This window comes from Scyliorhinus torazame, chromosome 14 (genome assembly GCF_047496885.1).
Source record: "Scyliorhinus torazame isolate Kashiwa2021f chromosome 14, sScyTor2.1, whole genome shotgun sequence".
Lineage (NCBI taxonomy): Eukaryota > Metazoa > Chordata > Chondrichthyes > Carcharhiniformes > Scyliorhinidae > Scyliorhinus > Scyliorhinus torazame.
Window position 1 is genome coordinate 163,108,453 of NC_092720.1, and position 139,879 is coordinate 163,248,331.

The window sequence follows — 139,879 nt, forward strand, 5'->3', positions numbered from 1 at the left end:
GAATACGTCGATGTTGCATGAGCGCCGATGAACGTGTGAAGGCTCGGTCACACAACTCGCACATGAAGGGATTCTCCCCAGTGTGAATACTCTGGTGTATCAGGAAATCCGTAGATGTTGGGAAAGCTTTATCACAAAACGCACACTTGAAGGGTTTCTTCCCTGTGTGCATTGTCTGATGGACCTGGAGGTTTGATAACTGTGTGAAAGTTTTCTCACACACATCACAGCGGAATGGCTTCTCCCCTGTATGAATGCGTTTGTGTACGTGGAGATGTGATGACTGCGAGAATGATCTGTTGCAAACCTCACACGTAAATGATTTCACACCAGTGTGAGTGAGTTGGTGGTTACGAAAGTGGGATGACGACGTGAATGATTTGTCACAAAACTCACATTTCAACAGTTTCTCCTCCATGTGGCTGTCCCTGTGGTTACAGCTGGTACAACGGAGTCTGTGGAGTCTACCTCACACCTCACTCTTGAACAGCCTCTTACCTGTAGGAATGAGTCAGTGGTTCATGAGGCTCGATCAATGATTGAAGCTCTCACCACAATTGGAGCCCACTCACACTTCTTCCCAGCCTCACCCTGACTGATCACTCACAGCCGAATCTTCAGAAAGGTTGATTCTGATGGAAGGTTCCACACCACTGACCAGTTTCAGATCTGATGATATGTCAAAGTTCCCCAGACCCAACCAATTTCCAGATGTTTTCGGAATCCAACTTCCCCTGTTGTGCAATGTTGTGAAGGGACTGGGTGTCTTCCTACAGTTGTGTAGTTGTTCTTTGGGTGATGGTCAGGATCTATCTGTGGTGTCTAACCTCTCTGTATTCTTTGATGTAGTACGGTGTAATCTGTAAAACAAGAAAAGGAAACATGATTTCCTCCAACTCCCTCTCCTCATTTGCAGAAGGCACTGACTCCTCAGTTACACTGTTCCATAGTGAGTGCCAGTCTGCTATTCCCGTGTGGGGGATCAGGTACAAATCCTTTTTTTTCCCCTAGTTTGACTGTGACACACCCTCTGTTTACAGCAGGGACACTGGATAGTGACCAGGAACAGACAACATGGATACTTTCTTTCCTCCACCCAGTCTCCAGGCACTGTGAGGGCAAAGGAAAAGACAAGTCAGGCGGAGTGTAAATCAGGTGATTTATTTACTTTGGGCTCGTGTTGTGCTGGCAAAGACCAGTTTAACCCTTTGAGTATCTGGTTAATATAAAAACACTCAGGAAAAATGTTAATTTAATGGAAATTTTCCCTCGTTTTTCCAAATTTTTTGAAGAAAACACACTGGACAGGAAATGCTGGAAGCTAAGGAAAATATTACTTCAAGGTAGCTGATTGCAGGGTTCTGGTTTATCCTGAGAAATTAGATACACTGCACTCACTCAGACTGCACATCCCAAATTCAGCTCTCCGACACAGCACTGGGCAAAACTATCAAATCCAAGCCCAGGCTTATGGAAAAGCCAAGGCCTTCAGGTAAAATATTTAAAGAAGACACTAAAAGATATTTGAATAAATATGTCTCTGCCCTTCCCAGATAATTACACCTCACCTTCTTATATTCAGCAATGAGCCATCAACAAAACTCAGCCTGTAAATCAGCAGGGAAATGCTCCCAATAAACTCAATGCATAAAATAGCCAATCAACAGCTGAGCTGCTTGATTGACGGCTCTCACAGCCAATCAGAGAAGGGAATCTACACCCGCTCACAAAGCACCGAGTAAACAGGTCTCTGAGCTGGATCTTGTCACACAGCATAAGGAGCATTTCCACACCTGACTGCCCACAGGATAGTCAGACTGCCTGAACATTAGTGTGGCTATTGTGCAATGTAATTCTTCTAAATTCTGCTCCTTCACTCACCATCTCCTGACTTGGTTTGGAGTCCCTACAGGAAGTGAAGCAGCTGTGGTAGAGGAAGAGGAGAGAATGGGCAGAGTGTGTGGGCTCTCTGATTGACGTCTCTCACAGACAATCCAAATATTTGTGGAGGGGTGAAAGTGTAGATAGGAGGAGCCTTCGGCCACACTGGCAGGTAATGCTGGTGAATGGAAGTGAGGTGGGGAGGTGGCCATGGGGGATGGCCAAGTGGGGGTGGGGATGGGGTGGAGGGGGAGGTGTGGTGCGGCAGTGTTGGAGAATGAGCAGGGTCATGGGCGGAGAAGTGGATCCTCTTGGATGGGCCAGGTTAACAGCAAAATCAAAAGAGGTAGAATTGGAAGGGAGGATAGCGGACAGTAGAGGGGCCTCCGGTAAAGGTTTGGAACATTGAATGTACGGGGATTGAACTGGCCGGTGAAGAGATCTCAGGTCTTCGTGCACTTGAGCTCGAGGACAGGTGGGGGGGGGGGGGGGGGGGGGGGGATGGGGTCTATCTGCAGGAGACGCACCTCCAGTTGAAGGATCAGGTTAAGTTGAGAAAGGGATGGGTGGGTCAGGTATTTCACTCGGGGTTTGATTCAAAGTTGCGCGGGGTGGCCATCCTGCTGAGCAAAAGGGCGGGGTTTGTAGGGGCAAAGGAAGTACAGGACCTTGATAAGAGGTGAGTGATAGTGAGCGGGCTGTTGGAAGGGGTGCTGTGGTACTAGTGAATGTTTATGCGCCGAATTCGGATGACGTGGGGTTTGTGAAGGGTTTGCTGGGATCGATTCCGGACTTGGACACGCATCAGTTGATTATGGGGGTGATGTTAATTGCGTACTAGAATTGAGGGTGGAGAGGTCGAACCTTAAGTCAATGGCAAGGTTGAGGATGGCGGAAGAGCTGAGAAGGTTTATGGAAAGGATGGGAATGGTGGATCCGTGGAGGTTGACGAACCTGAGGAGAGGGAGCACTGCTTTTCTCGTTTTAAAAAATAAATTTAAAGTAACCAATTCATTTTTTCCAATTCAGGGGCAATTTAGCGTGGCCAATCCACTACATCTTTGGGTTGTGGGGGCGAAACCCACGCAAACACGGGGAGAATGTGCAAACTCCACACGGACAGTGACCCAGAGCCAGTATCGAACCTGGGACCTCGGCGCCCTGAGGCTGCAGTGCTAACCACTGCGCCACTGTGCTGCCCCGGTACTTCTTCTCGCATACGTGTAAGGTATACTGCAGAAGTGAGCCGAATGGTGGTGGTGGGGGCGGAGTATGTATGGATGATTCGTGATTTCAGGCCATGCGCCACATGGCTGGAGGTCAGACCTAGCTCGAGGCAGGAGCAGAGGCCGGGATGGAGGTTAGATTTAGGGCTTTTGGTGAACAAGGGGTTCTGTGAGAACGTGCAGTTGGTGATCAGAGACCATGTGGAGTTGAATCAGAATGGGGAAGCATTGGTGGCCATATTTTGGGAGGCATTGAAGGAGGTAGGTTGGAGGGAGGTAATCTTGTTTCAGGTGATCAGAGATAGGAAGAGGGAGGAGTATGGACGGTTCGACGAGACAGTCGAGGGGGACAGGAAATGTTAGAGTGCCCCCGCCAGGGAGGGGATGGTGGAGAAAAAGAGGTTACAGGGGCAATTTGACAGGCTGACGATGGGGAAGGCAGTGGGTCAGCTCTGGAGGGCAAGTGGGGTGCAGTGTAAATATGGAGAGAAGGCGAGCCGGATGGTAGCTTATCAGCTACAAAGGCAGGCCATGTCCAGGGAAACTCTGAGGGTAGCGTACGGATAGGGAAGGGGGAGGTAGTGTCAGAGCGGGAAAATTAACGAGGTATTCAGGGAGTATTATGAGAAGTTAGAAAGGGCCAATCCGAGTGGTGAGGAAGGGGATATGGAACAGATTTTGGATGAGTTGGAATTCCCAAGGCTGGATGAAGAGAGGAGGCAGGCGCTAGAGGATCCGCGAGAGCTGACAGAAGTGATGGACAGCATAGAGGGCATGAAGTTGGGGAGGACCCCGGGGCTGAACAGCTACCCGGCGTTCTATAAGGAGGGTGGGACTGGTGGCTGGGATGTGCGTGCTGATCCGGCGGGCGCCAGGTCTCGTAGGGAGACCGTATCTTGCCGGCCGTTGGGGTACACCATGTAGGCATACTGGGGGTTAGCGTGGAGAAGATGAACCATCTCGACCAACGGGTCCGACTTGTGCGCCCGCACGTGTTTTCGGACCAGGATGGGTCTGGGAGCTGCCAGCCAGGTCGGGAGCGAGGTCCCAGAGGAGGACTTCCTGGGGAAGACGAGGAGATGTTCGTGAGGTGTTTGGTTGGTCGTGGTACAAAGCAGTGACCGGATGGAGTGGAGGGCATTCGGGAGGACGTCCTGCCAGCGGGAGACTGGGAGATTCTTGGACCGTAGGGCCAGTAAGACGGTCTTCCAGACCGTTCCGTTCTCCCTCTCTGCCTGTCCGTTACCCCGGGGGTTGTAACTGGTCGTCCTGCTCGAGGCAATGCCCTTGCTGAGCAGGAATTGACGCAGTTCGTCACTCATAAAGGAGGACACCCTATCACTATGTATGTAAGCGGGGAACCCGAACAGCGTAAAGATGCTATGGAGGGCCTTGATGACCGCAACGACCGTCATGTCGGGGCAGGGGATGGCGAATGGGAACCGGGAGTACTCGTCAATCACGTTCAGGAAGTACGTGTTGCGGTCAGTGGAGGGGAGGGGGCCTTTGAAGTCCATGCTGAGGCGTTCAAAGGGACGGGAAGCCTTTATCGGGTGTGCTTTCTCTGGCCTGTAGAAGTGCGGTTTGCATTCCGCGCAGATTTGGCAATTCCTGGTGGCTGTCCTGACTTCATCAATGGAGTAGGGCCGTTGCGGGTCTTGATAAAGTGGAAGAAGCGAGTGACCCCCGGGTGGCAGAGGTCCTCGTGGAGGGGTCCTCGTGGAGGGCTCGGAGGCGGTCTATTTGTGCGTTGGCACATGTGCCGCGGGACAGGGCATCAGGAGGCTCGTTTAGCTTCCTGGGACGATACAAGATCTCGTAGTTATAGGTGGAGAGTTCGATCCTCTACCGCAGGATCTTATCGTTTTTTATCTTGCCCTCCTGTGCATTATCGAACATGAAAGCAACCGACCATTGATCAGCGAGGAGAGTTAATATCCTGCCGGCCAGGTAATGCTTCCAATGTCGCACAGCTTCTAATATGGCCTGGGCCTCCTTTTCGACTGAGGAGTGGCGGATTTCGGAAGCATGGAGGGTACGTGAGAAGAAGGCTACGGGTCTGCCCGCTTGGTTGAGGGTGGCCGCCAGAGTTACGTCAGACGCGTCGCTCTCGACCTGGAAGGGGAGGAACTCGTCGATGGCGTGCATTGTGGCCTTTGCTTTGATGCGGCTGAAGGCCTGGCGGGTCTCTATCGACAGGGGAAAAACTGTGGATTGGATCAGGGGACGGGCCTTGTCCGCATAGTTGGGGACCCACTGGACATAGTAAGAGAAAAACCCCAGGCAGCGCTTCAGCGAGGGGGACCGGGTCAGGTCCTATAACTCCATTTTGCACTACGTAGCCGAGGATGGCTAGGCGGTCGGTGCTAAACATGCATTTATCCTTGTTATACGTTAGGTTAAGGATCTTTGCGGTCTGGAGGAATTTTCGGAGGTTGGTGTCGTGGTCCTGCTGGTCGTGGCCGTAGATGATGATATTATCGAGATACGGGAATGTTGCCCGTAAACGGTACCGGTCAACCATTCGGTCCATCTCGCGCTGGAAGATCGAGACCCCGTTATTGACACCGAAGGGAACCCTTAAGAAGTGGTAGAGCTGCCCATCTGCCTCGAAGGCAGTGTACTTGCGGTCACTAGTGCGGATGGGGAGCTGGTGGTAGGCGGACTTATGATCCACCGTGGAGAAGACCTTGTAATGCGCGATCCTGTTTACCAGGTCGGATATGCGGGGGAGAGAGTACGCGTCCAGCTGCGTAAACCTGTTGATGGTCTGACTGTAGTCGATGACCATCCTATGCTTCTCCCGGTCTTTACCACCATTACTTGAGCTCTTCAGGGACTGTTGCTGGCTTCAATGACTCCTTCCCTCAGTAGCCTTTGGACCTCTGATCTAATAAAGATCAGATCCTGGGCACTGTACCGTCTGCTCCTGGTGGCGACGGGTTTGCAATCCAGGGTGAGGTTCGCAAACAGGGAAGGCGGATCGACCTTGAGGGTCACGAGGCTGCAGACAGTGAGAGGCCGCCGAATTTGAAAGTTAGACTTTGGCGATTACACTGGAGGTCTAAACCGAGGAGTGTGGCTGCGCAGAGGTGCGGAAGGACGTAGAGCCGGTAATTTTAAACCCTATTCCCTGGACTGTGAGGTTTGCTACACAAAACCACTTTATCTCTACTGAGTGGTAACCGGAGGCCAGGAAGATTTTTTGATTAACGGGGTGGACGGGGAGAGAACAGCGCCTTACCGTGTCGGGGTATATGAAGCTCTCCGTGCTCCCAGAGTCGATTAAGCAGGACGTCTCGTGCCCGTTGATTAGTACTGTTGTTATAGCAGTTGAGAGTGTTCGAGGCCGGGACTGGTCCAGGGTCACCGAGGCTAATCGCAGCAGCAGTTGACTGTTCTCTTCGGGCGGTGTGTGGTCAGCCGAACTGGGGTCCTGGGAGTCCTTCCAAGATGGCGGCGCCCTTTGGTCGCACATGGCTGGGGGTGCACAAAATGGCAGCGCCCATCCATCGCACGTGGGGTCCGTGGGACAAGATGGCGGCGCCCGGGGGCCGCACATGGCCCTGGAGGAGGAAGATGGCAGCATCCGCTGGCCGCATGGGGACCGTGGAGAGGGTTGTGGTGGCGGTCCGCATTCGCTACCGGAGAACGCAGCGACCGCCCAGGCCTGGCATACCACCATGAAGTTTCCCTTTTTACCTCATCCCTTGTAGGTGGATGCGCGGGCCTGACAGCGCTGCCGGGGGTGCTTGGCCTGCCCGCAAAAGTAGCAGCGGGGCCCCCCGGGGTTGCCAGGCCGCCTTGCAGCCCTAACTTGTGGGGGGATGGGCGATGTCTCTGGGTCAGCCACGGAGGGGTTCCACGCTGCCCAGGTGGCTGCCGCGCGGTCAGGGACGTAAGCGCTGGCGTTTAGGGAGGCCACATTCAGGGAGCCTGCAAGGGCCGTGCCTCCTTGAGGCCTAGGGTGTCTTTCTCCAGCAATCGCTGGTGGATTTGGGAGGACAGCATACCTGCAACAAAAGCGTCTTAGATCAAAAGTTCTATGTGGTCGCTCTACGAAAGTTGAGGGCACTGCAGTTTCTCTCCAGCACCAGGAGCGCACGGTAGAATTCTTCCAGCGATTCCCCAGGGATTTGTTGCCTCGTGGCTAGCACATGTCGGGCGTAGACCTGGTTTACCGGGCGAATATAATGTCCTTTTAGCAGCTCCATTGCTGCATCGAAGTCGTCCACGTCCTTGATGAGGGTGTAAATTTCCGGGCTCACCCTCGATTTCTGTTCTTCCGTGGGTGTGTTTTCGGCCGTTCCGAGATATCCGTTAAAACACGCCAGCCAGTGCTTGAAGGTTGCTGCTGAGTTTGCCGCTTGGGGGCTGAGTTTCAGACACTCCGGCTTAATTCGGAGCTCCATCCTTTTAAATCTAGCTTATTAAATTGATGCACGATAAATGACCACTAAAGCGAGGTTGTAGTCCAACTGAAGGCTTTAATAAGCTAGGTGTTTCCCCCAGCAGCTCAGGTACAGAAAGAAGGCTGCTGGGGCGGCACGGGCTCTTATACCCTGCCTTGCAGGGCGGAGCTACCATACAGCTTGACCAATAGGAAACATACAATATCTACCAATGGTGTTCCAGCATTACCAGGTACCGTAATCCCTCTACACAGACTACCACAGGCAGGGGATTGTGAAGGGGAGTAGGGAACACCAGATGTCGCTGTACGCAGATGACCTCCTGCTGTTCATGTCAGACCCTCTGGAGAGAATGATGGATACTAGAGAGGTTCAGAGTCTTCTCAGGCTACAAGTTGAATGGTGGGAAAAATTAGGTGTTTCCAGTGAATGCGGCAGGTTGGGGAGCCAATCTTCGGGTGTTGCCATTTGGGTTGTCAGGTTTAGGTATTTGGGGGTTCTGGTGATGGGGAAGTGGGTGACGATGTACAAAAAGAACCTGACAAAGTTGGTGGAGGACGTTTGAGAGGACTTTAGGAAATGGGATATGTTACACCTATAATTGGCGGGAAAGGTTCAGGTGGTAAAAATGAATGTTCTGTCAAGGTTCCTGTTTGTATTCCAAACCCCAGCGAACTTCATTCCGAAGGCCTTTTTCCAGAAACTGGATGCAGGGATTTCGGAGTTGATCTGGGCGGGAAGGTACCTAGGCTGAAGAGGACCCTGCTACAGAGGCAGAAAGGGGGGTTGGCGTCACCAAATCTGTTGCACTGCCACTGGGCAGCGAATGCGGAGAAGGTGAGGTGATGGCGTGGAGGAGGAGTCCTGTAGGGGAGGTCCAGCCTGAGTGCCATGGCGACAGCGGAGATACGCAGTGAGCCCAAGACATAGTCCACAATTAGGGTGTGGAACAAATTGAGGATGCATTTTAGGATGGCGGGGATATCGTAGCTAACACCGCTGTGTGGGAACAATGGGTTTAGGCCGGGGGAGACAGGTGCCATGTATAGGAGGTGGAGAGAGAGATGGGGCTGATGAGGGCGAGGGATTTATATTTGGAGGAGTGGTTTGCAAGTCTGGAAGGTATGTTGGGAGAGGGTGGAGTTGCCGAAGGGAAGCGAGTTCAGGTATATGCAAGTGAGGGGCTTTGCGCGGAAAGAATGAAGAGGGTTTTCCAAGCTGCCAGAGCATACCCTGAAGGTGGTGAGGATTAAGGAGAAATGGGAGTAGAAGCGGAGGAGGCAGACAGGATGAGGGAGCGTGGAGTTAGGCAATGCGCAGGGTAAATACGACCTGCTCGTGTGCGAGGATGGGTTTGATTGTTTAAGGAGGTGCATAGGGTGCATATGTCTTGGGTGAGGATGAGTGGGTTGTTCTACGGGGTGGCAGATGAGCGTGAGAAGTGTGGGTGAGAACCAGCTAATCATGCGCAAAAGTTCTGGGGCTGTGAGAAGTTGGAAAGATACTGGGAGGGGATGTTTGGGAGGTTATCAAAGATTGTGGGGGTAGAGGACGGGCCAGAAATGCCAGAGCTGATGGAGGGAATGAGGACTTGAATGAAATGAAATTCACTTATTGTCACAAGTAGGCTTCAAATGAAGTTACTGTGAAAAGCCCCTAGTCGCCACATTCCGGCGCCTGTTCGGGGAGGCTGGTATGGGAATTGAACCGTGCTGCTGGCCTGCTTTAAAAGCCAGCGGAGAAGGTGAGGTGATGGCGTGAAGGGGAGGGGTTAGAGTGTTGGGATGGAGGAGGAGTCCTGTAGGGGATTTAGCCCAGTGTGCTAAACATTGTGGCCTTTGCCTCGCTTGTTTCCCGGTGAAGGATTCTGTTGGGATGGCGGTTGACAATGCCACCAGGGATGGCGTTTGACAACGCCACCAGGGGTGGCAGCCTGGCTGGGGGAACTGTATGACTTTCTCCGGTTGGAAAAGATCATGTTCGAATTGGGGGTGGGATCAACGGAGGGCTTTGAAATATGATGGGTACTGTTCATGACCATCTTTGAGCAATTGTTTGTCACCTGCGGGGGTTGGGGGAGGAAAACTTGCACAAACTGTGAGGTGTGGAAAATGTCTTATAATTTATTTATTTTTTGTACTTTTGAATATGTTTGGATTAAAATACATTGAAAGAAAAAGCAGCACTGATTGAAGCCTATCCCTTGTTGTATCTGCTAAATCTCAGATACTTTGAATAATATATCAATCAAAATTTTACCCAGGTGCCCTTAGTAGCAAAATCGACAAAGACAAACACAAGTAAAGGTTCAATAGGTTTATTAATAATAATACTATTAACCCTTAAATTACCCACATAAAACAAAAGGATACCCCAGGTTCAAGTATAAGACCGGCAAAGATGGCTTGGTAGGCTGTGGATTTGATCTCTGGAATTCCTCTGGCCCATCTTCACAAAGCTGGTTCTCGCTGGCAGTCTCTTTTTTGCTTCCTTCCTTCCTTCTGTTCTGGTCAAGGTCACCTCGCACATCGAGGCTTTTCTACTGGTGTGTCTGAGATGTATATCTTTATCCGCCTCCCTCCCCGTCTTTCCAGATCTCTGGCTTCCGGCCAATGATGACTCAGGAGGGGGTCTCAGCAGCCATGGTCTGTTGATGACCGTTTGACAGGCCACCTGAGCCTGCCCCAGATGTCCCATCTCTGGTGGTGTGGGCTGCACATAACACGGTCCCACATAAGGTAACAGTAGAAACTCTGAGTGACAGAAAGTCTGGCTCGATCTGGGCTACAGACAATAGATCTGTGGACTTCAATGCGGTGCGATGATCTGCTGGGTCTCAGTAGAGTGCAATGATCTTTGATGGGTGATTGATGGGACAGGCCCAGACATGTTCTGTCAGCTTGTCTGTTGATTGTATATTTGACTTTGGTCAAGTCTGAATTCCGACAGCCTGCCTGAGGTTTGACTGCAGTATGATTTTAAAATGGCCAATTCTTTAATTTAGGCTATCCAATTTAATTAATCTTAAAACTAGGCCTTGATTATATGAAATGAAAATCACTTATTGTCACAAGTAGGCTTCAATGAAGTTACTGTGAAAAGGCCCTAGTTGCCACATTCCGGCGCCTGTTCGGGGAGGCTGTTACGGGAATTGAACCGTGCTGCTGGCCTGCCTTGGTCTGCTTTCAAAGCCAGCGATTTAGCCCTCTGCTAAACAACCCTATTACTGAAACCCTTAAGACAGTGTTTTTCAAACTTTTTTTCAGGGACTCACTTTTATCACTTCAGGACCCACGACATCCAACCTTCGTGACCCACGCCGTCTGACCCTCACAACACATCATTCTTTCTTACCTTGAATGTGACAGATGAGCCTACTTGGTCCTCACGGTCTCACTTGCTTTTTCATTCAATGTTACATTTCTGCTCAGGACTTCAGCTGACGATTTCAGTTCTTGCTGCATCCTTTGAAAAAAATCAAGAGATTTGTCCTCAAACTCGCTATGTTTAGTCTTCAAAATACCTTTGAAGTTTTGAGGGTTTTAAACATTCACTTGCCAGTACTTCCCTGCATATAATACACATCGGCTTTGCATCCTGATTTGAATAGGCACAATTAAAGCTATGCCATAAGAAATTATCTTTATACTGCTTTGTTCCCAATTTCAATTTCTTCTTAATGGGTTGTTCACCAGAGAACCTGTACAGAGCCTACACCAGCACTGCTTTGTCCTGCCGTGGATTCTCCTGCGAAGCTCTCGCCAGCAGATTCAGTTGTGAAATCCTGGCCTGTTTGTGTCTCTGGCCCTCTCTTCCTTATAATAAAATCCATCTTCAGTTCTTCACAGTCCTGTTGCTTGCTTACTGGTAGCTACAAAATTGAGGAATCTCTCTTCTGTGATTTCTGCCCAAAACACAGACATACAGCACGTGATGTCAGTGTGCTTGTGGGCACATGATCTGCTCTCTGCCGTTCTTCATCATTTGTATTTAAAGGCATGTCACAGCTGGCATTCATTTTGACTTTGAAACTTTATTTCCAATACCTGATTTTTTTCCCCAAGTTTCTGACTTTTTACTTCTGAAAATTAAAGGAATTTCAGTTGAACATGCGCATCCTTAAATTTACACACAAGTTTTGTTTTAAATATTGAAGGATTCAGAATTTGGGTTTCCTCCATTTTGGATTGATCATTCATTTTGTGTTGGTCAGAACAAACAGACTGTCTGTTAATTCAGCTGAACTTTATTTGGGACAAAACGTGCAAACCAGACATAACCTAAGGAGGCTGGCCTCCTTATCTGCGATGCACACTCCCAGGGATAGCTCATGGCCTTCTGACATTGGTTCCTATCATTAACAGTTCTTGTTCCAAGGGGCGGCACAGTGGTTAGCACTGCTGCCTCCCAGCTCTGAGGCTAAATTGCCCCTTAATGGGAAAAAGATAATTGGGTGCTCTAAATTTATTTTAAAAAATTAATGCCATATATTTATGTAATGAATTCACTCTGTATAACTTTTATAAATGGTAATTATGGCTACCTTATGTATTATTCGTATTGTAATCTTTTATACCAAGCATTATAAAATATTCTGTGAATTAGGAGCGGTGACCATATTATCCTTTGTATGAAAAGTAAAATGATCCAGTGCAGCTTTTTTAGGCTCACATCATGGCCAGATAGCCGATACGAGAGAGACTGAGTCTTTGTTTTCGTAAGAATCCAAGCTGCTGGCATTAGCTGTTATCAGAGGGGAGAAATTAGAAGCCATAAATTCCTCCCTTACAGGAGGGAGTCTCCAGCTAGAAAATGTATAGAAGCATGACCTATTACCAATTCTAAAGGTCACGGGAAACTCCTCGAACATTTAGGATAATAGCTTCACCATGGAGATCTTGAGTGTCTGCCTCTTCTGATCTGCTGTCAAACACATCCGAGGATGCACATCCCACACTGATGTTGTCAGTTTGAAAGCCTCCGAGGATGAAGAATGCTGTTCCCACACTGGAAATCTCTGTCACAAATTTACCAGGGGAACTGAGACAGCAGCTGCAATAAGTGAGGTTTTATTCAGATGGGCCAATGACAAGTTTAAATCCCCACCTGAGCTGCTGCTCAAAGTCTCCTCCGTTTCCCGGTCAGTTTCCCAGAAACTCCTGTTCCTGCAGAAATATTTGGATTGTCTGTGAGAGACGTCAATCAGAGAGCCCACCCACTCTGCCCATTCTCTCCTCTTCCTCTACCACAGCTGCTTCACTTCCTGTAGGGACTCCAAACCAAGTCAGGAGATGGTGAGTGAAGGAGCAGAATTTAGAAGAATTACATTGCACAATATCCACACTAATGTTCAGGCAGTCTGACTATCCTGTGGGCAATCAGGTGTGGAAATGCCCCTTATGCTGTGTGAGAAGATCCAGCTCAGAGACCTGTTTACTTTGTGCTGAGCTGTTTGATTGGCCGTTTGTTGGATATTGAATGAAAATCGCTTATTGTTACAAGTAGGCTTTAATGAAGTTACTGTGAAAAGTCCCTAGTCGCCACATTCCGGCCTGTCCAGGGAGGCTGGTACGGGAATTGAACCGTGCTGCTGGCCTGCCTTGGTCTGCTTTCAAAGCCAGCAATTTAGCCCTGTGCTAAAACAGCCCCTTACTTCCTGTGAGCGTTTATTGGGAACATTTCCCTTCTGATTTACAGGCTGAGTTTTGTTGATGGGTCATTACTGAATATGAGAAGGTGAGGTGTAATTATCTTGGGGGGGGGGGGGGGGGGCAGAGATACATTTATTGAAATGTCTTTTAATGTCTTCTTTAAAGATTTTATTTGAAGGCCTCGGCCTTTCCCAAAAGCCTGAGCTTGGATTTAATAGTTTTGCCCGATGCTGTGCCTGAGAGCTCAATTTGGGATGTGCAGTCTGAGTGAGTGCAGTGTGTCTAATTTCCCAGGATAAACCAGAACCCCCCAATCAGCTACACTGAAGCAATATTTTCCTAGCACTTGCTGCCCAGTGTGTTTGCTTCAAATAATTTGGGAAAACAAGTGGAGAAATTTCAAAATCTACATTGAGTTAACATTTTATACAAAACACATTTTTTTTTGTTTATAAATATTTTATCGAAGTATTTATGGTTTTACAACAACAACAAAATAAACAACGTATATGAAAATATAAGCACAGTGCAAAAACTGTCTTCCTCCTCCTTACAGGTCCCACCTTTACTAACCCCCTACTCTAAATTAAGCTAACCTTCCCCTTCTGCTGACGGTTAATTTTCCCCAAAGAAGTCGACGAACGGCTGCCACCTCCGGCTGAACCCTAACATTGACCCTCTCAAGGCGAACTTGATTTTCTCCAAACAGAGAAAGCTAGCCATGTCGTTGGGGGCTTTGGGTCCCTCCAAGCTAATAGTATCTGTCTCTGGGCTATCAGGGAAGCAAAGGCCAGAAGGTCTGCCTCTTTCTCCTCCTGTATTCCTGGGTCTTCTGACACTCTGAAAATCCCCCACCTCTGGACTCAGTGCCACCCTTGTTTTTAATACCTTGGACATGATCTCAGCAAACCCCTGCCAGGATCCCCTAAGCTTCGGACATGCCCAGAACATATGGACATGGTTCGCTGATCCTCCCGCACACCTATCTTCTACCCCAAAGAACCTGCTCATCTGGGCCACTGTCATGTGAGGCCCGGTGGACGATCTTAAATTGTATCAGGCTGAGCCTGGCACATGTTGTGGCCACGTTAACTCTACTCAACGCGTCCGCCCAGAGTCCATCCTCTATCTCTCCTCCTAACTCCTCTTCTTACTTGCGTTTCAACTCCTCGGTCTGCGTCTCCTCTGACCCCATGAGTTCCTTGTAAATGTCAGAAACCCTCCCTTCTCCCACCCACACTCTGGAAACTACTCTGTCCTGTATCCCCCTTGGTGGGAGGAGCGGGAAGGTTGAGACTTGCCTGCGCAGGAAGTCCTGCACCTGCAGGTACCTAAACTTGCCGATCCAAATTTCACCTCCAGCTCCCTCAGGCTAGAAAAGCTCCCCTCCATAAACATATCTCCCATCCTCTCAATCCCTGCTCTCTGCCATTTCCGGAACCCTCCATCCAGCCTTCCCTCCCCCCCCCCCCCCTCCTCCTCCCCCCCATAAACATATCTCCCATCCTCTCAATCCCTGCTCTCTGCCATTTCCGGAACCCTCCATCCAGCCTTCCCCCCCCCCTCCCCCCCCCCCCCCTCCCTCCCTCCCCCTCTCCCCCCCCCCCTCCCTCCCCCTCCCCCCCCCCCCCTCCCCTCCCCCTCCCCCCTCCCTCCCTCCCTCCCCCCCTCCCTCCCCCCCTCCTCCCCCCCTCTCCTCTCCCCCCCCTCCCCCCTCCCTCCTCCCCCCCTCCCTCCCCCCCTCCTCCCCCCCTCTCCTCTCCCCCCCCCTCCCCCCTCCCTCCTCCCCCCCCTCTCCTCTCCCCCCCCCTCCCCCCTCCCTCCTCCCCCCTCCCCCCCCTTCCCCCCTCTCCCCTTGCACAAACAAGCTCATAGTGAATTGATAGCCCATTTTACAATCTTTCCGACTGCCTTTTCCATTATCCACGCGGTGCTTGGGGAGATGGGGTTTGGGTAGAAAAAAGAAAGTAGCCATATTGTCTGCTCCTGATCACTGCAGTATCCCTGCTGGAAACAGAAGGTGTGTGACAGTCAAGTGGTGAAAAAGAAAGGATCTGCTTCTTATCCCCCCACAGGGGAATAGCAGACTGACATTCACTGTGGAACAGTCTCCCACGGAGGTGTCAGCCCCTTCAGCAAAGGAGGAGAGGGAGTTGGAGGAAATCATGTTTCCTTTTCCTGTTTTACAGAAGGATTGCACCGTACTACACCAGAGAATACAGAGAGGATAGACACCACAGATAGATCCTGACCACCACCCAAGGGACAACTGCACAACTGTGGGAAGACATCCAGTCCTTTCACAACATTGGTCAACACAGAGAAGGTTGGGCAGTGAAACCATCACCTGGAAATCGGTCGGGTCAGGGCAGCTTTGACATATCATCAGATCTGAAACTGGTCAGTGGTGTGGAACCTTCCATCAGAAAAACCTTTCAAAGGTTCAGCTGTGGGTGATTGGTCAGGATGAGGCTGGAAATATGTAGGAGTAGGTTCCAAGTGTGGTGAGAGCTTCAATCATTTATCAAGCCTCATAAGCCATTGACTCATTCCTACAAGTGGTCGGCTATTCAAGTGGGAGGTGTGTGTCGGGTCTCCATAGGTTCACAAGATCTTCCAAGGTTCATTTGTGACAACTGCTATTACCACAAGAGCAGCCACATGGAAGAGAAACGATTCAGGTGTAATGTTTGTCATAAAGGTTTTGTGTATTCCACGACGCTCCTGAGGCACCAGATGATTCACACGGGAGAGAAACCATTCAGATGTGATGTTTGTGAGAAATCTTTCTCACAATCATCAACCCTCCATCAACACCAACGTGTTCACACAGGGGAGAAACCCTTTAAGTGTGATGTTTGTGACAAGACCTTCTCACGATCATCGGCCCTTCATCAGCACCGACGCATTCACACAGGTGAGAAACTCTTCATGTGCAAAATGTGTGACAAATCATTCTCGGAGTCATGGGACCTCCGTAAACACCAGCGTATTCACACAGGGGAGAAACCATTCACGTGCGAGGTGTGTGATAAATCATTCAGACTGTCATCGCACCTCAGTAAACACAAGCGTCTTCACACAGGAGAGAAACCATTCAGATGTGATGTTTGTCAGCTGACTTTCAATGAAAATAACAATCTTGTATCACACAAGAGGATTCACACAGGGGAGAAACCTTACACGTGCAAAATGTGTGACAAATCATTCTCACAGTTATCAAATCTCCACAGACACCAACTCGTTCACACAGGAGAGAAACCCTTTACATGCGAAGTGTGTGACAAAAAATTCTCGCAGTCATCGACCCTCCATAAACATCAACGTGTTCACACAGAGGAGAAACCTTTCATGTGTGATGTTTGTAAGATGACTTTCAAACGAAAAGACAACCTCCTATCTCACCAGAGGATTCACACAGGGGGGAAACCCTTCCCATGCAAGGTATGTGACAAATTATTCTCGGACTCATTGACTTCATGCGTACATATTAATATATATGCTATGTGACAAATCATTCCCTGAGTAATGAGTTAATGGCGCAAATAGAAACAAAAGGTTATGATTTGGTGGTGATTTTCTGGATGGCAAGATGTAACTAGTGGGGTGCCACAGGGTTCAGTCCACAGCCCCAGCTATTTACAACCTATATTAATGATTTGGATACAGGGATAGAAGGTTCTACAGCCAAATTTGCAGACGCCACAAAAGTAGGTGGGACAGTAAGTTGCAATGAGGAAATAAGAACCTTACAAATAACTATAGACAGTTAGGAGAGTGGGCCAAAATTTAGCAGATCGAATTTAACGTGGATAAGTGTGAGGTCATCCATTTTGGTCGGGAAAATGGGAAGGCAACTTATTATCTAAATGGGGAGAGACTTCGGGGTGCTCCTTTGCAGAGAGATCTGGACGTTCTTGATCATGAGTCACGGAAAACTAGCATGCAGATACAGCAGATAATGAAGAAAACAAATGGAATTTTGGCATTTACAACTAAAGGAAGTGTAAAGGTAAGGAAGTGTTGTTGCACAAATAAAAGGCATTGCTGAGACCACACCTGGATTATCGTACACAGTTTTGATCCCCTTATTTGTGGAAAGTTGTAGTGGCAGCGGAGACAGTCAGAGAAGGTTCACTGGATTGATTCCAGAGATGAGGGGCTTGTATGAAGAGAGATTGAGCAATTTAGGCTTCCACTCTCTCAGAATGAGGGGAGATCAATTTGAGGTATACAAGATGATAAATGGTATAAAGTAGACGTAGAGTAGATGCTTCCTCTTGTGGGGCATTCTAGAACAAGAGGTCATAGTCTTAGGATAAGAGGTAACAACTTTAAAACAGAGTTGAGGCAAAGCTACTCCTCCCAAAGGGATGTTAATCTGGAATTCGCTACCCCAGAGTGTGGTGGATGCTGGGACAGTGAGTAAATTGAAGGAGGAGTTAGACAGATTTTTAATTGGTAATGGGTTGAAGGATGATGGAGGACAGGCAGGAAGGTGGAGTTAAGGCCAGGATTAGATCAGCCACGATCGAATGGTGACACAGACACGATGGGCCAAATGGCCTAATTCTGCTCCGATATCTTTTGAACTTATGAGTCACCTTCCCCTGCACACAGCAACACATTCACACAGGAGACAAACCATTCACATGTATGGTATGTAACAAATCATTCTCGGAATAATCAGCCCTGTTGCACACACTGCTAAGAAACCATTCATTTTAAGGTGTGCAACAAATCATTCTCACACTCATCAGATCTTCACAGACACCAGCGCATTCATACTGCGGCTCACCTGCTTCCTTTACACAGAGTTATTGGTGTTGTTTCCCTGCCAGTGCTCACACAGGGGAGCTGTCCTTCCAAAGCACTGTCTGTCTCAGCAGTGTCTGTCTCCAACCTCTCCCACCATCAGTCCAATTGTTTTAAGAAGGTCAATTTAACCTTTGATCAGATCCCCAAAAATCACCAAAAGAAGACATCAATCTGTATAGAAGCTACTGCTTATGCACAAGTTTCCCTATGATGGCCAAGAGGGAGATTCTGAATATTAAATGTATATTTTTGCAAATATGTGAAACTTTTAATTGTAGTTTTTGAGTTGAAAATGTACATTGTCGGCGGAATTCTTCGTTCCTGAGACGAAGTGTTGACGCCGGGGTAGGATTCGTGGACTTCTACGACAGCAAAACTTCCGCCGTACCTTGACCGATTCAACGATCATTAAGAATCTAACACTGATGCCACGTGGAACACAATCGATTCCAATGAGAAACGGTGTGGGATTCGCCAGGTTTGCGATTAACACTCAAGAGCTGACAAGCTGCAGCCGTATATACACACTTCACTCCACACGCACACACCATCCCAGCAAACAAGTGGCAGCAAGGAGAGCGGCACCCCGTTTCACAAACGCCGAGCGCAAGACCCTACTGGACGCTGTGGAGGAGAGGTGGGCGACCCTGTAGCCCGTGGTGAGAAGGAGGCTGTCAGCCGCCGCCATTCACCAGGCCTGGAGGCTGGTGGCAGAGGTTGTCAGAGCTGTGGGCAACACTACGGACTGGCCAGCAGTGCAGGAAAAAAACTGGATGACTTCCTTAGGGCAATCAGGAATGTAGTGATATCATGATTGTGTAATTTATTGACTGACCACTGGGAGTCTCATGAGTATATAAGTGAATGTTAAAGTCAGGTGACCTCAGACTGACGAGGGAGCAGGGAGGCGGATTGCTTGTGCATGTTCATACAAGTTGTTTATATATATTTGACCCACAGTTGAATTTAAAAAAAAAATTTAGAGTACCCAATTCTTTTTTTCCAATTAAGGGTTAATTTAGCATGGCCAATCTACCTACCATGCACATCTTTGGGCTTGTGGGGGTGGGACCCACGCAGACATGGGGAGAATGTGCAAACTCCACACATACAGTGATCTGGGGCCAGGATTGAACCCAGGTCCTCGGCGCCGTGAGCCCACAGTTAATGGGTTAATCATGCATCTTGTCTTGTGTCTTGCAAGAGATGCTGGTGATGGGGCGCACCTTTCTGGTGTCCCCAACCCCAGCCAGAACTACAGGACGATATCGACGCGACAGGAGCCACTGGCCCGAATCCCAGGACACCCCAGAGCCTGTGTCCGGGGATGACACAGATTTCCCATCACAGCTGTCTCCAGCACCCTCCACCATTCCAGAGACACTCACCTCGGTTGGGTATGTTAGTGAAGAGGCTCCTGGGGCACTATCTGGTGTGCACCACACACAGACACATGCTCCGGTGTCTGTGCCCCGGCCAGTTTCTCTCTATCTATCTCTTATCTCTCTTTATCTCTCCCCCTTCCCCCAGTCAGTGAACCTAGAGGAGATCAGAGTGTTCCATGCACACTGACCCTGGCGCACACTTTGTGCTGCCTCCATACTTGCCCAGGTCCCATTTCCTGCCCATCCTCGCCCTCCCTCACCTCCTCCTCGTCGAACAAGGACTGATGTTCATCCTCCTCCTCCAGCACGTCACCCCTCTGCTTTCCGATATTTGGAAGATACAGCAGGCCACCACAATAGAGTCATAGAATTAACAGTGCAGAAGGAGGCCATTCGGCCCATTGGGTCTGCACCGGCTCTTGAAAAGAGCACACGGCTCCACCCTATCCCCATAACACAGTAACCCCGCCCAACCTAAGGGCAATTTAGCATGGCCAATCCACCTAACCCTGCAAATCTTTGGACTGTGGGAGGAAACCGGAGCACCCAGACGCTGGGAGAACGTGCAGACTTGACAGTGACCCAAGCTGGGAATCGAACCTGGGACCCTGGAGCTGTGAAGCAACTGTGCTAACCACTATGCTACCGCCGCCCTACCGCTACCGTTGCCAATATGGGCAACCCACCCAGCGCTCTTGAGGGCCCCTCCGGAGCAGTCCAGGCACCTGAATCGCACCTTCAGGATGCCGAAGCACCGCTCAATCACACCCCTGGTCGCGGTATGAGCGTCGTCGTAGCAGATCTCCGCATCGGTCTGTGGCCTCCGGATAGGTGTCGTCAGCCACGACTGCAGCGGATAACCCCTGTAACCCAGGAGTCAATTCCCCATGAAGGGGGCCTCGAAGAGACCAGGAACCATCAGATGCGTCAGGATGAAGATGTTGTGCACACTGCCCGGGTATAAGGCACCGACCTGTATGATGCACATCTATGGTCAGAGAAATCCCATTTGGTTTGTGAAGAACGGCCTGCCATCTGCATATGCTAATAGGGCAACATGCATCCCATCGATCATGCTCTGGACCCGGTGCATCTCTGTGATGGTGGCGAACTGCACTGCCCGGGCACCTGATGGGCTCAGTCCACATTTAAATGGATGTATTGAGCCGACTGGGCATATTGGGCCTCCGTGACAGCTCGGATATACCAGTGCACGGAGCTCTTTGACATCCCAGACATGTCCCAACTTGGCACCTGGAAGGATCCTGTGCCGTAAAGGTTCAGGGCGAACGTCACCTTGACGGCCACTGGGAGTGGGTGTCCCCCATTCCCCCGTGGTTCCAGGTGTGTCATGATCCGGCAGATATGTTGCACTATCCCCCTGCTCAGCTGATCTTTGACGGCATACCTGGTTCGACAGGTCCTTAAAAGACAGGCACTGCCTCATGAGGCCTCATGCTCCTCCTCCTCGGCCAGTTGTACGGCCGGCTCACCATCCTCAGCGGCTGCCTCCTGTCCCTCTGGGTGAGTCTCCACTGCTGCAGCTTCTTCCTTCTTGAACAGCTCCAACTCGTATAGCCACAGTGGATCCCCCAGGGCTGCGGTACTAGCAGGAAGACCACCATTGCTGCTGGGGTGAAAGGCTGACATGTTAGCATGGTGCGCACCCCTGTGCCCAACCAGGATCAACACAGTGGCCATGATTGGCACTGCAGACACTGCCCCCTCATCAGTCCTGCCCACCCCTCCATCTGCACACCTATGGCCCGGACGGTGTCTGGCGCTCTGGGAGCCACTGGCCCTAGCATCTGTCCCTGCTGCCAGGGGTGCTGTCGCTGCCCATGCCAACAGTACGCTCCACATCGCACGTCCACCCCACCCTGTAGGGGTTACTGTGTGCGTTGCCCTTGGGTGGGCTGCGTGATGTCCCGCCGGAAGGTGGCGGGCAGTTGTTGGGGGGGGGGGGGGGGGGGGGGGGTTGGTATGGCGGAGGGTGTGGTGCGGGAGTGGTGCGGTGGGGGCTGGGCTGGTGGGGTGGGTGGTCAGCCCGGCCCCATGACCCCCCACCCAGCCCGGCAAGTGTTAGGGTCGGCATCTCACGGTTGCGCCTCTCTGTCTCCTACCTCCTCTCTCTCATCAACCATGGTGCCTGTTTGTCGATTTTTGAAAGCACAGTGAACCTTGCCACTGGGAATTCCCCCTCAGCGGAGGCGGCAAATCGTGGTGGCCCCGGAGAATACTGGGTCAGGCCCACTAACGATGTGCAAACGGCATTTACTGTACATGCGGAATGGAGCGCATTGACGCTACTGTCAAGACACGGGAGAATTGCGATTTGGTGTGAACCCGGCGCCCGCCACGATTTCGGCATCAAAACTGATTATCCGCCCAATCGCCTTTCCTGATTTCTGAGTCGACCAACAGAGAATTCTGCCCACATGTTTATTTACTAATTTTATGAGGTTTTGTAAAATGCAGTTGCCTTGGAGATGGCTCTGACTTTGTCATAAGATTGATCTCCAACAGAAGTCCCCCTGGGGTACAAGCTGAATACAGGGAAAAGCGAGGTATTCCCAGTGAATGAGCTGGCACAGTGGGCTAATTTAGGGGGGATGCCATTTACGGTAGCGAGGGATAGGTTTAGGTATTTGGGGATTCAGGTAGCGAGGGAATGGACGGGGCTCCATAAGTGGAACTTAACGAAGCTGGTGGAGGAGGCCAGGGAGGATCTTAAGAGGTGGGATTACTGCACTTAACGTTGGCGGAGAGGGTCCAAGTGGTGAAAATGAATATTCTGCTGAGGTTCTTGTTTATCTTTCAGGCTCTCCCAATCTTTCTACCAAAGGCCTTTTTTTCGGAAAGTGGACACATTCATCTCTGACTTTGTATGGACGGGGAAGGTGCCAAGGGTGGGGAGGACCCTGCTACAGAGGCAGAGGCAGCAGGGGGGGGGTTGGCGTTACCAAATTTCCTTCATTATTATTGGGTGGCGAATGTGGACAAGGTGCGGCGGTGGTGGGAAGGAGAAGGGGTAGAGTGGGTTAGGATGGAGGAGGAATCTTGTAAGGGGTCTAGTTTGAGGGCTATGCTGACGGCAGCATTGCCAATAGCTCCGAGTAGGTATTCGGGGAGCCCAGTGGTGCAGTCCACGGTGAAGATATGGAATCAGCTGAGGAGGCATTTTAGGCTGGAAGAGATGTCGTGCTAACGCCGCTGTGCGAGAATCATGGGTTTGAGCTGGGGGGGGGTGGATAGTGTACACAGGAGGTGGGGCTGGTCAAGGTGAGGGATTTGTATTTGGAGGAAGGGTTTGCCAGTCTGAAGGAGTTCAGGGAGAGGATAGAGCTGCCGAGGGATAGTGAGTTCAGGTATCTACAGGTTAGGAACTTTGCACAAAAGGTCTGGAAGGGGTTCCCTAGATTGCCGGGATACACCCTGCTGGAACGACTGCTGCTTCCGGATGTGGAATGGAGGGAAGAATTGGGGATATATATAAGTGGCTGAGGGAGCAGCGTGGCAATCTGGTGGTGAAGATCAAGGAGAAATGGGAAGCGGAGTTGGGAATGGAGATCAATTGGGGAGTATGGAGTGAGGCACTGCGAAGGGTAAACGGGACCTCGTCTTGAGCAAAGATGAACCTGATACAGTTTAAGGTGGTGCACAGGATGCATACGACTCGGGTGAGAATGAGTGGGTTCTTTCAGGGGGTAGCAAATGAGGGAGAGAGGTGTGGGCGGGGGCCAGCGAATCACGCGCGCATGTTTTGGGGTTGCGAAAAATTGGGAAGATTCTGTGCGGGAGTGTTTGCAGTCTTAGCTAGGATAGTGGAGGAGGAGGTGGACCCAGACCCTTTGGTGGCGATATTTGGGGTTTCAGAGAAGCCGGAGCTCATGGAGAGGAGGAAGGCTGATGTCATAGCCTTCGCCTCTCTGATTGCATGGCGACGAATTTTGCTGGAGTGGCGGCCGGCATCGCCACTGGGGGTAGCGGCTTGTTTGAGTGATAAAGTATGAGTTAAGGGGCTCAGCAGGGGTGTTTGAGAAAAGGTGGGGGATGTTTGTGACCGTGTTTGAGGAGCTGTTCGTCACAGGGGGGGTGGGGGTGGGGGGGAAGGAGAAAAATCTGTACAAACTGTATAGCTGATTGTTGGGAAGTATGTTTCCCGAGTTTGATACAAGTTTGTAATAAAATGCGTTAAAAAAAAAAGTCCCCTGGGTACATGTAGAAGTCAACTATTTTCGCATACGACTTCCGGTGGCTATGAGGGAGTAGGTCGCATACTTGGTGGCTCCCACTCTGGCCGAGCTTTTGGACCTTTTTCCCCCGACTTTTTTGTGGTTTTGAGTCTTGATTTGGAATGTGCGGACATTTAAGTACTGGATCCACACACTGGTGCATGGACCAGAGAACTCCAAAGGACCGTAAGGGAAGAAACAGAAAAATAAGCAAGGGCTGGATAGAAGTGGCTGCTGAAATTACCATGGCCGAGGTTCGTACCCCTGCTGCGACGGCCCAGCCATCGATGGAGGAGAGCTTCGCCAGACAGAAACGAGATTGTCTCGACCCAATAAAGGAGTCGATTGATTGGCTGGAACGGAGGCTGGATGCCCAGGATCGGACGATCCAGAAGTTGGAGAAAGCGCTGGCGGACCAGGAGGATCACCAAATGGTGGTCGAGCTGGAGGTGGGGGTGCTGAAGGATCAGCAGAAGAGGCTGTTAGAAAAAGTGGAAGAGCTGAGAACAGTTGTTGCTAACTTTTGGTTGGTTCAATTGGCTCTGTTTTATAACCTTTGCTCTAGAGTCGCCAGGTATCTTTATGATACCGCCATGAGGTTCAAGTTCAAGTAATGATCAATAACTCAACACACCAATTAATAAGATTCAAATCAAAACACATTTATTATACACAGGAAATCACTACTCATGCATAAACTCTACTTTCTAGGCTATTTCTATCACTAACAGGCCTAGACCTAGCTTTGGATTGGCCCACCAGGTCAGGGGAACAAATGGCCTTTCGTTCAGGTCCTGAGTCTGCGGGATTCAAAAGCTGGTATAGACTGGTAGCTAGGAGCGCCTATCTCGTAGCGAGCGTTGACTTGAGACTTACGTGCTTGGAGGCAACAAGACAGGTCACTGTCAAGGGTTGGTTCAAGTTGCTGAGTGACCCTGCTAAAGAAGGACGATTTGAACTTGGGGGCTTTACTTTAGTCCCCAGGGGCTTCCCGCCCTTCGGGGCGGACCCCGTACCTGGTTCCAAGTGATTGGACTACTTTCCGATCACTTGGATCGATTTCTCCAATGCTGGAACGGTTCCTTGATCGTTGGGCGGTCCTAAGTGTCCGTTGGCCTTCCTTTGTCTTGGCTCCTGCTGGCGCCGAGTAGTCTGGCTTGGCTTTGTTTACCTTAACTGTTGCCATTGTGCCTGGGAATCACACATTACTATGCAGATGGCTGCTTGTTTCGGTGCTGTCTGGTTATTTTGCAGGTTCCAATATCCAATGATCTCTGTATTTGCTAGTCTTTGCCTGTGTTGGCTGAATTTCCCTTCAGCCTTTGCGGTTCTCCATTTTAAGTCGGGAAGTGGCCAACTCAGGTGGCTACACAGTGCGCGCTGACAGAATTTGAGAATTGTCGGTCTCCCTGAGGGGACTGTTGCAGGCGCGTTTGTGGTAAATATGTTCCAGAAGCTTCTGGGAGAGGGGGCTTTTTCCCGGCCGCTGGAGGTGGATAAGGCATACAGGGCGATGGCGAGGAAGCCACGGCCGGGGAACCCCCGCAAGTACAATGGTGGTGCAGTTCCACAGATTTCTGGATAAAGAATGTGTCCTCCAGTGGGCCAAACGTATCAGGAACTGCAAGTGGGACAATAGTATATTGCAATAGTATCAGGATCTGAGTGTGGAGGTGGCCAGAAGGAGGGCAGGCTTCAGGCAGGTGAAGGAGATCATGTTTAAGAGGAAAGTGAAATTTGGGCTCCTCTATCCGGCACGCCTCTGGGTCACACATGAGGACCAGCACCACTACTTTGAATCGCCCGAAGACGCGATGGACTTTGCCAAGAAGAAGGGTCTGGCGCAGAACTGAGGACTTTTGCGGACTTAAGTGGCAGCGTCTTTCACTTCTTTTTTGAACGATGTATATATGATGTCCTTTCTTTTTTGTTTGTCTTTGAAGCTTGGGTAAAGATGTGGGAGGAAAAGATATTCGGTCGTTGTGGTTTTTTTTTGGTGTTTTGATGGGGGTGGTTGGTGGGGGCTTTCTATGTTTTATTTCATATTATTTTAATTTGCTCTATTGAGGGGTGTGCTGTCGGGGTTTCTGTCTGTCTTGGGCTGTCTCCTATGGTAATTAGGAGGTTGTTCGGTCTTGGTTTGATGAGGGAAGTGGTTTCGATGGACGCGGGGGAGGGGAGTAGGGAACAATAGGTGGGAGACTTTGTGGCACCGGAGGCGAGGGCCACTGGCTAGCTGGGCGAGCTAGTCCACGGAAGCACAAAGAGGGGTGTATACTGGTTCAATACAGGGCAGGGGTTGGGCTATAGAGTGATGTTGCTCGGGGGAGATGGGGGGGGGGGAGCTATTCTGCTGACGAGAGAGGGACCTGGGTCTGGGGATGGAGAGGAGGTCGGGGGTGGGGGCTGCCTGGAGGCGGGCAGTGGCAGCGAGACGCATGGGTGGGGGGTGGGCCCAGAAAGGGGGATGGCTGATCGGGTGGGGGGGGGGCGCAGTGCCCCCCAACCAGGCTGATCACCTGGAATGTTAGAGAGCTGAATGGGCCTGTCAAGAGGGCCCATGTGTTCGCGCACCTAAGGGCTCTGAAGGCGGACGTGGTGATGCTGCAAGAGACGCACCCGAAAGTGTCAGATCAAGTTAGGCTGTGGAAGGGCTGGGTCAGTCGGGTCTTCCATTCGGGACTGAATACTAAGACGAGAGGGGTGGCGATTTTAATTAATAAGCGGGTGCAATTCCAGGCGGGCAGTGTTGTTTCGGACGGGGGGGCCATTATGTCATGGTGAGCGGTAAGCTGGAGGGGAGGAAGGTGGTATTGGTTAACGTCTATGCGCCAAACTTGGACAATGTTGATTTCATTAGGAGGGTACTGGGGAAGATACCGGATCTGGACTCGCACAAGCTGGTGATGGGAGGGGATTTTAATACGGTTATCGACCCCGGCCTGGACCGGTCATGCTCAAAAACAGGGAAGGTGCCAGCGATGGCAAAGGAGTTGATAGGGTTCATGGAGCAGATGGGGAGGGGGAAGATCGACCCATGGCGGTTTAGACAGCCGACGGCTAGGGAGTTTTCTTTCTACTCGCATGTACACAGAATGTATTCCCGGATCAACTTTTTCATTTTGAGAAGGGATCTGCTGGCGGCTGTGGTGGACACGGGGTCCTCTGTCATCACTGTCCCGGACCATGCCCCACATTGGGTGGAACTGCAGGTCAGCGAGGAGAGCTTCCAGCGCCCGCAGTGGCGATTGGACGTGGGCCTGTTGGCGGATGAGGCGGTGTGCGAGAGAGTAAAGAAGTGTGTGCTGGACTATTTGCAGGTCAACGACACGGGGGAAGTCTCGGCAGCGGTGGTCTAGGAGGCGCTGAAGGCAGTGGTGAGAGGGGAGTTGATTTCAATCCGAGCTCATAGAGACAGGACGGATAGGGCAGAGACGGACTGACAGATCAAGAAGATCCTACGGATAGATAGGAGGTATGCAGTGACCCCAGGGGTGGAACTGTTAAGGGAGCGTTAGAGGCTGCAGGCGGAGTTTGGGGTACTGTCCACGGGCAAGGCAGTGGAGCAGCTTAGAAAGGCGAGGGGGACACTGTATGAATATGGGGAGAAGGCCAGCAGAATGCTGGCACAGCAGTTGAGGAAGAGGGAGGTGGCCAGGGGAATCGATGGGAACCTGGTAGGGGATTCGGCTGGGCTAAATAGGGTGTTCAGGGATTTTGATAGCGGACTTTACCGCTTGGAGCACCCCTTGGGGCCTGAGGGGATGAAACGTTGTTGGACGGGCTGACTTTCCCAAGGCTTGGCAGGGAGCAGGTGGGTGAGTCGAGAGCTCCGATTAGGGCCGAAGAAATTTCTGAGGGCTTGAAGGCAATGCAGTCGGGTAAAGCTTCGGGGCCGGATGGGTTCCTGGTAGAATTTTACAAGAAATTTTTGGGGATATTAGGGCCGTTACTGGTCAAGGTTTTTAACGAGGCGAGGGATACTGCCCCAACGATGTCACACGCCACCAGTTCGTTAATATTGAAGCAGGACAAAAACCCGGATCTGTGTCGGTCCTACAGGCCGATCTCGTTGCTCAATGTGGACGCTAAGTTGCTGGCCAAAGTGTTGGCCTCCAGGATTGAAGACTGTGTGCCGGAGGTGATTATGGAGGACCAAACCGGATTTGTCAAAGGTAGGCAGTTGGTGGCCAATATTAGAAGGTTGCTTAACGTGATTATGATGCCCCCGGAGGGTAGGGAAGTAGAGGTAGTTGTGGCCATGGATGCAGAGAAGGCGTTTCACCGGGTAGAGTGGGACTATTTATGGGAGGTGTTGGGATGCTTTGGGTTTGGTAGGGGCTTTATCGACTGGGTCAGGCTGCTGTACCAGGCTCCAGAAACTAGTGTAAGGACAAACAAGACGACCTCGGACTATATTAGGCTGTACCGGGGGACAAGACAGGGATGTCCCTTCACCCCGCTGCTGTTTGCGCTAGCCATTGGCAATTGCTCTGAGAGCTTCTAGGGGCTGGAAAGGGCTGGTTGCATCGGGAACATCGGGTATCGCTGTATGCGGATGATTTACTCCTATATGTGGCGGATCCAGGAGCAGGGATGAGGGAAATTATGACGATTCTGGGAGAATTTGGCCGGTTTTCGGGATTCAAACTGAATATGACGAAGAGTGAGATGTATGTAGTCCAGGCAAGAGACCAGGAGGGTCGGCTGGGAGAGCTACCGTTCAGGTTAGTGAGGGACAGCTTTAGGTATCTGGGGATACAAGTGGCGCGCGACTCGGCCGGTTACACAAGTTGAACTTGTCCCGGCTTGTTGAGCAGATGAGGGGCGAGTTTCGGAGATGGGATGCACTCCCGCTATCACTGGCGGGGAGGGTGCAGACGGTTAAGATGACGATATTGCCGAGATTTTTATTTGCGTTCCAATGCCTCCCGATTTTCATACTGCAGTCTTTTTTTAAGAGGATCAACAAAATCATTTTGGATTTGTTTGGGCGGGTAAGTTCCCACGGGTGTAAAAGGTGATGCTTAAGAGGAATCGGGGGATGGGGGGGCTTGCCCTGCCAAATTTTAGTAATTATTACTGGGCGGCCAATATTGCAATGATAAGGAAGTGGGTGGTGGGCACAGGGCCGGCTTGGGAGCGGATGGAAGTGGCCTCATGCAGGGGCACCAGCTTAGGGGCGCTGATAAGGGCGCCATTGCCATTCCCGCCGGTGAGATATTCCACCAGTCCCGTGGTGGAGGTGGCCCTGAGGATCTGGGGTCAGTGGAGGAGATTTGTTGGTGCAGTGAGGGCGGTCGGTTTGGTCCCCAATATGCAACAATCATCGGTTCACTCCGGGGAGCTTAGATGGGGGATTTCGGGTATGGCAAAGGGCGGGGATTGAGAAGATGGGGGACCTGTTTCTGGAAGGGAGCTTTCCTTGCTTAAAGGCGCTGGAGGAGAAGTTAGGGCTGACAGCAGGGAATGATTTCAGATATCTACAGGTGTGGGACTTTCTGCGCAGGCAAGTACCATCCTTCCCACTCCTGCCACGAGGAGGGATTCAAGATAGGGTAGTGTCGAGGGGATGGGTGGGGGAGGGGAGCATCTCGGACATCCACAAAGAATTAATGGGGGCGGAGGAGACGCAGACAGAGGAGCTGAAGGGTAAGTGGGAGGAGGAACTGGGGGGTGATATGGAGGACGGCCTTTGGGCGGAGGCGTGAGCAGGGTCAATGCGACCGCTACATGCGCAAGGCTCAGCTTGATCCAGTTTAAGGTGGTGCACCGGCGCACATGACAGCGACCCGGATGAGTAGATTTTTTGGGGTGGAAGACAAGTGTGTCAGATGTGCGGGTGGACCACCGAACCATGTCCATATGTTCTGGGCATGCCCAAAACTTCGGGAATACTGGCAGGGGTTTGCGGACGTCATGTCCAGGGTATTGAAACAAGGGTGGAAATGAGTCCGGGGTAGCGATCTTTGGGGTGTTGGAGGACCTGGGTGTTCAGGAGGAGGGAGAGGCAGATGTTCTGGCCTTTTCCTCCTCGGTAGCCCAGCGACGGATACTACTGGCTTGGGGGGAGTCTAGGCCTCCAAAGTCAGAGGCCTGGTTAACCGACATGCCGAGCTTTCTCGGTCTGGAAAAGATTAAGTTCGCCTTGAGGGGGTCGGTTTTCAGGGTTCGCCCGGAGGTGGCAACCATTCATTGACTTCTTCGCGGGGAATTAATCGTCAGCATGGGAGGGGCTAAGGTAGTATAGAGTAGGGGGTTAAATAGGCGGGCCTTGGAGGGACGGATGTCGGCGGCTGTTTTTTGATTACTGTTCTTTTTACTCTATTGTTTTTTGTACTGTGGTTGTTATGCCAAAAATACCTCATTAAAAATTGTTTGTTTAAAAAAAAATATTTCCTAATTCATCTGATATGTAAAAGATAGCTATTTAGGATAAATATTAAGCCCAAGTTTTACTCATTTTAAATTAAGGATTTCGACACTCCCATAACCTCAGGTCATCTCAAAACATACAGCTTTCAAAACAGCATAACACAGCATAATTCACTTTACTAAGTTCCATTATTCTAGCAAGACAGTACAACATAAAAACAACAGAAACACAAAAGAACCTGATATATGCAAAAGCAGTAGAGATTAAAACAAACACTTTAACTGAACTAATGAATACATTTTTCAAGACAGTATCCAAGGACAGGGCAGGCTCCATAGCAACAGCATAGCAACAGGCACAGTAATATGAAGGCTCTATTGTTATAACAGCTAAGTCAGCAAAAGACCAGTTCAAGCTGGTCGCGATAACAGCACAATATCGCATTCTTTAACATACACAAGTATGTAGACACGAAACAATGAAAACTAATGTTGCAAATTAAAGATGGACGGCTTGCCGTCAAATCAGATGTGTTTGAGTCTAACCCAAACAAATTGGGATTATATTGGGGTGTAATTAGATGGCTAAAGACAGATTTGGTCGGCCATTTTTAGCTGGATTTCTCTCTCATGAATCATCTATACTTTGATCTGAACTATTCACTGTCTCCCTGTCTTCATATTTCATTTTCAGACTTTGACTTCTAAAGTTATTGCGAGCTGTTTGCCGAAGCAAGAAAATCATTTTGGTGATTCTTTGAAAGTTTTCAATTGTCTACGAATTGCCTTTTAAATGATTTTCAATTGTCATCAATAGAAGACAAATAAAACTATTCTTATTTGCACCTGAGAAGTTTTAACTTAAATTTCTACTGAGTTCTAGTAATCGCAAAGTGCTACTAAAACCGCATGGTAGATCTATCAGTACAGGCTGAAAACTGTCTCCAGCACTCGGAAAATGTGTCACAAGACAGCACAGCAAAGTTTGGATAATGGTTCATTTTAATTTATTCCTTTAGGTAAAGCTGGCCCATACTGCCCAGGAGCGATCGTTGACTGGAGGACGGTTTCCATACATCAAGGACCTGACGGAGCAGGAGGAGTTCACGAGGAAACTGTTTGGCCTCTCCAACCCCACGATAACCAATGGCGGATCAGATATGGGGATGAGTGAAGGTGATGTCAGCAGCTGAGTGTTTCAACCATCAGGAGCAGAATTAATTTATGTGACAAACGATAATAATTATGATTTTCTTCCTGGCAGATACACAGGTGTCAATGAACACATCAGATGGTGATAGAGGAGAGTTGGCAGCAGCGTCCAAGGTTCCTGAAAGGGCTGATGAGGAAGGGACGGAGGTGAATACCTCACAGCAATGTGGCATGGCAGCTGCAGAGGAGGAAGGAGAGGAGTGTCAGGAGCGTAAGATGTCTGATTTGGAGGGTAGTGTTGGTGATTTCAAGTTAAATATTGTGGCTTGTGTGAAGGAGGAGGCCTGTGATGATCTGGCTGTTGTGGTGAAGGAAGGGCGCTCAGAACCTACAGGGGGTGAGGAACTTGCAGCTTTTGGAGCAGAATTTTTGCCATCTTCACGAGCACACAGACAACATCAGACTCATGCTGCTGATGAAGAAAATGAACATGATCTGAAACCTCTTGCATGCTTACATCAGGAACAGGTTGAAGGAACGGAAAGTTATCAGGCCACTTCTAACTTGCCTCAGCAAATTTTGACGGAATTTAAGGCGGATGTTAGCCAAATTCTGCAAAGAAACAATGAGATTCTTCAGCAGCATCTACAAAGAGACAGTGAGATTCTTCAGCAGCAGAATGAGATTCGAAGACAGCAGAATGAGATTCGAAACCAGCATCTACAAAGAAACAGTGAGATTCTGCAGCAGCAGAATGAAGTTCTTTGTCAGCTTCTGCAAAGAAGCAATGAAACTTTGAATGGAATGAGGCAGATTTTATCTAAGATTGTAGAGCCTGCACCTTCTCGACAGTCGCAGCCTAGTGCAGAGACTACTGCTGCTGGACATACTTGTGACACAGGAGAGTCCATGTCACAAGGAGGGGGGAGACAAAGCAGGCATTAGGAGCCCATCCCTCCAAGATTGCCTCCTTGACCCCATTTTCTTCCCCTTCTGAGTGATATTTTTCTGTCTAGATATCTGCCATTATAGTCTTTCCATCATAAGGACAATGGTGGAAGAAGCCCAAACCCGTGAGTTCTGTCCCCCTGATCACAGCACCTTTGTGGGATTTGGAATTGGCCAGGCCGGAATTTGCACATTTCACAAAGTCCATAGAAATCAGCAACTGCCTCCAATCGTGCGGTTTTCGGTGAGAGGTGTCTGAAGCCCAATGTGTGCAGATTAGACCCAGGAGGAGCAGGTCAGAACTCAAGTGGATTGTTTGCACAGATATGATATCCTTTTGTAGAGGATATGGGCCTCAGCTATCTTTGTAGGAGGTAAACTTTGACATTACTGAAAGTAGAAATGAATGTGCTGTTAAGTGCATAAACCCATGGAACTGAGAACTCGATGAACTGTCAAAAGTAGATGTCAAGCTATCTAGGCATTTAAACCTCCTGCCTTGAACTCTGCAGAAACTGGAGTGCTACAAATGTTTTGCCTTTCACTCTCTTGACATAGGCCTCAGGGATTGACTGGATTAATGTTACTTGACATATTTCACAACCATCCATTAGCACAGTAGGATCCCTGCCTTATCATACTTCGAGTGACAGCTCCAAGTGGTTACGGACACTTGAAGTGGAACTATGACTTTCAATGCTTTTTTTTTAAAGACAGAATTATGCAATTGAAATATATGTTTGTTGTAAAGAATGTAAATGTACCAATTGGGTTATTTTTATAAATGACTGGTTTAAAACAAAATAAAATCTGCTCCAGACACTTGGAAATTCATTTTATTCAACCTCAGCATGGGTTCTGAGGTGTGCCCATTTCCGATACTGGGTGAGTTGGTATTGTTGGTGTAAAGGCAATGGGTGGTAGGTAGGGGGCATGGGCTGATTTGAATTAGTACAAAGTTGGCATGGAGACTATAAATGGCCATGTGGACTAGGTAGGGACAAAGGTTGGCATGGAGGGTATGGGGAGCCATGGGAGTTGTTGGATGCCGAAGTTGGCATAGAGGGGTCATAGTCAGGGGACAGAGGAGGGTACGAGGGACTATGCGATGAAGGGGGGTTGGAATCTGAGGCACCATTTGCAATGGATGGGATGTGGGGAGTGTGTGAGGGGTGACAACAATTTTATGTTTCTCTTTTTTTAAACTTTGATACAGTGTCGGTTCTCCGATACAAGCCCTTAACCCAACCCATCTGCTCCCCAGCAACCTCCTCACTCGACAAGGGTCACCCGGCCTGACCCCGAGGGTACTCCACCACCCTTGAACGAATATCTAAACTTCCAGCTATTTCTCATGGCTTGAGTTTACTCCAGTCAAACAGTTTAGCACAAAGCAACGAGTAAACAGGTGTCTCAGCTGGATCTCCTCACACAGCATAAGGGGCATTTCCACACCTGATTCCCCCACAGGATAGTCAGACTGCCTGAACATTAGTGTGGATATTATGGGATAATAAAATTCATAGGCATCTTCATCCATCACTCATTGAATATTCATTCTTGATGAGTGTGATATGACAGGATGTCACCTCTAAAACACTGCTCCTTCCCTGACAAATGTTTGACAGAGATTTCTAGTGTGGGAATCGCATTCTTCATCCTCTGAGGCTTTCAAACTAACATCAGTGTGGGATGTGTAGTCCCAGATGTATTTGTCAACAGATCAGAAGAAGACCCAGAGCATCCAAGGCCGCGATGCTGTGCAGTGGTGGGATCAGTACATGTCCAGGAAAGAGGGGAGCATAGGAGAGAGGGTGATGGGAGGGAGGAGCAGACTAGAGATTGGGAGAGAGAATGAGCCAGTGCTTGGGAAATTACTCTGTTACTCAGGGAGTGACTCTGGGACATGTGGAGTTACGCTGTGACTCTGAGAGTAACACTGACTCTGAGAGTAACACTGACTTGGGGAGTGATTCTGTTACTCTGGGAATGGCTCTGGGAACGCTGACTCGGGAGAGTAACGTCGTAACTCAGAAATAATGCCATGACTCTGGGGAACATAGTGACTTGGGGAGTAACATAGTGACTTGGGCAGTAATACCATGACTCGGGCAGTAATACCGTGACTCAGGCAGTAATACCGTGACTCAGGCAGTAGTACCGTGACTCAGGCAGTAGTGCCGTGACTCAGGCAGTAGTACCGTGACTCAGGCAGTAGTACCGTGACTCAGGGAGTAACATACTGACTCGGGGAGTAACACCGTGACTCAGGGAGTGATTCTGTGCCCAGGGAAGAAACTGCTAGGGAGTTCTTTTCGGAAGTGACAATGACTCAGGGATTGGATTCCGAAGACACCAACTCTGAGGAAATAAAATAAGGGACATTTGATCATGGGATCTCAGCAGGATTCATGTGGAGGGAGGGGCCGATGGGGGGATGGCTGTAGGAGGCCATCAACTGGTGAGGGAGGAGGTTGATTATACCCTAACCTGCTGAACATTTCCGGTACTCTCTGCACATATGTCAATGACATTACCGCGCACATACACCATCTTCCTGATTCTGTGTTGTAAATACTCTGGAATGTTTATTTAGTCCCATTCATTCCTTGCAGTGTTTCTAATGCTTCTGTTGTCACGAAGCCCTGGGCTAGTGTGCAGTCAATTCCAGCCCCACTTGATCCGGAGTTAAAATTTGATTTTATATTATGGGGTTTGTGTGGGCGAATAAGACCCCGAGAGTAAGGAGAGGGTTCCTGGAATGCAGTAGGGACCGAGGAGGGTTGGTGCTGCCAAACCTGGGGAGCTACTACTGGGCAGCAAATGTGGCGATGATCCGCAAGTGGGTTATGGAGGGAGAGGGAGCGGCATGGAAGAGGATGGAGATGGCGTCCTGTAAAGGAACAAGCCTGGGGGCGTTGGTGACGGCACCGCTGCCGCTCTCGCCGACAAAGTATACCACGAGCCCGGTGGTGGCCGCAACGCTAAGGATCTGGGGCCAGTGGAGACGGCACCGGGGTGCAATGGGAGCATCGGTGTGGTCCCCGATCAGAGATAACCACTGGTTTGTCCCGGGGAAGATGGACGGGGGGTTCCAGAGCTGGCATCGGGCGGGGATCGGAAGAATGGCGGACCTGTTCATCGACGGGACGTTTGCGAGCCTAGGGGCACTGGAGAGGTTCGAGTTACCCCCGGGAAATGCCTTTAGATATATGCAGGTGAGGCCTTTTGTGAGGCGACAGGTGAGGGAATTCCCGTTGCTCCCGGCACAAGAAGTTCAAGATAGGGTGATCTCGGGTGTATGGGTCGAGGAGGGCAAGGTGTCGGAAATACACCAGGAGTTGAAAGAAGAGGGGGAAGCGCTGGTAGAAGAGTAAATGGGAGGAGGAGCTGGGGGAGGAGATCGAGGAAGGTCTGTGGGCTGATGCCCTAGGTAGGGTTAATTCCTCCTCGTGTGCCAGGCTCAGCCTGATACAATTTAAGGTGGTCCACAGAGCGCACTTGATGGGGGGGAGAGGTTGAGTAGGTTCTTTGGGGTAGAAGACAGATGTGGAAGGTGCTCAGGGAGCCCGGCGAACCATGCCCATATGTTTTGGTCATGCCCGGCACTGGAGGGGTTCTGGAGAGGAGTGGCGGGAGCAATATCTCAGGTGGTGAAAGTCCGGGTCAAGCCAAGCTGGGGGCTAGCAATATTCGGAGTAGTGGACGAACCGCGAGTGCAGGAGGTGAAAGAGGCCGGCATTCTGGCCTTTGCGTCCCTAGTAGCCCGGCGAAGGATCTTGCTAATGTGGAAGGAGGCGAAGCCCCCCAGCCTGGAGGCCTGGATAAATGATATGGCTGGGTTCATAAGGTTGGAGAGGATTAAGTTCGCCTTGAGAGGGTCTGCGCAGGGGTTTTACAGGCGGTGGCAACCGTTCCAAGACTATCTCGCGGAGCGTTAGAGGAAGGTCGGTCAGCAGCAGCAGCAACCTTGGGGGGGGGGGGGGGGGGGGGACGGGACTGCCTGGGAGGGTGAATGAGCAAGAGATAACATGAAGGGTTGGGGAAACTGGCACGTACGGGTGAGGGCCAGTGTACAAAGCTGTGTAAATATATCATTTTGCCATGTATATATCTTGCTCTGCACAATTTCTCGTTTTTTTTTGTTACGGGGGGGGGGGGGGTGTTATTGTTTGTAAGGGAGAAAAATTGTGTTAAAAAACTTTAATAAATATATATATATATATATTTTTTTTTTGATTTTATTTAAAATGCCTGAGGTCCTTGCTGAGCCCAATGAACTGCAGTCACCAGGTTTGTAACTTTCACACAAGTAACCTTTTATGATGTACAGTATTATAATTAAACAGACAAAAAATGTAACTATCTGATAACCCTTTCCCAAACCTGACGAATGTGATATAAAATAGTTAGTTTCAATATGTTAGATGTAGGCCGGTCTAATTCTCGTGAGTGCACAGACAGGATTTCAGCAAGCATGACAAGGAAGGGTGAGGGGTGTCTGGTAGAGGAGGAGAAAAGGATGCTGGGTAACAAGAGGCCAGAGTTAAGGAATGAGAAGTGAGCCAATTAGGATGTATGGTCAGGTCAGGGGGGGTATAGGATGACCTATGGGAATCGTGTATGTGAAACGTGATGCCATTTGAATGTATTTGTAGAGATTCCTTTGTCTCCAGGAGCACTCGATTCGGAAGTCCCAGGAGACAGCTTGTGTTCTGGGTTTTTGTGAAGCGAGTCAGACTTGCAAGTTGGTTAAAAATAAATAATACTTTGCCAACAAATCCATCTCGACTTTTATTGAGGCCAGACTGACGGGTAAAGAATTCAATGTTTTGTCAAACCCCCCCTTCTTAACTACCCCCACTCCCCACACATACACTCAAACACACACACATGTGGGAAAGGGGTGGTGTAAACGTAACGAAAATATTAATAAAGTAAAGGGATAAAGATCTTTGATGCATTGGGATGACTTCTAGTCAGTGTCTTCCTGAAGTCCAGCTTTCCTTTGGGAATTCCCTTGAGGCTTGAGATGGTTTCCTCCGGCAAAGTTATCTATCTTCTCGACAGACTCCGCATCATTTCAAGTTCATAGTAAGGATATGCCAGGAATTTACAGGTTTTACATCAGTAGAGCTGTTCTTTCATTTCAGCAGCAGGAGAGCAAAAGATACAGCGTTCCTTTCAATTCCAAGGTCTGAATGTTTATTCCCAGTTCTCTCAGAAAGCATCACGCAGGAACCAATCACTGATCATTGTCAGGTACGGCAGCATGGTAGCACAAGTAGGGCAGCACGGTAGTACAAGTGGATAGTACTGTGGCTTCACAGCGCCAGGGTCCCAGGTTCGATTCCTTGCTGGGTCACTGTTCGGAGTCTGCACGTTCTCCCCATGTCTGCGGGGGTTTCCTCCGGGTGCACTGGTTTCCTCCCACAGTCCAAAGACGTGCAGGTTAGGTGGATTGGCCATGATAAATTGCCCTTAGTGACCAACAAGGTTAGGAGGGGTTATTGGGTTATGGGGATTGGGTGGAAGTGAGGGCTTAAATGGGTCGGTGCAGACTCGATGGGCCGAATGGCCTCCTTCTGTTCTATGTTCTATAACACTGTTCCTGGCCCAACGACCTGTTGCCTGTTAACCAATTGTACCAACTTCTTCCCAAAACCGGTTCCCAAGATTTGCTCGGTGCCGAGGAGTCTGGCCTCTGTTCTCTAAAAACAAAACCTGGGAGCATAGTGTCCTGGTAAGCAGGCTGTTTCAATTGATTCTGCTGCTTCAAGCAACATTCTGATTATGGGTCCACAGATCAAAAATTATATGAAAGGAATGGAACAAAGGAAATAAACAGTAAGGACTCTTACACTGTCTAAAACCTTACATACTAATAAATATATTAATTTTAGTTTGTTTGTCATGGTTGGATGGTGTGACATTTACTACTTGTAAAATGAGATGGGAAAGCGAGAGGTAGTTCACGCACATGGGGCGGGATTCTCAATCTCAGGTGCGGCGCCCCCCCCCCCCCCTCCGCGATTCTCTCGAGCCGGCCAATGTGGTTTCCCGTTGTGGGCAGCCCCACGCCGTCGGGAAATCCCTGGGCTGCCAGTGCAACGGAGAATCCCGACGGCGGAGAATCCAGCCGATGGTTCTGTGGCTTTGTAAAGTCATTAATGACAGGTGCAGCCTACGAAGCACTGACTAAGGTGTCTTGTGGTGCAGTGAGTAGCATCCCTGCCTCTCAGACAGAAGCTCTGGGTTAAAATCTCACACCAAGATTTGATGGCCAAGGAAGGTGTATTCATGACGTGGCCAATCTGGAAAATCCTTCCAACACACCAATGGCTGGCAGTAAAAGTGGAAGCGACTCCTGGTCAGATATGCTTATTGTGGAGTGGCGCCCCTCAAGCCTCTGGTGACAGGGTAGTGACCTATTCCAGGAAAAACCTTGCTTTAGGGAGAGATGAAAGTCTACCTTTGGCACCACTAGGTGTAGTAGGAGAAACTAAACAGCTATAGAGCTGGCAAGTTCCATCTCACAGGAGCATCCTCTGCTTCTAGAAACTGTCCTTTTACTGCTCGCAGTCAAAACAAAATATCAAAAAGAAAGTCTGAATTACAGCATCTGGGGTTGATTTGATTGTAAATAATCTGAAGGAAGAAGCGGACATTTGACATGAATACTATTCTCATAGAATTTACAGTACAGAAGGAGGCCATTCGGCCCATCGAGTTCGCACCAGCTCTTGGAAAGAGCACCCAAGGTCAACACCGCCACCATATCCCCATAACCAAGTAACCTTACCCTACCCTGAGGGCAATTTTGGACACTAAGGGCAATTTATCATGGCCAATCCACCTAACCTGCACATCTTTGGACTGTGGGAGGAAACCGGAACACCCGGAGGAAACCCACGCACACACGGGGAGGATGTGCAGACTCCGCACAGACAGTGACCCAAGCCGGAATCGAACCTGGTACCCTGGAGCTGTGAAGCATTTGTGCTATCCACAATGCTACCGTGCTGCCCCAAATTCTGGAGATAGACAAGCTGAGAGGAATAAGAGCTGCTGTACAAAACATCAGACTGGATAAATGTGAGCTGATGCATTTTGGTAGATCAAATCAGGGGGGGACCAACTCAGTTAATGGGAGAGAGTTGGGGAGGGCCGAAGGGACTGTTCCATGTGACTAATAAGCAGCAATGAAAGGTCAATATGTGAATGATTCTGCCACAATTCTTGTGAAGGTTGTATCTAGCGCAGTTTATAAACTTGGGGTTTTGGACTTCTGGTGGCGACCATAGAGTGAGTGGTCACACACAGGGAAGTTCCGGCTCGAATGCATTGGGTTGAGATCCTTTTTACCCGAAAGTGGGGTTGTTTTGACAGGAAAGTGTAGCTGAACGTGTGGAGGAGAAATTCCCCCATGAGTGGCATGTCTGCTGGTTACCAGACCCGGCAAAAAAGGTTGAGGACCTGGCCAAGGAACTGGAGGAGACCTGTGGCACAGTAGCAATTGTGAAGATGGCAGAGGGGGAAGGGTCGTTGCGTGTTGAAAAGCCCCAGACAGAGGAAATCAGGAGCCGCAGTCTTTTTTTTGGAGGGGGTGACCTGTGGTTTTGGATGTGTCTGCTTGTCGGGGGGGAAGTTGGGGTCATCAGGGAGCCATTTGCATAGACCAAGGAAGGAAAAGCAGGGGGAGTGGTGGAGAAGTAGGAGGGGCCTTCGGGCAGGAGCTGGTGAATGGAAGTGAGGTGGGGAAGGTGGCTGTGGGGGATGGCCAAGTGGCCAGCAACGAAAGGAGATGCACGAGGACCGGTCGAAGGCCATCGAGGCAGCGGTATCACACCCGAAAGGATCAATGGAGGGAGCTGTTGAATTGAAGGATCTGTTGAAGTGTGTCATACAAGCCCATTTCACTGCTAAACACAGATGTGAAAGTGTCGGCCAAGTTAGTGGCGGGGAGGATGTGGCAGTGTGTTCCGGGGGTGGTCGCTGAGGACCAAATGGGCTTTGTAAAGGCAGGCCGCTCTCCAGTAACATCAGGACGCTATGAAACGTGATTATCACCCCTCAGAGGGGCAGGTACCGGTGGTGGTGGCTTCTGTAGCCACCTGAGTTGGCCACTTCCCGACTTAAAATGGAGAACCACAAAGGCTGAAGGGAAATTCAGCCAACACAGGCAAAGACTAGCAAATACAGAAATCATGTGTATTGAAACCTGTAAGGAACCAGACAGCACTGAAACCAGCAGCCATCTGCATAGTAATGAGCAATCCCAAGGCACAATTGCAACAGTTAAGGTGAATAAAGCCAAGCCAGACTCCTCGACACCAGCAGGAGCCAAGACAAAGGAAGGCCAACGGACATTTAGGCACACCCCCCAGCGATCAGGGAACCGCTCCAGCATTGGAGAAATCGATCCAAGTGATCGGAAAGTAGTCCAATCACTTGGAACCAGGTACGGGGTCCGCCCCGAAGGGCGGGAAGCCCCCAAGTTCAAATTGTCCTTCTTGGTAGGGTCACTCAGCAACGTGAAGCAACCCTTGACAGTGAGCTGTCCAGCTGCCATACCAAGTAAGTAAATCTCCAGTCAACGCTCGCTACGAGATAGGCGCTCCTAGCTGCCAGTCCATACCAGCTTTTGAATCCTGCAGACTCAGGACCTGAACGAAAGGCCATTTGTTCCCCTGACCTGGTGGGCCAGTCCGAAGCTAACTATAGGCTTTTTAGTGATAGGAATAGTCTAGAAAGTAGAGTTTATGCATGAGTAGCGATTTACAGTGTATAATAAATGTGTTTTGATATAAATCTTACTAATTGGTGTGTTGAGTTATTGATCAGTCCTTGAACTTGAACCTCGTGGTGGTATCATAAAGATACCTGGCAACTCCAGAGCAAAGGTTAAACAAACAGAGCAAATTACGAATTAAGACCAACCAAAAGTTAGCAACATATTACTGGTGACTCTGGTGGGATTCGCACCCACAACCTTTGAATTAGAAGTCCGATTGGAAACAGGAAACCACAAGTGTTCAAGCAGTTCTGATCAATCCTCGTAATTCGGAAGTGTGTTAATGCATGCGTAACTAACAGGGCTATAAGGTAAACTGATAAACTTTTGTTGCGAAAAACTGTCGGGAGTTTGTTCCGGAAAATAGCGAAAGCCGTACCCGTAATTACAGCACCGCCTTAATACCCCTCATTTAAAATTTTAAGAGAAGTATTCAGAGAGGATAGATGGCAATGCAGGCAATGCAACGCCTCATGAACCCCGATGAATTTGTGGTTGCAGCGACCAGCAGCAGAGTAAGACAGTGTCCCGTTTGGGAAGAGGAAATCAGAAAGTACCTCAAAGGGAAAGGATGGCCCCTTTGGAGCGAATTCTGTAACAATGAGGAGACAGGACCCGGAAGTATAGGACATACTTGGTGGGAGAACCCGTCAGAAATTCATAAGAAAAGCATGGGAAAAGCTCGCAAGCCGATGGCAATCGTGTCCTGTTTGGCACAATTGCGAGGCACAGAGGTGATCGTTCGGACGCTCCGCAGAGAGATAGAGGACGCACATCGAATGAGTAAGGTCGATGTGAGCGAGATAGAGAAAGAAAACCTAGAGTTAAGAAGGAAGTTAGCAGCAAAGGACGGAGTGGTGGATGGTGCCAAGTGGGCACACCAGTCTTGTCTGGCGCACCTAAGCAGCTTCCAGACACAGTACGAAAAGGCCTATCAGGACACGCAACGTGCAGTCCTGGTAAGAGAGGAAACAGAGAAACATTGCAAAGGCAGTGTAGCAACGTGAAAGCAGCATTACGAGCACTCCATGCTACCACAACGGAGCACAGACAGAGCTCACTCGATCACGCAAAGTGCCGGAAGCAGATTGCAGAACTGCAGTCTTTACTTTCAGTTCAGAATGGATTCCAGAGCACCTTTGGATCCCAGTTAGATGCAGAAGACGGCCCGGATTGGGAAGAATTAAATGAGACCGCGCATAGATATGTTCAGGGAACATGTGCGCAAGAAAAGCCCCAGAAGAGAAAAGCGCCCCAACCCCCCACAGAGCAGATAGTTCAGGCACCAATTAATTCAGTAACCACCCACCGCACAGTCACATCAGACGGAGATACAGAATTTCTTCATACCACCCCCTTAACCGTGACCCAATTACAGGACGCGTGCAAGAAAATCACGCCTTTCCTCCCCACCTTAGACCCCTACCACTTCTTTGCCAGAGTAAAGCAGCAGGCAACCATGTACGGCCTGGACGAGCGTGAGCACGTGAAGCTCACAGTTTTGAGTTTAGACCCTTCGGTCGTAGCAGCCCTTCCCGACCCAAAGAATGTAGGAGGAGGCACCCTTTGCAGAGATACATGCAGCGATCCTAGATGCGATCGGCTACAACAGAGGTGAATAAGTGCAGGCAGAAAAAGACGGAACACCCCACAGCGTTTGCTGGACGCCTGTGGATCCATTTCACAGCATTTTTTGGTAACTTAGACCGCGCCCATTTGTCCCATGACAGTACGGCCAAATGGACCCGCACCCTTATCTCCCATGCCACAGAGGTAGGACAAAAAGCCTACACAAATTATGACCCCCTCAGAGGAAGCCCACAATGAGAAATGGGTTTTAAAAAGATTGTCCCGCGCCTGGGAGCAGTCTGTAATAAAACAAACCCGCAGTTAGGAAACCCGAGGAACAGCAGGCAGAAGCAGACATCGAAGCGGTGAAAACGCAACAGAATCCCGCATGGGTAAATGGGTAAACGAAGGCAGGAACAGCCCCCCACAAAAGCCACAGGAGTGTTACAACTGTGGACAGTTAGGACTCTTTTCAAGAGAATGCAATGCCCCACGAAAGCCACAGAGAGCCCAGCAGGCAGGCACTCTGAATAAGAATAGGACAGAGCCCATACATAGTCTGAGCACCCGTTCATACCAAGCAGACCTGAACGGAACGGACGGACGGTGTTCGGGCTCCCCCAGTTGGGTCTGCGACACCCTTTGGGATAGGTCCGGCTGACGAGTAGTTGCAGCAAAGATACGGGGACAGGCCCTCGAGTTTCTCTGGGACACAGGAGGGTCCCGCACCACAATCAATTCCTCCACCATATTCCAGAAAAACACGTGGCCCACTACAGCCACCATCACCCTCAGCGGCTTTACAGGCCACTCACAGCAGGGACACATCACAGCCGCTGTACCCATTCAGATTGGCAATATAACGACAAAGCACCCCATAGTTTTAGTCGATCTACCCCACACAGCAGAACACATTTTGGGAATTGATTTTATGAATTCCCACAACCTGTCCTTTGATCCAGTCAACCAGTGTGTCTGGAGAATGGCAAAATCCGCAAGAACCCCCGCAACGCTCACAATAGGGGAATACGCAAACAAGATTAACGCGGTCGGCGAATTTTGGTTTGACCCGACCACAATTAGCACAGACAAGCAGATTAGGGCAGTCCTGCAGAAGCACAGGACAGCATTCGCGACCCACAAACACGCCTGTGGCCGGATGACTGGTTCCGTTCAAATCACAGGACCTGACCCCAGACCCCAAAAGCAATACGGATTTCCCCAAGCGGCAGAGGGAGAAATCGCAAAAGTTATCGACAGCTTATTAGAGCAGGGCATACTCAGATCAGTAGCCTCTACTAATAATGCCCCGATTTGGCAAGTGAGAAAGCCCGATGGATCATGGCGACTGACCATCGATTACCGGGAACTCAACAAAGTCACCCCCGCAGCAGCCCCCACGGTAGCCACAAGTCCCGAGACCATGCTCAAACAGGGACTCAACTCACAATACTTTACGGTTTTGGACATCAGTAATGGATTCTGGTCTATTCCATTGGCAAAAGCGTGCCAATACAAATTTGCCTTCACTTTTAAAAATCAGCAGTACACGTGGACATTCCTCCCACAAGGATTCCACAACTCCCCCTCCATTTTCCACCGACAGCTGGCAAATGGATTATCAAAATGTTCTCGCCCCGAATGTCTGATCCAGTATGTGGACGACCTATTACTGCAGACAGACACCAAGGCAGAGCACATCGAGCTTCTGGCCGAACTCCTGGGACTCCAACAGAAAATTGGTTGTAAAGTAAACCCAAAAAAGGCCCAGATTTTGGAAAATAAAGTGATATATTTGGGTACGATTTTCACGCATGGTAAACGCGAGATCGAGCACAAAAGAATTGCCTCGATTGCCAAATTGCCCCTTCCCCAGAATGTTTCAGCCCTCCGGTCGTTTTTAGGACTGGTTGGCTACTGCCGAAACCACATTGACTGTTTCGCCAACAAAGCAGCACCCCTCTCGGAACTCCGAAAGAAAGGAGCCCCTTGGGAATGGCTTCCGCAGCATACGGATGCTGTGGATGCTTTGAAAAGAGCCCTAATTGCAGCCCCCGCACTACAGGTTCCAGACCCGCTTTCCCCCTACGCTATAGAGATAGCTAGCACCGACCGCACCCTTTCGGCCGTGCTCCTCCAGGAACAGCACGAACAATTAAGACTGGTGGCTTACGCCTCCAGACTTTTAGATCCTGTGGAGCAGGGATTTTCGGCCTGTGAAAGGCACCTGCTCGCAGTTTTCTGCGCAGTTCAGTATTTTTCCTACATAACGGGACTAAACCCCATTACAATAGTCACGGAACACACCTCCACCCAACTTTTACTTGACGGACGACTTAAGGACGGTACAGTCAGCCAAATTAGAGCAGCAAGATGGACCCTTCTTTTGCAGGGACAGGACATCACTGTTAAAAGGACCAAGACCCACACTTTCTTAGCTGATAACCTTCAGTACCCAAGCACCCCCCACAAATGTGAAATCATCTCACCGCACCATAACACAGGCCCCTTTATTGCGGAAACATCCCCCAGAAAAATAGGTAGTTCACCCCAGAGCCGCCAGCCCACAGACACGTGCGCACCTTTGCGAATATATGTGGATGGATCTTCCACTATATTAGAAGGGAAGTGCATTACAGGATGCGGCATTTATGTCGAGGATGCGCAGGGACGGGCCCTAGAAGAGATCTCCTTAAAGCTACCAGGCCACTTATGCACACAGGCGGCAGAACTAGCAGCCGTTGCGTACATTGTGGATCACCCAGATTCCTTCCCCAGCCCGGCAGACATATACTCGGACAGCCTCTATGCCTTCAATAGCCTTACAGAATTCCTACCCCTGTGGAAAGCAAGAGGATTTGTTTCCGCAGACGGAAAACCCCTCCCCTCAGCCCCATTGCTCTGCCACATTTTAGAAAAAGCACAGAACAGGACATTCGGAATTGTCAAAGTTTGCAGCCACCACCGTTCCCCCCCCCCTGGAAAAAGCCGACGCACTGGCCAAAGCAGGTTCCAGGCATGGATATTTTTGGACACCCCCCGAAAGCGCACCAGTGAATGCAGTTCAGGTCTCGCAGACTAATATTGAGGATTTAGTGCAGGCCCAGAAGCAGGATAGCAATCTCAGGAAGGACAATTTCCAGCACCCTATGATAGACTTAAAAATGCACTGACCACACATAACGGTGTGGTGTTAAAAGACACCCTTTATGTGGTTCCTGAACAGGACAGGAATCAACTCATTTGTTTATTCCATGACAGTCATGGACATCAGGGAATTGATCCCACTACAGCCCACCTCAGGCAGCTCTGTTGGGGCCAAGTTTAAAAGAGAACATAACGCACTACGTTGAGAATTGCCTTATCTGTGCCCAGAACATTCCGGACAGATACGCAAAGAAAGCTCAACTTAGCCACACCCGCCCCGTTAATGGCCCCTGGACTAACCTCCAGATTGATTTTATAGGACCATTGCCCCCTTGCAGGAATGGTTACAAATACGTATTCAGTCCTCCCTTTTGCGCTGATGTTTCTGAGAAATACTATTTCAACATCCACAGGATACACCCCACCTCATGACCGGATGCCCCATGAAAGGCACAGAATTTTTATTAGGATTGGACTTGATCAGCCCCGAAGTGACGGCCCTCACACACGAGACCGCAGTAAAGCAGCTAGTGGAAAATGTAAAAACGGCTCAGCTGGCAGCCGCAGTAAGAATAGGCACAAGGAAAAAACAGAGCAAGGCCTGTTTCGACAAGACAGTGCATGCGACTGAGTTTGAGGTAGGACAGCAGGTCATGCTCTCAATTTACAACCCCAGCACATTTCTGTCACCTAAATATTCGGGTCCGTACTCCACTGCGGACAAAGTAAGCCCCTCCGTCTACAAAATCAAGTACCCCAACGAAAAGACTGCGTGGTTCCATATTAACCAGCTTAAGGCATATGGCCCACAATCCAACCACGCACACCACGTCATGCTCGACGCAGCAGACCACACCCCACCCACACCCAACGTATCCCTACCCTCCCCCAACATGCCCACCACATCCACGGACTCGCCCTCAACTCCACCCCCGACCTCTAGACACCGCCCCGGAACGGCCACATACAGCAGCGGCAGCGACTGTGACACGGACAATAGCCACTGCACGCCTCCCTACTATCTCCATGCAACAGGACCCAAACCCAGCGAATCTGACCACGATTTGAGTGATCCCTTCCTCATCACATTCCTCAACAAACCCCACCAAAGACCACCGCCCTACGATGACGATTCCTTCCGCACAGAACTAGACACCACCTTTTGGCACCGTGATTACTCATACAGGCTCGTCCAGAATGATGAGATGGACCCCAAATCGCACCATGCAGCCCTATCAGCCCTTATACATTCGAGAGTATGGCATCCGGGAGAAGCTGACGACTTTGAGTCTGACTCCCAAAGCGAAAACCCCTTTGCGACCCTGTTCGCAACCGATAACTGAGGTGTCCAGATGATGTTTTAAAAAAAGGAACCGCTTGGGAGAAACGGTGTCCTTTCTGATGGAACCTGCAGCATGTTTAATGTTGTTTGTAGTGTTATTGTTAAATGTTGTTTGTAAGATCGGAATTTTTTTTTCCACGGCCCCACGCTTTATTAGCTGAGAGCTTTCCGGACCCCCGTTCGTAACTGCTCTTCTGGTTCGAAGGTAGAACCAATACAGCAACCCCCACGATGACTACATTTCTTGCCCGTTCTTACCGGTTGCTCAGGCAGTGGAGAAACGGCATCTTGCCCTGCCTGAGGATCCCCCTCTGGTCAACTACGCTCGGGTAGAGCATACACGGCATTGGTCGCCGTCCTACCCGGGGATTCCATCCAATTCTTACCCGTCGCGGCCCATACGCACCTCATTTCGGCACTTTTGGTTCAAAAAGTTTTGTTTTGTTTTCAGGCGACCCTTAGGTTGCCATCCCTATGCTATTTACATCCTCAAACATTTGGATGGTAAATTGCACAGTCTGCGAGACGGCTCACACTGTTTCAGTATTTTTAAGTGTGTCTTGTCCTGAATATTCTGGGTTTTTTTTTTAAATGAGGGAGTCAGACATGGTGACAAATTGTAAAGGGAGAATTGGCACTGAAGGACAGACATACTAACAGACGAGATATTAACCAAGATAGTAACAGACACTATGCTTGATCCCACAGAACTCCAGAAGCTCCAGGAAAAGAGACGAAATGGTAAGGGAGAGAAGAGAAAGAAGAAGACAACAATGAAGACGGCATACATGTTTTTCGTTATTGCAATTTGTACCCGGTTGCGCGCGAACACGAACCCCCTGACCCCAACCCCCCCCCCCCCCAGCATTTAATGATTCACTTCCCCATAGCACACAGAACCCCGAGATAGTCTCCGATACACCATCATGGTGTGATAAGCTCATAATGTGGAACTTCCTTTCCTATGTAGTCAAATCCAGTGTTGGCGATACTCTGCAGCATCGTGCAGACTATCCGCATGAGGAAGTGGAGAAGGAGAGCCTACTGCGCTCGCACCCCAGTATACAGAATAAGATCCCCTATGTTCAGTTATCCCCAGGACCCCGAACCCCTCGATCTATAATAAAGGACATTTGTTTGCGTTCTTCTGTAATTAAAGAAATGGAAATATTGTACACCCGTGCTTGACTGCCAAGCCAGGAAAAATGTAAATGCTGCTTTCATTTTGTATTGTTTAGGAAGTTAATATGACTGAATGTTTTAGTGAGTGTAGTGTATGGAGGATAGTTAGAGGTACCGTTTTTTAAATTTTGTAATGCATGTCCATGTTTTGACATAGCGCCAGTTAGAATGTTAGTTAAAATTTTTCTTGCATAGTTATGGTCAGTGCAGAGGCCATAGAAATGGGCTCGCGGGTCAGGGAATGAAGACAACGCAGTTATGTGATCCTTCACGCTTCGCGTTAGGATCACAAGGAGGGAGTGTAGCCACCTGAGTTGGCCACTTCCCGACTTAAAGTGGAGAACCGCAAAGGCTGAAGGGAAATTCAGCCAACACAGGCAAAGACTAGCAAATACAGAAATCATGTGTATTGAAACCTGTAAGGAACCAGACAGCACTGAAACCAGTAGCCATCTGCATAGTAATGAGCAATCCCAAGGCACAATTGCAACAGTTAAGGTGAATAAAGCCAAGCCAGACGCCTCGGCGCCAGCAGGAGCCGTGGAAGGCCAACAGACACTTAGGGACTGCCCAGCGATCAGGGAACCACTCCAGCATTAGAGAAATCGATCCAAGTGATCGGAAAGTAGTCCAATCACTTGGAACCAGGTACGGGGTCCGACCCAAAGGGCGGGAAGCCCGTGGGGACTATAAAGTAAAGCCCCCAAGTTCAATTCGTCCTTCTTGGCAGGGTCACTCAGCAACACGAAGCAACCCTTGACAGTGACCTGTCCAGCTGCCATACCAAGTAAGTAAGTCTCCAGTCAACGTTCGCTACGAGTTAGGCGCTCCTAGCTGCCAGTCCACACCAGCTATTGAATCCTGCAGACTCAGGACGTGAACGAAAGGCCATTTGTTCCCCTGACTGGTGGGCTAGTCCGAAGTTAAGTATAGGCCTTTTAGTGATAGGAATAGTCTAGAAAGTAGAGTTCATGCATGAGTAGCGATTTACTGTGTATAATAAATGTGTTTTGATTTGAATCTTACTAATTGGTGTGTTGAGTTATTGATCAGTCCTTGAACTTGAACCTCGTGGCGGTATCATAAAGATACCTGGCGACTCTAGAGCAAAGGTTGTAATAAGAGCAAATTACGAATTAAGAGCCAACCAAAAGTTAGCAACACTTCTATGGATGCAGAGAAGACTTTTGTCCAGATGGAGTGGAGGAACTTGTTTGAAATCCTGGCAAGGTTCGGGTTTGGCTCGAAGTTTGTGGCGCGAGTGCGTCTGTTGTATGTGGCCGCAGTGGCGAGTGTACGGACAAATGAGCTGAGTTCATAGAGTTTTGGGTTGCACAGGGGAACGAGGCAGGGGTGTCTGCTGTCACTGCTGTTGTTCGCACTGGCAATAGAGCCCTTGGTGATAGCCCTTAGGGGGTCAATGGAGTGGCAGGGGATTGAGTGGGAGTAGGAAACACTGGATGTCGCTGTGCGCAGACAACCTTTTGCTGGAGAATTTGGGGAAAATTATGGGCATACTGGAGAGGTTCAGAGGCTTCTTGGGATATAAATTGAATGTCGGAGAGTGAGGTGTTTCCGGTGGCAGGTCAGGGAGCCAATCTGGGGCCGTTGTCATTTACGGTAGCATTTTGTCATCATTGCCTTCGAACCATAGAATTCCTACAATGCAGAAGGAGGTTTCTCAGCCCATCGAGTCTGCATCGACCCTCTGAAAGAGCACCCTACTTTCACCTTCTACCCTGCTCTATCTCCGTAACCCACCTAACCTGAGCATCTTTGGAAACTAACGGGCAATCTCGCATGACCAATCCACCTAACCTGCTCATCTTTGGACTGTGGAAGAAACTGGAGCACCCGGAGGAAACCCACACCGGAAACCCAGGGAAAATGTGCATACTCCCCACAATCAGCAACCCAAAGCCGGTATCAACCCTGGATTCCCAGTGCTAACCGCCTTGGATGCTGTGAGTCTTCCTCTTCTGATCAATCACATCCGAGGCTACACATCCCTCACTGATGTTGTCAGTTTCAAAGCTTCCAAGGATGAAGAATCCCATTCCCACACAAAAGATCTGTGTCAAATGTTTACCTGGGGCTGGTTCAGCACAGCTGGCTTGTAATGCAGAAGACCAGCAGCGCGGGTTCAATTCCCGTACCGGCCTCCCCGAGCAGGCGCCGGAATGTGGCGACTGGGGGCTTTTCACAGTAACTTCATTGAAGCCTACTTGTGACAATAAGCTATTATTATTACCAGGGAGAACTGAGACAGCAGCTGCAATAAGTGAGGTTTTATTCAGATGGGACAATGACGAGTTTAAATCCCCACCTGATCTGCTGCTCAAAGTCGCCTCCGTTTCTCCGGTCAGTTTCCCAAACTTCTGGAAACTCCTGTTACTGCAGAAATATTTGGATTGTCTGTGAGAGACGTCAATCAGAGAGCCCACCCACTCTGCCCATTCTCTCGTCGTCCTCTACCACAGCTGCTTTACTTCCTGTAGGGACTCCAAACCAAGTCAGGAGATGGTGAGTGAAGGAGCAGAATTTAGAAGAATTCAATATCCATACTAATGTTCAGGCAGTCTGACTATCCTGTGGGCAACCAGGTGTGCAAATGCCCCTTATGCTGTGTGAGAAGATCCAGCTGAGAGACCTGTTTACTCGGTGCTTTGTGCTGAGCTGTTTGATTGGCTGTGTGTTGAATATTGAGTGTTTATTGGAAGCATTTACCTTCTGATTTCCAGGCTGAGTTTTGTTGATGGGTCATTACTGAATATGAAATGGTGAGTCATATCTGGGAGCTGCAGAGTGTCTGAGGATTCTCACTGAATTCCTATTGTTGAGTTGTGTGTGTGTGTGCCGGGAGCAGAATATTTACTGTATTTTGGGTGGCACAGTGGTTAGCACTGCTGCCTCACAGTGCCAGGGACCCGGGTTTATCCTGGCCTCTGTCTGTGTGGAGTTTGTACGTTCTCCCTGTGTCTGCGTGGGTCCCTTCCGGATGCTCTGGATTTCTCCCACAGTCCAAAAATTTGCAGATTAGGTGGATTAACCATGCTAAATTGCTCCTTAATGTCCTGGATTACGGGGAGGGCGGGGTGTGTAAATGGGTAGACTGCTCATTCAAAGGGTTGGTGCAGACTTGATCGGCCAAATGGCCTCCTTCTGCAGTGTAGGGATTCTTTGATTCAAATTCCTCCACGATTCCTTCCTCAGGAAAAGACTCATATTTCCATGGAATATTTATGACTAACAGATGTGCCAAAACTCTTTACAGCCAATTAAGTACTTTTGAAGCGTGGTCCTTGTTGTAATATAGGAAACCCAGCTGCCAATGTGTGCACAGCAAGATCCCACAAACAGCAACGTGACTGACCAGATAATCTGCTTTTTAGTGATGTCGTTTGAGGCATTGTTACAATCTCTGGACAGACTGATAGGTTTGAAAAGAGATTGAATTCCTCATGACAACTTAAAGGAATCACACAAGGTCTGAAATTTTAAATCTTTTGTTCCAACAAACCAATATAGACTAAATAATGCCTAGTAAACAACTAATACACTTAGCTACAGAAAATATATCCACCCTTAACTTTTAATAAGGCTGAATACCCACTGGACAGTTCCACTTTATGTCTCGCTATCTGCAGAATCATTGATGTTGATTGTTCTGATCTGTTGGTTGTGGTGCTGTTCAGCTCAGTTTATTACCTGTGATTCCTAGTGTTTAGTCTGCATGTAGCCCTCTGCATTACCTTCCCCGTGTTTAAACCTGGACTCTAAAGTTTACCCAATGCTGCTCCTGACATATCTGTCTACTGGTTTGGTGATAGTCATGGAATGAGGGCTGTGCTGTGCTGTGAGATTGTGATGGATACAATCCTGCTGCTGTTGACGGCTCACTGCACCTCATGGATACCCAGTTTTTGGATCTGTCCTTAGTCTACTTCCCCTGTGATGATTGACATGGTGAAGTGCTCGTTCATCAGTTGAGAGGGGGGTGGTAGCTTTCCTTGAAATTATTTGACCTGTAGCCATGAGATTCAATGCCGTCATTAATATTAATTCTGTTCCATAAATTCCAAAATTATTAAATTCGGTTTCACAACATGGTGTGTTTGAGGTGAATAACATGGGTTTCTTCAACAGAAAGTAGATAAGCTCACGAGGGAGAAAGGGACAGAAGGATTTTCTGATGGGGTGAAATGAAGAGGGGTGAAAGGAGGCTCGTGAGAAACATAAAGAACAGCATGGACAAATCGAGCCGAATGGTCTTGTTTCTGCTCTGTAATTCCAATGCATATAACCTCTGTGGTTGGATTTGAACTCTCAATCTCGGGATTGATAATCCAACACCAGAAGTGTTCAGTTGTCATGCATGGAGACACATTTACTGAAATGTCTTTTAATGCCTTTGTTAAAGTCTTAACTTTCCCAAAACCCTGGGCTTGAATTTGATAGTTTTGCCCAGTGCTGTGTCTGAGAGTTGAATTTGGGATGTGCAGTCTGAGTGAGTGCAGTGTGTCATAATATACACCAGTATGTCATGGTGCATACACACACTGATGGACACACAGTGGGACCAATCAACATACACAACACCACAGCCTATCACCAGTGAGAGCACACGCACTATAAAGTCAGGGGACATCAGAGTTCCTGCTCATTCGAGTAGCAGCTAGCTAGGAGCACAGAGCTCACAGCCTGCAACACAGATATTCACCATGTGCTGAGTGCATCAACTGGTTAGGACAAGGCAAAGGTCTTTAGTTAAAGCTGGTATCGTATTTACCCACAGTTCAAGTATGTTTAAATAGTTAACCTGTTAATAAAATAGTGTTGCACTTCTTCAAGTGTTGGTGACCTGTATGTGATCCAGAACACCCAACACATCACAGTGTATCTAATTTCTCAGGATAAACCAGAACCCTTCAATCTGCTACACTAAAGCAATGTTTTCCTTCGCTTTATTACAACTCCCTGGGCAAGTGAGTGGCTAATTCCAGCCTCATTCCTCCCAGAGTCAAAACACAAGTGACTTAACCAAACACAAAGCAAAAACTCCACACAATATCATGGAGTTAGTAATGTCCTGCAGTTTGCTGAAATAATTTCTGGCCACAGCATGTAGACTGGGGTCATGAATATGACTGACTGTTGGTGCCTGAACGCCCAAAAACCCTGAGTGTAATTTGAAGAACTGCCTCAAAACAGGCACAATCAGCAGAAACTCACCACTCACATTATTCCCATCTGGGGCTGTGGTCATTTCTGTGGTTTCTGGATGATGTTTAATAAACCAATGTTTAAGATTTCAAAAATTCCATCTGAAATTCTTGATCCTTTCAAATATTACCCTGATAAAATCAACAAGGAGTATTACTGAGGCAAGTATTTTTTAAATTCTGCTGACCAATTGGAGCCATTTCTTATAAGGATTGTAACGTGATTGATTTCATGATCAGTGCAATGTGCAAATTCATTTTGCAACACGTTTCTCTTTCAATAAACAGTAATGGGGGAGCTGGGTGGAAATGTGTCCGTGGCAACAACTTTATTCCATGTTGATTGAATAATCCTCCTGGAGTCGGTCATAAAAGATCCCATAACATTGTAGAAGAGAAAGGAAGTTATTCCTGATGTCCTTGCAAGTATGGATTCCACAATCAACATCTCAAAAACAGATTATTCGGCCATTATCACATTGCTGTTTGTGGGAACTTGCTGCTGTTCTGAAAATCTAGTTTATAATTTCTATGTTTTATATATAACTTTTTAGTTTTCAGAATTAAAATTTTCATTGTATAAAAAGGAGGTCACCCTTTTCAGAGACTCTGATGTAAATGCAATTCAAACAGGCTTGGAGGTTATTACAGTAAAAAGCGAACCTGCGTTTATCTTACAGGGTCAGGGGTAGAGGTTGAAAGCAAGAAACAATAGAGGAACTTCGGAATTAGGAGCAGAAGTAGGCAATTCAGCCCTTTAAGCTTGTTCCGCCATGCAATCAGATCATGGCTGATCTCTTCCTGACTCAAACCTCCACACTTGTTCCCATATTCCTTTAGCCAGTTTTTATCAGAAATATATCTACCTCCTTCTTGAAACCATTTAATGACAGATTCCACTGCACTATGGGGCAGCAAGTTCCACAAATTCACCACCCTCTGTGAGAAGTAGTTCCTCATCTCAGTTCTAAATCTACAGCCTCTCAACCTATATCTGTGACCTCTTGTTCTAGATTGCCCTACAAGGGGAACATTTGGTCTACCTTTACTTTATCAATCCCTTTTAATATCATATATCTCGATCAGATCCCCTCTCATCCTTCTAAACTCTAGCGAGTATAAGCCCAAATGGTTTAATCTCTCCTCACATGTCAACCCTTTCATCCCTAGATTCAATCTGGTGAATCTCCTCTGAACTGCCTCCAATGCCACCACATCCTCCCTCAAATAAGGAGATTTTACAGATGGATATAGATAGGCTAGGAAATTGGGGCACAATTTGGCAAATGGTGTTTAATTTGCCCAAAAATAAAAAGGTGAATTATTATTTAAATGGAAAGCAGAGGGATCTGAGTGTCTTTGTTCATGAATTTGCAGGATGTTGGTATGCAGCATGTAATTAAAAAGGCAAATGGAATGTTAGCGTTTATTGCAAAAGGACTAGAGTATAAAAGTAGAGAAGTATTCAGAGACTCTGATGTAAATGCAATTCAAACAAGCTTGGAGGTTATTACAGTAAAAAGCTAACCTGTGTTTATCTTACAGTGTCAGGGGTAGAGGTTGAAAGCAAGAAACAATAGAGGAACTTCGGAATTAGGAGCAGAAGTAGGCAATTCAGCCCTTCAAGCTTTTAATACTCCTAGTTGATTTTATCAGGATAATATTTGAAAAGTTCAGGAATTTCAGATGGAATTTTTGAAATATTAAACATTGGTTTATTAAACATCACCCAGAAACCACAGAAATGACCACAGCCCCAGATGGGAATAATGTGAGTGGTGAGTTTCTGCTGATTGTGCCTGTTTTGAGGCAGTTCTTCAAATTACACTCAGGGTTTTTGGGCGTTCAGGCACCAACAGTCAGTCATATTCATGACCCCAGTCTACATGCTGTGGCCAGAAATTATTTCAGCAAACTGCAGGACATTACTAACTCAATGATATTGTGTGGAGTTTTTGCTATGTGTTTGGTTAAGTCACTTGTGTTCTGACTCCGGGAGGAGTGAGGCTGGAATTAGCCACTCACTTGCCCAGGGAGTTGTAATAAAGCGAAGGAAAACATTGCTTTAGTGTAGCAGATTGAAGGGTTCTGGTTTATCCTGGGAAATTAGATACACTGTGATGTGTTGGGTGTTCTGGATCACATACAGGTCACCAACACTTGAAGTAGTGCAACTGCTCCAAAACTGGACACAATACTCCAGATATGGTCTCACCAACATCCCATATAATTTCAACAATACTTCTCTACTTTTATACTCTAGTCCTTTTGCAATAAACGCTAACATTCCATTTGCCTTTTTAATTACATGCTGCATACCAACATCCTGCAAATTCATGAACAAAGACACTCAGATCCCTCTGCTTTCAATTTAAATAATAATTCACCTTTTTATTTTTGGGCAAATTAAACACCATTTGCCAAATTGTGCCCCAATTTCCTAGCCTATCTATATCCATCTGTAAAATCTTTGGGCGCAATTTTATGGCCACAATGCACCCGAAAAGCGGCCGCTTTTTATGGCCGAAAGAAGCCAGGAGACCCCGCTCCGGGATCTACCGGACTCGCAATGCCTCGCGAGATCTAACAAAATCTTGTGAGACGTTGCAATGTAAATCCTGCAGGGCCAATTTTTGGCAAATCTGCATATTAAAGCGAGACAGCAAGTCTCATTTTAATGTGTAGATTCCTGAGTTACCCAAGGCACAGGATCTATCTCCTTCGCCTTGAGACCACGGGCAAGCACCATTCAGAACTGGTCTCCAGAAATGGGGACCAGATGGAACGGCACTTGGGGGGGGGTCTCCCGGGGGGGGGTCTCCCGGGGGGGGGGGGGGGTGGTCTCCCGGGGGGGGGGGGGGTCTCCCGGGGGGGGGGGGGGGTCGGGGGTCTCCCAGAGGATTGGAGGCCCCCCAAGTGCACTGCTGGTGCCATCCAGACATCTTGGCACTGCTAGCCTTGCACCCTGGCAGTGCCATCTGGGTGCTACTCTGGCACTGCCAAGGCGCCCAGGTGACACTGCCAAGGTGCCAGTTTGGCACAGCCAAACTGGCATTTTTTATGCACTGGCAAACGAGTTGGGGGGTGTCCTGCATGAGTGTTGGGGGAGTGCGGGGGTTGCTGGGGACCCTCCATAGTATGTTGCGGCTTGAGGTGGGTGTCGGGGGCCTCGGAGCTCCTCCATGTAGAAAACGGGGCCACAGGGTTATCTGCAGCCTCAGCCGTGCATTTCCCACAGGCTTCTTATATAACATGAGTGACGTTTTATGCCCATGTATTTCTTGGTGTGTGAGTACTGGGAAACACATGATTAAACGTGCTCACAATGAGAATTTGTTCGCTTTTAGTAATATCGCACCCTTTATCTCCTCTCCACTGCCTAATTTTCCACCTATTTTAGTATCATCTGCAAATTTTGCTGTTACACTCTGTCCTTCCTGGCAGATCATTTATATAGATTGTGAATAATTGAAGTCCGAGCACTGACCCCTGTGGCATCCCACTACTTACAGTTTGCCAGCCAGAGGAGGACCCATTCATCCCGACACTCTGCTTTCTGTCAGTCAGCTAATCCCCTATCCAATCTAGTACTCTACCCCCAATCCCCTGTAATCTCACCTTCTGGATCAGTCTTTCATTTGGCACCTTGTCAAACGCCTTCTGGAAGTCCAGAAAACCACATCCACAGATTCCCCACTATCAACCTTGTTGGTTACGTCCTCAAAGAAATCAAGCAATTTGTCAATCAGGACTTACATCATGAAACCATGTTGACAATGGTGGATTGAGCTTTGTCTTTTCAAATATGTGGATAAAACGTCATTGTGGATAGCACAATTGCTTTACAGCTCCAGGGTCCCAGGTTCGATTCCGGCATGGGTCACTGTATGTGCGGAGTCTGCACATCCTCCCTGTGAGTGCGTGGGTTTCCTCCGGGTGCTCCGGTTTCTTCCCACAGTCCAAAGATGTGCTTAGGTGGATTGGCCATGCTAAATTGCCCTTAGTGTCCAAAATTGCCCTTAGTGTTGGGTGGGGTTACTGGGTTATGGGGATAGGGTGGCGGTGTTGACTTTCCAAGAGCCAGTGCAGACTCAATGGGCCGAATGGCCTCCTTCTGCACTGTAAATTCTATGATAATCTATGATATTCAGTCATCTCCTTGATGATTGATTCCAGCAATTTCCCCACCAGAGGTCAAGCTAACCAGTCTATAGTTCCCTACCTTTTACCTCTCTCCCTTTTTGAAAATATCTTTATTGATGTTTCAAATGACTTACGGAGTAAACAAGAAAAGAAGTAAAAAAAGTATTGTTCAATGACATGGGTTTGAACAGCCAGCCTCGGGTCCCTCCTTGTCACCATATCTGTGGCGGGCTCTAACACTGGATAGTATTTACATTTGTACAATGTTGATTTTTAGAACAGTCCGTCGGGTTTCACTAGGGTCCCTGTCGCTTAGCGGTAGGAGTCGTTTATCGTTTCCCCCTTCTGTATCCTGGTATATTTGTGTTCTCCCCCTCGTTTGTCTGTAGCCTTCATTCCGTTGGTGGTTTGGGGGGGTTCCCCTACCCCTCCACCTTGGTCTTTAGGCCTTCGAGAGGGGGTGGGTCTGTTTCTTACCCCATACAGAGTCAGCCTGTGCTCCCTCCAATAGATGGCCTTCCTCCTCCTTCCTTCCTTATTTTTCTCTAGCTCTCCTCTCTCTGGGTGGCTATCCCTATCCAGCCACTCCTCTCCCCGACTGGTTGCTGGTTGCAAACGGGTGCGTGGATAAGTTTGTGATTTTGCTCAACGTGGTGTGGAACCTCTATTTGAACCCTCTTATTTCAAATGTAATTTTTTTTTTTTTTTTCCAGCCTCAAGAATTCGGCCAGGTCTGCGAGCCATTCCAAGGCACGGGCAGTATTGCTGACTTCCATCCTAGCAGAATTCTCCACCTGGCAATCAGTGAGGGGAAGGCCAGGGCATCTGCCTCTTGTCCTGTCCAGAGCTCTGGGTGCTCTGATACCCGAAGACCACCACAGACATACACAGCTCCATCTTAACCCCACCACCTTGGACATAGCGTTGAAGAAGGGTCCAGAATTCCCTGAGTCTGGGGCATGATCTGAACATGTGGGTGTGGTTGGCCAGAACCCCCTGGCATCTTTTGTACTTGTCCTCCACCTCCGGGAAGAACCCAATCTTGCGTGTCTTGATGAGGTGTGCTCTGTGCACCACCTTAAGCTGCATCAGGCTTAGGACGAGGTGAAGTTGACTCTGTGCAGTGCCTCCTCCCTATCTTCATGCCCAATTCCTCTCCCCACTTTCGTCTGGCCTCATCCAGTGGAGTCCTAACCTTTTCTTTGAGCCCCTTGCCTATGTCACCGCACTTGTCGTACCCTAACCAGTCCAGCCCCACCATCGTGATCAGGAGTGTTTGCATGGGGGAAATCTTTTGTCTCTATGAGGAAAGATTTGCTGAACTGTAGATATCTGAGCTTGTTCTCTTTTGTGAGTTGGAGCTTCTCTGTGATTCCCCCAGGGTTGCCAGTCTGTCATCCACGTACATGTCATAATTTCCACTCATGTACATAATGAGATGCGGACAGGCAGGATTGACACACAGGATAACCAATGAACACACACGACACATAACAACCAATCACCAGACAGGACACCACCACTATAAAGCACACAGGGCGTTAAGACTCTCCCTCTCTCTACAGGACACAGCTACTGAGATAGTAAGAGTGCACAAGCCAGTGAGCACAATCACCATAAGGTAGAGAGTTAGTCTGGTCAAGCCAGTAGGAGGTTATCAATTAGATTGATATAGTGTCAACTCACAGCAGACTATGTACAGCAATCAGGAAGTTCAATAAAACAGTGTTGGACCATCTCCTGTGTCAGAAGCCTGTTTCTAGTTTCACTGCATCCAATTGCAGTCAAAGTTGAACCAAATTACTTAACACATCAGTGTTAATACATCCAGCAGAGGGCAGTAGAGCGGAGCTGCTGATTGGCTGTTGTGGGGACATTTGCATACGTGCAATTCCCTCAGGTGTTATCGTGCGGGGGCGCAGAGGTTGCTGAGTGAGTGCTTGCTGAGAAGGGGAGTACATTTTAAAAAAAACTTACTGTAGGGAGTTTCCAGCTGAATCCGGTCAGAGTGAGGACAGAGGGACAGAGTGACTGCTGGGTAAATAGTAAAGATTTAAATTGTTTGCGCAGGCCCATAACAGCCGATTGCTGTTTTTGTGTGGGGCGCAGTGGTTGCTGGTTAAGTGTTTTATTTTTACCTGTATTTAAGTTGGGCAGTTTCTAAACCCTAGACACTACACTTGTAGTGTCCCCCACCCTTCCACCTACTTTAACCCAAGGGGTAAAGAGAATAACAGGTAAGCTCTTTTTTTTTTTAAATCTAGAAGGGATGGCAGGGAAGGTAGTACAATGTTCTCCCTGCAGAGTGTTTGAGGTGAGGGACGCCGTCAGTGTCCCTGCTGATTTCATCTGTGGGAAGTGCACCCATCTCCAGCTCCTCAGAGAACTCCTTAGGGAACTGGAGCTGGAGCTGGATGAACTTCGGATCATTCAGGACATAGAACATAGAACATAGAAAATACAGCACAGAACAGGCCCTTCGGCCCACGATGTTGTGCCGAACCTTTGTCCTAGATTAATCATAGATTATCATTGAATTTACAGTGCAGAAGGAGGCCATTCGGCCCTTTGAGTCTGCACCGGCTCTTGGAAAGAGCACCCTACCCAAACTCAACACCTCCACCCAACACCAAGGGCAATTTGGACATTAAGGGCAATTTATCATTGGCCAATTCACCTAACCCGCACATCTTTGGACAGGAGGCAGAGGTGGTCATAGATAGAAGCTTCAGGGATATAGTTACTCCGAAGAATAAAGATAGATGGGTGACGGTGAGAGGGGCTGGGAGGAAGCAGTCAGTACAGGGATCCCATGTGGTCGTTCGCCTTAGTAACAAGTATACCGCTTTGGATGCTGTTGGGGGGAGGACGGGGACTTACCAGGGGTAAGCCATGGTACCGGTCTCTGGCACAGAGTCTGCCCCTGTTGCTCAGAAGGGAAGGGGGGAGATGAATAGAGCATTAGTCATTGGAGACTCCATAGTTAGGGGGATAGATAGGAGATTCTGTGGGAACGAGAGAGACTCGCGGTTGGTGTGTTGCCTCCCAGGTGCCAGGGTCCATGATGTCTCGGATCGTGTTTTCGGGATCCTTAAGCGGGAGGGGGAGCAGCCCCAAGTCGTGGTCCACATAGGTACCAACGACATAGGTAGGGATAGGGATGTAAGGCAGGAATTCAGAGAGCTAGGGTGGAAACTTAGATCTAGGACAAACAGAGTTATTATCTCTGTGTTGTTACCCGTGCCACGTGCTAGCGAGACGAGGAATAGGGAGAGAGAGGAGTTGAACACGTGGCTACAGGGATGGTGCAGGAGGGAGGGTTTCAGATTCCTGGATAATTGGAGCTCATTCTGGGGTAGGTGTGACCTCTACAAACGGGATGGTCTACACCTGGATCCAAATCCTGGGGGGGAAATTTGCTAATGCTCTTCGGGAGGGTTTAAACTAGTTCAGCAGGGGATTGGGAACCTGAATTGTAGCTCCAGTATACAGGAGGTTGAGAGTAGTGAGGTCATGAGTAAGGTTTCAAAGGTGCAGGAGTGCACCGGCAGGCAGGAAGGTGGTTTAAAGTGTGTCTTCTTCAATGCCAGGAGCATCTGGAATAAGGTGGGTGAACTTGCGGCATGGGTTGGTACCTGGAACTTCGATGTTGTGGCCATTTCGGAGATATGGATAGAGCAGGGACAGGGATGGTTGTTGCAGGTGCCGGGGTTTAGATATTTCAGTAAGCTCAGGGAAGGTGGTAAAAGAGGGGGAGGGGTGGCATTATTCGTCAAGGACAGTATTACGGTGGCAGAAAGGACGTTTGATGAGGACTCGTCTACTGAGGTAGTATGGGCTGAGGTTAGAAACAGGAAAGGAGAGGTCACCCTGTTGGGGGTGTTCTATAGGCCTCCGAAAAGATCCAGAGATGTAGAGGAAAGGATTGCAAAGATGATTCTGGATGGAAGCAAAAGCAACAGGGCAGTTGTTATGGGGGACTTTAACTTTCCAAATATTGACTGGAAACGCTATAGTTCGAGTACTTTAGATGGGTCCGTTTTTGTCCAATGTGTGCAGGAGGGTTTCCTGACACAGTATGTAGATAGGCCAACGAGAGGCGAGGCCATATTGAATTTGGTACTGGCTAATGAACCAGGACAGGTGTTAGATTTGGAGGTAGGTGAGCACTTTGGTGATAGTGATCACAATTCGATTACGTTTACTTTAGTGATGGAAAGGGATAGCTATATACCGCAGGGCTAGAGTTATATCTGGGGGGGAAGGCAATTATGATGTGATGAGGCAAGGCTTCGGATGCATCAAATGGAGAGGAAAACTGCAGGGGATGGGCACAATGGAAATGTGGAACTTGTTCAAGGAACAGCTACTGCATGTCCTTGATAAGTATGTACCTGTCAGGCAGGGAGGAAGTGGTTGAGCGAGGGAACCGTAGTTTACTAAAGCAGTCAAAACACTTGTCAAGAGGAAGAAGGAGGCGTATGTAAAGATGAGACATGAAGGTTCAGTTAGGGCGCTCGAGAGTTACAAGTTAGCTAGGAAGGACCTATAGAGAGAGCTAAGAAGAGCCAGGAGGGGACATGAGAAGTCTTTGGCAGGTAGGATCAAGTATAACCCTGAAGCTTTCTATAGATATGTCAGGAATAAAAGAATGACTAGGGTAAGAGTAGGGCCAGTCAACGACAGTAGTGGGAAGTTGTGCATGGAGTCCGAGGAAATAGGAGAGGTGCTAAATGAATATTTTTCGTCAGTATTCACACAGGAAAAAGACAATGTTGTCGAGGAGAATACTGAGATTCAGGCTACTAGACTACAGGGGCTTGAGGTTCATAAGGAGGTGTTAGCATTTCTGGAAAATGTGAAAATTGATAAGTCTCCTAGACCGGATGGAATTTATCCTAGGATTCTCTGGGAAGCTAGGGAGGAGATTGCTGGACCTTTAATCTTTAAGTCTTTGATCTTTAAGTCAGCTTTGTCTACAGGAATAGTGTCAGAACACTGGAGGATAGCAAATGTTGTCCCCTTGTTCAAGAAGGGGAGTAGAGACAATCCCGGTAACTATAGACAAGTGAACCTTGCTTCTGTTGTGGGCAAGGTCTTGGAAAGGTTTCCCCTTGTTCAAGAAGGGGAGTAGAGACAACCCCGGTAACTATAGACCAGTGAGCCTTGCTTCTGTTGTGGGCAAGGTCTTGGAAAGGTTTCTAAGAGATAGGATGTATAATCATCTGGAAAGGAATAATTTGATTAGAGATAGTCAACACGGTTTTGTGAAGGGTAGGTCGTGCCTCACAAACCTTATTGAGTTCTTTGAGAAGGTGACCAAACAGGTGGATGAGGGTAAAGCAGTTGACGTGGTGTATACAGATTTCAGTAAAGCGTTTGATAAGGTTCCCCACGGTAGGCTATTGCAGAAAATACAGAGGCATGGGATTCAGGGTGATTTAGCAGTTTGGATCAGAAATTGGCTAGCTGGAAGAAGACAAAGGGTGGTGGTTGATGGGAAATGTTCAGACTGGAGTCCAGTTACTACTGGTGTACCACAAGGATCTGTTTTGGGGCCACTGCTGTTTGTCATTTTTATAAATGACCTGGACGAGGGCGTAGAAGGATGGGTGAGTAAATTTGCAGATGACACGAAAGTCGGTGGAGTTGTGGACAGTGCGGAAGGATGTTACAAGTTACAGAGGGACATAGATAAGCTGCAGCGCTGGGCTGGGAGGTGGCAAATGGAGTTTAATGCAGAAAAGTGTGAGGTGATTCATTTTGGAAGGAATAACAGGAAGACAGAGTACTGGGCTAATGGTAAGATTCTTGGTAGTCTGGCTGAGCAGAGATCTTGGTGTCCATGTACATAGATCCCTGAAAGTTGCCACCCAGGTTGAGAGGGTTGTTAAGAAGGCGTACGGTGTGTTAGCTTTTATTGGAGAGGGATTGAGTTTCGGAGTCCTGATGCAGCTGTACATAACTCTGGTACGGCCGCATTTGGAGTATAGCGTGCAATTCTGGTCGCCGGATTATAGGAAGGATGTGGAAGCATTGGAAAGGGTGCAGAGGACATTTACCAGAATATTGTCTGGTATGGAGGGAAGATCTTATGAGAGAAGGCTGAGGGACTTGAGGCTGTTTTCCTTGGAGAGAAGAAGGTTAAGCTTAATTGAGGCATACAAGATGATCAGAGGATTAGATAGGGTGGACAGTGAGAGCCTTTTTCCTCAGATGGTGATGTCTAGCACAAGGGGACATAGCTTTAAATTGAGGGAGATAGATATAGGACAGATGTCAGAGGTAGGTTCTTTACTCAGAGAGTAGTAAGGGCGTGGAAGGCCCTGCCTGCAACAGTAGTGGACTCGCCAACACTAAGGGCATTCAAATGGTAATTGGATAGACATACGGACGATAAGAGAATAGTGTAGATGGGCTTTAGAGTGGTTTCACAGGTCGGCGCAACATCGAGGTCCGAAGGGCCTGTACTGCACTGTAATGTCCTATGTTCTTTGTCCTCCACTGTCAGCGGTCCTCTGTCACCTCCCCACGTCCCAAAGGTAGCATTCATCCCCGCCAGTGCAAACTTGTGGTGATTGCAGATGGGGACATCTCGGTCAGTTAAAAATTACATCTAAACTGATTCCACGTCCTAGGGATGGCCACTACCACCAGGCTCCTGGAGTGTGGGGGTGGGGGGAAGGGGGGAGGTGCCGGGAGTGGCGCGGTGGCCAGTGCTTGGAGAGAGGTCCCCATATAGGAGGCCTCCTCCATTCGGACCTAATCCACATCTGTCTCCCTGAGCCCAGTGATAGGACCAGCCAACCACCCCCACTCTCTCCCCAGCCGTGCTACCCTTGTTGTAAAACTGACTTGCGTATTTTAGGTTCTAGGTAGCCTTTCCCCCCCAGACAAAGACCATTATTAGCTTGTCAACCTTGGTGAAAAAGGATTTGGGGATAAATATAGGGAGTGAAGAGGGACCTTGGCAGCACGTTCATTTTGCTCGCTTGTACCCTGTCAGCTAGCAAAAGAGGGAGAGAGTCCCACCTTCGCAGGTCCATCTTCACCCCTCCACCAGGCTGGTGGAGCCTCCTCCAGGTGTGGGCCAGTGGATCCCCAGCTCCCTGAATTTGGTCTGGGTTACTTTCAACGAGTTTCTCCAGCTCCACTCCTCTTGGGAATTTACTGGAAGGTTTGCTCGCTTACTCAGGTTGCATTTGTAACCTGAGAAGGTTCCGAACTCCCTGAGGAGTCCGGTTATCTTTCCCAAGCTGGGTAGGGGATTCGACACGTAGAGCAGCCAGTCATCCACAGAGTGAAACTCTGCTTTCTGCCCCCTCATGATGCCGTCCACCAATCTGCCAATCTAAGGGGGGTAGCTAGTATCTCTATTGCTAGTGCGAACAGGAGCGGGGATAGTGGGCACCCTTGCCTCATTCCCATGCCCAGCCAAAAGTATTCGAAGCTGGTGGTGTTTGTCCTTACATCCGCCATAGGAGCGCTGTACAGGAGCTTCACCCACTTGGCAACTCCCTCACCGAACCCAAACTGTTCAAGCACCTCCATGAGGCACCTCCATTCGACTCGACCAAAGGCTTTCTCAGTGTCCAGGGAGACAGTTACCTCTGGTGTCCTTTCCCTGGGTGGGATCATTACTACGTAACGTAGGTGACTGATGTTTACAGTTAGTTGTCTTTCTTTGACAAACCTGGTGCAAGATTCCGCGATCACATCTGGCAGGAAGTTCTCCAGTCACCTCGCCAGAGCTTTCGCCAGGATTTTTGCGTCATTATTTAGGACAGAGATGGGCCTGTATGATCCGCACTGTCAGGTCTTTGTCTTTTTTTGGGTTGAATAAAATGGAGGCATGGGCAATGGTGGCAGGGCCCCTTGGATGGTGAGTCATTAAACATCTCCCCCAGGTGCGGGGCCAGCCTGCTGAGAATTGTCTGTAAATTCTGTCAGGGTACCATCTAGTCCCAGCGCTTTCCCCGACTGCATGGAGTTGATGCACTCCATGATTTCGCCCAGCCCTGGGGGTGCTTCCAGCGCCTGTTTCTTGACCTCCCCCACTGCCAGCATGTCCAGCCTATTGAGGAACTGTTCCATCCCCAAGTCCCCCTCCAGGGGCTCAGAGGTGTATAGTGCTCGGTAAAAATTTGTAACGGCCTTATTGACCTCGTTTGGGTCCACTACCACCCTACTGTTACTGTCCCTGATCTGAGCTATCTCGCGGCAGCACGTTTACTTACCTGGTGTGCCAGCATGTTGCTGGCTTTGTCTCCATGTTCCCCAATGCCTGGTGGAGCTGGTGAACTGCTTTCCATGTGGAGGGCAGGTTAAATTCCATCAGCGGCTTTTTCCTTTCCCCAGCAGTTCCACGGTTGGGGCTGTGGAGTACCGCCGATCCACCTCCAGTATGGAGTCAATCAGCCGCTGCTTGGTTTCCCGTTCCTTCCTGTCCATAAGGGCCCTGTAAGCCATCATTTTGTCCCTGATCACCACCTTCAGTGCCTCCAGAAGGTGGAGGGTGAGATCTCCCCATTCTGGTTGCAGGATACATAATTGTTAATATTTTAGTGTTGAATTCCTGATCGATGAGGAGAGCTGCATTCAGCCTCTCTCTCCATGCTCTTTACTGAAGTCTCGCCTCCCTCTCCTCTCTTTAATGAAGTCCTGCCTCGCCGTGCTCTTGAATGAAGTCGCGCCTCTATCTCCGCACTTTTTTCAAAATAAATTTAGAACCCAATTATTTTTTTTCCCATTTAAAGGGCAATTTAGCGTGGCGAATCCACCTACCCTGCACATCTTTGAGTTGTGGGGGTGAGACCCACACAGACATGGGGAGAATGTGGAAACTCCACACAATGACCCATGCAAACCACTGCGCCACCGTGCCGCTCCTCTTAGTCTCGCCTGTCTGCACTCATTAATGAAGTCCCTCCTCTCTCTCCACGGTTTAATGACGACCCGCCTCTCTCTCTGCTCTTTAATGATGACCCACTTCTCTCTCTGCTCTTTAATGAAGTCCCGCCTCTCTGTTCCCATTCTTTGATCTCTCTGACCCTCCAAAGAGGGTCATCTTTAAGATGGTAATGGAGCCAAAACGTCAACCTTTACTTCAATAAAGAAATTGTGGATGCAGTCCCCAGATGGAAAGAAGCTGAAAACAACTGGTAAAACGGCCAGCAGCCTAAATTTTAGGCTCGATACAGAATTGGACGATTTAAATTAAACCACAGTCAGTCCTGTTGGAAATTCTGATAGAAAAGTTCAAATACACTGGACAGGGACAGACTGCCAAGCAAGTCTGGGCTTCCCTGTAAACAAAAGATCGGAAGACAATTGGTCCCATTCAAATGAATCAATTGTTGTCAGGTGAAGTCAGACTTTCTGGCACCTAGATTTCCCGCGACTACCATGTATGGGATAAGGTTACGTGCAGATCATGCACCGTAAGATGGACCCCTGGGGGTGGGTTCCTCATGTCCTGCAGAATTGCAATTGGCTACTCCATTGGGTGTTGTGACCCCGCCCCGAGACACCATTGGCTGAGGGCCAGAGAAGCTTCTGGAAGGGCATGATGAGGGGTATAAGGAAGAGGCATCCAGAGACCATCCCCAGCGAAGACTCGACGCAGAAGCATCGGAGAAGACTTAACGGCGGACCATGGGGAAAAAGGAAACAGTGTGTGATAACCACCTTCGCAGGCGAAGGCCCTGAGACTCAGAGGATTGGACCCGCAGCTCAATGCAGTTCATCAGCATGGGTAGTATTAAGAATCCTAGGCATATTACAGTTGGGATAATTTGGGGATGAACTGTTTTGTTGTGTTTGAAACTAAACTTGGGTTGTATTGTAAACTTGTGTTTTTCCTTTGTTCGTCTCACAAATAAGAGCACCTGGGTAAAACGTTTAGTAATAAACTGGTCGAAGTGTCTTTGTTTTACAGACAACACAATAGAGTGAACAAGGGGATTTCTTCATCAACACAGTGAGTAGAAGGAGGACAATCACATCCAGTGATGTTAAGTAAGCATGTAGTTTATGTAATGAAAGGGTGGGTAGAAGTGGTTTTTGCTCAATTTAGCTGGCCGTTTGCTCAATGAAGGCAATTGCAGTTTTGCTTTGATATCAACTGCATCTCGCTTGATTGAGAGGTGTCTGACTGGACCACATCAAGCACCAGTGGTCCTGCTTTCCTCTGTCAAAACTGCTCATTACTCCAGGACCACCCTGAAGAGAAAGGATAACCCACAACCTCTTCTCCACAAAACAACTGAGTCCTTCTGGAAGTTCTGTTACAGCTATGTACAGAGGTCTGTTTAGACCCCATCTGGAGAACTCTGTTCAGTTCTGGACACCTCACCTCAGGAAGGATACATTGTCCTTGGAGGCCGTGTAGTGTAGATTCACCAGAATGTTCCTGGGTTAAAAAGGTTATATTATGGGGTCAGGGGGCAGCATGGGGACGCAATGGATAGCACTGCTGCCTCACAGCACTCAGGTCCCAGGTTTGATCCCGGCTCTGGGTCACTATCCATGTGGAGTTTGCACATTCACCCAGTGTTTACGTGGGTTTCGCACCCACAACCCAAAAGATGTGCAGGCTAGGTGGATTGATCTTTTACACATATGTGAGAAATATGAGAATGACTAGAGCGAGGGTAGGTCCGATCAAGGACAGTAGCGGGAGATTGTGTATTGAGTCTGAAGAGATAGGAGAGGTATTGAACGAGTATTTTTCTTCAGTATTTACGAACGAGAGGGGCCATATTGTTGGAGAGGACAGTGTGAAACAGACTGGTAAGCTCGAGGAGATACTTGTTAGGAAGGAAGATGTGTTGGGCATTTTGAAAAACTTGAGAACAGACAAGTCCCCCGGGCCTGACGGGATATATCCAAGGATTCTATGGGAAGCAAGAGATGAAATTGCAGAGCCGTTGGCAATGATCTTTTCATCCTCACTGTCAACAGGGGTGGTACCAGGGGATTGGAGAGTGGCGAATGTCATGCCCCTGTTCAAAAAAGGGAATAGGGATAACCCTGGGAATTACAGGCCAGTTAGTCTTACTTCGGTGGTAGGCAAAGTAAAGTGTACTGAGGGATAGGATTTCTGAGCATCTGGAAAGACACTGCTTGATTAGGGATAGTCAGCACGGATTTGTGAGGGGTAGGTCTTGCCTCACAAGTCTTCTTGAACTCTTTGAGGTGACCAAGCACATGGATGAAGGTAAAGCAGTGGATTTTAGTAAGGCATTTGATAAGGTTCCCGAAGGTAAGCTTATGCAGAAAGTAAGGAGGCATGGGATAGTGGGAAATTTGGCCAGTTGGATAACGAACTGGCTAACCGATAGAAGTCAGAGAGTGGTGGTGGATGGCAAATATTCAGCCTGGAGCCCAGTTACCAGTGGAGTACCGCAGGGATCAGTTCTGGGTCCTCTGCTGTTTGTGATTTTCATTAATGACTTGGATGAGGGAGTTGAAGGGTGGGTCAGTACGATACGAAGATTGGTGGAGTTGTGGATAGTGAGAAGGGCTGTTGTCGGCTGCAAAAAGACATAGATAGGATGCAGAGCTGGGCTGAGAAGTGGCAGATGGAGTTTAACCCTGAAAAGTGTGAGGTTGTCCATTTTGGAAGGACAAATATGAATGCGGAATACAGGGTTAATGGTCGGGTTCTTGGCAATGTGGAGGAGCAGAGAGATCTTGGGGTCTTATGTTCATAGCTCTTTGAAAGTTGCCACTCAAGTGGATAGAGCTGTGAAGAAGGCCTATGGTGTGCTCGCGTTCATTAGCAGAGGGATTGAATTTAAGAGCCGTGAGGTGATGATGCAGCTGTACAAAACCTTGGTAAGGCCACGTTTGGAGAACTGTGTGCAGTTCTGGTCGCCTCATTTTAGGAAGGATGTGGAAGCTTTGGAAAAGGTGCAAAGGGGATTTACCAGAATGGTGCCTGGAATGGAGAGTAGGTCTTACGAGGAAAGGTTGAGGGTGCTAGGCCTTTTCTCATTGGAACGGGGAAGTATGAGGGGCGACTTGATAGGAGGTATATAAGATGATATGGGGAATAGATAGAGTAGACAGTCAGAGACTTTTTCCCCAGGTGGAACAAACCATTACAAGGGAACATAGTTAAGGTGAATGGTGGAAGATATAGGGGGGGGATGTCAGAGGTAGGTTCTTTACCCAGAGAGTAGTGGATTGGATTTGTCTATTGTCACGTGTACCGAGGTACAGTGAAAAGTATTTTTCTGCGAGCAGCTCAACAGATCATTAAGTACATGAGAAGAAAAGGGAATAAAAGTACATAATAGGGCAACACAACATATACAATGTAACAACATAAGCACTGGCATCGGATGAAGCATACAGGGTGTAGTGTTAATGAAGTCAGTCCATAAGAGGGTCATTTAGGAGTCTGGTGACAGTGGGGAAGAAGCCGTTTTTGAATCTGTCCGTGCGTGTTCTCAGACTTCTGTATCTCCTGCCCGATGGAAGAAGTTGGAAGAGTAAGCCGGGTGGGAGGGATCTTTGATTATACTGCCCACTTTCCCCAGGCAGCGGGAGGTGTAGTTGGAGTCAATGGATGGGAGGCAGGTTTGTGTGATGGACTGGGCGGTGTTCACGACTCTCTGAAGTTTCTTACGGTCCTGGGCCGAGCAGTTACCATACCAGGCTGTGATGCAGCAAGATAGGATGCTTTCTACGGTGCATCTGTAAAAGTTCGTAAGAGTCAATGTGGACATGCCAAATTTCCTTAGTTTCCTGAGGAAGTATAGGCGCTGTTGTGCTTTCTTGGTGGTAGCGTCGACGTGGGTGGACCAGGACAGATTTTTGGAGATGTGCACCCCTAGGAATTTGAAACTGCTAACCATCTCCACCTCGGCCCTGTTGATGCTGACAGGGGTGTGTACAGTACTTTGCTTCCTGAAGTCAATTACCAGCTCTTTAGTTTTGCTGGCATTGAGGGAGAGATTGTTGTCGCTACACCACTCCACTAGGTTCTCTATCTCCCTCCTGTATTCGGACTCATCGTTATTCGAGATCCGGTCCACTATGGTCATATCGTCAGCAAACTTGTAGATGGAGTTGGAACCAAGTTTTGCCACTTGGAGGCATGGAATGCACTGACTGTGGAAGTAGTTGAGTCGGTAACATTCGGGACCTTCAAGCGGATATTGGATAGGTCCATGGATTACGGTAGAATGAGGGGTGTAGATTAATTTGTTCTTAATCTAGGACAAAAGTTCGGCACAACATCATGGGCCGAAGGGCCTCTTCTGTGCTGTATTTTTCAATGTTCTATGATGGTTTCACGGCCCAACCTTCGATATGTTAAACAATGCTGCAGTTATTCTTTGGGGCGGCACGATAGCATAGTGGTTAGCACTGTCACTTCACAGCGCCAGGGACCTGGGTTCAATTCCTGGTTTGGGTCAATGTCTGTGTGGAGTCTGAATGTTCTCCCTGTGTCTGCTTGGGTTTATTCTGTGTGCTCCGGTTTCCTTCCACAAGTCCCGAAAGACTTGCTTGTTAGGTGAATAGGACATCCCTGAATTCTCGCACAGTGTACCCAAACAGGTGCTGGGGTGTGGCGACTAGGGCATTTTCACAGTAACTTCATTGCAGTGTTAATATAAGCCTACTTGTGACACAAACAAAAATTATTATTATGGTAGTAGTCAGGATCTATCTGCGGTGTCTGTCCTCTCTGTATTCTCTGGTGAATATTGGTGCAATCCTTCTGTAAAACAGTAAAAGGAAACATAATTTCCTCCTACTCCTTCTCCCCCTTTGCTGAAGGGGCTGACTCCTCAGTTAGAGACTGTTCTACAGTGAGTGCCAGTCTGCTATTCCCCCGTTTTTTGTTTTTCTCATTTGACTGTCACACATCCTGTTTCCAGCAGGGACACTGGATAGTGACCAGGAACACACAACGTGGCTACTTTCTTTATTCCACCAAGACCCCCGTCTTCTCAGGCACCGTGAGGACAACGGAAAAGACTGTCGTGCTGAGTGTAAAATGGACTATTAATTCACTGAGAGCTTAATTCATGCTGGCAAAGAACAGTTTTACCCTCAGAAAATTTGTTTAATACAAAATCACTTAAGAGAAATGTTAAATCAAAATTGAAATGCATCCAATAAACATTCAATATCCAACATACAGCCAATCAAATAGTTCAGTTCTGTTATTGACGGCTATCACAGCCAACCAGGGAGAGAGAAAAGGGTAGGCCCAATGGATATGACAATCAATCAACACAGCCAGTCACATAGGAGGTGGATTTCACTGATCAGTGCTCTGCCCAGTTGGTAAACTTTGGTTTAGACCACACTTGGAGAGTGTGCACCGTTCAGATCAACATACTGAAAAAGGACAGAAAGGAACTGAAGAAGGTGCAAAAAAACACTGATAACAACGATATTGAGCCCAGTAAGAAGTCTTACAATACCAGGCTCACGTCCAACAAGTTTGTTTTGAATCACTAGCTTTCGGAGTGCAGGTTCCTTCCTCAGGTGAACGAAGAGGTGGGTTCCAGGAACACATACAATTCAAAGTGAATAGTGCAAGACGATACTTTGAAGGCAAGTCTTTGCAGGTAATTAAGTCTTTACAGGTCCAGACAGTGGGACTGGAGAGAGGGATAATCACAGGTTAAAGAGGTGTGAATTGTCTCAAGCCAGGACAGTTTGTAGGATTTCGTAAGCCCAGGCCAAGCAGAAACTGATAGCCAAGTTCCACACACATGAGTATGGCCTCAGCTGGGGCCTTGGATTCATGTTGCATTACATTCACCCCCCCAGCATCTGGCCTGGGATATGCGCTTTTATGTTTTGGCAATCGGCAGGGGTACATGGGGCTGGTGTCCGGTGTTTACAGGTCCCTTCTACCCCCTTTGTTATGCCACACCAGGCCAGGCTGCAGGCTCAGGTGGATGGGATTCATCTTTCCTAGTTTTGGGAGTTTAGATATGGTTATTTGTTTCACCTCCTGTTCCTAGCTGCAAGTCATTTTTCAGAAAGCCCAGACTTTGTTATCGGTATTATCATCGGGATCATAACTCTTGCATGCATTCCGCTCTCCGTCGGTGGCACCTGGTAATGCTGTAACACCATTGGTAGATACTGTATGTTTCCTATTGGTCAAGCTGTATGGTAGCTCCGCCCTGCAAGGCGGGGTATAAGAGCCCGTGCCGCCCCAGCAGCCTTCATTCTGTACCTGAGCTGCTGGGGGGAAACATCTAGCTTATTAAAGCCTTCAGTTGGACTACAACCTCGCTTTAGTGGTCATTGATCATGCATCAATTTAATAAGCTAGATTTAAAAGGATGGAGCACCGAATCAAGCTCCGCGGAGTGCCTGCAACTTAGCGGCAATCTTCAAGCACTGGCTGGCGTGTTTTAAAGGGTATCTCGGAACGGCCGAAAACACACCCACGGGAGAACAGAAAATGCAAGTCCTGCACTCGAGGGTGAGCCCGGAAATTTACACACTGATCGAGGACGCGGAAGACTTCGATGCAGCAATCAAGCTGCTAAAAGGGCATTATATTCGCCCGGTAAACCAGGTCTACGCCCGACATCTGCTATCAATGAGGCGACAAATCCCTGCGGAATCGCTGGAAGAATTTTACCATGCGCTCCTGGTGTTAGGGAAAAACAGCAGCTGCCCGCAAGCTTCGGCGAGCGACCACACAGAACTCTTGATCCGGGACGCTTTCGTGGCAGGTATGCTGTCCTCCCAAATCCGCCAGCGACTGCAGGAAAAAGACACCCTAGGCCTCAAGGAGGCACGGGCCCTTGCAGGCTCCGTGGATGAGGCCTCCAAAAACGCCCGTGCTTACGTTCCCGACCGCGCGGCAGCCCCCTGGGCAGCGTGGAACCCCTCCGCAGCCGACCCCGAGACATTCCCCCATCCCCCCACAAGCTTGTGCTGCAAGGCAGCCTGGCAACCCCGCTGCTACATTTGCGGGCAGGCCAAGCACCCCCGGCAGCGCTGCCCAGCCCGCGCATCCACCTGCATGGGATGCGGTAAAAAGGGCCACTTCGGTCGCCGCGGTCTCCGGCGGCGAATGCGGACCGCCACCACAAACCTCTCCACGGTCCCTGTGCGGCCAGCGGGCGCCGCCACCTTCCTACTCCAGGGCCACGTGCAGCCCTCGGGATCCCGCCATCTTGTCCCGTGGGCGCCGCCATTTTGTACACCCCCAGCCATGTGCGACCAATGGTAGCCGCCATCTTGGATGGATTCCCAGGACCCCAGCTCCGCAAAGATCCTTAACCTTACATATAACAAGGATAAATGAGTGTTTAGCACCGACCGCCTAGCCATCCTCGGCTACGTAGTGCGAAATGGAGTTATAGGCCCCGATCCTGAACGCATACGCCCCCTTATGGAGTTCCCCTCCCTCACTGCTCCAAGGCCCTGAAGCGCTGCCCAAGGTTTTTCTCTTACTCTGCCCAGTGGGTCCCCAACTATGAGGACAAGGCCCGTCCCCTGATCCAAGCCACAGCTTTTCCCTTGTCGATAGAGGCCCGTCAGGCCTTCAGCCTCATCAAAGCAGATATTGCAAAGGCCACGATGCACGCCATTGACAAGTCCCTCCCCTTCCAGGTCGAGAGCGACGTGTCTAACGTATCTCTGGCGGTCATCAAGCGGGCAGACCTGTGGCCTTCTTCTCACATACCCTCCATACTTCCGAAATCCGCCACTCCTCAGTCGAAAAGGAGGCCCAGGCCATAGTAGAAGCTGTGCGACATTGGAGGCATTACCTGGCCGGCAGGAGATTAACTCTCCTCACTGACCAACGGTCGGTTGCTTTCATGTTCGATAATGCACAGCGGGGCAAGATAAAAAATGATAAGATCTTGCGGTGGAAGATCGAACTCTCCACCTACAACTCAAGATCTTGAATCGTCCCAGGAAGCTAAACGAGCCTCCTGATGCCCTGTCCCGCGGCATATGTGCCAACGCACAAGTGGACCGCCTCCGAGCCCTCCACAAGGACCTCTGCCACCCAGGGGTCACTCGCTTTTTCCACTTTATCAAGACCCGCAACCTGCCCTACTCCATCAAGAAGGTCAGGACAGCCACCAGGGACTGCCAAATCTGCGCGGAGTGCAAACCGCACTTCTACCGGCCAGAGAAAGCACACCCGATAAAGGCTTCCCGTCCCTTTGAACGCCTCAGCATGGGCTTCAAAGGCCCCTTCCCCTCCACCGACCGCAACACGTACTTCCTGAACGTGATTGACGAGTACTCCCGGTTCCCATTCGCCATCCCCTGCCCCGACATGACGGTGGTTGCGGTCATCAAGGCCCTCCATAGCATCTTTATGCTGTTCGGGTTCTCCGCTTACATACATAGTGATAGGGGGTCCTCCTTTATGAGCAACGAACGGAGTCAATTCCTGCTCAGCAAGGGCATCGCCTCCAGCAAGATGACCAGTTACAACCCCCGGGGTAACGGACAGGTAGAGAGGGAGAACAGAACGATCTGGAAGACCATCCTACTGGCCCTACGGTCCAGGAATCTCCCAGTCTCCCGCTGGCAGGAAGTCCTCCCGGATGCCCTCCACTCCATCCGGTCATTGCTTTGTACCACAACCAACCAAACACCTCACGAACGTCTCCTTGTCTTCCCCAGGAAGTCCTCCTCTGGGACCTCACTCCCGACCTGGCTGGCAGCTCCAGGACCCATCCTGCTCCGAAAACACGTGCGGGCGCACAAGTCGGACCCGTTGGTCGAGGGTCCACCTTCTCCACGCTGACCCCCAGTACGCCGTGGCGTACCCCGACGGCCGACAAGATAGTCTCCATACGAGACTCTGGCCCGCCGGAGCTGCACGTACACCCCAGCCACCAGTTCCACCCTCCCTCCCACCAGTGCACCTTACAGGAGGATCGGTCCTTCCGCCGGCCCCATCTAGGCCCCCCCATCCACCGATGTACCCCTTCCCAGGTCAACCGTTTTCCCGACAGCGCCATCTAGGGGTGTCGAAGCTGCCACAGAGATCGAGGCCACGCCCCGGAGTCACAGACGCCCGAGACTCCACCGGAGTCACCACCGAAGCTTCGACGATCACAGAGGACTACCACGGCCCCCGATCGACTAATTGCTTCATTTTAAAGTGTCAGTTAATTCTGAACCATAAATTGTAAATAGTAAATAGAATTGTAAATAGTTACAAAACGCTGTACGGAGGTATTATGGTAAATCCATAATATAATTTCTACCACATTGCCATGTTGTAATATCAGGCCACCACCCCCGCCGGACTCTTTTTTCACAGGGGGTGAATGGGGTACCTGGTAATGCTGGAACTCCATTGGTAGATATTGCCCCAGATGTCCATCTCTAAGTGTCTGGCACAATATGGGCTACAGACAATGGACCGGTGCATATCAATAGGGTGTGATGATCTCTTGATGGGCTATTGATAAAGCAGATCCAGACATGCCCAGGCAGCCTGTCTGAGTTTGTGTATTCGAACTTGGCCAAGTCCGAATTCCCATCAGGCCATTCACTGGAGCTGACTGTAGTTTAATTTAAAGTGTGCAATTGTTTAATTTAGGATTCTCAATTTTAATCGGGCTCAAAACTCAGCCCTGTCAGGTTTCCACAGCTGTTTTATCAATCTTCTGTATAGATTTGCAACTCGGAACAAATCAACTTAACCCAAACTACTTGATTTGCCAGCATTTTGTGTTCCTCCGCACCAAAACAATCGGGAGCCTACAGTAAGAGTCCTGTACACAATATATATTTCGCCATCAACGTCACTGTTACTGGTATACTTTCGCCATCAATGTCACTGTGGCTGGTATACTTTCGCCATCAATGGGTTTAGAATTTCCAGTTCACAGGAAGCAGAACATTTCCCCAAGAAAGAAATACTTGCATTTTTAAATTATCTCTCATAAATTGAGGACATCCAAAAGCACTTTGGAGCCAAAGAAATATGTTTTGAAGTGTAGTCACTGTTCAAACATTTTTTTTTTCTTTTTTCTTATAATTTTAGAGTACCCAATTATTTTTTTCCCCTCAATTTTAGGGGCAATTTAGCGTGGCCAATCCACCTAACCTGCACATTTTTGGGTTGCGCGGGTGAAACCCACCCAGACATGGGTAGAATGTACAAACTCCATACGGACAGTGACCCAGGGCCGGGATTCGAACCCGGGTTCTCAGCGTCGCAGTGCCAGTGCTAACCACTGCACCACATGCTGCCCCCAAAATGGAACAAACATGACAAGTAAATCAGTGCTCAGCAAGATCCAACACACAGCAATGTGATAATGACCAGATAATCGTTTTTTGTGATTTTGATGGCAGAATCCATATTGACCAGCACATCAGGAATAAGTCACCTGCAGGGTGGCATGGTGGCACAGTGGTTAGCACTCTGCCTCACGTCGCTGAGGACCCGGGTCCAATCCTGGCCCCGGATCATTGTGGAGTTTGCACATTCTCCCCGTGTCTGCGTGGGTCTCACCCCCACAACCCAAAGATGTGCCTGGTAGGTGGCTTGGCCACGATAAATTGCCCCTTAATTGGAAAAAAAAGAATTGGGTACTCTAAAAAAAAATTCTGATACAACTTTGTCTTTAAAAAAAATAAATTTAGAGTATCCAATGCTTTTTTCCAATTAAGGGGCAATTTAGCGTGGCCAATCCACCTACCTTGCACATCTTTGGCTTGTTGGGGGGAGACCCACGCAGACATAGGGAGAATGTTGAGGCCAAACGGCCATCTAGGATGGTGTCCTACAAACGATGCTGGGAGAATTGGCCAAGTATAAGGACAAGCAGGCTGCAGTTTAAATAAACATTGGTGAGCAAGCTGCAGCCTAGACATCGCAATACACAGAAGACCATCTCCAGGTCATCCCAGGGACAATAGAAACACACTATCAATCACGACTGTCTACCAGACACAATGGCACCTATATTCCATATTTGGAAGGGCCTACATGCCCCTAACACTTGCAGGTACGGCCGGTGAGTGCACACCCTGAAATCGATTTGGCAGCCCCTGATTGGACTTAATGCAGCCAACAACAGCAATAGAACAACTGTGGTCTTCACCAGCGACCACACGGAGGACCATCATGCCACCAACAGAAGACCAGAGCATCAGACCAGGGCAAGGACCAAGCATCGAGGACTACAGAAGTCAGCACACAGATAAAGGACAATATCTGTCTGGGTTCTTGCTAGTCACTCAAAAGTTAAGTTAAAGTCTAGTATGAACTTTTAAAAAGACTGTAGAATAACTTGCGTTGATGGAGTGGTTGATTAACTGTAACATTGTGTGAGTGTGAATAAACACTATTTGATTAAACAAAGTTGACTCTCAGTCATTTGACCACCACATCCGGGTTAAAGACAAACTGTGATAGCAACAATGTGGAAACTCCACACGGACAGTGACACGAGGCCGGGATCGAACTCGGGTCCTCGGCGCCGTGAGGCAAAAGTGCTAACCCACTGCGCCACCGTACTGATCCAACGTGGTGTCATGGGATCTTTCATATTCGACCTGAGATGACAGATAGGTTTAACTGATCTGAGAAATGGTACCTCCGACAGTGCAGCACTCTCTCAAATCCACTGGAATCAGCTTCAGTGCTCAAGTCTCTGGAGTGAGACATCAACCCACAACAATTTGACTACGAGAAGAGAGTGCTAACCAAGCCATGGCCAACAATAACTTATATTTCTGTTGTATTAGATTTATTTCAAAGGGATAAGTCTCAAGGCTGTGTACATAATCCCCTGTAAACTGGCAGCCTGAAAGTTTGATTTGATTTAAAGTGGTAACTAATTGGAGCTGCACGTGCCAGTGTTGTCTGTGTCTGGGTTCCTGATGCTGTGAAAGGTGGTAAAGTTCCTGGTGTCAGAAATGAAATTGATGGGAGAAAAGTGGGTAGACTTTTCTCCAAGTCACTCTCCTACGAATCGAGACAATTCTGATCACTGGGTCAATCTCCCCTTTGGACATCTCTCCCCTATGCTCCCCCCCCCCCCCCCCCGTACATGTGCTGATCCCACCACTACATGTAATTATTACGTTGGAAGCTGTGGATCTTCCTCTTCTGTAAACACATCCCTCACTGACGGTGTCAGTTTAAAAGCCTCCGAGGATGAAGAATGCTATTTCCATACGAGAAATCTCTTGCCAAATATTCACCAGGGGAACGGAGACAGCAGCTGTAATAAGTTAAGTTTTATTCACATAGGGCAACACAAGTTTAAATCCTCACCTGACCTGCTGCTCACAGTCACCTCCGTTTCACTGGTCAGTTTCCCGGCATCAGGAAATTCCTGTTACTGCAGAAATATTTGGATTGTCTGTGAGAGACGTCAATCAGAGAGCCCACCCACTCTGCCCATTCTCTCCTCTTCCTCTACCACAGCTGCTTCACTTCCTGTAGGGACTCCAAACCAAGTCAGGAGATGGTGAGTGAAGGAGCAGAATTTAGAAGAATTCAATATCCACACTAATGTTCAGGCAGTCTGACTATCCTGTGGGCAATCAGGTGTTGAAATGCCCCTTATGCTGTGTGAGAAGCTCCAGCTCGGAGACCTGTTTACTCGGTGCTTTGTGCTGAGCTGTTTGATTGGCTGTGTGTTGGATATTGAGTGTGTTTATTGGAAGCATTCCCCTTCTGATTTCCAGGCTGAGTTTTGTTGATGGGTCATTGCTGAATATGAGGTGAGGTGTAATTATCTGGGAGAGGCAAATAACATTTATTCAAATGTCTGCTTTAAAGATTTTACCTGAAGGCCTCGGTCTTTCCCAAAAGCCTGGGCTTGAATTCGAGTTGAGCCCAGTGCTGTGTCTGAGAGCTGTATTTGGGATGTGCAGTCTGAGTGAGTGCAGTGTATCTAATTTCCCAGGATAAACCAGAACACTTCAATCAGCTACACGGAGGCAATATTTTTCTTACCTTACAGCACTTCCTGCCCAGTGTCTTCTTTAAATAATTTGGGAAGGCAAGTGGGGAAATGTCAATCTCAATTTAATTAACATTTCTCTTGAATGGTTTTACATTGAACACACACTCAAAGGGTAAAACTAGTCTTTTTCAGCACAACACTGACACAGCACAGTGACTGGGAAGATGGGGTTTGGGTGGAGGAAAGAAACTAGCCATATTGTCTGCTCCTAGTCACTGTTCAGTGTCCCTGCTGGAAACAGAGGGTGTGTGACAGTCAAGTGAGGAAAAAGAAAAAACTTGTATCTGATCCCCGACACAGTGGAATAGCAGACTGATACTCACTGTGGAACGATCTCTAACTGCGGAGTCAGCTCCTTCAGCAAAGGAGGAGAGGGAATTGAAGGAAATCATGTTTCTTTTTCCTGTTTTACAGAAGGATTACACCGAACTACATCAGAGAATACAGAGAGGATAGACACCACAGATAGATCCTGACCATCACCCAAGGAGCATCTGCACAATATGGAAAGACATCCAGTCCCTTCACAACATTGGTCAATGCAGAAGATTGGGCAGTGAAACCATCGTCTGGAAATCACTCAGGTCGGTGGAGCCGAGATATCACCAGATTTGAAACTGGCCAGTGGTGTAGAACCTTCCTTCAGAACCAACCTTTCCAAAGGTTCGGCTGTGGTGATCGGTCAGGATGAGGCTGGGAAGAAGTGTGAGTGGACTCCCAAGTGTGGTGAGAGCTTTAATCATTCATCGACCCTCATGAACCACTGGCTCATTCCTCCAAATGTGAGGCTGTTCAAGTGTGGGTCAGGGACTCCACAGGTTCACAAGGTCTTCCTATGTGCATTTGCCACAAGTACTGTTACTCCAAGCACCGCCAGATGGAAGGGAAACAATTCACTTGTGATGTCTGTGATAAAGGTTTTGTGAATTCTACGAATCTCCTGAGGCACCAGATGATTCACAGAAGGGAGAAACCATTCAGGTGTGATGTTTGTAATAAAGGTTTTGTGAATTCTACAAATCTCCTGAGGCACCAGATTATTCACACAGGGGAGAAACCATTTGGGTGTGATGTGTGTGACAAGTCCTTCTCACAATCATCGACCCTTCATCAGCACCAACGCATTCATACAGGGGAGAAACCATTCACTTGTGAGGTGTGTGACAAATCATTCACACGGTCATCAAGCCTCATGGAACACAAAAATATTCACACAGGGGAGAAACCCTTCAAGTGCAAAATGTGTGATAAATCATTCTCGGAATCATCGACCCTACGTAATCACCAGCGTACTCACACAGGGGAGAAACCCTTCACGTGTGAGGTGTGTGACAAATCATTCACACGGTCATCATACCTGCGTAAACACAAACATCTTCACACAGGGAAGAAACCTTTCAGGTGTGATATTTGTCAGATGACTTTCAATGAAAATAACAACCTTGTATCACACCAGCGTATTCACACAGGGGAGAAACCCTTCCTGTGTGAGATGTGTGACAAATCATTCACACGGTCATCAAGCCTCCGTAAACATAAACGTCTTCACACAGGAGAGAAGCCCTTCACGTGCAAAATGTGTGACAAATCATTCTCGGAATCATCGACCCTCCGTAATCACCAGCGTACTCACACAGGGGAGAAACCCTTTACGTGTGAGTTGTGTGACAAATCATTCACACGGTCAACCTACCTCCATAAACACAAACGTCTTCACACAGGGGAGAAACCCTTCAGATGTGATGTTTGTCAGATGACTTTCAACGAAAATAACAACCTTGTATCACACCAGAGAATTCACACAGGGGAGAAACCCTACACGTGCGAGGTGTGTGACAAATCATTCACACTGTCAAAAAGCCTCCGTAAACATAAACTTCTTCATGCAGGGGAGAAGCCCTTCACGTGCAAAATGTGTGACAAATCATTCTCACAGTTAGCGAACCTCCACAGACACCAACGCATTCACACAGGGGAGAAACCATTCACGTGTGAGGTGTGTGACAAATCATTCACACGGTCATCAAGCCTCATAGAACACAAAAATATTCACACAGGGGAGAAACCCTTCAAGTGCAAACTGTGTGACAAATCATTCTCAGACTCATCGACTCTCCGTAATCACCAGCGTACTCACACAGGGGAGAAACCCTTCACGTGTGAGGTGTGTGACAAATCATTCACACGGTCGTCATACCTGCGTAAACACAAACGTCTTCACACAGGGGAGAAACCCTTCAGGTGTGATGTTTGTCAGATGACTTTCAATGAAAATAATAACCTTGTATCACACCAGAGGATTCACACAGGGGAGAAGCCCTTCACATGCGAGGTGTGTGACAAATCATTCACACTATCAAAAATCCTCCGTAAACACCATCGCGTTCACACAGGAGAGAAACCCTTCACATGTAAAATCTGTGACAAATCATTCTCGCAGTTAGCGAATCTCCACAGACACCATCGCATTCACACAGGAGAGAAACCCTTCACATGTGAGGTGTGTGACAAATCATTCTCACAGTCATCGACCCTCCGTAAACACCAACGTGTTCACACAGGGGAGAAACCACTCACATGCGAGATTTGTGACAAATCATTCTCACAGTTATCGACCCTCCGTCAGCATCGATGTCTTCACACAGGGGAGAAACCTTTCACGTGCAAAATGTGTGACAAATCATTTTCATGGTCATCGACCCTTCGTAAACATCGACGTATTCACACAGGGGAGAAACATTTCACGTGCAAGGTAGGTGACAAAAGTATTCTTGAACTCATTGGCTTCTTGCGTACACCGTCATATTCACATGTACGGTATGTGACAAATCATTCCGAGTCATCTTCCCTCTGCGCACAGCAATACATTCACACAGGAGATATCGCATTCACATGTATTGGATGTGACAAATCACTGTCAGACTAATCGGCCTGTTGCTCACACTGGTGATAATCCATTTGTGTGTGACAAATCATTCTCATGGTCATCAGATCTCCAGACACCAGCATATTCACACTGCGGCTCACCTGCTTCTGTTACACTGAGAGTTGTCTGTGTTGTTTACCCTCCAGTGCACACACAGGGGAGCTGTCCTTCCAAAGCAGTGTCTGTCTCCAACCTCTCCCACCATCAGTCCAATCATTTCATGATGGTCAAATTAACCTTTGACCAGTTCGCCAAACATCAGCAAAAGATATCAATCTGTATAGAAGCTGCTGTTTATGCACAAGTTTCTGTACAATGCACAAGAGGGTAATATCTGAATATTAAATATATATATATGTTAATCTTTGAAGCTTTGAATCGTAGTTTTTGAGTTGAAAATACAGAAAGATCACTATGTTTCTTTACTAATTTTTTGAGCTTTTGTAAAAATGCAGTTGTTTTGGAGATGGCTCTGATTTTGTCATAAGATTGATTTCTAATCAGAAGTTCCCCTGGGTGCAGGCTGAAAACTGTCTCCAACACTCGGAAAATGTGTCACAAGACAGCACAGCAAAGTCTGGTCCATGATTCATTTTTAATTTTCATTTCTTCCTTCAGGTAAAGCTGACCCATAACACCCAGGAGCGCTCATTGACTGGAGGGTGGGTTCCGTACATCAAGGAGCAGACTGGACAGGAAGAGTTCACGAGGAAAGTGTTCGTCCTCTCCAACCCGATAACCATTGGTGGATCAGATATGGGGATGAGTGAAGGTGATGTCAGCAGCCAAGTGATTAAACCTTCAGATGGAGAGTTAATTTATGTGACAAAAGATAATAATTAAGATTTTCTTCCTCTGACAGATACACGGGTGTCCATGGGCACATCAGATGGTGATGGAGGAGAGTTGACAGCAGCGACCGAGATTCCTGAAAGGGCTGGTGAGGAAGGGACAGAGGTGAATACCTCACAGCAATGTGGCATGGCAGCTGCAGTGGAGGAGGGAGAGGAGTGTCAGGAGGATAAGATGTCTAATTGGGAGGGTAGTGTTGGTGAGTTCAAGTTAAGTATTGTGGCTTGTGTGAAGGAGGAAGTCTGTGATGATCCGGCTGCTGTGATGGAGGGAGAGCACTTGGAACCTTCCGGAGGTGAGAAACCTACGTCTTCGGGATCAGAAGCTCTACCGTCTCCACAGGCACACGGACGACGCCAGGCCCACGCTGCTGGTGAAGAAAATAGAGATGATCTGAAACCTCTTGAGCACTTACATCAGGAACAGGTTCAAAGTACAGACAGTTCTCAGGCCACTTCTAACATGCCTCAGCAAACGTTGACTGAATTTAAGACAGATGTTAGCCAGAATTTGCAAAGAACTAATGAGATTCTTCAGTATCATCTACAAAGAAACAATGAGTTTCTTCAGCAGCAGAATGAGGTTCTAAGACAGCAGAATGAGATTCAAAACCAGCATCTACGAAGAAACAATGAGATTCTTCAGCAGCAGAATGAGGTTCTCTATCAGTTTCTGCAAAGAAGCAATGAAACTTTGAATGAAATGAGGCAGATTCTATCTCAGATTGTAGCACCTGCATCTCCTGGCCAGCAGCAGCCCAGTGCAGAGTCAACTGCTGCTGGACATGCCTCTGGTACAGGAGAGGTCATGTCACAGCGATGGGGGAGACACAGAAGGCATTAAGGTGCCTCCATCCAACACTGCCTCCTCAACCCCATTATCTCACGTTTCTGAGGGATATTTTTCTGTCTGGATTCTTGGGCAGCATGGTATCACAGTTACTTCACGGCTCCAGGGTCCCAGGTTTGATTCCCGGCTTGGGTCACTATCTGTGTAGAGTCTGCACGTTCTCCGTGTCTGCGTGGGCTTCCTCCAGGTGCTCCGGTTTTCTCCCACGGTCCAAAGAGGTGCAGGTTAGGTGGATTGGCCATGCTAAATTCTCCTTAGTGTTCAAAAAGGTTAGGTGGGGTTGCTGGGATAGGGTGGAGGGTGCTTTTTCCAAGGGCCGGTGCAGACTCAATGGGCCGAATGGCCTCCTTCTGCACTGTAAATTCTATGACAGAAAGCCTTTACATTGTGAGGACAATGGCAGAAGAATCACAAACCCGTGTGTCCCGTTCCATCCCTCCCATGTCCTGACCGCACCACTCCCCCGATTACTGCACCTTCTATTTTCCTGGGATCAGGACTGGACCATGTTTCACAGATACAATTGTCCATAGAAATCAACAGCTGTGTCCACTGTGTGGGTTTGGGTGAGATGTATCTGAAACCCGACATGTGCAGATGAGACCCAATAGGAGCAGATCTGAAATTTTTGAAATTGCATAAACTCATTGGAACTGAGAGCTAAAGGAACTGTCAAAAATAATTTTCAGAATTGTCAAGATGAATTGTCAAAGGAAGCTGTCAAGCACCCCGGTCATTTAAACCGCCTGTCTTGAACTCTGAAGAAACTGGAGTGTTAAAAATGATTGCCTTTCATGCCATCTGTTGATATAAGCCTCCGGGATTGACTGGATTAATGTTGCATGACACGTTTCACAATCGTCCATTGTCACATCATTTTAATTGACAGTTGCAAGTGGTTATGGACACTTCAAGTGAGACTACAAACTTTAATGCTTGTTTTTGTTTTCGGCAGGAACATGCAATTGAATGATATGTTTGTCATAAGGAATGTAAATATACTAATTGTGTTTTTTAAACAAATGAATGGTTTAAAAGAAATAAAGTCTAACAGACTCTTGGAAAGGCATTTTATTTAACCTCAGCATGGATCCTGAGGTCTGTCCATTGTGAATAATAGGTGAGATCGTCTGGGTTATGTAAGGGCAATTTGGGAGGCATGGCCTGGTTTGAATTAGTTCAGAACTGGCATAGAGGATATAAAGGGCCATGTGGACTGGGTGGGGATAGAGGTTAACATGCAGGGGCATGGTCAGGATGCATAGGATGACATAGAGGGCATGAGGGGCCGTGCGTGGGCAGAGCTGGGGCGTTGGATGGCATAGATGGGATGTGGGGAGTGTGTGAGGTATGATGGCTGTTTCATGTTTCTCTTCTTTAAACTTCGATAAGCGCCGGTGCTCCAAGACCGGCCTTCCACCCAGCCCACTTCCTCACCCAGCGTTCTCCTCACTCATTCCAGGGAACTCCACCACCTTGGAACAAAAATCCCAACTTCCAGCTTCTAACAGTACAGCACAAAGCATTGAGTAAACAGGTCTCTCAGCTGGATCTTCTCACACAGCATAAGGGGCATTTCCACACCTGATTGCCCACAGGATAGTCAGACTGCCTGAACATTAGTGTGAATATTATGCAATGTAATTCGTAGGAATGCTGATCCATCATTCACTGAATATTCATTCCTGAATGAGTGGATATTACAGAATGCCATCTCGAAAAACTGCTCCTTTCCTGGTAAATGTTCAAGAGATTTCTAGTGTGGGAATAGGAGTCTTCACCCTTGGAGGCTTTCAAACTGATAACATCAGTGTGTGATGTGTAGCCTTGGATGTGTTTGACAGCCGATCAGAAGAGGAAGACCCACAGCATCCAAGGCAGCGATGGCATGGGATCTTCACATGCACAGGAGAGAGGGGATCACAGGAGAAAGGACGATAGGAGTGCGGAGCAGATATTGGGAAGAGGAGAATGAACTCAAGGACTCTAAAAGTGCAGTTACACTGTGACTCAAGGAGTAACTGTGATTCGGGGAGTGACCCTGTACCCAGGGTAGAAACTGTGTTTGGTGAGTTTCTCTTGCTTGGGAAGTGACAATGACTCGGAGGTTGACTCCAAAGTGCCGAACTCTGAGAAAATAAAGGGATATTTGATCATGGGATCTCGGCAGGCACGGTGAAGGGTGGGGGGGGGGGTGTTTGTGGCAGCGGTCCGTAAACTGGTGAAAGAGGAGGCGGGCAATTAACCTGATTCTAGATTTTAAAGCACGTAAACAAACCATTCGGCCCATCTGCTTTCTACTTTTCTATGCTGCGTGTGAGCTTTTTCTCTGCCTATTTTCTCTCACACTATGTCTCTTGCCAAAACAAGATGGTCGCCAATATGTATCTGCAGACGCACGGGTCTACAATTGTGCCAAAATTCAATGATGTCTGACTTCCGATGGCGGCCATGAGCTGAGCGGTGGCACAAAAGGTGGCTCTTGTCTAAGAACTATGGCTATGGCCTTTTAACCCTGACAAATGGGCACCAAAAGTACATTTAACCCCCGTCAACCACACTGCCAAACATGATGGGAATGAGCCAACCACCTAGCTGAAAAACCAGCAGAGACGAGGGGAAGGAAACCTCAGCTTCAGAGCAGAGAACCACACGTGGAGGCATGAAGACGGTGAGAGTCGTACCAGCAGAGCTCCCAGCGCAGACCCAGGCACTGATGGACAATTTGACAAACTTCATCCTTTGAGTTCCTGAGACATAGGCAAAAGAGACATCCTGGCAGCCGTCGAGACGACAGTGGAAGCCGTGATGGCCTCCATAAAAGGAGGTAATGGACAATATGGAGCGGAGACTAGAGGCCCAGGAGACGACAACTAGGGACCTTGAAAACGCCGCCAGGGACCAAGGGGACCAGATTGAAGCAATCGGAGGCCAAGGTAGCGAACCAGTCAGGACCCAGAAGGTGCTAAAGGACAAAATTGAAGACCAGGAGAACCGATTGCGTCGGCTGAACCTGAGAATCGTAGGACTGCCAGAGGGAATGGAGGGGAGGCCAACAAGTTTGTCCAGAAAATTGGAGTTGGCAAACAGCGATAATGGGTGGGGGCCAGAACGCAGGCTGCAGGAGGTCGAAAAGAGCAGGGGCGAACACAAGCTGAGGCGTGGAGAGAAGGTGGGGGGGGGGGGGGGGGGGGAAAGAGGGAAGAGAGATAGTCGGGGGTTAAAAGGGGAAACTGACTGTTAGCAGAGCCACTACCATAGCGAGCAGTCTGGTGTACGGGAGTGCAGCAAAGGAGGAGGATATAGCGCGCCTCCCAGGAGGGAGGGAGCACCTGGCAGAGAGGAATGGAAAAACAGAGCTTCGGTGGAAACAGAGGGCGAAGATGGGGGGTGGGGGGTTCTAAGTTCATCAGTCCATGAGAGGGTCGTTTAGGAGTTTGGTAACAGCGGGGAAGTTATTTTTGAATCTGTTAGTAGATGGAGTTGGAGCCAAATTTTGCCACGCAGTCGTGTGTGTACAGGGAATATATAGGGTGCTAAGTATGCAGTCTTGCAGGGTCTTGCGGTATTGAGGACCATCATGGAGGAGGTGTTGTTTATTCTTACTGATTGTGGTCTATGGGTCAGGAAGTCGAGGATCCAGTTGCAGAGTGAGGAGCCAAGTCCTAAATTTTTGAGCTTTGATATGAGCTTGGCTGGGATTATGGTGTTGAAGGTGGAGCTGTTGTCAATAAGTAGGAGTCTGATGTAGGAGTCCTTGTTGTCGAGATGCTCCAGGGATGAGTGCAAGGCCTGGGAGATGACATCTGCTGTGGACCGGTTGCGGCGATATGAGAATTGCAATGGATCTAGGCATTCTGGAAGTATGGAGTTGATGTGCCTCATGACCAACCTCTCGAAGCACTTCATTATGGTCGATGTCAAGGCCACTGGTCGGTAGTCATTGAGGCACGTTGCCTTGTTCTTCTTTATCACCGGTATGATGGTGGTCTTCTTGAGTCAGGTGGGGACCTCGAAACAGAGAATGGAGAGGTTGAAGATGTCCATGAACACATCTATCTGCTGGTCCGCGCAGGATCTGTGTGCTCGGCCAGGGATCCGTCCGGGCCCGTCGCCTTCCGAGGGTTCACTTTCAAGAAGGCCAATCTGACTTCGGAAGCTGTGATGGTGGGTGTAGGTGTGTCCAGTGCTGCTGGGGCAGTCGACAGCGGTTTGATGGTTTCCTGCTTGAACCGAGCGTAGAATGCGTTCAGTTCATCAGGGAGGGGTGCGCTGCTGCCGATTATGCTCAGCTTCGCTTTGTAGCCCATTATGTTGCTTAAGCCTTTCCACAACCATCAAGAGTCTGGAACGCTAGTCTGTGACTCTAGCTTGGTTTGATATTGGAATCCCTGATGACTTTGTGGAGGTCGTACCTGGATTTCATGTATAGGTCAGGGTCGCCTGACTTGCCTCAGACCTGGCCTTCAATAGGGCGTAAATCCCCCAATTTAAGCCATGGTTTCCGGTTGGGGAATATACGTACTACTTTCTTTGGCACGTAATTGTCTACACATTTGCTGATAAAAGTCTGTAATGGCGGTGGCATACTCGTTTAGGTTGGTCGTTGAGTTCTTAAATATGGACCAGTCCACTGACTCCAAGCAGACACGTAGGAGCTCTTCTGCTGCCTCGGACAAGCACTGCACAACCTTCTTAACCAGATGCTCCCACTTCAGTTTCTTGTATGCCGGGGGGAGCACCGTCATATGGCCCAATTCTCCGAAGAGCGGTCGGAGGAAAGAGCGGTCGGAGGAAGGATCGGTCGGCGCCCTTGATTTTTGTGAAGCAGTGGTCAAGAGTGTTGTCGCCACTGGTGGGACAGGAGATCGGTTGGTGAAATTTTAGCAGTGCACTCTTGAGGTGGCCTTGTTGAGGTCCCCGGCCACGATAAACAAGGTCTCCGGGTGTTCTGTTTCATTGTTATTTATAACTGTGTACAATTTGTCCAGCACTTTCTTCACTTCTGCCTGGGGTGGGATGTGATAATGGCTGAAGTTGTCACGTGGAAGGTAGTACAAGCGGCACTTCACGGTCAGGTATTCCAGGTCCGAGGAGTAGTAGGTCGTCAGGGTCGCCACATCCGAGCACCAGGAGGAGTTGATGAGGAGGCAAACCCCTCCACCCTTTGCTTTGCCTGATGACGCCGTGCGGTCCGTTCAGCTTATCTAGAAGCCTTCAGGTTGTATGGCACAGTCTGGTGAGGCAGGGGTGAGCCATGTCTCTGTGAAACAGAGCACACAGCAGTCTTTTACTTCCCTGAGAGGTAAGTCTAGTGTTAAGTTCGTCCAGCTTGTTTTCGATCGCTTGGAGGTTTGCCAGGAGTATACTGGGGAGAGGAGACTTGAAACTGTGTTGCTTTAGTCTCACCTGCCAGGTTTCCCTCACTTCCTCGGTCGGCGGCTGCATCTGGATGGTCCTGGGATCTGATGAGAGAAGTCTCACCTTGTGGAAGGTCGGTGGTTGCATCTGGCGGGGGCCGGGCCGCTGGTTTCGTTTTCGGGCTCGCGTCGGCAGGGTCTCGGGCCTACCTTGCGACGGTTTTTGGGGTTGCCTGGGGAGCATGTTTGCAATCTAGTCGGGCCCAGGGTTCCGCGGGTACGTGCCGACCTTCCGGCGAGTTCAGGTCCTCTCGCGATGTCTCCGCCATTCCGGGGGTCTTTAATCCGAGTTTAGGTCGCAGGCAGGGTCTTCCGGGGTCAGGTTAGGCCAAGTCCCATGTTCTGTTCCAACATTAGTGGTCTGGTCAGGCGCCCCCGGAGTGGAGCCTTGGATTCTTCCTTCCATCCTTCGGTAAGTTGGATAGCTGGGCGAGCCTCTCCGGGTCAGGTCGCTAGGTGGGCCTCTCATGGGTCGGGTCTCTTGGTCAGGTGCTCCCGCGGCTGGATCAGGCGTTCCCAGGGGCTGGTGTCGGTTCCTCGGCCGGGTCGGGCGCTCCGACGGGCAGGTCAAGTCCAAATCCAGGCCAGGGTCGGACTTCCAGTTTGGGCTTCTTCAATTTCCAGGTTGGGTGGTTCGAGGAGTTCTGCCGGGTCAGGTTGAGTCATCTGATCCAGTCCACGGGCCTCTGAGAATCTGCGGGTAAGGAAGGACTATGTGAAACAACGTTTCATTCATGTTTCGACACCAGGACGAAGGGGATGGCCATAATGATGAACAGGATAGTTTCATTCACGGTGACAAGCACAGTGATGGACCGGGGGCACGGGAGGGGGGGAGGGGGGTGGCGCTGGAGACGTAATGGTCAGTGGGTCACTGGAAGGGTCCTTGGTAGCATATACACACCCTGAATTGGGACAATGCAGATTCCGTCAAGAAGACGGTGGCCGAAATCCCGTACCTAGACAGTCGCCAATTTATCATGGGCGGGGTGGGGGGATTTTAACTGACAATGGACAGATCCAACCCCAGGACAGGAACCGTGTCAGTTACGGCACGAGAATTAAATGCCTTTATGGAGCAGTTGGGGGAGGAGGGGAGTGGGGGGTGTGAGCCCTTGGAGCTTAAACCACCCAAGAGAAAAATAATTATTTTTCTCCCATGTGCACAAGGGATGGGTGGTAAAAATATTTAGTTCATGTTTTGGCACTCACACATAAACTTCTTTGTCGTAGGGAAGATGGTGCTTCCAGGGGTAACATAGGAGGAATACTCCGAGATTGTAATCTCCGACTTCGCGCCACACTAAATGGACTTGAGGTTGGAGAAGAGCGAGGCTCAACCCCATGGAGGCTGGATGCAGTAATTGTGGACAAAGATATCCCAAGCCATCAGCAGTTATCTAACCTGCAACCAGAATGGGGAGGTCTCACCCTCTACTTTCTGGGCGGCACAGTAGGTGGTGATTCGGGGTGAAATCATAGAATATAGGGCCTTGAGGACAAGAAAGGGTAGCCAAGCAGCGGCTGATCGACTCCATACTGGAGGTGGATCGGCGGAACTCCACAGCCCTAACCTTGGAACTGCTGGCGGAGAGATAAAAGCTTCAGATGGATTTTGACCTGCTTTCCAAAGTAAGTTCACCAGCTCCACCAGGAACAGGGGGCCTTCTATGAACATGGAGACAAAGGCAGCTGCATGCTGGCACACCGGCTAAGAAAACAGGCAGCCACGAGATCGCGCAGGTTAGAGACAGAAATGGTAGGATGGTAGCAGATCCAAAAGAGGTTAATGAGGCCTTTACAAACTTCTACCGAGGACTATACACCCTTGGTATAGGGGATGGAACTGTCCCCGACGGACTGGACATTCCGGTGGTGGGGGAGGACAGGAAACAAGGGCTGAAAGCACTGTTAGAGCTGGGCGAAATTGTGGAATGCATTAATTCCATGTAATCAGCGAAAGCGCTGGGACCAGATGGGTTCCCAGTACTTTTACAAATTTACAGCAGATCTGGTCCTGCACTTGCGGCAGATGTTCGATGACTCGCTGTCGAAGGGGCCCTTCCACTCACGCTTGCTCAGGCCTTGATCATACTGATCCCCAAAACTGACAAAGATCGGGCAGAGTGTGGAACATACAGACCCATCTCTCTCTTGAATGGTGGCATAGTGGTTTGCACTGCTGCTTCACATCTCTCGGGACCCAGGTTCAATAGGAACCCAGGTTCAATTTCTGTCTCGGGTGTCTATGTAGATTTTGCACTTTCACCCCATGTCTGGGTGGGTTTCCTCCGAATGCTCCGGTTTCCTCCCACAGTTCAAAGATGTACAAGTTAGGTGGATTGGCCATTCTAAATTGCCTCTTAGTATCCAAAAGGTTAGGTGGGATTACTGGATTATGGGGATAGGGTGAAGGCGCAGGCTTAAGTAGGATGCTCTCTGGGCGGCATGTGGCACAGTGGTTAGCACTGGGACTGCTGCGCTGAGGACCTGGATTTGAATCCAGGCCCTGGGTCACTGTCAGTGTGGAGTTTGCACATTCTCCCCATGTCTGCGTGGGTTTCACCCCCACAATCCAAAGATGTGCAGGGTAGGTGGATTGGCCACGCTAAATTGCCCGTTAATTGGAAAAAAATAATTGGGTACTCTAAATTTTAAAAAAGGCAAGATGCTCTTTCCAAGGCCGGTGCAGACTCCTTCTGCACTGTAAATTCTATGATTCTATGGACACTGACACAAAAGTCCTAACAAAAGCACTGGCAAGGTGCCTGGAGAGCTGCCTGTCAGAAGTGATCGCGGAAGATCAGAACGGGTTTGTCAAGGTCAGACAGTTAACAGCAAACATCAGACGCCCGATGAATGTAATAATAACTCCATCCGGGAGAGGACACAAGGGTGATCATCTCCCTGAATACTGAGAAAACCTTCCATCAAGTAGAATGGAGGTACCTTGTGGAGATGCTTGAACAGTTTGGGTTTGGAACACGGCTCACCGTGTAATACCAGTACCAAAGAAGAACAAGGTAGCGTGCCTCAACGACTACCGACTGGTGGCCCGGACGTCTGTTATCATGAAATGCTTTGAGCGGCTAGTCATGAGATGGATCAACGACAGCCTCCCAGATGGTCTCGATCCATTGCAGTTCGCCTATCGCCGCAACCAATCCACAGCAGATGCTATCTCTCTGGCTCTACAATCAACACTCGAACACCTTGACAACAAGGACACCTATGTCAGACTGCTGTCCATAGACTAAAGCTCCGCCTTCAACACCATTATCCCAACAAGACTAAAAATCAAACTCTGGTAGCGCCCTCCCTAGCTACCGCAACCTCAAACATTTCCACCAACAGTGGCGCTAACCTATCCAAAAACATCTTATACAACTCCACCCGGAACCCATCCACCCCAGAGCTTGGTCCGCTTAAACCCTCCCTGCCGTCCAAACCTGCTCAATCCCAATGGCTCCTCCAACCCTGCCTTATCCTCCTCTCCCAATGTGGAACTTTCCAGTCCCTCCAAAAACTCCCTCATATCCGACTCATCCCCCGGGGCTCCAACAGATACAATCTCTTATAAAACTCTTTAAATTCCCTATTCACCTGCTCCGATACAACCACCAGCTCCCTCACCCTATCCTGAACCCTGCCTGGGGAGCTGGCCCGACAGCAAGCGACTGGCTTTCTCCCCGTACTTGTATACCACACCCTTCACCCACGTCACCTGGCGCACCGCTTTCCCTGTAGACAAAAGGTCAAACTCTGTCTGCAGTTCGTTTCTACTCGCCAAAGATTCCGGAGTGGGATTTTCCGCATACTTCCCATCCACTTCCAAAATTTGTCTACTAACCGCTGCCGCTCCTCTCTATCCACCTGCGCCGTATCCCCTTCAACGTCTCCCATGCCATCAATGACGAGAACCTCCCATTTATTGTGAACCCCACATAATCGTCAATCACCTTTGCCATCCTCATACAAAAGCTTGGATTCACGAGCAACCCCGCATCCAACCTCCACGCCCGTCTCTGTGCAGGCCCCTTCTCCAAAACCACCTCCACCAAGTGTGGAGCGTGATCTGAAATACGACTGCCGAGTTTTCCACCTTCCTCAACCCCGACAGCAACAACCTCCCCGTAATAAAGATATCAATCCTCGAATATACATTATGCACCGGTGAGAAAAATAAATAATCTCCCCCCATGTGCAAGAACCACCACGGTCCGCTCACCCCATCTCCTTCATAAATGCTGCCAACTACCCCTCCCCCACCCGAAGAGTCAAAGAGCGCAGCTTAGATTGATCCATCTTTGAATGCCACACTGTTTAAATCCCCCTCTAAAATTAAATGATGTGTGTCCAGGCTCGGGATGGCTGCCAACATCCTCCATAAACCCCACATTATCCCAATTTGAGGCATACACGCAAAGCAACGCCATCAATCTCTCCTCCAAAGCACCCGTTACTATAACGTATCTGCCCCTTTGATCTGCCACTACCGTCTCCATCTGAAACCTAACTTTTAAAAAAATATATATATTTTATAAAACCTAACTCTCTTACCCACCAGTATTGTTACATCCTGGACCCTGCTATCAAAGCCCGAGTGCAACACCTGACCTAACTCTTCCGAAGCCGAACCTGGTCCTTCACCCTCAGATGGGTGTCCTGCAAAAGCACCACATCGGCTCTCAATCTCTTTAAATGCGAAGACTCGCGCCCTCTTCACCGGTCCACCTAATCCTTGCAGTTCTTTGTAACCATTCGGTCTGCGGGTCTCTCACCCCTTTCCCCTGCTATCAACCATGACCGCCCCACAGGATATACCTGTACTCCCCACCAACTTCCTGGGCCCCCCATGCTCCCAAGACCCCACCCCACGAATGAGACGAAGCCCTGTCCCTAGTCACAGTCAGCCAACTACCCCTCCCCCCTCTTCCGTATCCCAGAAACTCCCCCAAACACTTCCTCTCGAAACCACTCCATTTTGCACTCTCCACAGCCCCCCCACAATTCACACTTAGGCCAGTCAAAACCAGTCCACCCAGGCTTGGCTGGCCGCAGCCCGTCCCCCACCTCACTCCCATTCGCAAGCCCCTCCCCCATCATACATAACACAAAGACCAACAAAGAACCCCCATCCCCCCAGCCCTTCTAAACAACCAAACATGATAAACACCAAACCAAGGGGGGGGGGGGGAAACCCCTGATCCATTATCCCACCGTCCCCAACCCATCTCCTCCCAACCACAACATAAGAAATCAAAGTCCAAATTCAGTCCAGTCGCATATCTTCAGTACTCACGAATGCCTCCACCTCCTCCGCAGTCTCAAAGAAATGGTCATTGGAGTTATACTTAACTCTCAGCTTCGCCGGGTAGACCACCCCGAACAGCACATCACCCTTGTACAGCACTGCCTTCACCCTGTTAAAGGCCGCCCACCATCTTCCTAGCTCCATCGTAACATCCTGGTATCTACGAATACCACGGCCTTCTCACCTCAACTCCCGATTCCGTTTGGCCCATCTCCTTCATCGCAAGACCCTCTCCTTCATCTGATAGTTGTGAGAACAGACCATCACAGCTCTTGGTGGATCATTCGCCTTTGGCTTCAGCCGGTTCAGCCGATGAACTCTATCCAGCTCAAAGAGGGAGGTGTTCGTCTGCTCCCCCAACACTTGGTCAACATCCCCGAACGGTACTCCGCCAGCCTTGGGGTCTCCAATCCCTCAGGCAGTCCCACAATCCGAAGTTGCTGCCGCTGTGACCTGTTTTCCAGGTCCTCCACTGTGGCTCTCAACTCTTTATTACTTTCTCCACCTTCCACAGCTCATGTCCCATCGAGGCGAGCTGGTCGCTGTGCCGCGACAATGCCTCCACCTTCATCACCTCACCATGCTCCCGCACGTCTCCGATGTCTGTCCAAGAGCCTCCTTTATCGGGGCCAGCGTTACCTCCAGCAGCTGTTTCAGCATTCCCATCATCTTCCCATGCTGCTCAAAATGGTTGGCAAACTGCCACTCAAACTCCACCACCATCACCTCAGCTAGTGTGTTCACCATGATGGGCGCAGCCCCACCTGGCGAGCTTTCTCCCATCATCTTTCCTCCCACAGAACTCTGCACCAAACTCAGACCCGCAGGCGGACTAGCGCTCGTTCCTCTTCATGCCGTATTCTTTCGTTGGGATTTTGACATTTTCTAATTCCCACAACTTTACTGAAGACAGCTCATATAAAAATTCCCCCCGAAACGCGTGGAAAGGGGCAAAAAAACAAGAATTCCAGCGGTGGCCACCCAACGTGCGACCTCCACCTACAAGTCATCACCGGAAGTCTCTCATAATAATAATCTTTATTATCACAAGTAGGATGTCATTAACATTGCAATGAAGTTACTGTAAAAGCTCCTAGTCGCCACATTCTGGCGCCTGTTCGGGTACACAGAGGGAGAATGCAGAATGTCCAAATTACCTAACAGCACATCTTTCGGAACTTGTGGGAGAAAATCGGAGCATCCGGGGGAAACCCGCACAGATACAAGGAGAACGGCAGACTGCACAGTGATCCAAGCCGGAGTCAAACCTGAGACCCTAGCGCTGTGTAGCAACAATGCTAACCATTGTGCTATCGTGCCACCCCCATTCATCTGGCAGTGTTTATCCTTCTTCACTCTAAAATCTTACATGTTAATAAATATATTCATTTTAGTTTGTTTCTATTGGTTTGACTGCGTGACATTTACTTATTTTAAGATGAGACAGGGGAAAATAAGAGGCAGCTCACGTATGTGGTCTCTGGAGCATTGTAAAGTTATTAATGTCAGGTCCATCCTATGAAGTATCGATTGAGGTGGTCTTGTGGTGCAATGAGTAGCGTCCCTGCTTCTGAGCCAGAAACTCTGGATTCGAGTCCCAACCTGGACTTGATGCCAAGGAAGGTACGTTCATAACGTGGCCAAACAGGTTGAATATCATAGAATAGAATCATAGAATTTACATTACAGAAGGAGACCATTCGACCCATCGAGTCTGCACCTGCTCTTGGAAAGAGCACCTAAGCCCAAACCTCCACCCTATCCCCGCAACCCAGTAACCCCACCTAACCTTTTTTGCTTTGGACACCAAGGGCAATTTAGCATGGTCAATCCACCTAACCTACACATCTTTGGACTGTGGGAGAAAACCGGAGCACCCGGTGGAAACCCATGCCGGGAATCAAACCTGGGACCCTGGAGCTGTGAAGCAACTGTGCTAACTGCTGTGCTACCGTGCCCCCCTATCAACCTGGAAAATCCTTCCAACACACCCATGTTTGGCAGTAAGAGTTTGAGACACTCCTGGTCAGACATGCTTTGTGTCTGTGAACATGTAAAGACCTGTAAAGACTTAATAACTGGCAGATACTCACATTCAAAGTATCGCCTTGCATCACTGACTTTGTCTATATATGTGGTTGTGGAACCTACCTCTTCACTCACCTGATGAAGGAGCTGCGCTCTGAAAGCTAGTGATTCGAAACAAACCTGTTGGACTTTAACCTAGTGTTGTAAGACCTCTTACTATGCTGAGTATGGAGCGGCATCCCTCAAACTAAAAGCCTCTGGTGACAGGGTAGTGACCTATTCCAAGAAAAACCTTGCTTTGGGAATAGAAGAAAGTCTGCCTTTGGCACCAGTAAGTGCAGGAAGAGAAATAGCTGAATAGAGGTGGCACGTTCCATTTCACAGGAGGAATCCTCCACTTCTAGAAACTACCCTTTTGTTGCTCGCAGTCAAAACAAAAAGTCTGAATTGCAGCATCTGGGGTTGATTTGATTGGAAACAATCTGAAGGAAGAAGTGAACATTTGACAGGACATGAATACTATTCTGAGTAATAGATGCTGGAGCTGCTGGAGGTAGACAAGCTGAATGGAATGAGAGCTGTTGTACAACACATCAGACGGAAAGAAACAGCAATAAAATGTCAAGATTTCATAGATTCCCCATCGTGCAGAAGGGGGCCATTTGGCCCATCAAGTCTGCACTGACCATCCGAAATAGCACTCTATTCAAGTCCACACTTGTACCCTATCCCTGTAACCCCAACTAACCTGCACATCTTTAGACACTAAAGAACAATTTAGTACAGCCAATCCACATAACGTTGACTTTTTGAATTGTGAATGATTCTGCCACAATTCTTGTCACATTGATGTTTTAGCCAGGCACAGGTTAGAAACTTGCTGTTTTAAGAGGCAGTTTCACATAAATCAATATAAATCTCTTGTGCTGAACAATGTCTCACATCCACAAAATCCCATCTTGAATAAACAAATTTGCGACTCCCTCTAAGACCAAACTCACTGCCCAAGGCCCAAGGTGACTGTCACCCCAACCGGAAAACTGACTCCCTCTCCATAAATGACAGACGTGCGGGTCAATCTGTTTCAATTAGGAATTGAACAATGCTGCCTATAACACAGCTGTGATTATTTGAGGAGTGTGGTAGTCAACACTGATTGTATAGTAGATGTAATAACGGTATAGTAGATGTAATACGGTAAGACTCCTATACTAGAGGTATGGGGGTAAATCCCTGCCTGCTGGCTGCACCCAGTAGGCGGAGTATAAATGTGTGTGCACACCAGAGCTGCTCCCATTCTGGGAGCAGCTGCATGAGGCTACACATCTCTGCTTAATAAAGCCTCGATTATTATCTACTCTCGTCTCGTAGTAATTGATAGTGCATCAAGGAGCGCCATCTTTGTTCCTGGCCGCTGCCTATTACTATCACAGGAGTCCCGAGAAGAATTTAAACTTGGTGGTTTATTCAGTAATTAAATGGAAGACCGCAAAACATCAGGCAGTACATCCTGTCCCAGCCAAGACCATCCGAAGATGCCAGTTCCCATCCTAATCATTTTTTATTGGTCAGTTTTTAATGTTAGGACTCTGCTTCATGGCAGGGGGAGCTCGTATTCCAGATTTAGGATTATTATATTCCTCCCTCCTGGCCACCCGCCGAAGTACGCAAGCCCCTCTATCGTAGAAGGTGGAGGAGGCCTTTTTTTGCTTCATCCGTGGTTGTACTTCCAGTGCTTGCAGGGCTGGGTCATGGGCAGGAGAGATGGAAAGCTGACTCATCCGGTGTGGCGGCACCTGGTACGGGTTCCCTGCCTTTAAGGTGGTCCATGTTTTCACACCGTTCTCTCCTTGGCTTGCACCCTGTATGATATTGGTCCAGTCCTCTACGCTTCAGTCTCTGGCACGCACCGGCATCGTCTCTGAAGTTCTGGACAGATACATACCATGTCCTCTGGCCGGAAACCTGTGTCCTGCGTCTATCTGCTGTGGTACCACTCCTGGAGACCCTGTCTCTTCTCTCCACTTTCCCACCAATATTAGGAATGTCAGGCAACGTAGATTCTCAGGCTTTGGCCCATCAGCAGTTCTGCCAGTGCCACCCTGGTCATTATATGTGGTGTGGTATGATAGCTAACCAAGAACCGCGGTCATCCGAGGCTATGGACACTTCTGTCTTCATGTCTGACCCAGAGTCTTCCACGTCATGCATCCCTGTGGCCTGGCCCTTGTGGGAGTGGGGGGGAGGGGGAAAGACACCTTTGTCTCTCTGAATCCCATGGCCTGCATCTTTATGCCCCTCTTGAAAGTCTGTACTGCCCGCTTAGCCAGGCTATTTGAAGAGGGGTGGTACAGGCTGGTCCAAATGTGTTTTACCCTTCAACTTCATGAAGTGCGAGAATTCCTTGCTGGGAAAAGGGGTGCCATTATCTGTAATGAGGACCTCCAAGATTCCATGGGTACTAAACGAAAGTCATACCTTCTCGATGGTGGTCCTCAAAGTGGTGGACTGCATCCAGTAGATGTCCAACCATTTTGAGTAAGTGTTAATGATTAGAAGGAACATCAACCATTGAAAAGGTCCGGTGAGAGTGAGGGGATGGGTTCTCAAACCCAATTTGGGATGGGTGCGGATGGAGGAGGACTCTTGCAAGGGTACGACACTCCGGGCCCTTGCCATGGCAGCACTCCCATTCCCCCTGACAAAATACACATCCTGCCCAGTGGTGGTGGCCACACTAAAGATGTGGAATCAAATGAGGCAATATTTCGGTCTGACCAAGATGTCCCCCATGGCCCCATCTGCGGAAACCACGGTCCCACCAGCCAGGCTTGACACCACTTTCAAGAAATGGAGACAAGGTGGGGGGACGCTGACAGTTAGGGACTTCGATATAGGAAACAGACTAGCAACACTGAACGAACTGACGGAGGAGTTGAAACTACCGACAGGACACAAACTTAGACACCTACAAATAAGGGGGAAAATGTACGGACAATTACTGGACAGGGCCCGAACGCTATTGGACGAGACCATACGGAAATGGGGAGACGGACTGGGGATGGAAGTGGTTGGGGACTCTGGAGCGAAACACTGAGCAGGGCCAACTCCACCTCCTCCTGCACAAGGCTCAGTCTCATGAAGTTCAAACTGGTGCACAGAGCACACCTAACCAGAACCAGAATGAACAGGTTCTTCCCGGAGGTGGAGGACAAATGAGAACAGTGCCAGAGGGGCCCGGCCAACCACACCCACATGTTTTGTACCTGTCCCAAACTTGTTGGGTTCTGGATGCCTTTTACAAGACAATGTCTACGGTTGTGTGGAGCCGTGCTCAAAAATGGCAATCTTCGGGGTATCAGAGCAGACAGAGCTGCACATGGGGAAGAGGGCAGACACCCAGGCTTTCGCTTCCCTAATCGCACGCTGGAGAATCCTGCTCGGCTGGCAATCAGCAGCACCACCCACAGCTGCAGACTGGCTGGCAGATCTGGCAGAATTTCTCCACCTGGAGAAGGTCAAATACACCATCCAAGGGTTGGAGGAAGGCTTCCTCAAAGCATGGGGGCAATCTTTTGGCCTGTTCCAAGACCTGTTCGAAGCCAACAATAACTAGAAAGGAAAAAATAAAAATTGAAAGAAGACTGACAGAAATACACAACTCTGGGGGAAGGGGGGGGAAAGAAAGACAGGAGGGAACCTGGGCGAATGAGGGGAACACCAGAGGGGAAGCGTGCGGAAGACCCCCCCCCCCCCCTGCCCCCACCCACCCTCCCCACAAGGCAGACACAGCAGAAAGGACAAAGGAAGTAGGGGGGGGGGGGGGGGGGGGAGTGTAGAAGCGAGGGGGTATACCCCGAACGAATAGGGAGGATATCGGGGGCTAAGTGGGGGGATAGCGCACCAAGACAAGGTAACAAGATGTATATATAGATATATAAGAATCCCATGTACTGCACATATGAAACATAAAATGCATCTGTGCATAAAATTGAAAATGCTCATAAAAATATTTTAAAAGAAAAAAGAAAAGGTCCGGTGAAGTTGGTATCCCATCGTACCCAGTGACGGCCTCACCACTGCCAGGGGTGAAGTTCTGCTGGCAGGAGCGTTTGATGCTCCTGACATGTGGTAACATTGCTGCACCAACCGCTCGATGTTACCATCAAGTCCCAGCCACCACACGTACGTCCTGCAATATGGCTTTCCTACCTTAGCTCAGGGCCCAACACAGGCTCCCCACAAAAGAATCGTCCTCCATGCTAAGTTTTTGTTGCTTAGTGGTGAAAACTCGCAGTTCCTCAGGCAGTCTCCCTGCTGTCCTGTGCAGGATGACTTGGCATAACTTTGCTAAGGTCGGGTCTTTTTGCATCCACTCATGAATCTGCGAGGCTGTGACCGGCAAGGTGTCCAAAAAATTTAGGGCAGCACGGTAGCATGGTGGTTAGCACAATTGCTTCACAGCTCCAGGGTCCCAGGTTCGATTCCCGGCTTGGTTCACTGTCTGTGCGGAGTCTGCACGTTCTCCCTGTGTGTGCGTGGGTTTCCTCCGGGTGCTCCGGTTTCCTCCCACAGTCCAAAGATGTGCAGGTTAGGTGGATTGGCCATGACAAATTGCCCTTAGTGTTCAAAATTGCCCTTAGTGTTGGGTGGGGTTACTGGGTCATGGGGATAGGGTGGAGATGTGGGCTTGGGTCAGCTGCTCTTTCAAAGAGCCGGTGCAGACTCGATGGGCCGAATGGCCTTTTGCACTGTGAATTCTATAAATGAAAATTCAAGGCCAATGTGACTTAGTCTGCCACTGGCAGAGATGGAAGGGCATGTCGGCAATGGGAGTTGGTTCAAGGCATCTGCATGTGCAATTTGCACATCCAGGCGATACCTCAACCCATACGCCTATGCTGCCAATAACAGCACCCAACACTGAATCTGGGTCGATGCTATCGGTGGGATTGCACTGTCCTCCTTGAACAGGCTGAGAAACGATTTGTGGTCTATTATGATCGTAAAGCCACCCATAAACCACTTGGTGGAATTTCTTGACCACGAAGATGACAGTCAGCCTTTCCTTTTTGATCTGAGCGTATCTATGCTCTGCATCTGATAAAGTCCTTAATGCATTGGCCTCTCTGTCCAGTCATCCATCCGGTGGGACAACACCGCCCCAATGCCATATGGAGAGCCATCACACATGATCAAGAGTGGCATGGAATGGTCATAGTGCAGCCTGGAGGACAACAGGTACTGCTTCACCTTGGCAAATGCCTCTTCTTGCGGCGCCCTCACCAATCCTGATGTTCTTTTAAGGCGTGAATGTAGTGGAGCCAGAATGGTTGTCAATTTCGGGATGAATTTGTTCTAATAATTTAAGAGTCTGAGGAACAAGCGTAGGTCGGTTGTATTCTCAAGTGTGGGGGCCTGTTTGATGGCTCGTACCTTCTCCTCCATCGGCTGCAAGCCGTCCTTGTCAACTCAGTACCCAAGGTATGTGACCTCTTTTGCATGAAATACACTTGCCCCCTTTTAGGCGGCCATCAGAGAACTGGCAGAGGACTTCCTCTAACTTATTCAGGTGCTCCTTTACGGTGGCTCCGGTGAGCAGGACTGCCACCCTTGGAAGATGTTTTCCATAACCCTGTGAAAATTCACACAGGCAGACAATACCCCGAATATAAATCTGATGTATTCGTAAAGATCCCTATGGGCATTAATGGTCACATAAATCCTGGATGCTGACTTCTGGTGGCGGCCATAGAGTGAGTGGTCACACATTTGGTGGCTCCAGCTCAAGGTGGATTTTGTTTGTCCTTCCCCACCTGTATGGGGGTCTTTTTGAGGGCAAAAGGTGTGTGAGTGGCCAGGGAAGGAAATACTCCTCTGGTTAGTCTAGTGCATGGATCAGAGGACGAGAAGTGCTACAAGAAAGAGAGAGCAGCTGGAGCAGGGCAGTTTTTGCGGTGCACCACAAGTCAAGATGGCGGAGGGGACAAGGGGGCAGCACTGCCCGCCCAGTGGTCGACAGAGCAGCTGGTGGAGTTTTTAAATAATAAGTTCTAGCAGCAGAGGAGGAAGGCCTCAGAGGACCTGGCTGAGATGGTGGAGCCGCTAGGAAGCAACTGAGAAAGTGGGACAGAGGCTGGAGGTTCAGAGCCTGGAGGATTCAGAAGGTGGAGGAGGCGGTGGAGAAACATGAGGAGCAGATGGCCTCGCTGGTGGCAGAGATGGGGGTGGTGGTGGACAACCAGAAGAGGCGGATAGGTTGGAGGATCTGGAGAATCATTCCAGGCGCCAGAATTTGAGGTAAGTCGGGGTGCCCGAGGGCATCGATGGAGCACATGCTGGCAAGTATTTGATGAGGTGTTGGATCCGTTGAGGGGGAGGGGGCCTTTAATTGGCATCCCGAGGTGGATCATGCATACAGGGCGTTGAGGAGGAGGCTACAGGCAGGGGAACCGCCAAGGGCGATGGTGGTGCGGTTGCACTGTTACCTGGACAAGAAAAAGATATTGCAGTGGGCGAGGCAGACCAGGTGTACCTGGGAAGGTAGTGAGCTGCGGGTCTACCAGGACCTGGGTGCGGATCTGGTAAAGAGGATAGCTGGGTTCAACCAGGTAAAGGCTGCCCTCTTCAAGAAGGGAGTGAAGGTTGGGGTTCTGTACCTCCCGCTTGTGGGTGACTCATCAGAAGCAGGAGTTTTATTTTGACTCGCTGGAAGAGGCGATGAACTTTATGAGAGACCAGGGACTGGGAGGAATGTGAGGACACTGAACTTTGGAAAGCTTTGTGTGTATGGTAAAATATCTGGGATGGGGTTTTTGGGATAGGTGTCGTTGGGAAAGTGGCGACGTTGTGTTCCTTTTGGTCTTATTTGTTTGGTGGTGGTAGGGAGGTGGATTGGTGGGGGATGGGCGATGCGGGGGCCACCATGTAGCTGGGTGGGCTAATTAATGGAAGCGAAGTGGGGAGTTGCCAGGAGAAAGGTGTTGGGGGGGGGGGGGGGGGGGAAATGAGATTCTTTCTTCGTTAGGGGTGGGGTGAGGGGCTGCTGACATACGTGTGATTGGTATGGCGTAGTTGGGAAGGGAGAGAAGGCGGCGGACATCCGGGGGTGGGCCTGGAAGGAGCGTGATGCGGGCTGGCCCACAAAGGTGTATTGCTGATCTGCAGAGAAGGGGGGGCGGGGAGCCCCCCGCCCCCCCCCCCCACCAGGTTCGTCACGTGGACAGTTTTCGTGGTGTGCTACAGGTTAAGATGACGGAGAGCAAGGGGGCATCACTGCCCACCCAGTGGTCGACAGAGCAGCTGGTGGAGTTCCTGAATGGAAAATTCCACCAGTAGAGGAAGGAGGCTTCGGAAGACTTGGCTAAGGTGGTGGAGCCGCTCAGAGCTGCGATTGAGAGAATGGGGCAGGGATTGGAGGCTCAGGGCCTGGCGATTCAGAAGGTGGTGAAGGGAATGGGGAAGCACAAGGAGTGGATGACTTAGTTGGAGACGGAATTCAGGATGGTCTTGGACAGCCAGAAGAGGCTGAAAGAGAAATTGAAGGAACTGGAGAATCGCTCAAGAAGACAGAACTTGAGGATCGTCTGATACCCGAGGGTATCAAGGGAGCAGAGGCCGCCAAGTATGTGGCGAGAATGCTGGAGTTGATGGGGGAGGGGACCTCCGTCCAGCCCCATGAGCGCTGAAGAGGAGCGCAGGTGGTCGAGCTACCGAGGGCGATGGTGGTGCGGCTGCATCATTTCTTGGACAAGGAAAAGATCTTGAAATGGGCGAGGCAGACCAGGAGCTGCACCTGGGAAGGGGGCGAGCTGCAGATCTACCAAGACCTGGGTGCGGAGTTGGTGAAGAGGAGAGCTGGGTTCAACCGGATAAAGGCTGTCCTCTTCAGGAAGCAGGTGAAGTTTGGGGTTTTGTATCCTTCCCGCTTGTGGGTGATACATCAGAAGCAGGAGTTTTATTTTGACACATCAGGGGAGACGGTGGACTTTATAAGGGACTATGGACTGGGAGGAGTGTGAGGACACTGAACTTTGGAGAGGAGTTTTGTGTTTCTGGTAAAGTGTGTGGGATGGGTATTGTGGGGTTGGTTTTTATGGGGGAAATGGTGATGGTGAATGTGCCTTTTGTTCTTCTTTGATTGTTGGTGGCTGGGATGGACTGGAGTGGGGGGAGGGGAAGTTAGAGACCTTGGACAGGAGTCACCATGCTAGCTGGGCAGGCCAGTGAACGGAAATGAAGTGGGGTGTCGTCAGGAGAAAGGCATAGGGGGTTGGGGGGCACGGTTGCTGACATGGGTGTGGTTGGTGTGGCGCAGTTGGAAAGGGAGAGACAGCGGCGGACATCCAAGAGTGGGCCCGGAGGGTGCATGATGGGGGCTGACTCAAGAAGGGGTATGGCTCATCGGCAGGGGAGGGGAACGGGTAGCCGCCTGGCCAGGCTGTTCACGTGGAATGAGGGGGCTGAATGGGCCGGTTAAATGATCGCGTATGTTCACGCATCTGAGGCGGACATGATGTTTTTGCAGGATTCACATCTGAAGTTGGGGGAAAATACTTAGCTGAGGAAGGGATGGGTGCAGCAGGTGTTCCACTTGGGGCTGGATACGAAGACAAGGGGAGTGGCTGTGTTGATTACTAAGAGAGTGGCATTTGAGATGGGAGCATTGTGGCCAATCCAGGGAAGTGTAAATATGTGGTGGTCAGTAGGAAACTGGAGGGGATACCGGTGATGCTGGAAAATGTTTATATCCCAAATTGGGACGATGTGGATTTTATGAGGCGGGTGTTGGGGAAGCTTCCGGACTTGGACACAAACCATTTGATTATGGGGGTAATTTCAATATGGTCCTGGACCCGAGTTTGGACAGGTCAAGTCTGAAGTCGTTGAAGGTGTTGGCAGTGGATAGGAACTGAGAGGGATCACGGAGCTGATGGGGGGGGGAGGTTTTGGAGGCCAAGGGTGTAGGAGTTTTCATACTTCTTCCATGTGCATCGGGTTGACTTTTTTGTAATGGACAAGGCGCTACTGGCGGGGGTGGCCGACTCGAGGTATTCAGCTATTGTGCCGCATTGGGTGTATTTGCGGGAGGCCCAACGGAGGTTAGGTGTGGGGCTGTTGGCGGGTGATAGGGTGTGTGAGCGGGTGAGGGCTGCCATTCGGGGCAATGTGGAGGTGAAAGATATGGGGGGAGGCCACAGCTGCCATCTTGTGGGTGGCATTCAAGGCTGTAATTAGAGTTTATTTCAATTCGGGCACACAGGGAGAGGGTGGAGTGGGAGGAGAGGGGAAGGCTGGTCGATGAGATCTTCATGGTGGATTGGAGGTACTCGGTATGGCACCAGAGACAGGTTGCTGAAGGAGAAACAGAGGCTCCAGATGGAGTTTGGGGTTATAGTGTCCACAGGGAAGACGGTGGGGCAGTTACGGAGGGCCAAAGGGGCAGTGTATGAGTTCAAGAAGAAGGCGAGTAGGATGCTGGTCCATCAAAGAACAAACAAAGAAATGTACAGCACAGGAACAGGCCCTTTGGCCCTCCAAGTCCGTGCCGACCATGCTGCCCGACTAAACTATAATCTTCTACACTTCCTGGGTCCATATCCCTCTATTCCCATCCTATTCATGTATTTGTCAAGACGTCACTATCGTCCCTGCTTCCACCACCTCCTCCGGTAGCGAGTTCCAGGCACCCACTACCCTCTGTGTAAAAAACTTGCCTCGTACATCTACTCTAAACCTTGCCCCTCTCACCTTAAACCTATGTCCCCTAGTAATTGACCCCTCTACCCCGGGGAAAAGCCTCTGACTATCCACTCTGTCTATGCCCCTCATAATTTTGTAGACCTCTATCAGGTCGTCCCTCAACCTCCTTCGTTCCAGTGAGAACAAACCGAGTTTATCCAACCGCTCCTCATAGCTAATGCCCTCCCAGGCAACATTCTGGTAAATCTCTTCTGCACCCTCTCTAAAGCCTCCACATCCTTCTGGTAGTGTGGCGACCAGAATTGAACACTATACTCCAAGTATGGCCTAACTAAGGTTCTATACAGCTGCAACATGACTTGCCAATTCTTATACTCAATGCCCCGGCCAATGAAGGCAAGCATGCCGTATGCCTTCTTGACTACCTTCTCCACCTGTGTTGCCCCTTTCAGTGACCTGTGGACCTGTACTCCTAGATCTCTTTGACTTTCAATACTCTTGAGGGTTCTACTATTCACTGTATATTCCCTACCTGCATTAGACCTTCCAAAATGCATTACCTCACATTTGTCCGGATTAAACTCCATCTGCCATCTCTCCGCCCAAGTCTCCAAACAATCTAAATCCTCCTGTATCCTCTGACAGTCCTCATCGCTATCCACAATTCCACCAACCTTTGTGTCGTCTGCAAACTTACTAATCAGACCAGTTACATTTTCCTCCAAATCATTTATGTGTGCTACAAACAGCAAAGGTCTCAGCACTGATCCTTGTGGAACACCACTGGTCACAGCCCTCCAATCAGAAAAGCATCCTTCCATTGCTACTCTCTGCCTTCTATGACCTAGCCAGTTCTGTATCCACCTTGCCAGCTCACCCCTGATCCCGTGTGACTTCACCTTTTGTACTAGTCTACCATGAGGGACCTTGTCAAAGGCCTTACTGAAGTCCATATAGACAACATCCACTGCCCTACCTGCATCAATCATCTTTGTGACCTCCTCGAAAAACTCTAATAAGTTAGTGAGACACGACCTCCCCTTCACAAAACCATGCTGCCTCTCACTAATATGTCCATTTGCTTCCAAATGGGAGTATATCCTGTCTCGAAGAATTCTCTCCAGTAATTTCCCTACCACTGAAGTAAGGCTCACCGGTCTGTAGTTCTCTGGATTATCCTTGCTACCCTTCTTAAACAGAGGAACAACATTGGCTATTCTCCAGTCCTCCGGGACATCACCTGAAGACAGTGAGGATCCAAAGATTTCTGTCAAGGCCTCAGCAATTTCCTCTCCAGCCTCCTTCAGTATTCTGGGGTAGATCCCATCAGGCCCTGGGGACTTATCTACCTTAATATTTTTTAAGACACCCAACACCTCGTCTTTTTGGATCTCAATGTGACCCAGGCTATCTACACACCCTTCTCCAGACTCAACATCTACCAATTTCTTCTTTGGTGAATACTGATGCAAAGTATTCATTTAGTACCTCACCCATTTCCTCTGGCTCCACACATAGATTCCCTTGCCTATCCTTCAGTGGGCCAACCTGGCTTTCCCTGGCTACCCTCTTCCTTTTTATGTACGTGTAAAAAGCCTTGGGATTTTCCTTAACCCTATTTGCCAATGACTTTGTGTGACCCCCTTCTAGCCCTCCTGTCTCCTTGCTTAAGTTCCTTCCTACTTTCCTTATATTCCACACAGGCTTCGTCTGTTCCCAGCCTTTTAGCCCTGACAAATGCCTCCTTTTTCTTTTTGACGAGGCCTACAATATCTCTCGTTATCCAAGGTTCCCGAAAATTGCCGTATTTATCCTTCTTCCTCACAGGAACATGCCGGTCCTGAATTCCTTTCAACTGACACTTGAAAGCCTCCCACATGTCAGATATTGATTTGCCCTCAAACATCGCCCCCAATCTATGTTCTTCAGTTCCCGCCTATTATTGTTATAATTAGCCTTCCCCCAATTTAGCACATTCATCCTAGGACCACTCTTATCCTTGTCCACCAGCACTTTAAAACTTACTGAATTGTGGTCACTGTCCCCGAAATGCTCCCCTACTGAAACTTCTACCACCTGGTCGGGTTCATTCCCCAATACCAGGTCCAGTACCGCCCCTTCCCAAGTTGGACTGTCTACATATTGTTTTAAGAAGCCCTCCTGGATGCTCCTTACAAACTCCGCCCCGTCTAAGCCCCTGGCACTAAGTGAGTCACAGTCAATATTGGGGAAGTTGAAGTCTCCCATCACTGCAACCCTGTTGTTTTTACTCTTTTCCAAAATCTGTCTACCTATCTGCTCCTCAATCTCCCGCTGCCTGTTGGGAGGCCTGTAGTAAACCCCCAACATTGTGACTGCACCTTTCTTATTCCTGATCTCTACCCATATAGCCTCACTGCCCTGAGGTGTCCTCCCGCAGTACAGCTGTGATATTCTCCCTAACCAGTAGCGCAACTCCGCCACCCCTTTTACATCCCCCTCTATCCCGCCTGAAACATCTAAATCCTGGAACGTTTAGCTGCCAATCCTGCCCTTCCCTCAACCAGGTCTCTGTAATGGCAACAACATCATAGTTCCAAGTACTAATCCAAGCTCTAAGTTCATCTGCCTTACCCGTAATACTTCTTGCATTAAAACATATGCACTTCAGGCCACCAGACCCGCTGAGTTCAGCAACTTCTCCCTGTCTGCTCTGTCTCAGAGCCCCACTGTCCCTATTCCCTAGTTCTCCCTCAATGCTCTCACCTTCTGACCTATCGCTCCCGTGCCCACCCCCCTGCCATACTAGTTTAAACCCTCCCGTGTGACACTAGCAAACCTCGCGGCCAGGATATTTATGCCTCTCCAGTTTAGATGCAACCTGTCCTTCTTATATAGGTCACACCTGCCCCGGAAGAGCTCCCAGTGGTCCAGATAACTGAAACCCTCCCTCCTACATCAGCTGTTTAGCCACGTGTTTAGCTGCTCTATCTTCCTATTTCTAGCCTCACTGGCACATGGCACAGGGAGTAATCTCGAGATGACAACCCTAGAGGTCCTGTCTTTTAACTTTCTGCCTAGCTCCCTGAACTCCTGTTGCAGGACCTCATGCCCCTTCCTGCCTATGTCGTTAGTACCAATATGTACAATGACCTCTGCCTGTTTGCCCTCCCCCTTCAGGATGCCCTCTACCCGTTCGGAGACATCCTGGACCCTGGCACCAGGGAGGCAACATACCATCCTGGAGTCTCTTTCACGTCCACAGAAGCGCCTATCTGTGCCCCTGACTATAGAGTCCCCTATTACTATTGCTCTTCTGCACTTTGACCCTCCCTTCTGAACATCAGAGCCAGCCGTGGTGCCACTGCTCTGGCTGCTGCTGTTTTCCCCTGATAGGCTATCCCCCCCCTGACAGTATCCAAAGGGGTATATCTGTTCGAGAGGGGGACAACCACAGGGGATTCCTGCACTGACTGCCTGCCCTTTCTGGTGGTCACCCATTTCTCTGCCTGCACCTTGGGTGTGACCACATTTTTATAACTCCGATCTATGACGCTTTCCGCCACCTGCATGTTCCTAAGTGCATCCAATTGCTGCTCCAACCGAACCATGCGGTCTGTGAGGAGCTCCAGTTGGGTGCACTTTCTGCAGATGAAGCCATCCGGGACGCTGGAAGCCTCCCGGACCTGCCACATCTCACAGTCAGAGCACTGCACCGCTCTAACTGACATTGCGTCATTTAATTAAAATTAAAAGTTGAAATTTTTTTATTTTTTAAAAAAGTTACTGTTAACTATCTGTTTCCTGGCACTAGATTTCTAATATAAATGCGAAAGCTAAATATAGTACTCTCCGATCTCTGGCTTAGATACCCCTCTAAATTATAATTAAGTAATTATGTTTAATTAGTTACCAATGCTTAATTTTTTTAATTTAGTGTAGATTCCCAACCAGCCACTCAGGCCACAGGTTTTCTGTGATGTCACTTCAGTTTCCCCCCCGACACACACAATTTGAAAAAGGTATAAAAGTAAAAATGAGCAAAAATCACTTACTTACCTTCTTACCTTACGAGTGTCTTAGATGTTCTCAGGTTCTCTCCCTGACAAAGACTGCTCCTCCTCCTCCGAACGGCTCCCGAAACTAGGCCGCGATCTTTTTAAATCTCCACTCTGACCCGCAGATCCGTTGAGGAAGCAAGCAGTGGCAAGGCTGATCAGTAGAGTGAGTGACGAGAGGGTAAGGTGGTGATGGACCTGGAGGGAGTGAATGGTATTTGAGGCCTTTTATTGGAAGCTCTATGAGTCGGAGCCACCGATGGGGGAAGAGCAGATAAGGCGGTTCCTGGATGGGTTGGAGGAGGGTGAGGTAGTGGTGGCGACAGACACGGAGAAGGCATTTGACCAGGTGGAGTGGGCGCATCTGTTTGAGGTGCTAGGGCGGTTCGGGTTTGGACAGAGGTCAGAGGTTTGTGGATTGGGTCTGGCTGCTGTACAAAGCGCTGGTGGCGAGCGTGCGGATGAACCGATTGAGTTTGGGGTTCTTACCGTGGGACAAGCAGGGGTGCCCAATCACCCCGATGCTGTTCGCCGTGTCGATGGTGCCATTGGCAATGGCGCTTAGGGCTTCGAACGATTAGCGAAGGATTGAGGGGGTGGGGGGGGGGTTGGGGGTGATTGCTGAACATAGGGTTTTGCTGTATGTGAATGACTTATTACATATATTTGATGTGTTGGGCCGGAATGCCAGACAACAGGAAAGGAGAGTAGGGGAGTTACCATTTAGGGTGTGGGAACGAGTTTCAGGTACCTTGATATTTAGGTGGTGTGGAGCTTGGTCCAGCTGCACAGATTGAACTTGGCCAGATTGGTGAAGGAGATGAAGGCGGATTTTAAGAGGTGGGATATTCTGCTGTTGTCGCTGGGGGGGTTGGGTGCAGACAGTGAAAAAAACGGTGTTGCGTAGGTTTCTGTTTGTTTCAGAATCTCCCCATCTTTGTCCCAAAGTCTTTTCTTAGGAAAGTCAATGTGTTGATCTCGGTGTTTGTCGGTGGAATGCCCAGTGAGTGTGGTGGGCTTTTCTAGAAAGGGGGGGGGGGGGCTAGCATTGCCGAATTTGATGTTTTTAAAAAAATATTTTAAAAGTTTTTATAATAATAACAATGCCATGAACATGGAACAATAAACATTTTCCCCCTCATCCCAATCTTCACACACCCCAACCATGAAAAAACAATACGGCCCTCTCCCCACCACCCCCATTGGAATACAGCTTCTGCTGACAGTTTAATTTTCCCCGAGAAAGTCGACGAACGGCTGCCACCTCCGGGTGAACCCCATTGATCCTCTTCAGGCGAACTTCATTTTCTCAAGACTGAGAAACCCAGCCATGTCACTAACCCAGGTCTCTACACTCAGGGGATCGAGTCCCTCCACATTAATAAGATACGTCTCCGTGCTACCAGGGAGGCAAAGGCCAAGGCGTCGGCCTCTTTCGCCCCCTGAACTCCTGGCTCTTCCGACACTCCAAAGATTGCCAGCTCCGGACTCGGCACCACCCATGTTTTGAGTACCGTGGACATTGCCTTAGCGAAACCCTGCCAGAACCCTCTAAGCTTCGGGCATGTCCAGAACATGTGGACATGGTTTGCTGACCGCGCACCTCGCACACCTGTCCTCTATCCCGAAAAACTTGCTCATCCAGGCCACAGTCATGTGTGCCCGGTGGACTACCTTGAATTGTATAAGGCTAAACCTGGCACACAATGAGGATGTATTAACCCTGCTCAGGGCATCCGCCCACAGACCCGCCTCTATCTCTCCTACTAGCTCGTCCTCCCACTTGCCCTTAAGCTCCTCCACCAGGGTTTCCTCCGCATCCCACATCTTCTGGTAAATATCTGATACCTCCCCCTCTCCCACCCAGGTACTGGAGACAACTCTGTCCTGTATCCCCCGTGGCGGGGGGATGATTATTATAAATCGGGGTCCAAACGGATGCTCCCTCACTCTCTTATACCTCCTCCATTGCCCCCAGATTATCAGAGCTGCCACCACCACTGGACTTGTGGAGTATCGGGCCGACAAGAACTGAAGAGGTGCCGTCATCAGTGCTCCCAAACTTGTGTCTTTGCATGATGCCACCTCCATCCGCTCCCACACTGACCCCCTCCCCCCCCCCCCCCCCCCCCGCCCTAATCATGGCTATATTAGCCGCCCAGTAGTAATTGCGGTAGTTTGGCAGCGCCAACCCACCCTCCCCTCGAATACGCTCCAGCAACACGTTCTTCACTCACGGGGTTTTACCCGCCCACACAAAGCCCAAAATAACCTTATTCACCCTCTTGAAAAAGGCCTTTGGGATGAAGATGGGGAGGCACTGAAAGACAAACAGAAATCTGGGGAGGACCGTCATTTTCACGGTCTCTACCTTCCCGCCAGTGATAGCGGGAGCATGTCCCATCTCTTAAAGTCCCCTTTCATTTGTTCCACCAGCCGGGATAGGTTTAACTTGTGCAGTGCCTCCCATTCCCGGGCTACCTGGATTCCCAGATACCAAAAGCTCTTTCCTACCATTCTAAGCGGCAGCTCTCCCAGTCTCTTCTCCTGTCCTCTTGTCTGGAACAATTCTAGGGGAATTGCTTTTCCCCATGTTTAATTTATACCCCAAAAAATTGCCAAATTCCCCCAGGATTGTCATTACTTCCCCCATCCCCTCCAACGGGTCTGAAATATACAAGAACAGGTCATCTGCGTAAAGCGAGGCCCGGTGCTCCACCCCCCCCCCTCACACACCCCGCCCTGAACTAGCCATTCCCAGTTCCTAGAGGCTCTTCACGCCATGGTCAATGGCTCTATGGCTAGAGCAAACAGTAACGGGGAGCACCCTTGCCTCGTCCCTCGGTGTAGTTTAAAATACCCCGACCTCTGCCGGTTCGTACGCACACTTGCTACTGGTGCCTGATAGAGCAACCACACCCAGTCAATAAAGCCCTCACCAAACCCAAACCTTCCTAGCGCCTCCCACATGTAATTCCACTCCACCCGATCAAAAGCCTTCTCCACATCCATCGCTACCACCACCTCCGCCTCCTCTCCTTCTGAGGGCATCATAATAACATTTAAAAGCCTTCGAACATTGGCCTTGAGTTGCCTGCCCTTTACAAATCCCGTCTGGTCTTCCCCTATCACCCCCGGGACTCAGTCCTCTATCCTTGTGGCCAGTATCTTAGCCAGCAGTTTGGCGTCCACATTAAGTAGAGAAATTGGCCTGTAGACCCGCATTGCTCCGGATCCTTCTCCCGTTTCAGGATCAATGAAATAGAGGCCAGCGATATTGTTGGGGGAAGGACTCCCTTCTCTCTTAAATGTCCTCACCAGCAGTGGGCTCAATATCTCTGAAAACATATTATAGAATTGCAACGGATAACCATCGGGCCCCGGGGCCTTGCCCGACTGCATGCCCTCCAGCCCCTCGATTATTTCCTCAATCTCAATTGGGGCTCCCAGCCCCTCCACCAGATCCTCATCTACCCTCGGAAACCTCAACTGATCCAAAAATTACCTCATCCCCTCCATCCCAGCTGGGGGTTCCGACTCATATAATTTACTATAAAAGTCCTAAATCACCTCATTCACTCCCACTGGTTCCAGGACAGTATTCCCGCCTCTACTCTTTACTTTCCTTATCTCCCTGGCCTCCTCCCTTTTTCTGAGCTGGTGTGCCAACATTCTGCTCGACTTTTCCCCGTACTCATAAATCGCCCCCCTTGCCTTTCTCAACTGTTCCACCGCTTTCCCTGTAGTCAACAGCCCAAATTCTGCCTGTAACCTCCGTCACTCCCTCAGTAGCCCCGCGTCCAGGGCCTCAGAGTATCTCCTGTCCACCTGGAGTATTTCCTCCACTAACCTATCCGTCTCAGCCCGTTCCGCCGTTTCTCAGTGGACCCGTGTCGAGATTAATTCCCCTCTGACCACTGCCTTCAAAGCTTCCCAGACGGTCGCTGCATAGACCTCCCCCATATCATTTGTTTCCAGGTAGTTTTGGATGGACTTGTTAACCTGCCCACAGATCGCTTCTTCCGCTAGCAACCCGACATCCAGTCTCCACAGCGGGCGTGGCTCTCTCTCCACACTAACCCGTAGATCCACCCAATGCATGATCCGACACTGCGATTGCCAAGTACTCAGTATCCACCACCCCCGGTATTAGCACCCTGCTCAGAACAAAAAAGTCAATGCGAGAATATACCTTGTAGACATGGGAGAAAAAAGAAAACTCCTTTGCCCTTGGCCGTGCAAACCTCCATGGGTCTACTCCCCCCATCTGTTCCATAAACCCCTTCAATTCCTTTGCCGCGGCAGGCCTCCTCCCAGTCTTGGATTTTGACCGGTCCAATTCCGGATCAATGACTGTGTTAAAAACCCCTCCCATAATCAGGTTACGTGACTCTAAGTCTGGGGTCTTACCTAACACCCGCCTCATAAATTCCACATCGTCCCAATTCGGAGCATATATGTTCCCGAGTACCACCCGCACCCCCTCCAGCTTCCCACTCACCATTATGTACCTACCCCCCCTTGTCTGACACGATTCTCCCTGCCTCGAATGCCACTCGTTTATTGATCAAGATCGCTACCCCCCCTTGTCTTTTGAGTCCAGCCCGGAGTGGAATACTTGGCCAACCCACCCCTTTCTCCATCTCGTCTGGTCTATAACCTTTAGCTGTGTCTCTTGTAGCATTGCCACGTCCACCTTCAGCCCCCTCAAATGCGCAAACACGCAAGCCCTCTTGACTGGCCCATTCAACCCTCCATGTAATCAGCCTGGTCTGGGGGGCTTCCCGCCTGGTCTGGGGGGCTTCCCGCCCGGTCTGGGGGGCTTCCCGCCTGGTCTGGGGGGCTTCCCGCCTGCCCCTCTCCCCCCCCCCCCCTAGCAGCAGCACTAGAAACCCAACCCCCCCAAGTTAAGCTCCACCTTAACCCCTGCTCGCCCCTCACTGTGCTTCCGTGAGTCAGCTGACCCATGCTGACTTGATAGTGCCCGCCAATGGCACCAGTCTGTCTCCCCATTGTTCTCTCCCCCCACCCCCCCCACTTGGACAAACATATTCAAAGCATCACATTCCCCAGTAAACAAACATCAGAAAAAACAGTAAAGAAACAGCCACTTTAGACAAAAAAAAGCAAAAACAAAACCATCCCCAAACACAACCCCCCCTCTAACCAGCTCCCTGCAAGACAAAGTTAACTTTAGTCATCAAAACAGCCCCTTATTACACATAACACTACTTATACTTATACAGCCCAGCACAACAAATCACCACCACAGTCCTCTCCAAGGCTTCAGTGTCTTTTAGTTCACCTCCAGTCTTTTTTCTTTAATAAAAGTCCATACTTCGTCTGATGTTTCAAAATAGAAGTCCCGTTCCTCATGTGTGACCCACAGACGGGCTGGGTACAACATCCCAAACTTCACCCCCTTCTTAAAGAGGGCCGTTTTTGCCCGATTAAACCCAGCTCGCCTCTTTGCCAGGTCCTGATAAATGCGCAGCTCACAATTCTCCCACTTGCTGCTCCGTTCTTTCTTGGCCCACTGCAGAACGGGTTCCTTGTCCAGGAATCGGTGAAAGCGTACCACCATCGCCCTCGGCGGCTCGTTCGTTTGGGGCTTCTTCGCGAGGGCTCTATGCGCTCTATCCACTTCCAGGAGCCGAGGGAACGCGTCAGCCCCCATCAACTTCTCCAACATGTCTGTCACATAAGCCCTCGCATCCGATCCCTCACTGCCTTCAGGGAGGCTGACAATTCTAAGATTCTGCCTCCTGGACCTGTTCTCTAGGTCCTCCAGCTTCTCCTGCATTCTTTTCTGGCGGTCATTCATCATCTCCACCTTGGTCTTCAGCACGGTTATGTATTCCTCGTGCTCGGACACCTTTTTCTCCACCTCTTGGATCGCTCTTCCGTGGGTTTCTTGATTCTGCACCACTTGATCAATCGAAGCCTTAATCGGGTCCAGGGTGTCCTTCTTCAGCTTGGTGAAACAATCTTCGAAAAACTTCACCAGCTGCTCCGTCGACCACTGTGCCGTTTCCCCGCAGCCCTTGCTCTCCGCCATGCTTTCCCGTGTTGCCAGCTCTGCTCGCGTCTTCTTTATAGGACTTTGGCTTCTCACACGGCCACTTCTGGTCCAATTCTCCATACACTGGATGGGGATTTCTCCTCACTGTCTCACTCTTCACCGATTTATCCCATAAAATCCGGGGAAAAATGGGGGAAAAAGGTCCAAAAGTCCGTCACGGGCGGGAGCTATCAAATGTGCGACCTACTTCTCCATGGCCGCCACCGGAAGTCCGAATTTGATGTATTATTAATGGGCGGAAAATATTGCAATGGTGAGGAAATGGGTTGTGGAGGCGAGGTCGGTCTGGGGAAGGGTGGAGGCAACATTGTTAGGGGACATGGTTTGAGGGCTTTGTTGTTGGCATCTTTGCTGTTCTCGCCGGTCAGGTACTCCAGTGGTGGTGTCAGCATTGAGGATGTGGGGGCAGAGTAGGCAGTACTTGGGGTTGGGGGGGTATATCGTCGTGGACGCCGATTTGCAACAACCATAGGTTCATGCCGGTGAAGCTGGCTGCGAGGTTCTGGAGGTGACGGCAGGTGGGGTTTGAGTACTTCAGGGACATATTTGTTGGGGTAAATTTGCAGGACTGGAGGAGTTCGAGGAATTTTATGAGTTTCCCCAAGGGAAATGGCTTTCGGTAACCTGCAGATTCAGGGTTTCGTGAGGAGAGAGGTGCCGTCCTTCTAGGTGCTGCCGCCTCCGGTGTTGCAAGACAAGCTCTTGTCGAAGGATGAAATAGGGGAGGGTATCGGATATTTATACGGAATTGATGGAGAGGGTGGGCGCCCTAGTGTAGGATGTTAAGCACAAATGGGAGGAGCTGGGAGGGCAGGTGGGGACTGGGACATGGGTAGGTCTTGCGAAGGGTGAAGGCGAACTCGTCGTGTGTGAAGTTACGCCTCATCCAGTTTAAAGTGGTGCATAGGGCCACATGATGGTGGCGAGGATGAGCAGGTTCTTTGTGGCGTGGAGGAAAGGTGTGGGTGGCGAATCACGTCCACATGTTCTGGGCGTGTCCAAGACCAAGGGGGTTCTGGCAAGGGTTTTCGGGTGTGATGTCCGGGGTGCTGGGTGTGGGGATGGTTCCGAGACTGGAGGTGGCGATATTTTAAGTGTGTCAGAATATGCAGGAGGTGAGGGGAGAGGCAGATGTATTGGCCTTTGCCTCCCTGATAGCCCGGAGATGGATTTTGCTAGGGTGGCGGGACTTGGAACTGCCAAAAGCGAGGGTGTGGGCGAGCATTCTGCCGGAATTCCTGAGGCTGGAAGTTTGCTCTGCGGGGGTCGGTAGAGGGGTTTGGCAGAGGTGGATATAGCTCATCAATTTCCTTTAGGAGAATTGAGGGATTAGCAAGGGGGTGGGGCTCTTGGGGAGGGCAAGGGAGATAAAATGGGGAAGGCGGGGTGTGGTGGGGATCGGTGTCAGGGGGGCTGGAGGGTTGTGGTTGTTTATTGGGTTGATGTGCTGTTCTTCTGATATTCTGTTAAATGCTTTGAATGAAAATATTTCTGAAAAAGAAAGATAAGGACCCGGAGCAATGTGCGTTGTACCGACCGATTTCGCTGCTAATGTGATGCAAAGTTATTGGCGAAGGTGCTGGCCAGGAATTGAGGACTCTGATCCGCGGGTGATAGGGGAGGACCAGACAGGATTTATGAAGAGAAGGCAGTTGTCGGCAAATGTGCACAGGCTGCTTAATGTAATTATATGCCCTCGGAGGAGCAGGAGGTAGAGGTAGTAGTGGCAATGGATGCTGAGAAGGCCTTTGATTGGGTGGAGTGGGTGTACAGGCATACTTATAATAAGTGTTGGGTCACGTTAGCTTTGATCAGGGGTTCGTGAATTGGGTTTGGTTATTGTACAGGGCACCAATGGCGAGTGTTCAGACGAACAGAACATGTTTGGGGTATTTTGGGCTATATTGGGGGACGAGGCAGGGGGTGACCCCTCTCCCTATTTATTTTCACTTTGGCAATAGAGCCGTTGGTAATGGTGCTTCGGGCATCGAGGGATTGGAAGGAAATTGAGCAGAGGGGTGCTGAGCACAGAGTTTCGCTATAAGCGGACAATCTGTTGCTATACATTTCGGACCCGGTGGGCAGCTTTGAAAGAATCATGGAGGTCTTGGGAATTTGGCCGGTTTTCAGGGTACAAATTGAACATGGGGAAGAATGAGGTTTTCCCGATCAATGCTAGAGGCAGGAGAGGTTAGGGAATTTGCCATTCTGGGTGGTGGGGCGAGTTTTTGGTATCTAGGAATCCAGGCAGCACGGAGCTGGGCCCAGCTACACAAATTGAACTTGGCACAACAAAGGCAGATTTCAAGATATGGGATGTGTTGCCGATGTCACTGGCGAGGTGCGTGTAGACGGTTAAAATGACGGTGCTGCCCAGGTTCTTCATCGTGTTCTAGAACCTTCCCATCTTTGTTCCCAAGTCCTTTTCAGGAAGGTGAACAGGATGCTTTTTGGGGTTTGTACAGGCTGGGATGACCCTGCGGGTGAGGAGGATGTTCCTAGAAGGATGTATCCTGCAGAATTTGATAAATTATTATTGGGCAGTGAACATCGCAATGGTGAGGAAATGGGCAGTGGAGGAGAGTTTGGTGAGGGGGGTGGATGGACGCAGCATCGTGTAGGGGATGGGTTTGAGGGCACTGTTGTTGGCACCCCTTCCATTCTCACTGGTTGTGTACTCTGTGAGCCCGGTGGTGGTTTCGGCATTACGAGTGTGGATCCAGTGTAAGCAGCATTTTGGGTTGGAGGGCATGTTGTGGGCCCCGACTTTAGGGACTTGTTTGTGGGTGGGTTATGTTTGCAGGACTGGAGAAGTTGGAAGAGATGTACGAGTTGGCAAAAGAAAATGGTTTTAGGTATCTGCAGGTGGAAAGAGCTGCCATCCTTCCCGGGGCTGCCACCTCCGGTGTTGCAGAGCAAGTTGTTGTCGAAGGATGATATTGGGGAGTGGAGGGTGTTGGATATTTACAGTGAGTTGATGGAAAGGGAGTGCATTCCGGCAGGGAAAATTAAGCAGAAATGGGAGCAGTAGGGTGGGGAGATGTGTGGGCTGGGACGTGGAAAGAGGCCCTGTGGATGGTTAACGCGTCCTCGTCATGTGCGAGGTTAAGCATAAATTAAGGTGGTGCAAAGGGCCCACGTGATGGTTGTGAGGAAGAGCCGATTCTTTGCAGGGGTGGAGGATAGGTATGTGTAGTGTGCAGGGGTGGCCCATCCACATGCTTTGGGCATGTCCAAAAATGAGGGGGCTCTGGCAGGGGTTCTCGGATGTTATGCCCAAATTCTGGGTGTGAGGGTGGCCCCGAGTGACGATACTCGGTGTGTCAGACGATCCTGGACCCCAGGTGGGGAGAGAGGCCGATATATTGACCCTTGTCTCCCTGATAGCCCGAACATTCCTGCCTGGTGATTGTCGTGCGATGTCCGAACGGACATCGCGCGACAATCACCAGGCAGGAATGCTCCCTTCCAGTCGGGGAACACTTCAGCAGTCAAGGGCATTCAGCCTCTGATCTCCGAGTAAGCATTCTCCAGGGCGGCCTTCAGGACGCGCGACAACGCAGAATCGCCGAGCAGAAGCTTATCGCTAGGTTCTGCACACATGAGTGCGGCCTCAACCGGGACCTGGGATTCATGGCGCATCACATTCATCCCCCACCATCTGGCCTGTGAAATCCTACCAACAGTCCTGGCTTGACACAATTCACACCTCTTTAACCTGGGGTTACCCCATCTCTGGATCTGTAAAGACTTAATCACCTGCTAATGCTCGCCTTCTAAGCATTGTCTGGCATCTTTGAATCTGTCTATATATAGGTTTCTGGAACATACCTCTTCATTCACCTGAGGAAGGAGCAGCGCTCCGAAAGCTAGTGACATCGATACAAACCTGTTGGACTTTAACCTGGTGTTGTAAGACTTCTTACTGTGCTCACCGCAGTCCAACGCCGGCATCTCCATATCACGTATATACACAAGGGGTTAATGTAAATAAACTACGACTAAGTAACCACTAGAGGGAGCACCAGAGATGTCATGACACAGACAAACAGCCAATGGGTCATGACAACACAGAACATAACAGCGCAGTACAGGCCCTTCGGCCCTCGATGTTGCACCGACCTGTGAAACCACTCTAAAGCCCATCTACACTATTCCCTTCTCGTCCATATGTCTATCCAATGACCATTTGAATGTCCTATATCTATCTCCCCTCAATTTAAAGCTATGACCGCTCGTGCTAGACATCACCATCCGAGGAAAAAGGCTCTCACTGTCCACCCTATCCAATCCTCTGATCATCTTGTATGCCTCAATTAAGTCACCTCTTAACCTTTGTCTCTCTAACGAAAAAAGCCTTAAGTCCCTCAGCCTTTCCTCATAAGATCTTCCCTCCATACCAGGCAACATTCTGGTAAATCTCCTCTGCATCCTTTCCAATGCTTCCACATCCTTCCTATAATGCGGCGACCAGAATTGCACGCAATACTCCAAATGCGGCCACACCAGTGTTTTGTACAGCTGCAACATGACCTCATGGCTCCAAAACTCAATCCCTCTACCAATAAAAGCGAACACAACGTACGCCTTCTTAACAACCCTCTCAACCTGGGTGGCAACTTTCAGGAATCTATGTACATGAGACACCGAGATCCCTCAGCTCATCCACACTGCCAAGAATCTTACCATTAGCCCAGTACTCTGTCTTCCTGTTATTCCTTCCAAAATGAATCACCTCACACGTTTCTGCATTAAACTCCATTTGCCACCTCTCAGCTCAGTGCTGCAGCTTATCTATGTCGCTCTGTAACTTGTAACATCCTTCCACACTGTCCACAACTCCACCGACTTTAGTGTCATCTGCAAATTTACTCACCCATCCTTCTACGCCCTCCTCCAGGTCATTTATGAAAGTGACAAACAGCAGTGGCCCCAAAACAGATCCTTGTGGTACACCACTAGTAACTGGACTCCAGTCTGAACATTTCCCATCAACCACCACCCTTTGTCTGCTTTGGTATTTTTAAAACAAAACTTTATGATTAATACAATATTAAACTTTTTAATTCACATCCGAATAGAACAGCTTACAATTACCCCTTAAACACTGCTGCTCAATCTTCCATTAAACAACAAGAAAATAAACATACAGCTCTCAATCCATCTTAAAATCAGCATGGAGGGGTGGCACAGTGATTAGCACTGCTGCCTCACAGAGCCTAGGACCCAGGTTCGTTCCCGGCTCCAGGTCACTGTCTGTGTGGAATTTGCACATTCTCCACTTGTCTGCTTGGAATCGCATCCCCACAACCCAAAGATGTGAAGGGTAGGTGGAATTGCCAGGCTACATTGCCCATTAATTGGAAAAATGATTTAAAAATCAGCATGGCATAAAGAAATACTTGCTTTATGAAACAGGTTTGCTTCCTGTTAGAACCCCTTTCGACTCTAGCTGAATAGCATTTTATAAGGTTCCCCACGGTAGGCTACTGCAGAAAATACGGAGGCATGGGATTCAGGGTGATTTAGCAGTTTGGATCACAGGACACAACCAATGGGTAATCAGGACACCCAGAGGTGGCATTACCACAAGGGGCACTTCACAACCCATATAAAAGGACAGGGCACACATGCTCTGAATCTTTCCACAGACCCACAACTAGAGAGTACATCAGGGTTCATCAGAAGCAGCACACCCAGCATGTGGTTTAGAGCAGACTGGTTTAGTTAGACTGAGTTACTACAGTTAGATTAGCAGGAGAGTCAAACTCATTTAAGAACTGTGGAGATAGTTCAATAAACATATTGAACTCATTACAAAGTCTGGACCTTCCTTTATCAAAGCATACATCAAGGAAGCAGCTTATGCTACACAAAGAAGCAAAACACAACAAATCTTATCTTCGTTTACCCCAAATTCTTAATGTTACATTTCACAAATTTACAGATTTCTATGATGCCCCCCTCACTCTTCCTTTTTCTGGGAAAAAGAACTCTCGCCTGTTCACTCTTTCCTGATGGTTACAATCTCTTGATTCTCAATAACATCCTTATCAATGTTTTTATGCACCTTCTCCAGCTCCTTTCTGTCCTTTTTCAATATGTTGATCTGGACTGTGCTCAGCTCTCCAAGTGTCGGCTAAACAAGGTTCTAGACAAGTTCAACATCACTTCTCTGCTTTTCAATTCTATTCCTCCAAAAATGGACTCTGTGCTGATCTCTGTAGGTGCATGCATACAAGGGATTAATGGGTAGATAGCAGCACCATATGATCACCAGAGGACTCGTGTTTTCGGGATCCTTAAGGCAAGAATTCAGGGAGCTAGGGTGGAAACTTAGATCTAAGACAAACAGAGTTATTATTTCTGGGTTGTTACCCTTCCACGTGCTAGCGAGACGAGGAATAGGGAGAGAGAGGAGTTGAACACGTGGCTACAGGGATGGTGCAGGAGGGAGGGTTTCAGATTCCTGGATAATTGGGGCTCATTCTGGGGGAGGTGGGACCTCTACAAACGGAATGGTCTATACCTGGACCAGAGGGGTACCAATATCCTGGGGGGGATATTTGCTAATGCTCTTCGGGAGGGTTTAAACTAGTTCAGCAGAGGATTGGGAACCTGAATTGTAGCTCCAGTATACAGGAGGTTGAGAGTAGTGAGGTCATGAGTAAGGTTTCAAAGTTGCAGGAGTGTACCGGCAGACAGGAAGGTGGTTTAAAGTGTGTCTACTTCAATGCCAGGAGCATCCGGAATAAGGTGGGTGAACTTGCGGCATGGGTTGGTACCTGGTACTTCGATGTTGTGGCCATCTCGGAGACATGGATAAGCAGGGACAGGAATGGTTGTTGCAGGTGCCGGGGTTTAGATATTTCAGTAAGCTCAGGAAAAGTGGTAAAAGAGGGGGGGGGGTGGCATTGTTAGTAAAGGACAGTATTACGGTAGCAGAAAGAACGTTTGATGAGGACTCGTTTACTGAGGTAGTATGGGCGGAAGTTAGAAACAGGAAAGGTGAGGTCACCCTGTTAGGGGTTTTCTATAGGCCTTCGAAAAGTTCCAGAGATGTAGAGGAAAGGATTGGAAAGATGATTCTGGACAGGAGCGAAAGTAACAGGGTAGTTGTTATGGGGGACTTTAACTTTCCAAATATTGACTGGAAATGCTGTAGTTCGAGTACTTTAGATGAGTCCGATTTTGTCCAATGTGTGCAGGAGGGTTTCCTGAGGCAGTATGTAGATAGGCCAACGAGAGGTGAGGCCATACTGGATTTGGTACTGGGTAATGAACCAGGACAGGTGTTAGATTTGGAGGTAGGTGAGCACTTTGGTGATAGTGACCACAATTCGATTACGTTTACTTTAGTGATGGAAAGGGATAGGTATATACCGCAGGGCAAGAGTTCTATCTGGGGGAAAGGCAATTATGATGCGATGAGGCAAGACTAAAAATACATCGGATGGAGAGGAAAACTAAGGGGATGGGCGCAATGGAAATGTGGAGCTTGTTCAAGGAACAGCTACTGCGTGTCCTTGATAAGTATGTACCTGTCAGGTAGGGAGGATGTGGTCGAGCGAGGGAACAGTGGTTCACTAAAGCAGTTGAAACACTTGTCAAGAGGAAGAAGGAGGCTTATGTAAAGATGAGACTTGAAGGTTCAGTTAGGGCGCTTGAGAGTTACAAGTTAGCTAGGAAGGACCTAAAGAGAGAGTTATGAAGAGCCAGGAGGGGACATGAGAAGTCTTTGGCAGGTAGGATCAAGGATAACCCTAAAGCTTTCTATAGATATGTCAGGAATAAAAGAATGACTAGGGTAAGAGAAGGGCCAGTCAAGGACAGTAGTGGGAAGTTGTGCGTGGAGTCCAAGGAGATAGGAGAGGTGCTAAATAAATATTTTTTGTCTGTATTCACGCAGGAAAAGGACAATGCTGTCGAAGAGAATACTGAGATACAGGCTACTAGACTAGAAGGGCTTGAGGTTCATAAGGAGGAGGTGTTAGCAATTCTGGAAAGTGTGAAAATAGATAAGTCCATTGGGACGGATGGGATTTATCCTAGGATTCTCTGGGAAGCTAAGGAGGAGATTGCTGAGCCTTTGATCTTTAAGTCATCTTTGTCTACAGGAATAGTGCCAGAAGACTGGAGGATAGCAAATGTTGTCCCCTTGTTCAAGAAGGGGAGTAGAGACAATCCCGGTAACTATAGACCAGTGAGCCTTACTTCTGTTGTGGGCAAAGTCTTGGAAAGGTTTATAAGAGATAGGATGTATAATCATCTGGAAAGGAATAATTTGATTAGAGATAGTCAACACGGTTTCGTGAAGGGTAGGTCATGCCTCACAAACCTTATTGTGTTCTTTGAGAAGGTGACCAAACAGATGGATGAGGGTAAAGCAGTTGATATGGTGAATATGGATTTCAGTAAAGCGTTTGATAAGGTTCCCCACGGTAGGCTATTCCAGAAAATACAGAGGCATGGGATTCAGAGTGATTTAGCGGTTTGGATCAGAAATTGGCTAGCTGGAAGAAGACAAACGGAGGTGGTTGATGGGAAATGTTCAGACTGGAGTCCAGTTCCTAGTTAGTGGTGTACCACATGGATCTGTTTTGGGGCCACTGCTGTTTGTCATTTTTTATAAATGACCTGGAGGAGGGCGTAGAACGATGGGTGAGTAAATTTGCAGATGAATTAAAGTCGGTGGAGTTGTGGACAGTGCGGAAGGATGTTACAAGTTACAGAGGGACATAGATAAGCTGCAGAACCGGGCTGAGAGGTGGCAAATGGAGTTTAATGCAGAAAAGTGTGAGGTGATTCATTTTGGAAGGAATAACAGGAAGACAGTACTGGGCTAATGGTAAGATTCTTGGTAGTGTGGATGAGCAGAGGGATCTCGGTGTCCATGTACATAGATCTCTGAAAGTTGCCACCCAGGTTGAGAGGGTTGTTAAGAAGGCGCACGGTGTGTTAGCTTTTATTGGTAGAGGGATTGAGTTTCGGAGCCATGAGGTCATGATGCAGCTGTACAAAACTCTGGTGCGGCCACATTTGGAGTATTGTGTGCAATTCTGGTCACCGCATTATCGGAAGGACGTGGAAGCATTGGAAAGGGTGCAGAGGAGATTTACCAGAATGCTGCCTGGTATGGAGGGAAGATCTTATGAGAGAAGGCTGAGGGACTTGAGGCTGTTTTCCTTCGAGAGAAGAAGGTTAAGCTTAATTGAGGCATACAAGATGATCAGAGGATTAGATAGTGTGGACAGTGAGAGCCTTTTTCCTCAGATGGTAATGTCTAGCCCGAGGGGACATAGCTTTAAATTGAGGGGAGATAAACGTAGGATAGATGTCAGAGGTAGGTTCTTTACTTAGAGAGTAGTAAGGGTGTGGAATGCCCTGCCTGCAACAGTAGTGGACTCGCCAACATTAAGGGCATTCAAATGGATGGCAATAGGGTGGAGTGGGCGAGCAGGGCGGCCGCAGCAACAAGAACTCCCGCCGGTGGCCGCGATTCCAGAGAAATCCCCGAGTCTTCACGCACCCCCCGACTATCGTCGGCCATTGGGGCCGTCAGGAGCAGCCAGCGGGGCCGGTTTAAAAACCAGCGAAGAACCCCGCGAGCGCGTGTCGGACGGTGGGGCTGTGGCGCTGGGCCCAGCGCGGCGTCGAGGTCAGAGCAGCGGGGGCGGAGCTACGAGGAGGCCGAGGCGGCAGGCCCGAGGCCAGGGCACTATGTAGGGAGGGTGCTCCACGCAGATGGCTCCAACCTAGGAGGAAGAAAGAAGGCTGAAGCCTGGTCCCAGGGGAGCTTTGGGTGAATGCAGAGGAGAAAGAAAGGTTTAAGGAAGTTTGTTTTTCTCTCCCCTTTTTTTTTCAAAAAAAGAATAAGTCAGATTGATGGAAGGACAGGAGGGTGAAGGGGGAGAGAGGAGAAAAGAAAGAAGATAAAAAACAATAAGCAGTTAAAGGATGCGAAGAGCAGCGGTGAAGAAAGGAGGAAACGCGGGTTCGCCGCTGAAGGAGAAGACGAGCAAAAGTGTTGACAGGATGGCGGAAGCCGAACTGCAAGGCGGGGCCGCACTACTTACGGTGGAGAAGATGACCGAGGTGATGGCGGTGGAGCTGGAAAAACAGTTTGCGAGGCACATGGAAGCCTTGAGGAAGGATACGGCGGTCGTGTTGAAGTCATTGTTGGAGGAGGCAATCTGCCCGGTGAGGGTGGCGGTGGCAAAGGCATCGGCCGAGGTGAGAGAGCAGGGCGAGAAGATGAAGGAAGTGGAGGAGGCCGTGTCACGACACAGCGACCAGGTCACTTCGATGGGGGACGAGCTGCGGATGATGGTGGAGGTTAACAGAGGACTCCGAGCAAAGCTGGAAGACTTGGAAAACTGCTCAAGGCGGCACAATTTGAGAATTGTGGGCTTGCCCGAAGGGACAGAGGGGCCAAGGCCAACGCAATACTTTGCTAAGAAGTTGGCGGAGGTGATAGGGGAGGGTGAGAGCTCCACCCTGTACGAGCTAGACCGAGCTCATCGGTCATTAAGGCCGAAACCCGAAGTGAACGAGCCGCCAAGGGCAGTAATTATCTGCTTCCATAAGTTTTGCATGAAGGAGAAGGTATTAAGCTGGGCGAAGCAGAAGCGTGAGGTGCTGTGGGATGGTACTGCGGTTCGGATCTACCAGGACTTGACGATGGAGTTGGCAAAAAGACGAGCGGCGTTTGGGCGAGTGAAGGCGGCTTTGTACAAGAAGGGGGTGCAATTTGGTATGGTGTATCCGGCGAGTTGAGAGTAACATATAACGCCAAAGACTTCTATTTTGAGACAGCGGAGGCGGCTGAGGCGTGCCTGAGGGCAGAAGGCTTGGGACAGACATGAAGAGCGGAACTGGAAGAGAGACTGTGGACTGTGTTTGAGCAGCTGGAAAATGTATAAATGTTACAACTTTCTTTTTACTGATTTGTATTGCAATTTACTTCTCTTTGCATTGCTACAGACTTCAAGTTAATGGCGTTCTGTGTTGCGACGGTTAAATGTTATGTTAGTGAATTGTAGGGGTTGGATTGTTGGGTTTGTTTTGGTGTTTCTTTCTCTGGGACTGGGTGGAAGGGGGCGAGAGGTCTTGGCGGGGGGAGCCACCCACGGTAAAGTCAGTTAGTGAACGAGGGTTGAGGTGAGAGGAGGGCTGCGGGCGTTGGAGCCTGGATAGCAGGCTTCAATGGGCCTACGAGGCGAGCGAGACGGGGGGGGGGGGGAAGGGATGGATGTTGGGGGATGTTTTTGTAGGGGAGGTTCTTGGGAGGTGGGGGGGGGTTTGATGTTAACAATGGACAGGGGCGGGTCAGGCTTATGGGGCAGGGCCCGGTGGTATGGTGATGGTGGATAAGAAAGGTGGGGGGGGGGGGGGGGGGGGCGGGGTGAGAGACCCCCAGTAAGGATAGTCATGTGGAACGTGAGAGGGCTAGGAGGTCCGGTCAAGAGGTCAAGGGTGCTTGCGCATCTTAAAAGTTTGAAAGCCGATGTAGCAATGCTGCAGGAGACTCACTTGAGGGTGAAGGACCAGGTGAGACTTAAAAATGGCTGGGTTGACTTCCGGGTGCGGCTATGCAGAGCTAGGTCGCATATTCGGTAGCTCCCGCTTGGAACGGACTTTTGGGCTCTTTTACAGGGCCCCCACGGCATTTGTTTGACATTTCCCGGTGTGGGAAGAAGACTGCAACATTCCCCTGACAGTGTCCCCCAGGAATGGGATGTCTTTTGGTTACCAGACCCGGCAGAAACAGTAAAAGATTTGGCTGCAACTGCAGGATAAACAGGGCCTCTTCCAGCATGCAGGCGGGGGAAGGGCAAGCTTAAAGCTGCAAGCTGACCTGAGGGCCTTTATCAAAGGTGAATTCTAGCAGCAGAGGGAACAACTGTGAAAAGATCTCACCAAGGCCACTGAAGAAGCAGGGACGAGGCTTCCGGTGGCGGCCATGGAGGAGTAGGTTGCGCATTCGGCAGCTCCCGTCTGGAACGGACTCTTAGACCTTTTTCAGGAGTTTCCACAGACATTTTGGGGCAGATTGGTGAAGCGAACACTGCCAAAAGGATTCCCTCTCGAGACTTCCGGTTGCGGCTATGCGGAGCTAAGTCGCACATTTGGCGGCTCCATCAAAAACGGACTTTTGGGCTCTTTTCAGGGCCCCCGAGGGCACTTTTTCGAAGTTTCCCGGTGTGGGAAGGAATTAATAATAGCTCCCCGTCAGTATATGGCTTTAATTAGGAGCGGGGCGACAGAAAAGGTGGTGGTGGACCAGAAGAAGGGAGGGAAGGACAAAATGGCGGCGGGCGCAGACCAGGCAGCGTGGATCTGGAGGAGGAGCTGGAGCGAGTGGGGGGGGGGTTTGAGACGGGGGTATGCCGCTGTGGGGAACGGGCCGGGTGTGGGGTGTGGGCGCGTGGCTGGCCGAGGAGGGGTCATGGCTAGTCGGCGGGGGAGGGTAGCACCCTGATCCGGCTGATAACCTGGAATGTAAGGGGACTGAATGGGCCGGTTAAGCGGGCCCGCGTGTTCGCGCACCTGAAGGGGCTCAAGGCGGATGTGGTTATGCCCCAGGAGACACACCTGAAGGTGGCAGACCAGGTAAGACTGAGGAAAGGGTGGGTAGGTCAGGTGTTTCACTCGGGGCTAGATGCCAAAAATCGAGGGGTGGCGATCTTGGTGAGAAAGAAGGTGTCATTCAAGGCGTCGAGCATTGTGGCAGATAATGGCGGTAGGTACATAATGGTAAGCGGTAAGTTGCAGGGAGAGAGGGTGGTACTGGTCAATGTGTATGCTCCGAACTGGGACGACGCGGGTTTTATGCGGCGTATGTTGGGTCGGATCCCAGATTTGGAAGTGGGGGGCCTGATAATGGAGGGAGACTTTAACACGGTGTTGGATCCGGCACTGGATTGCTCCAGGTCTAGGACGGGAAGGAAGCCGGCGGCGGCTAGAGTGTTGAGGGGATTTATGGACCAAATGGGAGGGGTGGACCCTTGGAGATTTGCAAGGCCGGGGGCTAGGGAATTTTCATTCTTCTCACATGTCCATAAGGCTTATTCTCGAATCGACTTTTTCATTTTGAGTAGGGCGCTGATAGCGAGAGTAGAGGATACCGAGCATTTCAGCAATAGCCATTTCGGACCACGCCCCGCATTGGGTGGACTTGGAGATGGGGGAGGAGAGGGACCAGCACCCGCTGTGGCGCTTGGAGGTGGAGCTGTTGGCGGACGAGGAGGTGGGCGAGCGGGTCCGAGGAAGTATAGAGAGGTACTTGGAGACCAACGACAACGGGGAGGTCCGAGTGGGGATGGTATGGGAGGCACTGAAGGCGTTGGTGAGGGGAGAGCTGATCTCCATTAGGGCCCACAAGGAGCGGAGGGAGCAGGGGGAGAGGGAGAGGCTGGTGGGGGAGATGGTGAGGGTAGACAGGAGGTATGCGGAAGAGCCTGAGGAAGGATTGTTGAGGAAGAGGCGCAGCCTCCAGGCTGAATTCGACCTGGTGACCACCAGGAAGGCGGAGGTGCAGTGGAGGAAGGCCCAGGGGGCGGTCTACGAGTATGGGGAAAAGGCAAGCCGGATGCTTGGCGCATCAGCTTCGGAAGCGGGACGCAGCTAGGGAGATTGGGGGAGTTAAGGACAGGGGAGGGAACGTGGTGCGGAGTGGGGTTGGCATCAATGGGGTATTCAGGGACTTCTACGAGGAATTGTACCGATCTGAGCCCCCACGGGAGGAGGGAGGGATGGGCCGTTTCCTGGACCAATTGAGGTTTCCAAAGGTGGAAGAGGGACTGGTGGCGGGACTGGGGGCCCCGATTGGGCTGGAGGAGCTGATCAAAGGGATAGGAAGCATGCAGGCGGGGAAGGCACCGTGGCCGGACGGTTTCCCGGTCGAGTCCTATAAAAAATATATGGACCTGTTGGGCCCGCTGTTAGATAGGACCTTCAATGAGGCAAGGGAGGAGGGGGCTTTACCCCCGACAATGTCCCGGGCACTGATCTCCTTGATCCTGAAGTGGGACAAGGATCCCCTGCAATGTGGGTCTTACAGACCGATTTCCTTGCTAAATGTAGATGCCAAGGTGCTGACGAAGGTCTTAGCCACGAGGATTGGGGATTGTGTGCCGCAGATCAACCATGAAGACCAGACCGGGTTTGTGAAGGGGAGACAGTTGAACGCGAATGTGCGGAGGCTTTTGAACGTTATCATTTTGCCGGCGAGGGAGGGGGAGGCGGAGATAGTGGTGGCGATGCACGCTGAGAAAGCCTTCGATAGGGTAGAGTGGGGGTACCTGTGGGAGGTGCTGAAGAGGTTCGGGTTTGGGGAGGGTGGGTTAGGCTGTTGTATGAGGTCCCGATGGCGCGTGTGGCCACAAATAGGAGGAGGTCAGAGCATTTTCGGTTGCACCGAGGGACGAGACAGGGGTGTCCCCTGTCCCCCCCCCTGCTCTTCGCACTGGTGATTGAACCCCTGGCTACGGCACTGAAAGAGTCGAGGAACTGGAGGGGGTTGGTACGGGGTGGGGAGGAGGATAGGGTGTCGCTTTATGCGGATGACCTGCTGCTGTATGTGGCGGACCCGGTGGGAGGAATGCCAGAGGTAATGAGGATCCTTAGGGAATTCGGGGACTTTTCGGGGTACAAACTCAATATGGGGACGAGTGAGCTGTTTGTAGTTCAGCTAGGGGACCAGGAGAGGGGGAATGGCGAGCTCCCACTAAAAAGGGCAGAGAGGAGCTTCAGATATTTGGGGGTCCAGGTGGCCAGGAGCTGGGGGGCCCTGCATAGGCTTAACTTTACAAGGCTGGTGGAGCAAATGGAGGAGGAGTTCAAGAGGTGGGACGCGTTGCCGCTGTCCCTGGCGGGTAGGGTGCAGTCAATCAAAATGACGGTGCTCCCAAGGTTTTTGTTCCTGTTCCAGTGCCTCCCCGTGTTTATCCCAAAGGCTTTTTTCAGTCGGGTTAACAGGAGTATAATGGGGTTTGTGTGGCGCGAGGGACTCAGAGGGTGAGAAGGGTGTTCCTGAAGCGGAGTAGAGATAGGGGGGGGCTGGCGCTGCCCAACCTCTGTGGGTACTACTGGGCCGCCAATGCGACAATGGTGCGCAAGTGGGTGATGGAGGGGGAGGGGGCTGCATGGAAGAGGCTGGAGACGGCGTCCTGTGTGGGTACGAGTCTGGGGGCGCTGGCAACGGCGCCACTGCTGCTCCCTCCAAGGAGGTATACCACGAGCCCGGTGGTGGCGGCGGCCCTCAAAATTTGGGGGCAGTGGAGGCGGCATAGGGGGGAAGTTAGGGCCTCGGCGTGGACCCCATTACGGGGGAACCACCGGTTCGCCCCAGGAAGAACAGGTGGAGGGTTTTCGGAGTGGCACAGGGCAGGGATACGAAAGTTGGGGGACCTGTTTGTGGACGGGAAGTTCGCGAACTTGGGTGAGCTGGAGGAGAAGTACGGGCTTCCCCCGGGGAACAGGTACTTACAGGTAAGGGCGTTTGCCAGACGGCAGGTGGTGGAATTCCCGCAGCTACTGCCACACACAGTACAGGACAGGGTGCTCTCGGGGGGGGGGGGGGGGAGAGATCTCGGAAACTTACCAGGTGATGCAGGAGGAGGAGGAGGCCTCGGTGGTGGAGTTGAAAGGTAAGTGGGAGGAGGAGTTGGGAGAGGAGATCGAAGAGGGGACGTGGGCAGATGCCCTAGGGAGGGTGAACTCTTCCTCTTCATGCGCGAGGCTCAGCCTCATACAGTTTAAGGTGCTGCACAGGGCACATATGACCGGGACAAGGATGAGCAGGTTCTTTGGGGGTGAGGACAGGTGTGTTAGGTGCTCAGGGAGCCCAGAACATATGCCCAGAACATGCCCAGCGCTGGAGGAATTTTGGAAGGGCGTAGCGAGGACGGTGTCCAGGGTGGTAGGATCCAGGATCATACCTGGCTGGGGGCTCGCAATATTTGGGGTGGCAGAGGAGCCGGGAGTGCAGGAGTCGAAAGAGGCCAGAATTCTGGCCTTTGCGTCCCTGGTAGCCCGGCGAAGGATTCTCCTTCAGTGGAAAGCTGCGAGGCCCCCAAGCGTGGAATCCTGGATCAGCGATATGGCAGGGTTCATTAAATTGGAGAGGGTGAAATTCGCCTTGAGAGGGTCGGAACAAGGGTTCTTTAGGCGGTGGCAACCGTTCTTAGACTTTCTGGCAGAACGCTAGACATTGGTCAATGGCAGCAGCAGCTCGGGGGGCGGGGGGGGGGTTTAATTTATTTTGGTTTATGTTATTTACACTGGAAGGGTCTGAGGGGGTGTATACACCTGTTGTCTTAAGTCGGGGTGTTAATGTTAATTTATTATTTAGGTACGGGGGGGGGGGTTTGGGGGGTTGCTTTTTTAGATTGTGTTTTGTACTTACCCTGTTGGGTTCTTTTTTCTTTCTCATTTTGTTATTGATATTTTATGAAAACCTTTAATAAAAAATTTTTTTAAATTTAAATGGCTGGGTTAGCCAAGTGTTTCACTCCAGATTTGATGGAAGGGCTCGAGGGGTAGCTGTGCTGGTCAGCAAAAGGGTACGCTTCCAGATGGAGAAGGTGGTGGCAGATCAGGGGGGTAGATATGTGATTGTGGCAGGGGCGCTGGAGGGGAGATTAGTGGCGCTGTTAAGTGTATACGGTCCCAATTGGGATGATGTGGGATTCGCGAGGAAGGTGTTTGGAAAGGAATAGTGCAGGGTGGGGGGGGGGGGGGGGGGGGGGGGGGGGGGGAAATAGAACATAGGGTGTCCTTATATGCCGACGACTTGCTGTTGTATGTGTCGGAACCGAGTGCTTCGATAGGACGAATATTGGAGCTACTAGGGGTATTTGGGTCTTTCTCGGGGTACAAGCTGAACCTGGACAAGAGTGAGTATTTTGTGGTGTCTCGGCTGGGGGTGGGGGCAGGGGTGCGGGGGGGGGTGCTGCCATTCCGTAGGGCAGGGACTCATTTTAGGTATCTGGGGGAGGAGGTTGCCCGGGAGTGGGGGAGGCTTCGCTGTTACAACATCACTAGTTTGGTGGGGAGAGTGAAAGCCAATATGGCAAGGAGGGATGGCCTTCCTCTGTCACTGGCGGGTCGCGTACAGGCGGTTAAAATGAATGTGTTACCGCGATTTCTGTTTATTTTTCAATGCCTACCGATTTTCCTGCCAAAGTCTTTTTTCAGGGAAATTGAGGGAAGGATTACCTCATTCATATGGGGAGGGAAGGTGGCCAGAGTGAGAAAGGTGCTGCTACAGAGGGGAAGGGAGGCAGGGGTTATGGGTCTCCCGAACCTGTTGCACTACTACTGGGCGGTGAATGTGGAGAAGGTGCGGAGTTGGGTCAGAGGGGTTGATTCTCAGTGGGTCAAAATGGAGGAGAGTTTGTGCAGGGGGTCGGGCTGAAGGCACTAGCAACAGCGCCGCTCCAGATAGCTACGGGGAAATACTCAGGGAGTCCGGTAATAATAGCTTCATTGAAAATCTGGAGCAGTTTCGCCAACACTTCGGGTTGGGGGTAGGGTCAAGGGAAATGCCGATTTGGGAGAACCACAGATTTGAGCCAGGGAGGTTGGATGGAAGTTTTCGGAAATGGGAAGAGAGGGGGATTAAGACACTAAAAGATTTGTTTCTTCAGGGTCAGTTTGCAGGATTGAGGGAGCTGGAAGCGAAGTATGGGCTGGCGCAGGGAGAAGTGTTTTGGTACATGCAGGTTCGGGATTTTGCCAGGAAGGAGATACAGAGCTTCCCAGAGGAACCAGCCTCCACATTGCTGGAGGAGGTGCTGACGACAAGGGTACTGGAGAAGGGGGGGCAGTCAGCGGTGTACGGAGCTATTTTGGAAGAGGATAAGGCACCACTGGGAGGTATCAAAGCAAAGTGGGAGGAAGAGCTGGGAGAGGTTATAGAGGAGGGGGGTCTGGTGTGAGGTGCTCCGGAGAGTGAATACCTCCACCTCATGTGCGAGGTTGGGGCTGATACAGCTGAAGGTGGTATATAGAGCGCACCTCACGAGGGCGAGGATGAGCCGATTTTTTGAAGAAGTAGAGGATGTATGTGAGCGTTGCGGAGGGGGGTCCCACTAATCATGTTCATATGCTTTGGTCCTGTCCAAAGCTAGGGGAGTACTGGAAGGAGGTGTTTAGGGTAGTTTCCAAGGTGGTGCATGTGAAACTGGACCCAGGTCCCCGTGAGGCCATATTCGGGGTGTCGGACCAGCCATCCAGCCAGCCAGATATCATAGCCTTCACCTCGTTGATCGCCCGAAAAGGGATCCTGCTGGGATGGAGAGCAGCCTCTCCACCCAGTGCCCTGGCATGGCGGGGGTACCTGTTGGAATATTTGACCCTTGAGAAGGTTAAGTTCGAACTGATGGGAAGCTCGGAGGGGTTCTACAAGTCATGGGCACTATTTATTATGCACTTTCAAGAACTGGATAACATCGAACATTAGTTTTGGGGGGGGATGGGTGGGAGGGTTGGGGGGCTGTGTATATTAAGGGTGACTATGGGTAATCCCTGATTCCTTTTTGTCATTTGTTTATGTAAACATGTGGGTTGATGTTTGGGGGTTGGTGGGAGGATGGGGTCGTTGTTATTGTTATGGGGATTGACTTATCTTGCTGATTATTGTTTATTGTTGATGGGTGAAATATGGGAGAAAATGTGAAAAAAAATTTTTTAAATGTTTTTTAAATGGTCATTGGATAGGCATATGGACGATAAGGAAATAGTGTAGATGGGCTTTAGAGTGATTTCACAGGTCGGCACAACATCGAGGGCCGAAGGGCCTGTACTGCGCTGTAATGTTCTATGTGGGCTGGTCCAACAGGGGTATAAAGGGCAGCCACACGGGGTCTGTCTCTCTCTCGGGTGTGCTGTGAACAGGGAAGCATCAGAATCACATAGATAGTTAGTGGAGTTACATTTAATTGCAATTGTTAAATCTTGTTATCCAATTCCTAGTTCCCATGTTAAGGTAAAGAACTCATGCATTAATAGTTATAGTTACTCAATAAATCTTTGTTGTTACTGGACGAGTTTGAATCTTCTTCAACAAGATTCAGAGGACCTCACCATCAGCCAAGGATTGAGTAACACGTGTTATCGACCATGCAGGCAACACTACATGGTACCACAGAGTGTGTTAGCCTTAACAACGAAAATAGAAACTAGCGAGCTTAGGTTCGACAGACAAGGGGAAAAAAAAACGCGGATAAGATATTCGGCCAAGGAAGGCATCACTATATTCGGATCTCTCGGGCACAAACCAGTAAGATGGAATCACTTCCAGAACACCTCAGAACCTCTGGTAATCTCCAGTATAATTGCAAGATTTTTCTGCAACAATTTAATTTGTTTCTGGAAATTAAGGACATGACCACTGCGCCAGATTTTTTTAAAATTGCATACGTCTTAGCTGCGGCAGGGAAACCGGCCATGAGATATATAACTCATTTACCTATGCCGAAGGGGAGGACAAGAATAAGTGGGACACAATTATGTAAAGATTCGATACCCACTGCAAATTGGAGGTGAATGAAGCATTTGAACACTTCAAGTTCACCAGGCGTATACAAAGACCAGGAGAATCATTCAGCTGCTTTCTCACTGACTTAAAGCTGCTGGCCCAATCCTGTAATTATGAGACCCTCCGTGACTCCCTCATCAGAGACCAGATTGTCAGTGGCATTTCTGATGAGGGACACAGAAAATCTCTCCTTAAGCACAAAAATCTTGATCTTGAAATGGCTACACAACTATGTTCTGCTCATGAAATCACTGAAGCACAATATCAACAGTTTACATACCGGGACCAAGGCCTCCACTACGACGTTGGAGCAGTCAAAATGGTGGCCCAGGTTTCTCGAAGGCGCTCCTCCACCTGCAATACCGCGTGCTCGAATCTGCAAGTGGCCCACACACATGCGTAGTTTGCACGGAGGCTGGAATCGGCTGAGAACGCTACTGCGCATGCGCGAACGTGCCAAGATGCCGTCATGACGTGTCATAACTGTGGACACGCCCACTTAAAAGGGCAATGTCCAGCTTATGGCAAACAGTGCCTGAGGTGTGGAAAGTACAACCGCTATGCCTTTGTTGCTAACTTTTGGTTGGTTCAATTGGCTCTGTTTTATAACCTTTGCTCTCGAGTCGCCAGGTATCTTTATGATACCGCCACGAGGTTCAAGTTCAAGTAATGATCAATAACTCAATACACCAATTAGTAAGATTCAAATCAAAGCACATTTATTATACACAGTAAATCGCTACCCATACATAAATTCTACTTCTAACCTACTTCTACAACTAACAGGCCTATACTTAGCTTCGAACTGGCCCACCAGGTATGGGGAACAAATGGCCTTTCGTTAGGGTTCTGAGTCTGCGGGATTCAAAAGCTGGTATGGACTGGTAACTAGGAGCGCCTATCTCGTAGCGAGCGTTGACTTGAGACTTACAGTCTTTTGGCGGCAGCTGAACAAGTCACTGTCAAGGGTTGGTTCGCGTTGCTGAGTGACCCTGTCAAGAAGGACGATTTGAACTTGGGGGCTTTGCTTTATAGTCCCAGGGACTTCCCGCCTTTCGGGGCGGACCCTGTACCTGGTTCCAAGTGATTGGACTTCGTTCCTGGTTCCAAGTGATTGGACTTCGTTCCAATCGCTTGGGTTCGATTTCTCCAATACTGGAGCAGTTCCCTGATCGATGGGCGGTCTTGAGGTGTCCGTTAACCTCTTTTGTGTTGGCTCCTGCTGGCGCCGAGGAGTCTGGCTTGGCCTTGTTTATCTCAAATGTTTCGATTGTTCCCAGGGATCGCTCATTAGTATGTAGATGACTGCTTGTATCGATGCTGTCTGGGCTTTTGCAGAGTTTAATACACAGTACACTTGTACCTGATAGTTTTTGCCTGTGTTGGCTGAATTTCCCTTCAGCCTTTGCTGTTCTCCATTTTACGTCGGGAGTTGGCCAACCCAAGGACAACAACTAAGACCCTGCGACGTTCGGAACGTGGCATCTATGGACCTCCAACCAATATTCAGTGATTACCTGTCCGAAAATGATGACCTTGCCTCTGATGACTCCTCTGGTGTGGACACGATTACAGTAACGGAGGAACCTTACATCACCATGCCTCATCCAAATGCCCGAAAGTGAACAAAAAGGGGTTTAAAGTCTCAAAACAAAAATGTATTTTCCCCAGTGACAGAATGAAGCTCGAGCCTCCACTTACAGTTAAAGATCACTGCCGCAGCACCCTGAAACATACCGTTTGCAACACCCAAAGAGAAGAGCACAATGACAAATCCATAGCAAAAGATTTGTTCATTGTCGATGATTACTCAGGGGATGCGCTCCTCATTGGACAAATAGAGCACCTTGACACATCCTTGACAAGAAGCGATGATTTGCTCGCAGATGAATGCCACTCAGCCATGGATCAGTTTTCCGGATCTGATGGTCATGGCAGCAGCAACATGGGTGCCAAGTCCCATACGAGTCTCATGGTGGGAGAATCCAGTACCATGACGACATGGCAGCTCATCGATAAAATGGATGACAACCACGTCATATATCCTAGCAGAAGGTGACGCCACGCAGAGAGCACAGATTGACTCCACTGAGGGAGTGATACTGGCCTCCACAGCGAGCTCGTTGACAGGCTCCAGAATGGCCACAAGCGACGCTCCGGAGCGACAGCCGATAACGAGGAAGACTATGATGGTCCATCTGCCTTGTATGAGCAGCTAGCAGCAGACATTAAATGTCTACCCACTGTTGATCAAAGCAGTGAACAAAACCACAACAGATCTCGTGATTTTTGTGTCTGCGCCGCAGCAATCACCGAACCCAGCTTGCAAAAAAGATGACATACGGGGTCAACACTGTAATCACAAAATAAAGTCCGCTACTAACGTCAACTTACTTCGACCATTCTGATGTCTCATGATGTCCTCACGGACACCCATAAACACTGACGGTCACAATGACATAGCGACATCAACACTGCCACCTCAACGACAGGCGAAAGGATCAACCCACCTGATCAAACGCATACAGTCTGGACTCACAAAGTTTTTCATTCGAATTGGACTTTTTAAACATTGATTGACTTTGTACAGTCATTAATACCATCCCATTCTGTGCACAGCGTTACTTGTTTTATCTGTTCCCAGTTGACTTAATTCATTATGTTTGTTTAGTTTTCATTACACCTTGCAGAAAACCTGTAGCACATTAAAAAGGGGGAGATGTGGTGATCTCTGTAGGTGCATGCACACAAGGGGTTAATGGGTAGATAGCAGCATCACATGATCACCAGAGGGCTGGACGAACAGGGGTATAAAGGGCAGCCACACGGGGTCTCTGTCTCTCTCTCTTGGGTGTGCTGTGAACAGGGAAGCATCAGAATCACATAGAAAGTTAGTGGAGTTACATTTAATTGCAATTGTTAAATTTTGTTATCCAATTCCTAGTTCCCATGTTAAGGTAAAGAACTCACACATTAATAGTTATAGTTACTCAATAAACCTTTGTTGTTACTGGACGAGTTTGAGTCTTCTTCGACAAGATTCAGAGGACCTCACCATCAGCCAAAGATTGAGTAACATGTGTTATCAGCCACGCAGATGACACTAGACTCCAGTGTCATTGTTTGATGTTTTCATAAAATGAACTTGTTGGGCTGCCTTGTTACTTTTAATGATTGATGAATCTGTAGTTCTGCCCTTTGACAACTTGTAAATATGACCCTAACCTCATCAGTTGAAATAATTTGTCCAAATGAAGTAATGAAGACAAACTGTTGTTATTTTCAAAGCTCCATCAAATCAACCCATCGTCTACACTTCCCTAAAGTGGTGTCGATGGTAGCCATGATGTGGAGATGCCGACATTGGACTGAAGATGTATTTTTCTATGTTCTATGAACCTGAAGAAGGAGCTACGGTCTGAAAGCTAGTGGTTCGAAACAAACCTATTGGACTTCAACCTGGTGTTGTAAGACTTACTGTTTCCCAAAGTGCACACAGTTCTTGGAATCCAATGGGGCAAATACTGTGAATGTTGCATTCATAAAATGCTGGAAATGCTCTGCTCAGCAAATATCTGTGGAAAGAGAAGCAACCTCTCTGCAGCCTTTGACATGCCCGACCACAGTGTCCTCCTCCCGCAGTTCCTCTGTGTTGTCCAGTCAGTAGGACTTTCTCTGACTTGTGGCACTT

The 139,879-nt window shown here is 49.4% G+C and overlaps 1 protein-coding gene and 1 long non-coding RNA gene across 2 annotated transcripts in view; one reads left to right on the top strand and one right to left on the bottom strand.

Moving 5' to 3' along the window:
* LOC140389227 (uncharacterized) overlaps positions 1-12,755 on the bottom strand; it is a 15,426-nt gene extending 2,671 nt beyond the window's left edge. Inside the window, exons 1-2 of the long non-coding RNA XR_011934303.1 lie at positions 10,874-12,755; positions 1-860 (exon numbers count right to left, since the gene is read on the bottom strand). The exon at positions 1-860 is cut by the window's left edge and continues 2,671 nt beyond it. This is a non-coding gene — a long non-coding RNA (uncharacterized lncRNA). The remainder of the gene's footprint in view (positions 861-10,873) is intronic.
* Positions 12,756-15,301: 2,546 nt separating this feature from the next.
* Positions 15,302-85,127, top strand: LOC140389066 (uncharacterized). The gene is made up of 6 exons (XM_072473227.1): positions 15,302-16,614; positions 31,003-31,159; positions 31,248-32,077; positions 80,175-82,187; positions 82,980-83,133; positions 83,224-85,127. The coding sequence occupies exons 1-6, from the start codon at positions 15,832-15,834 to the stop codon at positions 84,054-84,056; spliced, it is 4,770 nt and encodes a 1,589-aa protein (XP_072329328.1). The 5' UTR covers positions 15,302-15,831; the 3' UTR covers positions 84,057-85,127.
* The last annotated feature ends 54,752 nt before the right edge of the window (positions 85,128-139,879 follow it).

Excerpts from the sequence above, each read along its gene's own strand:
- LOC140389066 (XM_072473227.1), top strand. The coding sequence starts at position 15,832 with ATGGAAGAGAAACGATTCAGGTGTAATGTTTGTCATAAAGGTTTTGTG. Across the intron at positions 31,160-31,247 it reads AGATATGGGGATGAGTGAAG|ATACACAGGTGTCAATGAAC; the intron begins GTGATGTCAGCA and ends TCTTCCTGGCAG. Across the intron at positions 82,188-82,979 it reads AGAAACATTTCACGTGCAAG|GTAAAGCTGACCCATAACAC; the intron begins GTAGGTGACAAA and ends TTCTTCCTTCAG.